The sequence below is a fragment of the Aquarana catesbeiana genome, linkage group LG01 (genome assembly GCF_042186555.1).
Source record: "Aquarana catesbeiana isolate 2022-GZ linkage group LG01, ASM4218655v1, whole genome shotgun sequence".
Lineage (NCBI taxonomy): Eukaryota > Metazoa > Chordata > Amphibia > Anura > Ranidae > Aquarana > Aquarana catesbeiana.
The window spans coordinates 175,795,496-175,939,674 of record NC_133324.1 but is presented as its reverse complement, the minus strand read 5'-3'; the positions used below and the strand labels follow the sequence as shown (position 1 = coordinate 175,939,674).

Genomic DNA, 144,179 nt, shown 5'->3' with positions numbered 1-144,179 from the left:
GGGTGGAGTGGATCTTCGAGAGGGATGACCCGACCGAAAGAAGGGGGACTTGCTCAAGAACGGAGCCTAATGCACTAGGGAACAAAAGTCTAAAAGTTCCGCTTTGTGCGCTGAAGCTGGGTAGGAGATACCCCTGCGCTGTAGTTCAGCCATCAATCTGGGGATGGTTCAGAACCTCAGGGAGGGCGTGCTGACATGTTCGGAACCCCTAGCCAGAGAAGGAGGGATGGATGCAAAATCCTCAATGTCTGCCGCCTGAGACATGACCTACTAGACTGAAAAAAACTTGTATTGAGCACATCATAAACTCACGAAAACAATATACCCCCCTATTTTTTTTGTGATCATATGGTGAAAGTGAGTTCGCCAATTGAAATTTGTGTAGAAGATGGACTGAAAACATGTCAGCTAGTGAAATGGAAAGAACATAAGTCATCCGAGGTGTAGCATGCAAATTAAAAATGTACACTATCAGAGTAGTGAAATGTCGAACGTGTGACGTATGTGAAACAGATGAGGGGACTTACCACCGCACAAGTCAATAAAAACGATCATCTCAACCCGTTGATACCCATAAACGTGAGAGGTAGACGTAAAGGTGTAACGCTGTGAACAAGTAAAAGTTAAACCTACCCATGTACGTGATGAAACAAGAAATGGTGAACAAAATCATACCTACCTGTAACCAAACTGAAAACGAGGAAAAGTATGAACCCTCTGGGTCCTGAAAGTCACGCAGAAACGAGAACTATGGAAATCAAAAACACAAGCAAACAAGAGGCTACCACCTGGTCAATGTTAGAGTATCCTGGCGAGTACCAGGACCTGCCCGTAGAAACTAAAAACCCCCTCCTGATTTATTGTAATTAAATACCATAGATACCTGAAAACGTGTCAGATAAGATTTAAGAGTAGCGAAAATAGAAACAAATGACGTGTGTGTATGATCATCTCAATCCGTTAAACCCATAAACGTAACAGGTAACATTGTGGCGGTGTAATGCCGTAATCCCTGATGAGTGAAATCTTACCTACCCATGTTTATGATAAAAATGAAAGTTAGGTGAACAATAATATACCTACCTGTAACTGAGGAAAAAGTATGAATCCCCTGGGTCCTGAAGGTCATGCAGAAATGAGAACTATAGAAAATAAAACACAAGCAAACAAGAGGCTACCACCAGGGCAAAGTAAATATATCCTGCCGAATACCAGAACCTGGTATGGAAAATAAGTGTGGCACTAAAAAGATGTACGTTGTTGGGCAAAGCCGGACAGAATAGTATCTGAAAGGTAATATGCACAACAAAATGTATTAATGAGAGTAGATTGTGTAGGAACTGTTAGTTGACACTAGCAGAAAAAATTAAGTATCTAAACCAAAAGGTATATAAGTGGATCATATAGGTGGATCGTGAATATATCAACTATTAAGTGACCCCTAAAAGTACAAAAGCAACACAACACTGTATGTGAATATATAAAGAGAAAAAAAAAAAAAAAAAACTGCCAGTCCTAACTCTAGGGAAAAGCAGTTCTATACATGTGAACCTGAATGATATCAGGATTTAGGAACGTCACAATATTAAATAGACGTAAGTGAAAGTGTCCATGTGGTATGGAATAAACTAAAAAATAGTGACAAAAAAAATGTATAACATATGAACTGCCAGTGAGACTAAAAGTCCATCCAAAACTCATACATATGAATAATATCTCAAAGTCCACATGAGGCAATTTAGAACAATCAGCGGCCGTTGGGATGAGTAAGGGAAAACCAGAGAACCCCAGATTGACATCCACAAGATACGATAACAAACATCTGTATGCAGGGGATAGGTGTAAATACCCTTACCGGAAATGGTGGACTCCCAGCCAATGACTTGGGAGTCAAACTAGCTTGTAATGGAGCAAGGGGAGTAGCTCCTGGTTCCCCACGGCTGGAGATGATAGAGGAATGGCGACACTCACCGACTCTACCCCTCAATCTCACTGACCAGTGGCATCAGAAATGTCAGTGGCGGTTACTCGTTGTAGATCCAACTTCATAGGCGGGATGTTGTTCCTCAAAAATAAAGGGAAAGAAACAAGGGCTTCCCCATAGTGTAAATCAGCTTGGGACTAGCTTTATTGATACAGAATGATAAAAAACAATCCAATTCTTCAAAAAGGAATAAAAAGTAAATATAGCGCTAAAGTAAATGGTGGCAAGACAGGCAAAACAAACCCAATAGTTGATATATTCACGATCCACCTATATGATCCACTTATATACCTTTTGGTTTAGATACTTAATTTTTTCTGCTAGTGTCAACTAACAGTTCCTACACAATCTACTCTCATTAATACATTTTGTTGTGCATATTACCTTTCAGATACTATTCTGTCCGGCTTTGCCCAACAACGTACATCTTTTTAGCGCCACACTTATTTTCCATACCTTTTTGCAATTTGTCTGATTGTGGTGTTGGCTGCTTTGCATTCTGGTTGGGGCATTATTTTTTCAATATTTTTGAATACCAGAACCTGCCCGAAGTCACTAAAACCCCCTTCTTGGCTATATATTTTAATATTTTTTTTTGGAATCATCGTAACACACCTGCCAGCCCACAGTTATAGTACTGATAAACAAACTGTGTATGATGGTGGAAAAAAGTAGGAGACCGCTGGTTGCCTCAATGTACACCCATACCATATCTTCTACCCAGGATCCATGCGACTTGAGCCAGTTTATCTGTCCTATCATGTACCATGAGTATGAAATGTATATCACAGTATATCAGAAAAGCATGATAGCTTAAGCTAATTTAGAACAATGCACGGCTGCCTGCAACACAAGGGAAGTGCACATGCAAACACCAGTCAGCAGCTGCACCAACGAGCCTCATGCAATCTACTACTGGCTGGAAAAGACAACCCCTCCTGTTTATCTACTTGCCGACCAGCCACCGCAGTTGTACTGTGGCAGGTTGGCACGGCTGCGCGAATCGCCATCATTGTACATCAGCTCTTTAAATCGATACGGCAGGCGCACCCACGCGCCCACAGCATGTCCCCGGAGCCAGCCACCTGCTATAAGCCAAACACTCAGTCCCTTGCTTGTGATAGAAAGTGATACATGTGTTGTTTCTGATCAAGCTCCCTGTCTGTCTGCCCTGCTAGTTTGGTTTTCCCTGTGACTTTGGATCAGATATTGGACTATTCCCTGAACTCAGCATGCCTTTTACCTGGACTGTCATAGAACTACGCTATCTGTCGGCTAACTGCAAGTATCTGTTTGCTATGCTCAGTTCTCATGTGCGCTGGTGTGGTGGCCAGGCACTATAGCATTGTGTATAAGTCCCAGGGGCAACCAAGTACTGGTAGGCCTGCTTGCCTTAAGTGAAAGGAGGCTGCTATAGGTGAAGCACACAGTAGCCAGCTATAGTGTCTGACCACCTGCGCTGGGGTAGACATGACAGACGCTGATCACTGAATGTGTTTGAAGAACAGTCAGGTTGATTTCCTGAAATCTGGTGCAGCTGTGCATGGTAGCCAATCAGCTTCTAACTTCAGCTTGTTAAATTAAGCTTTGATAAAAAAAAAAAAAAAACTGGAAGCTGATTGGTTTCTATGCAGAGCTGCGCCAGATTTTGCACTCTCCAGTTTTAGTACATCAACCCCAGTGTGTTGGAGTTTTGTTGCACTGGATTTTTTTGTTTGGAACACACAAGTTTCTTGGTGGATTGCAAAAGGCACTTTACAAAGGAGTGATTGCTTTTTCTTGATAAAGACTTTATATATGTATTTCTTCTACATCATCTTGGGTATCATAGATTACTAATAAAGGACAATTACTGCAGAGAATATGTGGGAGCACTGAGGCACTTTATGTGGATAAGATGTTAATTTAATTGTGAAGGGGATATATTTAATTTATTATAAGCACATTAAGCCAAAACGTTATTTATGATAGTACATAGAATTCAAATTATATTTTGATAGTAGTAAAAAGAGCATTGTGCTTTTGTACTTTTAGTAGTTGCCTGTTGTCAGATCTTATCTTTTGTATAGCAGCTGGGGTATGATTAACATATACACAAGTGCAGGAATATATAAAATATTCCAACCATTTAATGGCTTGACAGTTCAATTGAGAGCACAAGCAACTTGTGACAGAATCGTTGGTGGTTTTTGTTTCCATTTTAGGTCCATTAAAATATTTATTCAGTTATTATTCATTTTGATTCCAATTTTAATACTACATTTTGAATGCATTTATCTTGTACAGTGTGATCTGTGTGGGAAACCATCATGCAATAACCAGCTGCAGCCAACAGATGGCAAAGAGGCTTCATTTGCTTAGTGATTGTTCACCCAGGTTGTGTGCAGATGCCATTCTGCAAACATTGTTGCAATGATTTCCGTGTAACAATAGTTAATTAATAGGCCACTAACCTTTGACAAATACACATCTAAAATATTTAGCAGGCCTGATAGTAAAAAAACAGCATGCTGACTTAAGGCAGTTTAATTCTAATTGTCTTTTAATGCTTTATTGTGTTAAAACTGTGCATTTTATTCTCAATTCTAAATAAAGTATGTGTGCTTTGGTCCAAGAAGTTGTATCTTTAGGATGTTGTAGCAGTAAAACTCCTTACAAATGCAAATAACTGTGATAAGTTCAATTAGTGAATTATGTAAGCAGTAATAAAAGCTGGCGTGCCAAATATATAAATATATAATCATGTTCCAAGTTTTATTCACTTCCATAGAAACTTGGTTGTAATAGCTCATGAACCATGCTAATTCTTCTGAAGCTATTGTGTTTTGCAGTACAAACATGTTGTTGGGCTTCAGGCTGTAATGCATTAAGCTGAATAACTCAATAGCATCTAAAGCATAATTAGTGCTGCCTCGACATTCACTAATTAATTTGGCTGCCAAATGAAGTTGGCACATACACTGGCTGCTAATGCAAGGGCTGATATGGTGAATAGATGTAGACGTAAAGACTTGTTTACCTTGTCCATTAGCAGTACTATTGTGCATGTAATCAGAATAAAATGCCTACCTGACAACCTTTGAAAACCCATCTTTACAAAAAAAAAAAAAGCAACAAAAAAACATTTAGCGTGCCTAGCACAGTTTGCTACTAAGAATTTAAAGTGGTAGTAAAGCCCGCTTGTCATTTTTACCTACAGGTATGCCTATAATAAGGCTTACCTGTAGGTAAAACAATACCTCCTAAACGTGTACCGTTTAGGAGATATTCACCCTGGATGCAGCCAGTTATGTCACCGAAGCATGTGCTTTGAAGGTCCGACATACCTTACCGGAACTTTGTGCCGGAACTGAGTTACGTCATGGCAACTCCGGTCAATCACAAAACCGGAGCATGCGAACACCGAAAGAAGGACTAGGGGAAGATGCCAACCCTCTTAGCGATGACAGTATAGTGCTGGAGGGCTTTGTTGCAAGGTATTTCATAATGTGCTAGTATGCGATGCATACTAACACGTTATGCCATGGCCTTGCAGGTGTGTTTTTTTTATGGTTTACAACCACTTTAAAGCTAAACTCCACTGCAAGTAAAAATCCACCCTAGCAGTGGGGCTGTCCCTGCATAGCAAGGGTTAAGTGGTCGCTTATACCTACGGGGTTGGGAAAAACAGTTTTACTTACCGGATCAACCACTTTTCTGCACCACTAGACCAGTCCCTGTTACCTGTTTTGCCCCATGCAGTCAGATGCCCCTCACATCAGCAAGACCAATGCAGGGCTCATGCACAGGATGTCAGGATACTGAGCAACAGTCCACGGTGCAGAAAACTGTTTTTCTTGTCCCCAAGACCTAAATGAGCACTTTACCCTTGCAAAACAAGGGCAGCTCCACTGCAAGTGAGGAGTTTTCTTTCTCCTGGAGTTAAACTTTAACCGCTTGCCGCCCGCCAGCTGTCATCCGACAGCCAGGCGGCGCGGCTCTCCTTCTGGGAGGGTGTCACATGATGCCCTCGCCTTCTCGGCTCACCAGGGGGCGCGCGCGCCCGCCATGTCACTGGGGACTCGATGCGCGTGCCCGGCGGCCGCGATGTCCGGCGGGCACCTGCAATTGCCCGGTAACACAGCAGGACCGTGGATCTGTGAGTCTAAACTCACAGATCCACGGTCCTGTCAGAGGAGAGGAGACTGATGGTGTGTTCCCAGTACAGAGGAACACCGATCGGTCTCCTCCCCTTGTGAATCCCCTCCCCCTACAGTTAGAATCACTCTCTAGGAACCTAATTAACCCCTCGATCACCCCTTAGTGTTAACCCCATCCCTGCCAGTCACATTTATACAGTAATCAATGCATTTTTATAGCACGGATCACTGTATAAATGTGAATGGTCCCAAAAATGTGTCAAAAGTGTCCAATATGTCCACCGCAATATCGCAGTCACAATAAAAATCGCAGATCACCGCCATTACTAGTGAAAAAAAAATAATAATAAAAATGCTATAAATCTATCCTCTATTTTCTAGACGCTATAACTTTTGCACAAACCAATCAATATACGCTTATTGCGATTTTTTTTAACCAAAAATATGTAGAAGAATACATATCGGCCTGAACCGAGGTAAAAATTTAAAAAAAAAAAAAAAATAGATATTTATTATAGCAAAAAGTAAAAAATATTGCGTTTTTTTCAAACTTGTCACTCTTCTTTTGTTTATAGCACAAAAAATAAAAACCACAGCGGTGATCAAATACCACTAAAAGAAAGGTCAATTTGTGGGGAAAAAATGATAACAATTTCACCTGGGTACAGTGTTGCATGACCGCGCAATTGTCATTCAAAGTGTGACAGCGCTGGAAGCTGAAAAATGGCTTGGGCAAGAAGGGGATGAAAATGCACTGTATTGAGATGGTTAAAATGGTTTTTTTTTGTTTTTTTTGCTTTTTGGTATATCGAAAGGTAATACATTAAAGATTTAACATGAACAGTATATTTTCCAACTAGATTTTCTCTTATTATTATTATATATTATTTGGGCAATATCATTATAGCAGATAAAAGGGAAAGTTAGTGTTAGGCCCCTTCCAAACGGTCAGGTCTGCCTGTCAGTTTTTTAGGTGGACCTGATCGGATGGTTCATGTATTCCTATGGACCAGCAGGTATGAATGGACTTTTATCAGTTTACACCCACCTACATCCAATCCAATCCTGTCCGCTAAGAGAAAACAATAGGGGATCCATTTCCCCCTATGTAGGCGGGTCAGAGGACAGTCTGGTGTAAACGGACATGGTGGTTTGTTTGTATGCGCATCTGATTTTAACTTCATGTAAGTGTAAATGCTTTAAAATAATAACATTTTACTTATTACACTATGGAGAGGTGAATCTCTGTTCTTTCTGCATGATTGCCCATATGTGGAGTTGTGGTTGGTCTATTCAGCTGGTGACCTCTTGGAGATATATGATCGCTGGGAACCTAGAGTGACGGCTTTGGATTGTTCCAATATGCCTTACATGACTTCTCTTGAGAAAGGAGGCCATAAAGTTTTGGTGAGCGGTTACCTTTATAACAGTTTGAGTGACGGTGGCTGCAGGAGACACCATTTGTGGTGTTGAACTTAAGTTAAAGAAGCACCATTTCACAGACACCCTAATTATCTGGACTTTATGATGTTTACAACGTTCATTTTCATTTAAAGTGGATGTAAACCCTCACATATACCCAGTGAAGTGAACAGCCTCAGATGATAAACAGGGATGAAACAAATCTCCCTACATAAGTTTTACATGTATATCTGCTGTCTTCAGCTTTATACAGTATATTCTTTAGAAAGTTCAGATCATGTTAGGAGATTTTCTCTTCCTGGTTAGCACTGCAGTGAAGTCTGGGCATATAGCCAAGACAGCTTATTGGAGGAAAGGCACACACCCCCTCTCCTCATAGGTAGAGACTTTCAGAACTGTTTGTTGAATCGTTCAGCTCAGTGCTAATCTATTCATGGCAGCCTCCCCAACACAAAACTCAGGCTGCTTTTTTTCATATGTGTCAGAGAACTTGTCAGGAGTTATCAGGCTGATAACAGAGGAACGGGGCAGGAGACAGCTATGGGACATACTGCTTTGAAGAGAGATAAGAAAACAATGCAGATACTGTGTATGTGCCCAGCTCAAGTTTCATCAATCGGGTTTACTTCCACTTTAATTTATTTATAATGCTATAATTCAATTTATTTTTTGTTTTTTTCTTAGTTACAGCTCAACACTATTTTTATGCAAGTGTAGCCGGTCTGTTTACATCTGACCACCCACGGCTGTGTCCATGTCCGTTTTGCATAAACAGAGCATACACAGACCTGTCATCAGCCCCGCTCTGCTCAGTAAAGGATCAGTGGACAGATCCCCTGCTAAGCAAAGTGGATTTCACCCCATGTGAAAGGGGCCTATTTCATGTGTTTCTAGGCACAGAGAAGCATCAGGTAAGGGTCTGTAACAGTGGTGGCTGGTGCTCAAAATTTTTTGGGGGCGTAAACAAGTTCTGAAAAAAACCCCCATCAATCGCAGCCACTGTGCCCATCAAACGCAGCCACTGTGCCCATCAAACGCAGCCACTGTGCCCATCAATTGCCGCCACTGTGCCCATCAAACACAGCCACTGTGCCCATCAAACGCATCCACTGTGCACATCAAACGCAGCCACTGTGCTATATCAAATGCTCTCAATGTGCCATCAAATGCTGCCACTGTGCCATCAAATACAGCTACTGTGCCCATCTTATGCAGCCACTGTGCTCATCTTATGCAGCCACTGTTCCCATCAAATGCAGCCTCACTGTGCCCCATCAAATGCAGCCTCACTGTCCCATCAAATGCAGCCGCACTGTGTCCCATCAAATGCAGCCTCACTGTCCCATCAAATGCAGCCTCACTGTCCCATCAAATGCAGCCTCACTGTCCCATCAAATGCAGCCTGTGTCTCATCAAATGCAGCTTGTGTCCCATCAAATGCAGCCTGTGTCCCATCAAATGCAGCCTGTCTCCCATCAAATGCAGCCTGTGTCGCATCAAATGCAGCCTCACTGTCCCATTAAATGCAGCCTCACTGTCCCATCAAATGCAGCCTGTGTCTCATCAAATGCAGCTTGTGTCCCATCAAATGCAGCCTGTGTCCCATCAAATGCGGCCTGTGTCCCATCAAATGCAGCCTGTGTCCCATCAAATGCAGCTTGTGTCCCATCAAATGCAGTCTGTGTCCCATCAAATGCAGCTTGTGTCCTATCAAATGCAGGCTGTGTCCAATCAAATGCAGCCTCACTGTCCCATCAAATGTAGCCTGTGTCCAATCAAATGCAGCCTGTGCCCCATCAAATGCAGCCTGTGTCCCATCAAATGCAGCCTGTTTCCCATCAAAAGCAGCCTGTGTCCCATCAAATGCAGCCTGTTTCCCATCAAATGCAGTTTGTGTCCCATCAAATGCAGCCTGTGTCCCATCAAACCCCCCTCCCCCTTCTCTGCAGGAGGTCCGGACCAGTGTGTCTCCTTTAGTGGGCACTGGCAGCGGCGATGGAGGAGTCTGCTCCTCATACTTCCAGTTTTCTCTCTCGGGCGCAATGGGAGAGAGAAAACTGGAAGTGACATCTAACTCGGACGTCAATCAAACCACCCGGCCATAGCAATAGATACTTCGGGCGCCGGGCGTAAGCTACTCGGCGATACGGAATGCGAAACAAGGCGGGACAAAAGTCTGCAAATGAAGTGCCGCGTCTGCAATCTAGTGATTGCATAGACGCAGCTCTTCCCATAGTGCACCATTTGTCCAAACACAGTGCACTTATAGACCTTTTTTTTTTTTTTTTTTAAAAAGGGCCATTTTTTTAAAAAAACTGTTATTTACTTATTTATTTAATTTTTTTTGTGACTGCCTGGAGGGGGGGGGGGGGGCGGCGCCTGTGCCCCCCCCCCCCTATGGACGGGCCGCCACTGGTCTGTAATAAAGTTGCTATAAAAAATAAACCAAAAATTGAGTTTTGATTTAAATCTCATGTGATTGGAATACAGTTGTGAGCAAACTGAGCAAGTTTAGGGTGCATTTGGAGAGGACTACGTTTGTTCATGGAATGATCTTGGGAATGCTGGAAAGTAATTTTCTATGTAGAGCAACAACTTAAATGTTAAATTAACTTTATACCACGTGTATCTACAGATTGGTCAAAATGTAGTATATTAATATTAATTACTTTATATTACTATATAAAGTAATATATTAATTTCCACTGAATCTAAAGTACAACTAAAAGCAAAACTTATTTTTTCATTTTGGGTATGGACTAGAACCTCTGTCAGTTTTTATTGCTGTCTCTGCCCCCTTCTCTATTTGTCCTATTTGTCCTATTTACTATTATCTGGGAAAGTGAAAGTAAAAGAAAAACACAAATTTTAGATTGTCCCCACATAATGGATGGGAAATCTTCCAATGTGGATACTAGTTCTGGTGATCTGGGAGCCTCAAGGAATTCCTTTAATTTGCAGGGATTTCCTCTCACTTCCTGTTTTGGGTACGGGACAGAAAGTGTAGGCAAATCTACTTAATGGGACACAGATGAAAAAAAAATGACAGGGGTTATGACCCGCCCTTACTCTATCCAAAATGAAGAAAAAAGGTTTGCCTATAGTTCTACATTAAACTTTTTCTAGCCTATTCCCATCTATCTGAATGAGTTTTTAAACTTACTTTGTGAAGAATCCCCACACATTTACATTATTGAATTCCCTGACCCATATTCACTGTGCCTTGTGAGTAGGCACTGCTGTGTCACACATTCCACAGAGCCTGCCTTCTGAACTGCAGAGGTGCTGAGAGGAAGAGTTACATGAGGTGGAGTCAGTACTGGAATTACCATGGGATATGTAGTCCTTAGAAAATTAAAGTAAATCAAAGAATGAGAAGAGAAGAAACCACAAATCATCCAGGGAATACAAGACATTGTGGAAATAGATGGCCAGCTATCATACCATGAAAGGAGATTTTTCAAGTAAGCTTATATTGAATCGTCATTTGGTCCCTAGGAGTAAGCAGGTCAAACAGTGTTGTTTTTTGGCTCCTTGGAAATGTTCTCATCCTATCTACTTACAATTTCTAAGGACTCACCACCATCATGCATAAAGGGCAGTAAGAGATCCACATAGTATAAAACCACTTTATTAAAATACTGTAGTTAAAGGCTAACTCCACTTTTGCGGGGAAAAAAAATAATAATATAGCGTATACAATTGCGACACAAGTCAAATTGTAATTGAATTTTATGAAAACCAGCCTTCCTTTACAATCTGCAGCCACTGTAATTTTCTGTAAAATGCAAGGCAATATGGCAGCCTGGAGGCATTCTGTCCACGGATAGTGTACAAGACGCTTCACAGATATGTAATTTCCTGCTTGTGTGATTGGCTCACTGATTTTCCCAGAAGTCTACAATAAGATACAAATCAGATTTTGAATTTTTGAGGAGATACCCTCAAGGGGAAATCATGTCTAAAGGAATACAGACCCTGCACTTTCCTCATTAGAACCCTGCAAGTGCAGCAGCTGATTGATAAATATACAACCAGTCCCATACGGATTCACTCAACACATACAAACAGACACTTATTCAGAATAACAAAAGGTAGGAATCTGAAACAAAGTCTGTTAAAATCCCTGCATTGAAAATAGATCATCTAAAGGGGAATGTTTTTTTTTTTCTCACCAAAAGTGGAGTTGGGCTTTGTTGTGCCTTTTGCACTTTTCTAAGTAAAGTTTTGGATATCTTGTTCCCGCCTGGTCTGAAGATATTGAAGGGGGTGTAATACAAGTAACCGGCACCATCCCATGGTTTGGGTCACTCAGGTACTTGGGGTATAAAGACATCAGTATGACAGTAATACAGTGTGAAGAAACAAATGGTTACCTAGGGTAACAGAAGTCTAACAAGTAGCCTGTTGGTAGCGTGTACCTGCTGCAGGTGGAATGGCCTCTAGCAGCGAGGGTGATGTTGTCAGCACTCCTTAGGCCAGCGATATGTCTACCAGAGCAATGGGAGCGGATTTGCACTGCAGAGGTTCCCATCCTGTATAGAAGTGCAAGAGTTAAGTTAGGTGCACGTTTGGAGCGCGTGCAGGGTGCATGATGGGGAAGCTCAGAATGTCCCTCCTAAATGCAAATTACGGCATTCTGCATATATCACACATGGAGGTGTGGAATGCTACTTAAACCCAGATTAAACAGCTAAATGAGAGCCAGCTAACAATTATTTATAACTACCTGTGCACGTCATTGCTTCCACCTGTAGCCTGTACATATACACATTGGGGGTTATTTACAAAAGGCAAATCCACTTTGCACTACAAGTGCACTTAGAAGTGCAGTCACTGTAAATCTGAGGGGGACATGCAAGGAAAATAAATAACAGCATTTTAGCTTGCACATGATTGGATGATAAAATCAGCAGAGCTTCCCCTCATTTCAGATCTACCCCTCAGATTTACAGTGACTGCACCTCCAAGTGCACTTGTAGTGCAAAGTGGATTTGCCTTTTGTAAATAACCCCCAATGCAACCTTTCCTAAAAGTGCTACTACATGTTGGAAAGGGTTTTTTTTCTTTGTATATATGTAATCTGGTTAAATTTAACACTGAACTGAAAACAAACACCTTAAACCCATGCAAGTATTCATTAAAATTTAGAAAATATGGCTACACTTATTAGTACTGGAATTGGTCTTAAAATCAGCCTTCTGTGATCTACACAACAGGACTCACACTGAATAAAGGGAAGGGCGGCCTTTTGAGCACATAGGATATTTCTACCAGTGTCCCATCTTCAACACGCTTACAGAATAAACAGTTCTAGGTGGCCTGGCAACTAAATGTAATTGTTTAAAGCAGAAGAGGTTTCACTGTCAGGCCTTGCACTGCATATTTAAACTGATGGCTTAACTCATTTTACAAATTTTTGCTTTTTTATTTTTCCTTTGTTAAAGCTCTCTAAATGCTAGTTAAAGCCTCTGTCACAAAATAAAATGGTTAGCTTACAGTCCTGTTTACACCTGCTTTTGCTTTGCTTCGGCTTCGCTTCAAAAATTATACCCCATGTAGCTTTAGTGGTGCTTCAAAGTGTCTTCAAAGCCTCCAAAGAAGTCTATGGCAAAGCTCACTTGAAGCCCCACTGAAACCCCATCAAAGCTCCACCAAAGATACACATGGTTACCTAGGGTAACAGAAGTCTAATAAGTAGCCTGTTGGTAGTGTGTACCTGCTGCAGGTCGAATGGCCTCTAGCAGTGGGGGTGATGTTGCCAGCACTCCTTAGGCCAGTGGTCTGTCTACCAGACCAATGGGAGTGGACTTGCACTGCAGAGGTTCCCATCCTGTACAGAAGTTCAGGAGGTAAATGAAGTGCACGTGTGGAGCACGTGCAGGGTGCATGATGGGGACCACTCCGCTACTGAGGAATGGTGGTGGAATACGTTGGACATGTGGACAAAGCTCAGCATGTCGCTCCTAAATGCAAATTATGGAGAAGGTGTACATGATTACGGGGACCCAAAAGTTAACTGGAGAACAGTTATGGTGTAAGTGTGCATGGTGCACACTCATCTCTAACAGCAGAGGCCTGCCTTAAGGTCGAGTGTTCCCACACAGCAGCCTCTGCCTTGACCCAGGGCACTGATGAAAATGGCACAAAAGTACAGGTACCCCATGTGTATTAAAGTGATCCTGTTACAGGTGCCTAGCATAGCCCAGAAGTACCCACATTGGGGTAGGCCTCTCATATGACCCTTGCTTGGCACCCAACCAGGAGGAAAGCATAGAGAAAATGATAATCACCATGTCACCGTGACCTGCCCACAAGTCCAGTACTAAAGTTTTCACCTCCAGGTATAGACATTATTGGGAATGGGGTTCTGTGACAGTTTTGAAATGTATTAGGAAGCAGGCCCCACTGTTATAAATGGGGACTTTAAGTGTTGTGCTGTGTTTCTCAGATAAATGAATTATCAAAAGTTACTTAAAGGAAATCTAAGAAGGAAAAAGGAAAAAGTCCCCCGTATGGGTTTTTTTAGCAACAAAGGGGTGGAAAAAATACTACATATGATTGAAGATTAATTGGATTTTGAATGACATGATATTAAAAAATGATGATAAAATATGGACTGTGGTACAGGAGATATAAAAGCAATGATACAGGAAAGAACACAATTTACATGATTAACAAGCGCTAAAAAAAGTTGATGATGTTACGCGAATCCTGGCGCGTTTCGACCCCGCCGGGTCATCATCAGAGGATTAATAAGCTGTAGAAATATTTATACATATATTGAAATTCATGGACATAACCACAAGATGAAATGCTATATATTGAACACTTTGTATATATAGTTACCGATCACACTGTATTGTGCGATATCTCCTGAAACAGAGGTCCTCTAATCTCCCCCCTCCACTCGATCCCACTGGAAGTCTCCGGTCAGCCGGAACACCAGCGATGCGAGCCCACCAATTCATGCATGGCTTACGAGGAGTCACAATGTAGGATAATACCAAATGCCTGGGAGGGGGCGCGGAGGCGGAGACAAGGCACCTGAGGTCAAGGCATCAAATGGTAATGCTATAAATGCATTGTATTTAATGCAAGTAAAGGTATTACATAATTTCAGTACCGACGTATTGGGAGTAATAAGTGGGCAGCTAAATCCTATATGGTGTATGTTGTTTACAGTTAGAAAATAATTTTAATTATTAGTTTTTTGATCCCGTTTTTTCTTGTATCCACACATCACACAAACTTCACTTTCTCTTTCTCACTACCACCACAATCACTCTCTCCAACAATTTTATTTTATTTTTTTATTTTTTTTCCCCTTCCTTTCCCTCCCCTTCTTTCCCCCACCTACTTCCCTTCCCCTTCTCTACCCTCTTCTTTCTCTCCCTCTCCATCCCGCACACGTCATGACCCACCTTATTTTCCCTTCCCCCCATTAACCCTTTTTTTTTCCCCTAATTCATCACACCTGTGATCCTTTATCAACCAACATTTTTTAATTCGTTAAAACACAGCATTACCTTCAGATTCCCTAATTTAGTTAATTTTTACATTTACATATACTGTTATTGTAGTTACATTAATTCACTCATTGATTACTATAACACCTATACGCTGCCGGCTGTAACCAATATAATATAATATACAAATATAAAATTAAAATTATTTTCTAACTTTAAACAACATACACCATATAGGATTTAGCTGCCCACTTATTACTCCCAATACGTACGTCGGTATTGAAATTATGTAATACCTTTACTTGCGTTAATACAATGCATTTATAGCATTACCATTTGATGCCTTGACCGCAGGTGCCTTGTCTCCGCCTCCGCTCCCCTTCCAGGCATTTGGGATTATCCTACATTGTGACTCCTCGTAAGCCACGCATGAATTGGTGGGCTCGCATCGCTGGTGTTACGGCTGACCGGAGACTTCCAGTGGGATCGAGTGGAGGGGGGAGATTAGAGGACCTCTGTTTCAGGAGATATCGCACAATACAGTGTGATCGGTAACTATATATACAAAGTGTTCAATATATAGCATTTCATCTTGTGGTTATGTCCATGAATTTCCATATATGTATAAATATTTCTACAGCTTATTAATCCTCTGATGATGACCTGGCGGGGTCGAAACGCATCAGCATTCGCTCAACATCATCAACTTTTTTTAGCGCTTGTTAATCATGTAAATTTTGTTCTTACCTGTATCATTGCTTTTATATCTCCTGTACCACAGTCCATATTTTATCATCATTTTTTAATATCATGTCATTCAAAATCCAATTAATCTTCAATCATATGCAGTATTTTTTCCACCCCTTTGCTGCTAAAAAACCCCATACGGGGGACTTTTCCCTTCTTATACTTATCGGGGTGCGCAGCATTCTCTTGTCTCTTGTAGTGTCTCCACTCCTTTTTATAACTTAAAGGAAATCTAAAGCCAAAACTTTTTTGTAGTTTTGGATAGAGTATGAAAGTGTTAAAACCCCTAACAGGGATTATTACTGTCTGTGTTCCCAATGCTGAAATACACCTTCATTTTTTGCTATAGTGGTCACTGATACCAAGACAGAATGAAATAGAAAATCCAAAACTTGTAGCTGTCCCTTAAATGGTAATGAAGGAGAAATTTTCCAGTGGGCAAACCTGCTCTGGATATAACTGTCTTAAGGGTGATATTGTGTCTCAGAGACATGAAATAAAGGGAAATCTCTCCAAAGGAACCCAGGGAGCTAAAAAAAATCTGATGATTCTAATCCTTCTCTACTCCAGCCAAAACAACTAAAAGATAGATAAAACTTTATTTCTGTTTCAATATTTTTTATTGGAAACTTCTATTAAAATAGCACAGACCATAACAGCCACAACAGCATTGGTCTAAACAGGTGATAGTCCTCAATGCAGGCAGAGCGTGCTACTGACAAAGACATAAGAACAACAATAATGATAAGATAAACCTTATTTCATGTGGATGTAGCATCCCTGTGTTCTAAAAATCCAAGTCAGAAGACCCAGCTCATTCACACATGAGGCAATGGGGTTAATTTACTAAGGCTGGCTATAGATGAGTTCCTGATGAACTGTCCGAATTTTGATCCATATCCCTGTTCATCAGAAGTCGATCATTAGATCAATTTCTGTCAAATAAATATTGCTAAACAGTGCAATTTAGTGGTGCACAAGGAACAGTAATTCACACAATTAAAACTTGTACAACTTTAGTTCACATTTCAAAGAAACACACACTAAAACATACCACAATTGGAGGGATGAGTGCATTCTATCCACAGGGCCCAGGTTTTTAGGAATTTCTTATGTGTATCTAAGAGAATTCTAGTAGGCTTTTCGTTGATGAAGAAAGAATATATGGTGATGGGATTCTGCAAAGGAAACAAACTGTTGTTTCCAAACGTTTGCAATAGTCTGTTTTGTAGCCAGTTTGAATTGGGATCTTGTGAGACCTGGGGTTTTCAGATTTAATAGGACATGCCAAGGGTCCCTAGGCTGTCCTTATCTTTCTAATATGTTATAATGTATCACTGTACACAGGAGAATTAGAATATATATATAAAGTAAAAATCAATGCATTAAAATCTACTGTCCAAAAAGATGCATATTATGGGACAAAGTACCAAAGTGAAAAGTTATTTTTACAAAACCAACACATTTGTGAAATAAGAGAAAAAAAAGATTCTTGGCCTATAAATGGGGAAAAAATCTGCTGTCTGCTAATAGTTATAGTAAATTCACTTGCTAGCAAGCTAACATTTAGCAACTCTTAACTGTGAAGTGTTTTTATACAAAGCAGTCCTGTTTCATCTCCTGTATATTTCCAGATCTGACAGTAGCAGGAATGAGTAGGTCCTTCTTAGGTAAGAGACCTTTTAATCCTCTTTATGTGGATGCAGACTTCACGTGAGAGATGTATCAATTTACAAGAGCAGCCTCATTTTAACTGTCAGCTTCTTACGTTGCAATCCTTCTTTAAAAAGGCTAGGATGACCTTTGTTCCCTGTGAGAGATGTCTCCAAGCTTTCTTTGTACATATGTATCCACGGGGACTATTAACACGTGTATTCTGAGAGTGGTCATTGGTTGTGTCCAAATCTACAGTCATAGAATATGTTGCTTCTCAGTGGAACCACTGCTGCAGTCTTTCAGATCCTAATGCTGAGATGTACTTCCATGTCCATTATTCCTGACAGTAGTGGATATGTATCCTGTTAATCAGGACTAGAAGTGAGGAGGCACCCAAGTAAAAAATAAAATACATTAGCTTGCAGAACTGGTCAAAATAATATTCAATGTAGCACCCTCTACCAATGGGTAGGTGCTAGCATCGAATTTTTGCTAGGGAAACTGTCAGCACAGGTAAATTTAGGCAGGCCTATGCTTTAAGCTAGGCCTGTCTGTTTTGATCTGGGGGCAGGGAGAGGTTAGAGTAGCAGTGGGTGTGACCACCTGTGCTCTATTTCTGGGGGCACCTCCCCTGCTTCCAGGGAGAATGTTCTGGAAGAGGGGCAGGGCCTAGAACTGGAGTGGCAAGCAGATCATGTGGGAACCCTGACCAATCCCCAACTGGTATTGGCAGGGGGCGGGCCTCCTATATAAGCTGAGGTAACATGCCATGGGGAGTGGTTGTCGGGGGGGCAACAATCGCAGGAGGAGACCCGGGAGAGCTGTGAAGGGGACCTTTACACGGTCATTGGTGAAATCTGCATCTTTACACGGTCATTGATGTGGAATTCCTGGAGCAGAGGGGCAGGAGAAGCTGTCGAAACGTACGGTCCAGTTAAGTTCTTCATCATGGACTCGGGGCAGAGAAAGGTCGGTGAGTGTACCACAGTGGAGGGCTGGATGTGTAAACATGCCAGGAAATCTGTGAGGGAACGTCACTTTTACACAGTCATTAGTGAAGTCCTCATCATTACACAGTCATTGATGAGGAGTCCTGGATCAGAGGAGAGACTGTGGGGAATGGTGTCAAATCGATGTGGCCCAAGGGTACAGGATTTGCATGCTGGGCTGGCTGGGAACAGTAGTCCACCGTCCAACACATGCTTTTAAACTACTATGCCTCCAGGAAGAGGTACTGCAGGCCTCTGGCCTAGTAGCAGTGAGCAACGAGCAACCAGCATTAGAAACTATTCAGAGTGGGATCTTTTGCACATAGAGGAAGATATGACAGGAAATAAATGTGCTTCAGTATAAGTTTTGTGCAAGAGGAGAGGATTTCTGGAAACTTCACCCTTACACGGTCATGGGTGTAGTCCTTATCTTTACACGGTAACTAATGAGGAATTTCTGGGAGCAATAGTCTGCAGGAGTTACGCAGAGGAGGAGCAATAGTCTGCATGGTGATACAGGGAAGAGACTGTAGCTGTTATACATGCACATCATTTCTTCAGGCTCAAACTAAGTTCTGATCTATAAATATGATGGCAAAGTATATGATCTATGGGCATCCCATATACCCCTTTCCCCAACCAAGTTATACCCCCAATAAACAAAAACAAAACAAAGCAAATGACTGTTCATTGTCTCTGAGGTGATATATGAAGGTCTGGCAGCAGGGTGATTTGGTGGATGTTTGCTACTAGTGGCAACTACACCGCTACATTTGGAGGTCCCACCAAGATCTGCCTTTACAGTTAACCTGCTGGCTGTCGCCCCTAGCAACCGCTAAAAGCCAAGGGGGACTTTGCCTGTTTTGCCAAGTTTGGGGGTATGATGAGGAAAGGACTATATTTGCTTTCAAAATTGACTTTTGCCACGTCGTTGCCCATAGCAACCAATTCCCAAACTTGTCACCAAGTGTTATTGTCCATAGCAACCGTCCAAGATCAGCGCTGCCATCACGCCCCTGCACTCAGTTGTCTCAATGGACACTCACCACCGCGATAAGCCCTGCAACCACGGTGAGTGATCGCGCTCCAGATTACAAATATGTCGCAGACATTGCACACTGTATTGCAGAAGAAAAAGAAATTTTGACTTTATTAATCCTGCTTAACACAGTAAAAGGAGTTGTGAATGTCTGCTGTTGCCCCTAGTAATGGTATGCAACGAGGCGGTGTCTATGACGGGATGCTTCACAGTCAGTCCCACACAGTAGGATGTTACAGGAGAGACTTTACTATGTTAATAGTGATCACTTTATGGTCTGCCTGCCTTCAGTTTCCAGCTTCTGTGACGCAGTTTTAAAACTTCAGTCTGGACAGTGTCTGCAATTCTATAGCACCTGCCACCAGGTGTCACTACAGCGCACACTGCTTGAAGCCTGCTTACAGTTCCTCGCACGCTGAACCAACGAGCGTGTGGGCCGAGATACGCCCCAGCGGGGGACAGTTAGAGAGATCAGCATGCCATGCACAATACGAGGCAGATGAACATGGCAGAGGGTAGTCGGATGATACCCGCTGTGCAGCGGTCACCTGAAATGCAGGACCGGGACATATCGGAAGAAAAGACTGCTGCAGAGACCCGTGGCCTGGCCAGGGGCCCAGAGATTGCAGCCTCTGCAATCTCTGGGCCCCTCTGCGTGCAGCCTCTGGTTGATCTCCCTGAAGCGTCGGCTCCAAGTCAGACCCTTGCTGTGCCCATCCAGAGGGAGCCCATGCTGCAGGAGGGAGAAGCTTCAGGTGAGCTGGATGAGGTGAGCGAGGCCCGGGTCATAGACTGGGGTTTGCCCAGAGTGCTGGAGAGGTTCGGATCAGTGGAAAAGCTGGTCTTCCCCAGAGGAGGGCTCCAGTGAGGAGGAGTGGAAAACCGGAGATTCCCCATCTGTAGATACCCCATCCAACACAATGGAGGGACCACAGTCCCCAGAATGGACCCCAGTACAAGCCAGCAGACTTTTCATCAATCAGCCATCCACTTCCCAGACCAGGGCACCCACATACAGGCAGTGGGTCATCAAGGTCCCAGATGCCTGTGTCCTGCCTGGAAAAGGAAAATCTAGGGAGTTATCCCGACTTTCTCGTTTCCAGCTGGAAGTACAGAGGAGTGTTGCCTTGGAGTGGGGCTTAGATTACCTTTATGTCCCAGCCCAAACCATGGACGTCATTGAAGGCTCACGGGGACAGTGGGAGGATGACCTAGTTTGGGACTATTGTTGGAGGAGAAGGGGATAGCCGGAGGAGGTTGCCGGATCCACGTTTTTATATGAAGGGAGGACTGCTGTGCTGTGCAGCCCATATTAAAGCAGCCACAGGGACTGCAAGGACAGGGCAGGGCCTGTGTGGTTTTTCTCCACTGACACTTGAAATTCCTTGCAGGGACAGCCTTTGCCTGCCACCCAGGGTGCCTGACATATGAAGGTCTGGCAGCGGGGTGATTTGGTGGATGTTTGTTACTAATGGCAACTACACCACTACATTTATATAGCCTCTGATAGAAAAAAACAATGCTGAATCAGTTGCTTAAAACAAAAACAAGAACTATAGCACAGATACGTGTTACTCAAATAATAGCTTGATTTTTTTAAATACTTTTTTGAGAGCAGAAGTGCCTATTATACTGTATAACACCAGCATTGTAATAGCAACACAAACAATAGTTTTTTTTTTTAACAATCCAATGTAAGCTTACATAAAAATTCCCCTTTCATGTTGTGAGTGCTGCCTGTCTGCTGACATCTTTTTCCACAATTTCCTGGATTCCCTGCATGCTTTGCAGCTTCTCCTCTAGTGTTTACTTTTGATTTCTAATGACTACATATCCCATGGTACCTTACTGCCTGCAAGCAGTGATTCCTCTCCAGACTCCGCCTACTAAAACTCCTTCTCTCAGCACCTCTGTAGTTCAGAAGGCAGGCACTGGGAAATTTGTGACACAGCAGTGCATACACGCAGGGCATAGTGAATACGTGTCACAGAATTCAAGTAAGTAAATGTGTGGGGAAGCTTATAAAGTGCATTTACAAGCTTCAAGATTGTTCAGATTAATAGGAGAAGGTTAAATATAATTGAGTTATGGTAAAAAAAAAAAATAATAATAATAATAATTGAAATACAAGGTGGTATAGCTGCATAGGGGAGTAAAAAATATCACACCACAAATTATCTCTTTATATTACTGAGGTCATATTGCAGTGAACAAAGTTAATAATAGTTCCATGTTCCAAAAATATACAGTATATTTACACCCTTAAATGCACCAAATCCATTACACCTGTGGAATCACGCATTATCTATATACAGTATCTCACAAAAGTGAGTACATCCCTCATATTTTTGTAAATATTTTATTATATCTTTTCCAAGTGACAACAAAGAAGAAATGACACATTTCTACAATGTAAAGTAGTGAGTGTACAGCTTGTATAACAGTGTAAATGTGTTGTCCCCTCAAAATAACTCAACAGACAACTATTAATGTCTAAACTACTGGCCAAATTGGGCCCAATTAGCCATTTTCCCTCCCTGGTGTCATGTGACTCGTTAGTGTTACAAGGTCTCAGGTGTGAATGGGGAGCAGGTGTGTTAAACTTGGTGTTATCACTCTCACTCTCTCATACTGGTCACTGGAAGTTCAACATGGCACCTCTTGGCAAAGATTTCTCTGAGGATCTGAAAAAAAGAATTGTTGCTCTACATAAAGATGGCCTAGGCTATAAAAAGATTGCCAAGACCCTGAAACTGAGCTTCAGCATGGTGGCCAAGACCATACAATGGTTTAACAGGACAGGTTCCACTCAGAACAGGCCCCGCCATGGTCTACCAAAAAAGTTGAGTGCATGTGCTCAGTGTCATATTCAGAGGTTGTCTTTGGGAAATAGACGTATGAGTGCTGCCAGCATTGCTGCAGAGGTTGAAGGGGTGATCAGCCTGCTCAGACCATACGCAGCACACTGCATCAAATTGGTCTGCATGGCTGTCTTCCCAGAAGGGAAGATAATGCACAAGAAAGCCCGCAAACAGTTTGCTGAAGACAAGCAAACTAAGGACAGGGATTACTGGATCCTTGTCCTGTGGTCTGATGAGACCAAGATAAATGTATTTGGTTCAGATGGTGTCAAGCGAGTGTGGCAGCAACCAGGTGAGGAGTACAAAGACAAGTGTGTCTTGCCTACAGTCAAGCATGGTGGTGGGAGTGTCATGGTCTGGGGCTGCATGAGTGCTGCCAGCACTGGGGTGCTACAGTTCATTGAGGGAACATGAATGCCAACATGTACTGTGACATACTGAAGCAGAGCATGATCCCCTCCCTTCAGAGACTGGGCCACAGGGAAGTATTCCAAAATGATATGACCCCAAACACACCTCCAAGATGACCACTGCCTTGCTAAAGAAGCTGTGAGTAAAGGTGATGGACTGGCTAAACATGTCTCCAGACCTAAACCCTATTGAGCATCTGTGGGGTATCCTCAAACGGAAGGTGGAGGAGCACAGAGGTCTCTAACATCCACCAGCTCCTTGATGTCGTCATGGAGGAGTGGAAGAGGACTCCAGTGGCAACCTGTGAAGCTCTGGTGAACTCAATGCCCAAGAGGGTTAAGGCAGTGCTGGAAAAAAATGGTGGCCACACAAAATATTGACACTATGGGCCTAATTTGGACATTTTCACTTAGGGGTGTACTCACTTTTGTTGCCAGCGGTTTAGACATTAATGGCTGTGTGTTGAGGTAATTTAAGGGGACAGCAAATTTACACTGTTATACAAGCTGTACACTCACTACTCTTTGCATCGTAGCAAAGTTTAATTTCTTCAGTGTTGTCACATGAAAAGATATAATAAAATATTTACAAAAATGTGAGGGGCGTACTCCCTTTTGTGAGATACTGTATGTACCACACGATCATGGCCAGAACTCAACATAAATGGAAAAAACAATGTGAAGCAAGTCTGTATATTATATCACAATATCACTCTGTTTGTAAGGAACCCCACACAATGGATGCAGAAGTTGGAAGCCATCAACACGCTATGCTATCCCACAATGCTGGCTGGAAAAGGAAATATAAATCCTGAGTCTGCCCAACCCTGGTCATCATAGGTACCTATATTTTTGCAAACATGTCATAATTGTGACCTGTTTTCCACAAACTATTCGTTTTTGCAAACTGTAGTTTTTGAGGAAAACCATAATGTCTCTTCTGTGTTTCTAGAAGTTACATTTTAGTGAGAACATGGATGTTTTAATATGTTAATACAAAATGAGTGTCAGAATTAAATTATGAATAGAAAAAATATGACCAAATTGTGGATGTGAAAAAGTAGGACCACACAGATTACAATCAATTTTGAGGATGTAGGAGTGTCTGCCCATTATCTCTTTAGATAGGAAGTAATGTGTTTGTACAAACAGTATTATTATTATTATTATTATACAGGATCTATATAGCGCCAACAGTTTACGCAGCGCTTTACAATATAAAAGGGAGACAATACAGTTATAATACAATAAAATACAAGAGGATTAAGAGGGCCCTGCTCAGAAGAGCTTACAATCTAATAGTATTATGTCATTATTGGCACTGTGTTGTGTGTATGAACTCGAGAAAAAAAAATAAAAGAGAATCCTATCCAAGACATCAATATGCATGTTCCAGAATTTTTTCTTGCTTCTTGTTAATTGTAAAATCCCGATCCTCATTCTTTAAACAAATGGTCCATGAGATATCTAGTATTGATGCTCAAACAAGTATGTGGTAAGTTTACAAATCCCACTGAAAAGACACTGCAACATCTAAAAAAATGACCTATGAATCAGACATTTCTGGGTTAAATTCAATAGAAGCAAAAAAAATAGTGTTCAACAAGAGAATGAAAGCCTCCATTACATGGTATCTGAGCTTCAAAATCACAGGACCAAACAGGGAAGGTGAATATATTTGGGGTCATAAACAGCAATAAAAACTTGGCAGAAGTTCTACTCCTTTCCGTTCTCTATCCAATTCTATAAAAAGGAAAGTTTAACAACATTTTGCAGTGGGTTTAGTGGTGTGGTGGGAGCTAAATAGGGGAGCACATTCCACTCTGGATGTTGCCATGGGGTAGATGTAACTTCTTGCCTTTGCATCACCTCCATTGGCCGCTGGTAAACACTGTGAAATCACTTTTAATTTGGTACTCCAAAAGTTAAAACATTTTCTGTATTTGACCTTTCCTACAGTGTTACGATGTGCTCTGGCTGTGAATGGGATTTGGAATCTCTTATGTATTAGCAGACTCCATACAACCATTAGTGATTGAGGTATCCTATCCCATAATAACTAGAAATAGAAATATTCACCCATTAGCCCCAGTAGAATGGCAATGATTATTTTGTCATACTTAACCCTTTTCTCCTAATAGTGAGTATTTGTCTGCGTTCCTCCTACTTAGTATCCATATTATAAGCAAATCGTGTGCTCCTCTTAGAGGCCGAATTAACAGCATGAATATACCTTTATAAATGAATGCCTTGTTAATTGGGGGTAAGCATATTTAACTATGCCTTGTAAATTTTTGAGTCTGGCTATAAAACACATTATAACATACATACATACAGTACCTCTAGATCTTTCTTCTTGACTGGGCTTAGTCACTGTGTTTTGTTCCCTGCAATTTTTATAACCTCTTCAATCTCCCCTGAGATATACTTACTACCATGGTACCATACATATGTGAATGACCATATATGTGTAAATGATAATGCATTGATGTATTCTATGTTATATTGGTTTACAAATCTGACAGAGTGTATATGTTTTTTAGTGGATAGTAAAGGGCAGAACTATGGGAATATACAATATATGTCTATGGTACTATTATAGTATGTAATATTATTACATTCCCTGGGGATAACTTATTAATTTCATTTTGGATGCAATTGAAAAACATATTTTTTTAAGCTATTGGACATGTATGTTTTACTATATGTAATCCACATATCCGAAACTCCAATGATACATAGTTTGGTGTTCTAATTTAGAAAGTTTGGGATGTGGTGTCATGAGTCACCCTTTAGGGAAAAGCTACTAAATTTTTTTCTTTTACTTAGGAAAAACCACAAGTCCCTTTAAATGTTGTTTCCAGAAACACAGGGGTGACTTTAGGTTTGCTCTTGAGATTTACCATATGCAAAAACCTACAAACCGGTAGCAGTTCAATTTGTACAAGCTCAACATCAAGCTCACGAGCTTAGAGGTATGATGATTGACCGGTTCATGCGCTCTAGCAATTGATGTTACAGAAATCAGTTATTTTTGGAGAGAGAGTCATGTGGGATTTTCAACTTGCAGACAGTGGCCCTGAGAGATTTAAACACCATGGTGTCTTATCTTCCTTCCTTATCTGAGCACTAATGCTAATTCTGATTGCCATATGTTTTTGCTTTTTTCCATCAGGTTTCCTCCCTTTGTTGTTATAATTTGTTTAACCTGTTGCTGACTGCATAACACAAATTTGCAGCGGCAAGAGAGCTGGGCTTTAATAGCAGGCAGTGTGATGGCATAGGAGGCAGCATTAAATAGTTATTGTTTTATTTCCTCTTTTTTTGATCACCAAAATCACCATGTAATGTATATGTTTTAGAATGTTTGTTTTTGCATAACTTTATTATGGAGTGCGTTTTATGTGTGTTTATAATAATTTGTTCACCCTGTGGTTCATGATTCTATACATCTGAAGTCTGTCTACCTGTGATTCTTTCTTTTGCTTTTCTCCCCCATATAACCTGTTTGAAAATAAATAGGCGCCCATGACAATCAGGGTCAGGCAAACTAAGGCGTTATGAATCAGGGTCGGGTAAACAGTTAATAATTTTTATACAATATATATATTTTTTTGTTATTTAAAAGTTGGAATGTATCCACGGTTTACTGTTCCAAAACTGTGGTACCATTGGCACGGAGATGTGCCAATGTTACAAGGGGAATGTAAACAGGGGTTAGCACCCCTTTAGTGAGGTCCCTTAGACCTTGGATGGGTTCAATAGGTGGAGCTGTCCAGCCCTATGTATTCTAGAGCAGGAAGCACCTAAGGCAGAGGGTGATGGGAATGGGCTACCCCTAGTATACTGATATGTAAGCCTATAGCCCAAGGAAATGAACCCCTTGGGGTAGGTCCATAATAATCTCATCTGGAGAATTAATCTATGAGGAGAACCTTCAGTGAGGATATTGGAAGAGTTGGGTGGCTATCCTAAGTTTGTGTTAGACATGCACTGTGCAGAATATGTATGTCAGGTCTGGAGGAGTGGAGATGAAGGTCATGATGTAACGTAAACACATAAACGGCTGAACTTGTGGACATTCCTTCCTGGAGGTGGGCCTCAGGCCAAGAGAATGTGAGCAACTACGATAGCAACATTTCTCCCTTTTACGGGTGTGTATATAAACCCTATCTCATAGGGTATACACCTGCATATCTCATATATTTATATATTTATTTATTTATAAATAATGTTGTAAGACGGGCACCCCTCACTGTATTGTAATAATGGTATGGTACAGAATGGATTGGATTTCAGACAGTTTTCATTGATGTTTGTAACCCATTAGGGAAATTCAGTCTCTAATTGTCGTCATCACCATTGTCACTAGAAATACAAATAAGGGTACATCCAAAAAATGTAGGTGCGAACAGAAATTGAGGAAACTTTTTCCAGGTGGGATGCTTATTCCTGTCTAAGAACTAAATAAGGGAATTCCCTCAAAGATATCCACAGGATTGAAAGTGAAGCAACATTTCCATAAAGAGACACAGATGGCAAGTATCTATTTTATTCTATATAAAATGAAAACAAAACATTTTGGCTTTAGATGAGCAATGTGGTCCTTTATGCATTGCACAGCCAGTGCAACTTCTTATGTATTACAGAAAACCTGAAAATATATACTGATCTGAGACAAAACATAGAATGTCTATCTTAATGAGCAATAAATATATATATATATATATATATATATATATATTGTGATTATAATCATTATTATCTTTTTTTTTATAACATTAATACAGCATACAAAATAGTTACAATATTGCGACCAGTGCTTCTGCTATCATGTGTTTATCCAGGTACACTAATGCCCTGTACAAACGATCGGAAATTGATCGGACATTCCAACAACAAAATCCATGGATTTTTTCCGACGGATGTTGGCTCAAACTTGTTTTGCATACACGCGGTCGCACAAAGTTGTCGGAATTTCCGATCGCCAAGAACGCGGTCACATACACCACGTACTACGAGACTATAAAAGGGCAGTTCAGAACCAAGCGCGGCACCCTTTGGGCTCCTTTTGCTAATCTTGTGTTAGTAAAAGTTTGGTGAGAGACGATTCGCGCTTTTTCGGACTCATGGTTTTCAGATCGTTTTCTGCTGTTCAGTTTGTGTTTGTGGGTTTGTATCTGGTCTTCAGTGCGTGCAGTGAGTTCATATTTGATTATTCATTGTATTCTTGTCCGCTCGTTGCTGTTTTTCAGGTCTCTCTTCACAGGCCTTGCTGTTCTTCAGTGCGTTCTGTTACTTCGTTCTGAGCAGCCGACCGTTTTCTAGCCATGTTGCGTATACGTACTCCTCGTAGTGTTCGTGCTGTGCGGGGGCTTGGTGTTGGGGTCCTTACCTTGACACAAGTCCAGTCCATGAACAGGGTGGGGAGGAGTTCATAGACCAAGAATTGTTTGCTCCAGCGTGACCAGTTCTGTCATATGCCTTTGCTCCGTGAGATCCATGAAAATAATCCTGACGATTTCAGGAACTTTCTCCGGATGACAGACCCTGTATTTCACCGTTTGTTGGCTTTGCTGACCCCCTATATCAGCAGGCAGGATACCTGCATGAGGCAAGCCATCACTCCGGAGCAGAGGCTAGTCAACACCCTGCGGTACTTGGCAACAGGGAGAAGTCTTCAGGACTTGAATTTCTCGACAGGCATCTCCCCCCAGGCTCTGGGGATCATTATCCCAGAGACCTGTTCTGCCATCATTCAGGTCCTGCAGAAGGACTATATTAAGGTAAGATTTTTATCCTTTAACATGACATTTTATTGTATAGAATGTTTGTTAATATATTGTATTTCTTTCCTCATTCCCTAATTACCATGATTGTAATATGCTGTGAATGTCCCCTTTGTCCTCATGCATGCTGGAATTTTAGGTATTTTATTTTTGTCCTTCATACATATTTGCCTTCACTTACCTCCCCAGCATGCTCTCCTGGCCCTATATCCACCTCGTCCCTGTCCAGTGGGCTGCCAATAGTGTAAAGTAAGGAGGGGCTGGCCAAAGTAATACACATTATTTAGGCATTCATCTCTCAATGAAGTGGAGAGGGTTATCTGTCCAAAACATATCTCCCCCCATAAAATTTTACAAATGGCCCATGAGGGGGGGGGGGGAATCTGATAGGTGGACCTTATACCTTGGTCTTTAAATACGCCCAAAAAATAAATGTTATACTGATGTTGGCCAAGAATGTTTGTGTCTAATCTGCTTTCCATGTTTATGTGAAAAATGATTAATTTCTTTTTCTTGTTTGACTCCACAGTTTCCTTCCACGCCACAGGAATGGCAGACTGTGGCCTCCCACTTTGCCCAGCAGTGGGACTTTCCTAACTGCGGAGGGGCAATTGATAGGAAACACATCCACATCATCCCACCACCCAACTCGGGGTCATACTATTACAACTACAAGGGGTTCAATAGTATTGTGATGCTGGCAGTGGTGTCGGCTACTTATGAGTTCCTGTATGTGGACGTGGGGAAGAATGGCCGGATGTCAGATGGTGGAGTCATCGCCCAGACGGAGTTCTACAGGCGTCTCCAGAATGGTAGTTTGGACTTGATACCTCCAGAAGACAATGTAGAAGGTCTCCCATTCGTCTTCGTTCCGGATGAAGCATTTGCGCTGGGGGACCATCTTATGCGGCCATTCCCTATGAGGACCTTCACCCCGGACCAGAGGGTTTTTAATTACCTAGTGGTGGAGAACTCGTTTGGAATCATGGCCAGCCGGTTCCGCCTATTTCTTACACCCATACACATGGCAGAGTATAAACTGAATCATATCATCCTGGCGTGCTGTGTTCTCCACAACTTTTTAAGGTGAAATTCTGCCAACTATGCTGCTTCAGTTGGGCCTGAGGCTGGAATTCAACTAAATGAACCAACCCTGAGGGCGCTTGAGGCTGGCCGTCCTGGCTTGCCCCCCCTGAGTGCCCGCGAGGTCCGTCTTAGATACCTTGATTACTTTGCGGGTAGGGGGGCCATCAATATGCCAGACAATGTCTGATACATTTTTAAAATAAAAAAATCATTTTAACTACTAAAATCTTTGGTGACATTTACTGCTTGTGTTTCTTTTAGCTGACCCTGACAGAAATGTGGGGAGTCCTGAAAATGTCGTGATTGTGTAACATTAGAAAGCACTGTTGGGTGTTATTTACTAAAGGAAAATACACTTTGCACTACAAGTGCACTTGAACCTGCACTGAAACTGCACTTGTAGTGCTAAGTGGATTTGCCCTTAGGAAATAACCCCCATTGTCACTGAAAACAACAATTTTACCACTACAAAATTTTAGGAGCATTGAAACAATAATCCACACATTCTTGAGTATCAATCTTTTTAATACCAGCACAACCACATGTGCATTTATAAAAAGTTTTTAAAACAAACCAACATGTTTGTTGTATAACAATCTTTTGGGTCACATTAATAAAAGTAGAAATGTCCATTTAAGGTAAAACAGGTGTGTTTCAAACAAACAAGAAATACACAAATCTGGAACGTACAAAGTTCAACTTTTGTAGAAATTGAAGGCAATATCAGACATGAGTATTTATAAACTATGTTTGATATTGCGTTCAGATGGGGTGAAGTCACCCCTGGAAAAACCAAATTTTGAAGATGCACACAAATTGCCGAATGTCAACATGTGCTAGCTGCCATCACGGGGGATCAAGGGACGTGTTTTGGGGGTGCAACCCCTTCCTCTCAGCTACTTTATTATTGAGGAAGGGGTTGCACCCCCAAAATGCCTACACTGATCTCCCGTGATGGCAGATAGCACATGTTGACACACTGTGTGCATCTTCAAAATTTGGCTTTTCTATAAAATGGCAAAAAATATTAAAAATTCTTCCATTACAAATACCACAAAAAAGTCATGGATTTGGAGGTGTTTTAAACTCTCCCTAAAACATCAATGATGTTCTTCATTTTGTTTTTAACATCATTGATGTTTTTCTGGATGTTTTCCAAGTCCCTATTACACCCCATGATCTCCCCGATCAGGATCTGTGCACTTTCACTGGTGAAATGACCTGGATCCACAACATCACGATCACCTAAAAATATAGAAACAAAAACATACCATGTATTATAAATCTGCTGGCATCCATCTCTTACCTGAGCCTGTGGTCGCAGACACTCACCTGTTGTGGTGACAATTTCCACCACGTCTCCCTCCTCCTCCTCCTGTTGACTTTGGGGGATTTCACCTTCTTCCAGAGGTGGGGGGTCTGTTGTCTCCTCTGATGAGGGGTGTCCTCCGAGTCTTTTCTCCCCTATGTTAAAAAAATAGGTATACTTAGCACACAGATATTTGATGGCAGAAATAGGAATATGAAACATTGCTTGGAAGTGGGGTACAATTGTCTATTTTGGCCGAGTTACAAGATGAAGAAATATTTTTTGACTTTGTCAAGCTTGAATACTTACCTGTTTTGTACAAGCTTCACAGATGAAGACACCCCCATAGTATACACTGGAGCACCTGTGTGGGCCCCCTAATAAAAAGGGTGTTCTGGTGTCCCACACTAGTGCTCCAACGTCCAGATGTGTAAACAGCTGCTGAGTGTCCTCTCCTTACACAGAATCTAGTTTGCATTACATTCTACAGTAGTTACAAACCCATCTAGACTCCCAAATTATTTTAAGAGAAGTAGGCTAGCAAAAATGTATTCAAATGCATATGGCCAAAACAATGGTGTTTTCTATGCCGAACGAACAATGTTTCATACGAACGAACAATGTGCCCATGAACATGAAAGTTGCCATTTTAAACTGTACAACAGTAAAGAAAAACACATGGAGCAGCACGAACGTAATCAGAATAAAGAATAGGAACACAGCACAACTACTTACTTTTTTGCAGCACTCTCCTGATCCTTCTGTACTGCTCGTGCTCCCTTAATTTGAGGTCCGACCACCGCTTCTTCAGTTGATCCTTGGATCGTCGTACCCCAAAATTCTTCTGCAGACTTTTGACCACTTTTGCCATGATCTTGGCCTTTCGGACATTGGGGTTGGGGTAAGGTCCATACTTCCCGTCATAGTCGGCCCTCTTCATTATGTCGACCATCTCCAACATCTCCCCAAAGGACATATTTGAGGCCTTAAATCGTCTCTTCCGGGATCGGGACGTTTCAGGCTCCAGCTTTCCTCCTCCTCCTCCACGTTGCGGTAATTGGCACGCACCTGTTGTGTCTCCGCCATGTGCTCTTCCCCCACTGCGCCGAACGAGAAGGGGCAAGGAATGGACTAGAAAGAACGTCAGGGACGGGCGGAGTTTCGCGCATGCGCAGTGTATATAAAGCGTCACACACGTGCGTAGTACGTACGATCTGTGAGTGGAGGAAGGAGTATCGGAGGCGCTGATCGTGATAACGAAGGTAAGATCTAAACTTGGACAAGCCGGTGGTCCCCATGGCAACCATCCCCTATTTAAAAGCCAAAATTGGTGGCCTGAGGAGCACTTATCTTAGGGAGCGCAGGCTGTGGTACTATGAGAGACTGCGATTTCTGTCAGACCAGACTGGAGTCAGGAAATCCCTCTCCACTCTTCCTTCCACTCTTCCTTCCACACTATCTTCCACCCCAGCTGAGGCTTCTGATGTCCAACCTGGGACTTCCAGCCAGGAAGAAGTGGAGGAGCCCAGATGGAGTCAGGTATAGCATTGTTCTAGCATTGCATTGTTCTACAGATTTCTGGTCAACAAATAAATGATGTTCACTAGATGTTATTATTGATCACTAATTGCTGATTTAATAAAGTGTTTTACATATCAATAGACAGTAGTGGGCACAAAAAATTGGGAAAATAATGAAAAATGCTGGGCTCAGAATGATAGTCTGTTATATTTGTTAACATTCAATTTGCAACAATCATGAGGTGAAAATTGTGTGTGATTGATGAAGAAAAAACTAAAACGATGTCCCTTTTTCATACACAGGAAGACCTCAGCCAGGACGAGGCTCTGGAATGTGGCACACAGGAGGAGGCTGTGGAATGTGGCAGCCAGGAGGAGGCGGGGGTTAGTGGCAGCCAGGAGGAGGTGGGGCTAAGTGGCAGCCAGGAGAAGGCCGGGCCCACTAGGAGCCTGACAGAATTGCAGGTTCCTCCCCACCGTCTTCCAAACAAAAGACCCAGGGAGGGGAGTAATGTGCAGGATTCAGCACTCAGGCTGATACAGGAGGCTTCTGCGTCCCTCAGAGCCACCCCCACTCCTGAAGAGGCCTTTGCCTGCATGGCTGCCACCAAACTGCATGAAGGAGGGCCAATGCCTCATGTGTGAGGACCTTCTTTACAAAACACTAACTAAGGGGGTGAGGGGCGCAATCACACACAAAACCCACCTGTGTGAGTTGGACCATTCTCCTCCTCCTCCTGCCACAACTCCACCACCAGAGCCACAGTGTGGAAGGAAGTGTGGAAGGAAGACCAGAGAGTGATGACCTGGGTTCAGTCTGGTCTGACAAAAGATGCAGGCTCTTGTATGACCACAGCCTGGGGACATACATGTCATCTGCTGCTGTTCATGATCTCTTGGACTTCTGGACCAGACTGCACTCCCTTAGATAAGGACTCCTCAGGCCACCAATTTTGCAGGAAAATAATTGATGTGTGCCCTGGGGGCCAAAGGCTTCAACAATTTCTGCTGTTTCTCCAGCGTTGCCTCCCTCTTTGTTTCAATTATACTCGCCTATGTGTGTTATCCTTCAAAAAGGACAGTTTGTTTGTGAGGAGGCAGGTACATTTAAAAAATACAATGTGAAATTAACAAGAGACACCAACACCAAGCAACCCCTTTGAGATTAAATAATACAAGATAATAATGGTGTTGTGGTAACTTGACACACAAAACACAGCCAAAACTATTCTAGAGTAAAATAAAAAAAATACAATAATAAAAACACGATCAGGCTTGAAAAAAATACAAACCCCCAAAAAAAATATATATATATCTTTTTTGTCAGATGTGACAAATCAAAATATATTGATGAAATCACGATAAATAAGAAAGAAGTTTGTGAGAAGTCTGTGTGAATATGAGCAGAAAAACAACTTCATTTTTCTAGCATTATAAAGAAGAAGAGAGTGCGCTGTATTAAACAATTTTAAACATTTCAGCCTGACGAAAGTGCTATATCCATTGCGAACGCTAATTTTACCAGACCGAGCTGTTCCGTTTAGGAATTTCTTCTGAGCATGCGTGGCACTTTGTGCGTCGGAATTGTCCACACACAGTCGGAATTGACGCAATCAGATTTTGTTGTCGGAAAATTTTATAGCCTGCTCTCAAACTTTGTGTGTCGGAAAATCCGATGAAAAAAGTCAGATGAAGCCCACACACGGTTGGAATTTCCGACAACAAGCTCCGATCACACATTTTCTGTCGGAAAATCCGACCGTATGTACAGGGCATAAGGAAGCCTGATATCACTAGGCTGATTAAAGAAAGGAGACCATCTTTGTTCTACCTCGGATTAAAGGTGGTAATCAGATTCTGAGCTTAGGCGACAGGAATAGATCTGCATAGAAGCAATACGAAGCTGGACATTGGACATGTACTGGGTTTCTCTTTTGTCTTTTAGCAGTTTTATCTGAAATTTCTTAAGGGAATAACTAATCATCTAGGTGAGTTTGTATACCTATATAATTGTAATTATTGGGTATTATTAGTGTTATTAATTCATATTACCTATGCCGAGTCTTGTGGATAGTTGTACATTGTTTTTCATCAACATAGTTCACATTGTTCAAATTGTTTATTTTTTAATTCATTATTTCATGTAGTCAGTTTAGCTAATGACTTAACAACTGTAGAGAGGTCCAAATTTTTTTTCACTTTTATCTCAAGATTACAATCTAGTACTGTTATATATAACATATTTTGTTCATGTGTGTCAAAATCAAATCAGCTGAATTATCAAGATAACTATCTATACTTTGTCAAAGCAGGACAATATGTGACTATTGCTCTTAAATTATGCAGATGGGTGGTAACAGCATATTAACCAGGTTGGGTCAGATCAGACTGCTTTGGCATATGTAACCTTGTACATTTTAGGCTGGTTCTTTTTAAAAATTCTGAACTTTATGAGCAAAGGTAATTTAAGGTACAATCCCATCCTCTGTAATTTGTACATCTTGTGATTAATAGGTTCTCCTTATATTCCTTAAGTTTTTCCTTCTATTTTGTCCTTGTTTTTTATCCCAAGAGAATTACTGTATATTTTTATAAAGTCTACATTTTCATTTGCATTCTGTAATTGTAATTTAACAAGTTCCTAAAGGTGTTACCCTAAAATATTTTAACCACTTCAGCCCCTGGAAGGTTTCACCCCTTCATGACCAGGCCATTTTTTGCCATATAGCACTGCGTTGCTTTAAATGACAATTGTGCGGTCGTGCGACGCTGTACCCAAACAAAATTTATATTCTTTTTTCCCACAAATACTGCTTTCTTTTGGTGGTATTTAATCACCTTTGCAGTTTTTTTTGCACTATGAACATAAAAAGACTGACAATTTTGAAAAAACAAAATAGTTTTTTACTTTCTGTTATAAAACATATCCAATAAAAAACAATTAAAAAATCTAATTTCTTCATTAATTTAGGCCAATATGTATTCTGCTACATTTTTTTGATTAAAAAAATCCCAATAAGCGTATATTGATTGGTTTGCGCAAACGTTATCGTGTCTACAAACTATGGGATAATTTTATGGCATTTTTATTTTTATTTTTACTAGTAATGGCAGCAATTTTTAGCAGACTGCGACATTGCAGCACACAAATCAGACATTAAGTGACACAATTGGACACTTAGTGGGGACCAGTGACACTAGCATATATACGCATTATATTACCAAAAGTATTGTGATGTCTGCCTTTACACACACATGACCTTTAATGACATCCCAGTCTTAGTCCGAAGTATTTAATATTGAGTTGGCCCAACCAACAGCTTAAACTCTTCTGGGAAGGCTCTCCACAAGGTTTAGGAGTGTGTCTATGGGAATGTTTGACTATTCTTCCAGAAATGCATTTGTAAGGTCAGACACTGATGTGGACGAAAAGGCCTGGCTCACAGTGTCCGCTCTAATTCATCCCAAAGGTGTTCTATCGGGTTGAGGTCAGGACTCTGTGCAGGTCAGTCAAGTTCCTCCATCCCAAAACTCGCTCATCCATGTCTATATGGACCTTGCTTTTGCACTGGTCCAATTCATTTGGTGGAGGGGGTATTATGGCGTGGGGTTGTTTTTCAGGGATTGGGCTTGGCCCCTTAGTTCCAGTGAAGGGAATTCTTAAGGCGTCAGCATACCAAGACATTTTAGACAATTTCATGGTCCCTACTTTGTGGGAACTATTTGAGGATGGCCCCTTCTTGTTCCAACATGACTGCACATCAGTGCACAAACAAGGTCCATAAAGACATGGATGAGCGTGTTTGGGGTAGAGAAACATGACTGGCCTGCACAGAGTCCTGACCTCAACCCAATAGAACACCTTGGGATGAATTAGGGCGGAGACTGTGAGTCAGGCCTTCTCATCCACATCAGTGCCTTATGTCTCCTACCACACTCAGCTCGGCATTCTAGCAGTAGCGGTGTCCCAGAGTGGCATGCTGACGTCAATAATGGACATCGTGTGGCCCCACACTGGTGTGGCTGAAACAATGAATTGATTATTTGACAATGAATCGATTATGAAAATAGTTGTCAACTATTTTCATAATCGATTAATCGGCCAGCCGATTAGTTGGCCTGCATACAGACTGCATTATTTGTTTACATATCAGGAAATACAGTGCAGCACACATACATTTCAGTACACCCTCCATACATGTCAGTAAGTGCCTGAGAACATGTGAATGTGTGAGAAGCAATGCCTCATGGAACATGTAGTCCTGGGCAGGAAGTGAGTGGGTCTAAAGGCATAAGTTTTTTTACCTTGCTATAGGGGCATTCTATACTATAATTTGTAGCTTGCTATTGGGGCACTCTGAAGGCAGGAGGAGCCAGAAGCATCGGTGGGGGACCCCAGAAGAGAAGAATCAGAGCTGCTCTGTGCAAAACCATTTCACAGAGCAGGTAAGTATAACATGTTTGTTTTAAAAAGACTGGAGGTAATAGAAGGCATTACAATTACACTTAAAGTAAACTTTTATATGGAGGCAAACCACATTATGTGGGAGCAGGGCACATTACATGAGGGCAGGGCACATTACGTGGGAGCAGGTCACATTACGTGGGAGCAGGGCACATTTCAAGGAGGCAGGGCATATTACATGAGGGCAGGGCACATTAAGTGGGAGCAGGGCACATTTCAAGGAGGCAGGGCATATCACATGAGGGCAGGGCACATTACGTGGGAGCAGGGCACATTACATGCGCCCCAGTGTGAAAGGGGTCTAAATAAAAAATGTGATCTCTGAGTCAACCTCCAATAGTATATACAATATATCTCTTCTGTCTGTTATTCTCAGAGTGGATTAGAGATTTTGCTCCCTAATCATATAGTTGGTTATTTACTTTAATATTATTTATTTATTTTATTTTACCACTGCATATAGATTTAAAAAAAAAAATAGTTTTTTTTTTTAAACTTTACATATTAAATTATACACCACACTTTTTTAAGGTTATTATCAGATTAAATCGATTAATCGAAACAATAATGAAAATAATCGTTAGTTGCAGCCCTACACCCTGCCGTGTTTCATCGTCCTGACATCATCTGAGGGTGTCCACCCTCAGATGATGTCAGGATGACGAAACGCATCAGGTGGCACCACACGAAATTATTTTAAACTGGATTACGCTATGGAGTTCTTTCTTTTGTTTTGGAGTGAGCTCATTAGCGTGTGATCCACCCTCCCGGCTGTAACAGGATCTGGGAAGAAAACCCTCCAGAGAGAGTGTTCAAGGAAAGTTCTGGTGTTTATGCTTTTTATCCAGTTATTTCTGGTAAGAGTCTGATTCAAAGGGGGACCTGCTTATCCCCCATTTTTCCACGTGTGGAGGTGTTGGTGACTGCTTTTCATCTCAGTGTGGGAATCAAGCACCATTTGGACTTTTTCTATACATATATTGTGGAGCTGATTTAGCATACGTTTGCAGCTCATCTTTGACATTTTATATGTATGTATTGTATGACAGCACACTTAGCACACAGCACACTTAGATTAATTGGACTGTGTTGCACTATTGTATGATAGCACACCTGAAATAATCGGACTGTGTTTTGCTATTTTGAATTATGAATTTTATTGAATTTTATTTTGAATTTTGAATTTTTTCACATATCCCACAAGCGTGTGATTTTGTAGGAAGGGGCAAGGGGCTCGATTGTTTGTTTGTTTGTTCTACGATGTACATGTACAATTTTTGTATATCTACAAGCACTTGTACATGCGCATTTGTATATCAAATATTTATCAAATATTCCAGTGATTTGTCTTTGCTTTCTATATATATTACATAACTTAATAAATAAATATATATATATATATATATATATATATATATATATATATATAGAGTTAATTTATTAAAGGTAAATATACTCACTGCAAGGAAAATTGCATTTAGACAGGGAAGAGCTTAGTAAATATGATGAAGCTCTGCTGACTTCCATCATTTAATCATGTGCAAGCAAAATGCTGCTTTTTTTTTTTTTTTTTTCCTTGCACATTATTCTTTGCCAAATTAAATGTCACCAAATTCCCTTGAATAGTGCATATATCCTTGTAATTGAACAGCCTATATGTCTTTAGTAAATCAACCCCATTGTGTTTATTACATCTGCTGCCTCTCATGAAAGAGAAATATGAAGTGGTGGGAAGTGGGCAATGAGCACAACGTTACGTTATGATTTCAATTATAATTAGATATGCAGTATATTGAACCTTGCTTTTCAACCCATTTGAACATAAATAAAGAAATATGGAAAGGCATGGTTTCTCTCAAGAGGACAGGCAAACAAAAAAATGGGAAAACAGAATGCACTTCCTTTATTATCATGGCATAATTATTTTGTTTTGTAAAATGTTGAGATCTGTGAGTATACAGACAACTGTAAGTGGAGGGGGGAAGAGTGCACTGAAGATGAAAATTTAGAAATTTTGAACTCCGGCCTGTATACATTAGACCATTTGAGACCATAGAATGTTCAGAAATTCCATTTTTCTCTCCTTTGTAGTTTCTTCCCTTCTTTTTCTTTTCTTACATGTTATTCTAAAGCCATTATTTGTGATGCAGGTGGAAGTTTTCACAAAGACGGGATGAGTCGAAAAAGAAGGAAAAACAAGAACAGAAAAGGTTCAGACAGTGATGACTGTAAGTAACAGCAATATGCATAATTACATTGAAGTATGTGCTGTAGTGTATATCCTGGTAGAATAAAAGAATATCAAATTCCAAAACTAAGTTATTCCTTTGTAATTACAAATCCCTACTCTACATTTATAGCAATAGTGTACTCAAGCGCTAATATGATATATTATCGATTACTGTAAAATATCCATAATGAATAAAATAAAAAAGAATCATAAACAATACCATAGGAAATAACTAAATATTCAAGCCGCACCTATGTGCAAGTGTTCTGATACCACTCAAATGAATAAATATAAACAATGAAATAAGTGCGCTAAAATTAACTTCCTAATGTGAAAATATAAATTAATGATGTGTTAAGGCAGATAACAGGACCATAGCATCTCAACCTTAAACAATAAAATATTCTCCTAGAATGTAGGGCATAAATAGTCCTAAATGGGTGTATAAACCAAACCAAAAAAAATCCTAACAAAGCATAGAAAAACTACAGCGGTTCCAGGGTGCCTACTTCACTCAATGGGCAGTTGTCTTCACCCTAAGTTTCTCCACTGCACTGCTGTTTGGCCAGACTTTTTGTTATGAAATCCTCCAGTGGTAAATTTCGTTCATGCAACCAAAAGAAAAAACATCATTGCGCAATGAACCACAACATTGTATCCATCTCCTTACTGCATATAAGCGGATGCACTCACTATGAGATACAAAGTATCAGCGCATAAGGCAGTCATAAGGCATTCAGACTTGATAAAGTCACATGAAATGTGACGCAATGCGTCGGGAGGAGCCAGTGGCGTCATCCGATGTGCCTGTTTGGTACACGGTGTACGGTGTGAGGAGAGAGATCGCGGTGAGCGACTGACTGACTTTTTTTGATTTTTTTTGGACTTGGTTTATACACCCATTTAGGACTATTTATGCCCTACATTCTAGGAGAATATTTTATTGTTTAAGGTTGAGATGCTATGGTCCTGTTATCTGCACATTATTAATTTATATTTTCACATTAGGAAGTTAATTTTAGCGCACTTATTTCATTGCTTATTGCTTATTATTGCTTACTTATTACTCTACATTTGCTTTTTCTGATATAACACCTGTTTTATTGACGAGTGTAAAGTCTGAGTAACAAACCAGGTGCCAGTGCTGCCGCTCGTCTGGAGGGACTCATCCAGCACACAAGCAAAGAGGAGCCATATTTAACCCTATTGGAGTGAAACGCATTAGAGGGGTTTGGCCATAAGCCGGGACTGTCATCTAGCCAGCCAGGTGCAATAAATCACAAATTGAGTGACATAATCAGCGTACAGCCCTTCTATGTTTGTTTTCAAACCAGGTAAAATGAAAAAATTAACAGCGCTATGAAAAAAATGTTTTGTGTGACGTTCCCCAAATATCTGTAAAATACATGCTTCAATAATATCATAGTGCTGTTATTTTTTTCACTTAAATTGGTTACACTAGGTGGCAGTGTATACACATACTTAGTTGGAGCAGCTGTGATACACACGTTTGCAATATATATAGATAGATAGATAGATAGATAGATAGATAGATAGATAGATAGATAGATAGATAGATAGATAGATAGATAGATAGATAGATACGGTATGTCACTTTTTACCCATTCTCCTTGTCTTTCTGGGTATCTGTCTGTCTATAGTAGCAGTAAGAACATGTACCTCTTTACTGATGCAATACACACACATGCAAGAAGATTTGGAAATCTTAATTGCATTATGATTGCATTTTATAAATATATTTAATGTTACTTACTATTGTAGTACATAGACACATGTGAATAGATATTAGCCTAATCTGTGTTTTCTCAATAAATAAGGTCTTATTTAACTTTGCTTCATAGATGAACAGTTTTCATTTGTTTGCCATTGCCAAAGAAAATCATCTGATCAGAAAACAGATATGGTTCCTAAAGATGGCAAAATGGACCAATTAAATGATTATTCATTTTCATCTACCTCACCTAATAAAACACATCCACAGATCTACGAAGGGAACAATCGGGATGTTCAGCACAACTCGGAATATTCTAAAACAGCATCAAGTCCTTTAGAAAAACCTTTAGATAAATCAGAGAACTTTGTTAAAGTGATATTGGAAGATAGCTCTATGGTGTTACAAAGTGAGAGAAATGAATTCCACTGTGATCCTGAGGAGCAAGCAGACACCGAAGGTGGAGAATTTACAGCACAAGTGACTTCAAATGGTGTTCACTTGAATGTGGAAATAAACAAAATACTAGCGCCAAATAGCAGGACTCATGTGGTTATAACCAATGGAAAATGTCTTAAGAAAAGCCGAAGTTATCACGATAGGCAACACCAACAGAGCCAACACCATGCTGATCACATATGGGATTTTGTATCTGATTATGAAAAAGATGCCAATATTTCATCACCGACAGAACAGACATGTGATAATCCTTTAATAAAATTAGAAATAATTGGGGAAGGTATTGAAGTCAGCTATAAAGCTGTCCGCCAGAGTCTAATGGTTCGCATAGAATCTGATAAAGTAAAAAAGAAAACAGAAGATGTATTTGGAAGTGGCTTTACCCAAACCACAGATTACAGGTCAACCATAGGATCATGTAGTTCATACCCTGTTTCAGATTTTAGTGTCAATGAAAGGAAAGGATTTTGCACAAACTATAGATGCCCTGAATGGTGTGGTCATGTTCCACCTCCTGCAGAGTTTGCTGATGAAGAGGAAGTATTCCCAAATACGAATGTAGAAGATGAGGCCTTACTTCTCAAAGATTTCGTAAAAGGACCATATTCTCCAGTATCATCATCTTGTTCTGAGTTGGAAACTGAGCCAAGGCAGTTAAAAGGCAAGGTTTGTGGAGGAGAAAGTATAGCTAAGCCAGGTGAAAATCACCCTTTGCAATACTTGGGGAACTGGAAGAAATACTCTAAGGAACCAGTTAGGCCAAATAAAACTAATTTCAGTCACGTTCCATTTGTCTCCAACAAAGAGCTAAAGTTGAATCCATCCAACTGCTGCCAGTGGAGAATGAGCAATTCTCATCTCAAAACCAAAGTAATGAGACGGAGAACACTTCCAGAAATGTACTATGATCCATTTGTAAATTTCAGTCGCCTAAGATACCCTTTTTATGACACAGAAAAACATTCAGCTTTGAGAATGCCACAATCAGTAGAGCATGAAAATCTACAACATATTAGTAAAGAAGAGCTTGTGCAGTCTGCAATGCCTTTACCATTTAAAGACTGTGTCAATGGTCATGAAGATCAGATCCCCTTTGAAAATAAGACCATCTCCTATGTTGTGCAAGGAGATGTTAACAGTAGCCAAACAGATATTCCAGATAAAACTGAGAACTCAGATAGATGTTCCTTGTATTCTTTTCAGCATGTAGAAGTTGACAACAAACAGCTGGATGAGGAAGACCTAGAGGATCTAATAAAAAATGCTGATGAACACATAGAGCTTACTGAGAGTGGATTTGATGAAGACATGTTAGATAGTGACAATCTTATGGAGGTTCATGACCTGTCTGATTTACAAACAAAAAATGTTTTAATTCAAGTTACTCCGCCATCCCGAAGTACTTCAAGGGACTACATTCTAGGGAAAAACAGTAGTAGTATACCTGCTGAATGTCTTCCCCTGTCAGATCAACAAGTAAAAAAAATAAACCAGAGTCCAGGTGCGGAAAATACAACCAAAAAGAGAAGAGGATCTGTTATAACAGTTGTGACTGGAGACTTAGACCAAAGGGTGCTAATTCAAGGTGACAATGATGCAACAACCTCTAGGCTTCAAAAAGAACCTCTAAAAGACTTTAAGTACTCCATGGTTCATAGGGACTCAATACTGACACCTGTATCAGATGTTGAAGAACCAGATGGAGAAAATAAAATTCATAGTTCCTTTGAGGACCAGACACCATTGACATGTAAGGATATTTCTTCAGAGACTTCTGAGACATTTGAAGCTTTCTTATTGATGGAAAACCAAAGCAATGTAATAGAGGATACATGTATAAAGGAAATTGATGGGAACCTGTGTCCTGATCCTGAGGAAAGCAACAACACATCGCCAAGATACAGTTCTGACAGTGCTATACCAGGGACTTCATTTGAGTCAATAACATGTCACATTCCTTGCTTGCCAAAATCAGATTCTGAAGACAATAATGCCAAAACTGAAGAAAAAGCTGATGAATCTTTAGAAAAAACAGAAATGTCTACTCCGAAAATGATCAAAAGAGGTAATTTTCATAGGCATTGTCTTTCATTACTTTTGTAACCAACAAAAAATTGATTATCTAGAGATGTCCATTGACATGAGAGGACTGTTGGCTAGTTGTACCAATTATAATGGCAAAAGGAGGATAAATGGTATGTATAGGGGAAATCTGTTATGGCCGCAGCACATCCTGGTCACCCAATGTTAGGAAAGGAGCTAAAATAGATTTTCTCATTGGAGCATTACTGTTTACTTGAGCTAAGACTAGTGGCAGGAGTGTCTTGTCAATATATAAATCTAACCAGATTAGCATTGGTGCAGTCGTTACCACCCTCTACAGTTTTAGTGGTCAAATAGCCCCCAAGTGAAAATGCCACACACAAAATGTAGCATCAGTTCCCTTTTTCCTGCAGAAAATCAAACACAAGAAACAAACTCATGTCGGGACTACATACTACCAAACAACCAAAGTTAAAGGTGGATGAGCTATTATGGAAGCGGCATCTGAGTCTCTGAGTATCTGAGAAACTGTTCTCTGAGGCACAAGGGCACTGTAGCTAGAAGACACACCAGCTACTAATAGGCTTACAGTTGAACAGATCTGTCATAGGTCTTAATATAAAGGTCTGCTTTGCTTTAGTGCATTAGGTTGCCTGTTAATGACACAGCGTTATTGCACATATGATAACATACGGTATGGAATAGTAACCATTACAGTACCACAAACCTGCTTCCTGCATATACATTGCATATACACTGTGCTAGCCCCCAAGCCTTTCTTTCGTTTTCAAGGCCAATGTTTGCTCAGGGCCCATACACACCTTTGTGGTGTGGTCTATTGCAGTGAAGTACGTATTGCTACGACATTCATTTTAAATGTCACTCCAATGCCCTGAGGCAACGTAGCTGCTAGGGATGAGCCCCCGGTTCGGTTTGAGGCAGAACATGACAAAAGCAGGCAAAAAATTTGTGCGAACACCATTAAAGTCTATGGGACTTGAACGTGAAAAATCTAAAGTGCTAATTTTAAAGGCTAATATGCAAGTTATTGTCATAAAAAGTGTTTGGGGACCCGGGTCCTGCCCCAGGGGACATGTATCAATGCAAAAAAAAGTTTTAAAAACTGCAGTTTTTTTTCGGGAGCAGTGATTTTAATAATGCTTAACGTGAAACAATAAAAGTGAAATATTCCTTTAAATATCGTCCCTGGGGGTGACTATAGTATGCCTGTAAAGTGGTGCATTTTTCCCGTGTTTAGAACAGTCACTGCACAAAATGACATTTCTAAAGGAATTAAAGTCATTTAAAACTGCTGGCTGTAATGTAATGTTTCCCCCCCCCCCCCCAGCCCATTACCAGGCCCTTTGGGTCTGGTATGGATATTAAGGGGAACCCCGCACCCAAAAAATAAAAAATAAAAGGCGTGGGGCCCCCAAGCCCTATATACTCTGAACAGCAGCAGTATACAGGCAGTCCCCCCCGCATGTTACAAACAAGATAGGGACTGTAGGTTTGTTCTTAAGTTGAATCTGTTTGTAATTTGGAACAGGTACATTTTGTAAGTGTAACTCCAGCAAAAAAATCTATTTTTAAGCTTTTTGGTTAATATAGGGAAGGGTTATCATCACCCCTGTAACATTTTTTTTGCTGTCTGTTCAGAAGATTTCACCTCACTTTCTGTCCCAATGACAATTGGATTTAGAAAATTTGGGGTTATTAGGGAAACAAGGATTGGTGATAAAGCATCAGTGGAGACACCTTTTTCCCATAACTCTTACAGGAGAGAATTTCCCTTCCTAGGGGTAGATTTCCTCTCACTTCCTGTAGTCTCCCTCCGTTTCTAAGTAGGAGTCATTTGTAAGTCGGATGTTTGAAAATAGGGGACCGCCTGTATATACTATACAGCCTGCCCTATACACTCTGCGGAAAATTGGGCCTTAGGTGTTGGTGGTACCAGAACACTGTAAGCCCTCACAGTTACTCTTGGTGGGTACTGGAACAGGCCCTGCTGTGAAATATTATATCAAGCATTGTAATTATGCCACCCTGTTAAACAGGGGCATAAAAACTGGGCCTTAGACGGTGGTGGTGGCACAACACTGTAAAGCCTCACAGATACTTTTGTTGAGCGCAGGAACAGGCCCTGCTGTGAAATATTAGATCAAAAATTGTAATTACGCAGCCCTGTTAAACAGGGGAATAAAAATTGGGCCTTAGGCAGTGGTGGTGGTGGCACAATACTGTAAAGCCTCACAGATACTTTTGTTAAGTGCAGGAACAGGCCCTGCTGTGAAATATTAGATCAAAAATTGTAATTACACATCCCTGTTAAACAGGGGCATAAAAATTGGGCCTTAGGCGGTGTTGGTGGTGGTGGTGGCACAACAATGTAAAGCCTCAAGGATACTTTTGTTGAGCGCAGGAACAGGCCCTACTGTGAGATATTGGAGCAAAAATTGTAATAACGCGCCCCTGTTAAACAGGTGCATAAAAAATTGGGCCTTAGGCGGTGGTGGTGGTGGTACATCACTGTAAAGCCTCATATATACTTTTGTTGAGCGCAGCAACAGGCCCCGCTGTGAAATATTAGATCAAAAATTGTAATTACACTCCCCTGTTACAGAGGGGCAGAAAAATTGGGCCTTAGGCAGTGGTGGTGGTGCCCTGAACCGAAAATTTTCCTAGAAGCTATCATCATGAAGATTGAGGAGGAATAGGATAGTCACTCAGCATAATAAGATTAATAAGATGCAGTCTTCAAGGGATCCCACATCCATAGAAAAATCAATCGGTTACATCAGCATCAGGTGCTTGGTAGCTGGTGATCCAAGACTGATTAATTTTTATGAATGTGAGCCAATCAACAGAGTTTGTGGACAGGCACACTCTGTGATTGGTTACAAAGCCTCCAGCAGCACTGAATGTGCGTTCAGAAAGAACGCTGGATGCAGGACAGGCCAGTAGCTCAATTGCATATTGAGCAAGCTCTGGCCAGTGGTCCATCCTCAAGACCCAGTAACCCAGTGGATGTTCTGGTGGAAAGGTCTCCAAGTCTGATCTTGCCCCTAGATATTCCTGCACCATATAATTCAGACACTGGTGATGGTTGCTGGAACCGATCAGACCTGGGCGCTGAGGACTGAAGAATAGTCTGAAGGCATCGGTCAGCCGGCCACCTTCTCCACTGCTCTTTCTGTGACTGAACGAAGCCTCAGCAACACGTTGTCCAGCACCAGGAAATTGTAACCTCCCAGGCTCTGGAAACGCATTACACAAAGCTTTCTGCAAGGCCTCGCAAAGATGTTTCATCCTCTGCTCCCTCTGCGAAAGGCTGGATAAGTTCTGCAACCTTACCCTTGTAACGTGGATCAAGAAGGGTTGCCAGCCAGTAATGATCCCTCTCCTTGATACCACAAATCCTAGGGTCCTTTTGCAGGCTTTGCAGGATCAGGGAGGCCATACAGCATAAGTCTGCAGAGGCATTCCATCCTGAGTCCTCTGGGTCACTAAGGATAACCTGATCCTCAACCACCTCCTCCCAGCCACGTACAACTCCATGGGTTTCTGGGGACTACAAACGATCCCTTGAAGACTGCTGCTGATGCTGAGTGTTATCCTCCACCTCCATGCTGACACAATCCTCCTCCTCTTCTTCTTCCTGTGTGATCAGCGAGCCTGCAGGAATACTAGTATCTGGATAAAGGGGGCCTTGAGAGGTAAGGAAGTCCTCCTCTTCCTCCCGCTGTTCTGCCTCAAGTGCCCTGTCCATTATTCTGCGAAGTGTGTGCTCCAACAGAAAGACAAGAGGGACAGTATCACTGATGCATGCACTGTCACTGCTCACCATCCTCATGGCCTCCTCAAATGGTGATAGGACAGTGCATGCATCCTTGATTAGTAGCCACTGGCGTGGCGAAAAAAAGCCATGCTCCCCGACCCTGTCCTGGTGCCATACTCACACAGGTACTCATTGCTGGCCCTCTGCTGCATGTGCAGCTGCTGCAGCATTGCCAACGTTGAGTTCCACCTGGTGGGCATGTCACAAATGAGGTGGTTCTTGGGCAGGTTGCATTCTCTTTAAATGTCAACCACCTCCGAGCCTGCCCCTGCAGAGCTGACAGAATCTCTGCCCCAGTGTGGCTCCTGTCCCCTAAGCAGACCAACTCAAGTAGCACATGGCATCTTTTTGCCTGAGTACTTGTGTAACCCCTTGAATGCCTACGGAGCACTGCTGGTTCAGAGGAGAAATTTGCAGAGGAAGAGGCCATAGAGGAAGAAGAAGAGGAGGGGGTGGAGGAGAGAGCTGTGGCAGAATCACCACTAGCATTTTGGAGGCATGATGGCGGAACAAGCTCCAACAACACTGAACCCTGTCCTGCATCCTCCCCAGCTGCCAGCAGAGTTATCCAGTGTGCCGTGAAAGAAAGGTAATGTCCCTGTCCATGCCTGCTGGACCATAAGTCAGCAGTAATATGCACCTTACTGCTGACCGCCCTGTCCAACGAGGCCAAGACATTGCCTTCCACATGCTGGTAGAGAGCCGGAATGGCCTTCCGTGAAAAGAAATGGCGTTTGGGAACCTGCCACTGAGGTACCACACATTCCACAAATTCACGAAAGGGGGCAGAGTCTACCAGCTGAAAAGGCAGCAGTTGCAGTGCTAGCAATTTGGCCAAGCTCGCATTCAGACGCCGAGCATGTGGATGTCTGGGACCAAATTTCTTTTGACGGTTTAGCAACTGGGGTAGGGAAATTTGCCTGCTAAAATCCGATGTTGGTGTACTGCTAGCAGATTGGCCACAAGTACTTGGGACACCTATTTCTATACCTTCCATCCACTCAGTGCAGGTTTCTGAAAGGACTGGATGTATAGTGGGGTTGGAGATCCCAGCTGATGAGGAGCAAGGAGAGGTCCACCTTGTTCTTTGATGTGGGTCTTTTAAGTCCTGTTGTCAACGGACTGCATGGGAGGTCGTCATATGTCTGGTCAAGCATGTGGTGCCGAAATGGCTGCTGTTTTGGCCACGCTTTATATGCTTCAGACATATGTTGCAAACAGCAACGGTGCACACATATCAAAAAAGGCCCACATCAAAGAACTTTTCAAAATATGTGGGGAGTCAGCAGCACCCTGCACCTGCTTAGCTCTGCGGTGTGATGCAATAGGGTGGCTGCCCTTAAGCTGCCCCCTGGAGGGCATCCTGCCTCATTGGAGTTGTGCCTCCTCCTCTCTTCTATCAGGCACCCAAGTAGAGTCAGTGACCTCATCATCCCCTCCCTCCTCATCACTGGAGGAAACTTGGCAGTATGCTGCAGCTGGGGGAACATGACTGCCAGTTTCTTGACCTTTTTGGGCACCCCCTCTCTCTAGGCTCACATTACTCCCTTCCTCAACCTGGGTACCTTCATCGGAGCCTTCAGATCACTGTGCATCCTCCTGCAGCATGTACCTGACACTGTGGTCTAATAGTTCGGGGGACTCCTCCGTGCATGATGGTGGGGCTAGGGAAGGAGTGACTGTTGACATGGAGCCGATGGAATAGGCCGCTTTGGCAGCTGCATTGGCAGGAAAACTACTCTGATCCTGGGTGACAGAGGATGAGGAGGATCAGGAGGGCTTTGTTATCCATTCCACCAACACTTCTGCATGTTGTGGCTCAATAACACGGCCAGCTGCAGAAAAAAAGGACAAGCGTGCCCCACGGCCACATGCTGGGGATGCACCGTGTCCATGACTAGCACTGTCGACTGTAGACACAAAGCCTGCTTGCCCTCTTTTAGTGGCCTGTGAGTGTCTGCCTCTCCTTGGTGACCTTCCGGACATTCTGTAAATTTTGTTTAGCAAAACCACACTACACTGTATTGTGTACTGTGTACACCACCAAAAAAGTAGTAGCAAGTGCACTAGGGGTGCACAGTACTTTGTACACCAACAGAAGTGTAATAACAACTATGGGTGCACTGTATGTATTGTGTACTGTGTACACCATTGGAAAAGTAGTACACTATGGGTGCACGGTACTGTGTACACCAACAGAAGTGTAATAACAACTATGGGTGTACTGTATGTATTGTGTACTGTGTACACCAACAGAAAAGTAGTAGAAACTGCTCTAGGGGTGCACATTACTGTGTACACCAACAGAAGTGTAATAACAACTATGGGTGCACTGTATGTATTGTGTACACCACCAGGAAAGTAGTAGCAACTGCACTAGGGGTGCACGGTACTGTGTACACCAACAGAAGTTTAATAACAACTATGGGTGCACTGTATGTATTGTGTACTGTGTACACCACCAGAAAAGTAGTACACTACGGGAGCACGGTACTGTGCACACCAACAAAAGTGTAATAACAATTATGGGTGTACTGTATGTATTGTGTACTGTGTACACCACCAGAAAAGTAGTAGCAACTGCACTAGGGGAGCACAGGACTGTGTACACCAACAGAAGTGTAATAACAAATATGGGTGTACTGTATTGTGTACACTACCAGAAAAGTAGTAGCAACTGCACTAGGGGTGCAGGGTACAGTGTACACTAACAGAAGTGTAATAACAACTATGGGTGTACTGTATTGTGTACACCACCAGAAAAGCAGTAGCAACTGCACTAAGGGTGCACAGTACTGTGTACACCAACAGAAGTGTAATAACAACTATGCGTGTATTGTATTGTGTACACCACCAGAAAAGTAGTAGCAACTGCACTAGGGGTGCACAGCACCGTGTACACCAACAGAAGTTTAATAACAACTATGGGTGTACTATATGTATTGTGTACTCTGTACACCACCAAAAAAGTAGTAAAACTGCACTAGGGGTGCACGTTACTGTGTACTCCAACAGCAGTGTAATAACAACTATGGGTGCACTGTATGTATTGTGTACACCACCAGGAAAGTAGTAGCAACTGCACTAGGGGTGCACGGTACTGTGTACACCAACAGAAGTTTAATAACAACTATGGGTTCACTGTATGTATGGTGTACTGTGTACACCACCAAAAAGTAAAACACTACAGGTGCATGGTACTGTGTACACCAACAGAAGTGTAATAACAACTATGGGTATATTGTATTGTGTACACCACCAGAAAAGTAGTAGCAACTGCACTAGGGGTGCACGGTACAGTGCACGCTAACAGAAATGCAATCACAACTTTGGGTGTACTGTATTGTGTACACCACCAGAAAAGCAGTAACAACTGAACTAAGGGTGCACGGTACTGTGTACACCAACAGAAGTGTAATAACAACCATGGGTGTATTGTATTGTGTACACCACCAGAAAAGTAGTAGCAACTGCACTAGGGGTACACGGTACTGTGTACACCAACAGAAGTTTAATAACAACTATGGGTGCACTGTATGTATTGTGTACTGTGTACACCACCAGAAAAGTAGTACACTACGGGTGCACGGTACTGTGTACACCAACAGAAGTGTAATAACAACTATGGGTGTACTGTATTTATTGTGTACTGTGTACACCACCATAAATGTAGTAGCAACTGCACTAGGGGTGCACAGTACTGTGTACACCAACAGAAGTATAATAACAAATATGGGTGCACTGTATGTATTGTGTACTGTGTACACCACCAGAAAAGTAGTAGCAACTGCACTAGGGGTGCACGGTACTGTGTACCATGCACCAACAGAAGTGTAATAACAACTATGGGTGTATTATATTGTGTACACCACCAGAAAAGTAGTAGCAACTGCACTAGGGGTGCATGGTACTGTGTACACCAATAGAAGTGTAATAACAATTATGGGTGTACTGTATTGTGTACACCACCAGAAAAGTAATAGCAACTGCACTATGGGTGCACGGTACTGTGTACACCAACAGAAGTGTAACAATAAATATGGGTGTACTGTGTACACCACCAGAAAAGTAGTAGCAACTGCACTATGGGTGCACAGTACTGTGTACTGTGTACACCGCCTGAAGTATATTAGAAAAAGTACACCAGGAACGGCCTGCAGTCATATATATCTAAACTGGATACAGTGGATATTTTTATATATATATATATATATATATATATATATATATATATATATATATATATATATATATATATATACGAGATTGTCTGTATATACATATATTAAATACACTGCAGCTAACTGAATAACCTGCCTGCCAGAAGTATATTAGAAAAAGTACACCAGGAACGGCTTGCAGTCAGATATAGCTAAACTGTATGCAGTGGATATATATATATATATATATATATATATATATATATATATATATATATATATATATATATATATAAATATATATATATGACTGTCTGTATATATATGTTAAATACACTGCAGCTAACTGAATAACCTGCCTGCCTGCTCAATCTAAATGACACTCTCTCTCCGTCCATGCCAACAACACACTACACGGGGCCGACGTGCAGGCAGCCTTATATAGTGTGGGGCGTCGACTTAGACCCCTGAGCCATGATTGGCAAAAGGCACCCTGCGCGCACTGGGCGCTGAGGGCGCTGAGATTGTCCAAAGCATGCAGGTCATGGTGCATGCTTTGGCCAATCATCATACAGCAATGCACTGCGCTCCCGCAGTGCATTATGGGCCGTTACACGCAGCTCGAATTTGGCGCGAACAGCCCATAATGTTCGGTTATCGACGAATGGGCGAACAGCCAATGTTCGAGTCGAACTCATGTTCGACCCGAACAAAAAACTCATCCCTAGTAGCTGCCCTAATACAATTCACATTATGTGTGAAAAAAAAACAACACACTCCAAAGGTGTACAAGGTCTAGACCTTCTTCCCAACTACATAAATATACACTGTACAAAAGTGTATTGATCATTTACAGAATGATTATTTCATTCTCATGTTTATGGACATCAGTTCAGAATAACCTTGAATAAGAATTGCTTTCACACTGTTGCATAAGCACTATTAAAACCACAAAAAAAGTGGCATTCGTGGAGTGCAATAGTCTCTGCTTAGCCATTTATAGAATCACTCTTGACACTTAGAATGGGATAAAAATGTAGCGTTTTTCTGAATAAAAACACTCTCCCTGTGATATTTCCTATCTGACATCGACCTTACACTCCACTTCTTTCTGATTGCTTATTAGATATATAAGCTGCATAGAAAAGGTGTATTATTATGTACTGTTTATTATATCACATATAGAGATTTCAAATTTCCAGAAATGTGGAAGCCATGAGAAAAAAACATGTTCCCCCTGTTTTTTTCCAGAAAAAATAAATTTTTTGGAAAAAAAAAAAGGAAATACAGCGTGGAGTAGTTTTACAAATTGAAAGTCATTTTGTTACACTGGGAATGTTAAATGCAGTGAAATAAAAGCGCAGCTTATTCAGTAAATAAACTAAACTTGCTTTTTAAAATTGCATTTTATATTATGAATGGAATAACAAGGACTGTGTATGTTAAGAACATTTCAGCTATACAGCACATGAGACCAGATAACCACCTCCACTTTCCCTCAAAATGATGTAAAAGCTTCCTGCCAATATGCATTTTTAGTTAAAACCAAAGGGTCCAAAAGTTACGTCCACCCACACTATAGGTCCCACCATTTTGCCAGGAACAAATCAATGGGTAAATAAAAACACTGAAGTAAAGTGATAAAGCCGCCACTTGAATAGCAAATTATCATAAATCTACCATATAAACAAATATAGTGATATAGTAAGTAGTGGCGCTGTGTGTTAACAAAAAATACACAAAAAATGTATATAAGTAAATGAACACTAAACCATAAATGACAAATCACCCGGAGACAAGTGATAATCTGTGAAATATGAATAACAATAAACAAAGTCCACAGATTGAATCAGTCCTTCAAATATGATATTTGGACATCAATAAGGGTTCACAGAGGATAATAAGCAGGTTTAAATTAAGTTCATCCACCACACCGCCTGCAATTAGTGACTCCGCTCCCCTCTAGGTGTTCACTCACCAGATGAACTTGCCTTGCTCTTATGCTCGGCAAATAAGCATCAACCCACACAGGGTTAACAAATCCATCAATCTCCAATCCATAATGTTGATCCCATGGAAACTCCACATATAAAAAATAAAGTACTCCAATAGTGCAGTAACGTTTGATCAAAATTTATTAAGGTTAAAAAACTTAAAATATTGCAATCAAATTAAGTCAGATAAATTACGCATGTAATGAATCCACTGCAGCAGTATAAGACCGGCATATCATGGTCACAGCGGACCCAACGTGTGTATAGCGGTATCTCACCCACACAGACATCGTCACAGTCGGAGAATCACTTCCGGTATTGCATCTGATGTTACTCCTGGTTGCCATACAGCCTAGTCCCGACGTATTTTGTCATCACAACTTCCTCCTGGGATCCCCTATACACACAATGGGTCCCCTGTGACCATGATATGCCGATCTCATGCTGCTGCAGTGGATTCATTACATGTGTAATTTATCTGATTTAATTTAAGTCTTGAAGTTTTTAACTTTAATACATTTTGATCAAATAATACTGCACTATTGGAGCACTTTATTTTTTATATGTGGCACTTCCATGGGATCAACATTATGGATTGGAGATCGATTAATTTTTTAACCCTGTGTGGGTTGATGCTTATTTGCCGAGCATGAGAGTGCAAGGCAACTTCATCTGGTGAGTAGACACCTAGAGGGGAGCAGAGTCACCAATTGCACACGGTGTGGTGGATGAACTTAATTTAAACCTGCCTATTATCCTCTGTGAACCCTTATTGATGTCCAAATATCATATTTGAAGGACTGATTCAATCTGTGGACTTATTTATTGGTTATCCTATTTCACTGATTATCACTTGTCACTGGGTGATTTGTCATTTATGGTTTAGTGTTCATTTACTTATATACATTTTTTGTGTTTTTTTGTTAACACACAGTGCCACTATGTACTATATCACTATATTAGTAGATACTGTAGATTTTTGCATTTTTAGTTGTTGACAATGCTGGTTCAGAAGCATATATTGCTCTTGCAAGTGTTTCATCAATTTTCAGGTGTCAATTTATCTATAAATAAAGGGATTGTGTATTTTTGGGAGGCAGTGGTTTATCACACTTCCTTACTTGGAAATGCTGCTGGTGAAGAAACACTAAGTGATGATCCAGAAGCAGCAGAAAGAGTGTTTCTGGAATGAGAACTCTGGATCATTTAATTCCATAAAGTATTTTTTATGTCTTCAGGGCACCTCTGGCATGCATGGATGTGTTTTGTCATCCTTGTAGCATTTGGAAAAGAAAATTGCAGCTTTGCTCTCAGTAGATATTTCTCTGTGGAAATGTTTCCAAATTCTAGATGTTGGTCTCACCATTTTACTCAGAGGAGGAAAAGAAAAAACTATTTACTAAGCAGACTATAGGTAAAAATGATGCTGTGATGGTGGAGAATCATTTAAAGGTTTAAAAAGATTAACTAATTTGTCAGACAAATTTACTGTCTTACCTGTCAATTAAAGCCTGAGAGGTCAGAAACTATCTACTGTATCCCAACAATCACCCAACTGTAAGAGGTACAAGATGGAGCCCACAAGCAAACGAAACTGGAGCCTTTCCCCTGCAGTCCCCCCTAGTGGCAGAAATACATATTTCTCCTGTTTGAGAACTGCATTGAAAAGTGAAGTGTTTCTTGAATTGTACTCCAGGATTTGCTTGTCTTCAGCTGAGAGAACTTGCAAGTTTGAATACCGTGTCATAGATATATTATTTATCATTGTAAAATAACATATTCCACACTTCTTTTTTAAAAAAAAATCCAGAAAAAAAAAACAAAAAAATGGCTTTAAAAAAATGAATTAAAAAAAAACATTTTTTTCCCCAATTTTTCCATTTTTTTTTCCCCCAATTTTTAAATTTTAAATAGGCTTTCCCATCTTTAATCACATATCATTTTCACATGTATAACATGATATGAAAATACATCACGCATCAAACATAGGCCATATGGAGGACTGGGCTAAGAAACGTTTATTCAAGCTTGATATAATTCACAACTTTATCTTGTCTATCTATCTTCAGAACAGATAAAACTGTTTACCAAAAAGTTATAGCCTTAATATAGCAGAATATTCAGACATCCACTTTTCCTTTAAGACTCAGCTTAGTCTGATATTACTAGACGTTACCAGGCTAAGATGTAATTAACCTACTTTGAGTTATTTCTCAGATATGTACTTCACATTTAAACTATTTCACTCTGCATGTGAGAAGCAAGAGGAAGTGAGAAATCAAGTTAATAGTATTTTGTTTTTTTCTATTTAGATTCAAAATCAGACACGTTCAGCAAACACCTGAAGCTACCGAAGGATTCAGTGCTAAAAGAATGCTGTGAAAGTCTTCAAGAAGAAGCTTCAGACCGCTGGGCTAAGAAAAGGAAGCAGTTTAAAGAGACCAAGAACTACAATTCAGCTGGAGGCAGCTCAATAACCAGCAACATCACTGAGGAGTCTGGTTAGTCAACATTTAATATATACAGTATCTCATAAAAGTGAGTACACCCCTCACATTTTTGTAAATATTTTATTATATCTTTTAATGTGAAAACACTGAAGAAATGACACTTTGCCACAATGTAAAGTTGTATGTACAGCTTGTATAACAGTGTAAATTTTCTGTCCCCTCAAAATAACTCAACACACAGCCATTAATGTCTAAACTGCTGGCAACAAAAGTGAGTACACCCCTAAGTAAAAATGTCCAAATTGGGCCCAAAGTGTCAATATTTTGCGTGGCCACCATTATTTTTCAGCACTGCCTTAACACTCTTGGGCATGGAGTTCACCAGAGCTTCACAGGTTGCCACTGGAGTCCTCTGTCACTCCTCCATGACAACATCATGGAGCTGGTGGATGTTAGAGACCTTTGCGCTCTACCACCTTCCGTTTGAGGATGCCCCACAGATGCTCAATAGGGTTTAGATCTGGAGACATGCTTGGCCAGTCTATCATCTTTACCCTCAACTCCTTTAGCTAGGCAGTGGTTGTCTTGGAGGTGTGTTTGGGGTCGTTAGCATGTTGCAATACTGCCCTGCGGCCCAGTCTCCGAAAGGAGGGGATCATGCTCTGCTTCAGTATGTCACAGTACATGTTGGCATTCATGGCTACCACAATGAACTGTAGCTCCCCAGCGCCGGAAGCACTCATGCAGCCCCAGACCATGACACTCCCACCACCATGCTTGACTGTAGGCAAGACACGCTTGTCTTTGTACTCCTCACCTGGTTGCCGCCACACAAGCTTGATACCATCTGAACCAAATAAGTTTATCTTGGTCTCATCAGACCACAGGACATGGTTCCAGTAATCCATGTCCTTAGACTGCTTGTCTTCAGAAAACTGTTTGCGGGCTTTTTTGTGCATCATCTTTAGAAGAGGCGTATGGTCTGAGCACTGGCAGGCTGACCCCCTACCTCTTCAACCCCATGCAGAAATCTTGACAGCACTCATACGTCTATTTCCCAAAGACAACCTCTGGATATGACGTTGAGCAAGTGCACTCAACTTTTTTGGTCGACCATGGTGAGGCCTGTTCTGAGTGGAACCTGTCCTGTTTAACTGCTGTATGGTCTTGGCCACTGTGCTGCAGCTCAGTTTCAGGGTCTTGGCAATTTTATTATAGATTAGGCCATTTTTATGTAGAGCAACAATTCTTTTTTTCATATCCTCAGGGAGTTCTTTGCCATGAGGTGCCATGTTGAACTTGCAGTGACCAGTATGACATAGTGAGAGCGATAACACCAAATTTAACAAACCTGCTCCCCATTCACACCTGAGACCTTGTAACACTAATGAGTCACATGACACTGGGGAGGGAAAATGGGTAATTGGGCCCAATTTTACTTAAGGGTGTACTCACTTTTGTTGCCAGCGGTTTAGACATTAATGGCTGTATGTTGAGTTATTTTGAGGGGACAGCAAATTTACACTGTTATACAAGCTGTGCACTACTTTACATTGTAGCAAAGTGTCATTTCTTCAGTGTGGTCACATGAAAAGATATAATAAAATATTTACAAAAATGTGAGGGGTGTACTCACTATTGTGAGATACTGTAGCTTCAGAGTGCCATAAAGTGCACGTGTTAACTAGTAGGAAATACAAAAAAAGCAACATGATACTATTCTACAACCTAACTCTAGAGCTTCCCCAGTAATATGCATATGTGAAGGGGATTCAAATAATAAAAGGATGATGTAATTAGCATGGAAAGCAAGGCTTAGCACCCAACTTCCAACATACTCAACTAGACTGCCCTGTTGCACCAATGCTAATGTGTGGTGTTTTGCACATTAATGTACATTTCTTTAAAAAAGAACTTCACTCCTGCGATGTTCTGGTTCCTCTGCTTCTCTTCCACGCTGCCATCTTCAAATGTCCTGCGCATACGCAGATATGCTGCAGGTCCCAAAGACCTGGCAGAGACTTGCAGCACAAGCATGTAGGAATCCTGGGTGCTGGTTTCTGCTTTATGGCACTTTGTAGATATCTGTGCTATGCTTGTGCATGTGCAGAACCCTGTGACACGTTCATATTCATTCTATAAATTTCTGCCAGTTGCCTGGCAGGGAGCAGGGTCATGTCTACACATGTGCGGAATGGTAAGGCAGGCATGTGCCCAATTAGCCCATCACTAAAACCATCTTTTGGGTTGTGTGACATGGATATACCAGGAGGGAGCGGAGGGGTCCCTACGTCATTCTCACCTAGGCGAGAAAGCAGGAAGTGCTGGGCTGCAGCACAAAAAAAGATAAAAGCCCTTTCAAATGAAGGGGAAACAAGAGCACAAAAAAAAGTTATTTTAATAGGTGAAGGTCTGCTTTAAGGCAATCCAATTATTTTGAATAGGCTGCCAACTCATTTCAATGCATATTTTAACAAATTGCACAATTTTTTACAGCTCAGGACACCGCAACACTCTGATTGTTTACATCCTTGTGTTAAACTTATTTGTGTGTCACTATGTTTTGCAGTAATGCATATTTTAATGTGCATTACCTCAACACAATAGTCTAAGGCTAGGTTTCCACTAGTGCGTCCACAAAGTCGCGCGATTTTGCCGCGATTTTTTACCGCGATTTTACCGCGACTTTTTACCGCGATTTGAAGCAATGCCTGTATCTATAGACCTCAAGTCGCATCAAAGTGGGACCAAAGTAGTGCAGGGACTACTTTGAAGTCGCTGCGACTTGAAGTCGCACAGATATGAACGGTACTCATTGGAAATCATGGGAAACAATTTGTCATGCGACTTTTCAGTCCCAAGTCGCATGAAAAGTCGCACTAGTGGAAACAGAGCCTAATGGACCCTTAGGCTATGTTTCCACTATTGCATCCCCAAAGTCGCGCGATTTTGCCGCGATTTTTTACCGCGATTTTACCACGACTTTTTACCGCGATTTGAAGCAATGCCTGTATCTATGGACCTCAAGTCGCATCAAAGTGGGACCAAAGTAGTGCAGGGACTACTTTGAAGTCGCTGCGACTTGAAGTCGCATAGATATGAACGGTACTCATTGGAAATCATGGGATACAATTTGTCATGCGACTTTTCAGTCCCAAGTCGCATGAAAAGTCGCACTAGTGGAAACAGAGCCTAATGGACCCTTAGGCTATGTTTCCACTATTGCATCCCCAAAGTCGCGCGATTTTGCCGCGATTTTTTACCGCGATTTTACCGCGACTTTTTACCGCGATTTGAAGCAATGCCTGTATCTATGGACCTCAAGTCGCATCAAAGTGGGACCAAAGTAGTGCAGGGACTACTTTGAAGTCGCTGCGACTTGAAGTCGCATAGATATGAACGGTACTCATTGGAAATCATGGGATACAATTTGTCATGCGACTTTTCAGTCCCAAGTCGCATGAAAAGTCGCACTAGTGGAAACAGAGCCTTAATAATTTAAAAAGAACTCTAAGCAACAACTAAATACACAGTTGAAGTACATACATTTGCTCTTTACAGTCTTGTGATTAGGACTCCAATTAAAAAAGCATCTAAGAGGTGCTGGGACTTTGACGTAAGATCATACAAGGTAATGAGAAGACAAAAACATTTGCAGAGCCCATTGGCCCAGGTTTGGCTGCTCACAATAGACAAGGCTAAACTCAAGTGGGTACCCAGTAGGTTACCAGAAAAAAACACGGACCAATGAATGGAGCGCCAGACCAAATGATAAAACGACTTATATAGGCATGGGGCAGGGTCACCGGGTGATGTAATCCGGTGACCCCGCCCCTTATGACGTCACAGCCTGGAGCATGATGGGTCCATGACGTCACAAGGGGGTGTGGTCTCCAGATGAGGTAATGGGATTGCCACGCCCCATCGTTATTTAAGAAATGCAGGACATCGGCGCCGACAGATCAGCAGGACACAGCATCGGAGGAGGGTCATCGGCGGAAGCAGCGGCAGAGGAAGAAGAACACTGGACAAAGAAGAGCGGAAGAAGCAGGGGGAGAAGGAGAAGACCGGAGGATGAAGATGCGGGAGAAGATGGAGGAAGACCGGAGGAAGAAGCGGAGAAGAAGAAGAAGATTTTTAATAAAAGACTTGTCAAAAACTGTCTACTGTATTTTTTAACACTACACTACTTTTTTTCCAGGTGAATGGGTAGGTCCATACTCATTCACATAGGGGGGCCGGGATCTGGGGGCCCTCTTGTTAAAGGGGGCTTCCAGATTCCGATAAGCCCCCCGCCCGCAAACCCCGACAACCACTGAGCAAGGGTTGTCGGCAAGAGGCCCTTGTCCCCATCAACATGGGGGCAAGGTGCTTTGGGGTGGGGGGGTGCAGAGCCCCCCCGCCCCAAAGCACCCATCCCCCCATGTTGAGGGCATGCGGCCTTGTAGGGTTCAGGAGGGGGGAGGCCGCTCGCTCATCCCCTCCATTTCCTGACCTGCCGGGCTGCATGCTTGGATAAGGGTCTGGTATGGATTTTAGGGGGACCTCCACGCCATTTTTTTTACATTTTGGCATGGGGGTCCCCTCCAAATCCATACTAGACCCAAGGGCCTGGTATGGACCTGGGGGGGACCCCACGCTGCTTTTTTCACTATTTTTTTTTTTTAGCTGGCATTTTTTTTTTTTTTACATTGAGCGGGAAGCCAACTGACAGTTGATGATACATCAGTTGTTAAGAATGCGAACGCAAAATGAAAATCGCGGTAAAAACGCAGTACTTGCATTTTGGATGCGGGTCCATTGAATTCTATCACAAGCAAAACTTTATTTTACGGGAAAAAGAGAACCCAACCCTTTCCAAAAACACAGAGGCACAAAAATGCATCGATTTAAACATGTTCCATAGGAACCCATGTTAAAAAATTTCCCTGCATTTCTGCAAAATGCATCAAAAAACGCATAAGTATGAATCGAGCCTTAGTGCTAGTTTACACCAGATATAGTTCCGTGCGCTTTTTTTCTGCACTAAAAATGTATCCTGTACAGCCTGATTCCCTACTGCGCATGCATGAGTCGCGCTGAGTGTCCTGACTGGTCCCTGCTGTCTTCTGGGACCTGTGTGTCTCCCAGAAGACAGCGGGGGGGACGGAGGAGGGGCCAGAGGCCAGAAGTGGAAGCAAATACCTGTATTCTGGTGCAGAAACTGACCGGAAACTGATTGGAACTGACTGCATTGGTGTGAACTAAAGCCATTGAAATACATAGTGTGAACTGACCCTTAAGCTTTTTCCTATACTTGACTGACAGCATTGTGGAATGCAAAAGAGTCTTATATATAGGCCTTCTGCCAGTCTCCCAAAGTGTTTCTATGCAGATGATTATTACTGACTGGTACCAGGTCAGAGTCAGGTCCTTATACTAGACTATACATGCATTGCATTCCATTCTTTTCTTTTGTAAATTAATACATCATTGCATTACATCTTTATATCTACCCAGAGTCCAGGTTTAACAAAAGCCACCTTTGCATCAAATTATTATCTTCAAAAACAGCAGGTGCATATACTCTAAAAGAAACTACTCCACTGAGACCTTGCTATTATAACGTAGAAAAAAACGTTTCATTATGTAAAAAGCAGCTAAATAACGTGATGTGATGATAGTGTCACTTAAATTTTTACACTGTTTTAAGAACTTATTTAATTTGATACAATGCTATCATTGTACACATGCATTGTCTGTTTGTTTGCTTTTAATAGTTTTTTCCTCAGTCCATAGTTAGGAGATGCCCTATATAGTTAGTCCCACCCTGCTTCTTCATGCTTGAAGCAGAGTTCCGCCGGAAAAAGAAAATTAAAAGTCAGCAGCTTCAAATACTAATACTAAAATTATTATTATTATTATTATACAGGATTTATATAGCGTCGACAGTTTACGCAGCGCTTTACAACATTAGGGCACACAATACAAGTACAATACAATTCAACACAGGAGGAATCAGAGGGCCCTGCTCGTTAGAGCTTACAATCTAGGAGAGAGGGCCAAGTTATACAAAAGGGTAATAACTGTGGGGGATGAGCTAATGGAGAAAATAGTGCAGTTGTTAAATGGAGGCAGAATAGGCTTCTCTGAAGAGGAAAGTTTTCAGGGATCACCTAAAGGTGGATAAATTTGGAGACAGTCTGACAGATTGGGGTAGCGAATTCCAGAGGATAGGCGAGGCTCGGGAGAAGTCCTGGAGGCGGATATGGGAGGAGGTGATGAAGGAGCTAGACAGCAGAAGGTCTTGGGAAGAACAGAGGTGGCGATTAGGTTGGTATTTTGAGATTAGGCTAGTGATGTAGCTGGGGGCAGAGTTGTGGATGGCTTTGTAACTTATTGTTAGTATTTTGAATTTAATTCGTTGGGTGAGTGGTAGCCAGTGGAGGGATTGGCAGAGAGGGGTAGCAGACACTGAGCGGTTTGTAAGGTGGATGAGTCTGGCAGCAGCATTCATGATGGACTGAAGGGGGGATAGTCTATTAAAAGGTAAGCCTATGAGGAGGGAGTTGCAGTAGTCGAGGCGAGAGATAACCAGGGAGTGAATCAGGAGCTTTGTGGTTTCATTGGTTAGAGAGGGACGTAGTTTAGAGATGTTGCGGAGGTTGAGGCGGCAAGCTTTGGAAAGTGGATGTGGGGCCGAAAGGAGAGTTCAGAATCCAGGATAACACCTAGCACCCTGACATGTGGGGACGGGTGGATGGTTTTGCCATTGCTCTTGACAGAGAAGTCAGGGGAAGAGGCACGTGGGGGAGAAAATATTATAAGCTCGGTTTTGGACAAGTTGAGTTTGAGGAAGTGATGTGACATCCATACAGATATGTCGGTTAGTAAGTTAGTGATGTGTGAGGAGACTGATGGAGTGAGTTGAGGGGTGGAGAGATAGGTTTGTGTGTCGTCAGCATAGAAATGATATTGAAAGCCATGAGAGGCTATCAGCTGACCCAGGGATGAGGTGTAGATTGAAAATAAAAGAGGTCCAAGAACAGAACCTTGGGGGACCCCGACAGAGAAGGGAAGAGGAGTGGAGGAAGTAGAATTGTAAGTGACATTGAATGTGCGTTGGGATAGGTAGGATGAGAGCCACTGAAGAGCACAGTCACGGAGACCGAGGGAGTAGAGTTTTTTGAGGAGGAGGGGGTGGTCAGCCGTGTCAAAGGCAGCTGAAAGATGCAGAAGTAGGAGTACAGAATAGTGTCCGTTGGTTTTTGCAGTTAGTAGGTCATTTGTGAGTTTTAACCACTTACCGACCGGCTCCTGTACATATACGTCGGCACTTTGAAGATGGATATCTCGGTAACGGCAGCAGCTGCTGCCCCAACCGAGGTATCCATCTTTACAGGAGCCGGTTCTTTGTACGATAATGGTGGTCTCTGTGGCGCGTTTGCCGCGAGATCACCATTATCGGCGGCAGGAGAGGTGCCACCCCCCCTCTCGCCGCTTACCGGAGCCATTGGTAGCGGCGGAGGCGATCGGGACCTTTCTGTGCCTGGGTATGGAGACGAGTGAGGCTAAGATGGCCGCCACCCATCTCCATACCATTGGACGGCTGAAGCGACGTCATTACATCAGCTCCGCCCACTTTTCTTAAAGGCATATTTTTTTTAATGTCATTTTTTCAAACAACTTTTTTTTTTTTTTTTTTTTGCATTTTAGTCCAAATATGAGATCTGAGGACTTTTTGACCCCAGATCTCATATTTAAGAGGACCTGTCATGCTTTTTTCTATTACAAGGGATGTTTACATTCCTTGTAATAGGAATAAAAGTGACACCATTTTTTTTTTAAAACAGTGTAAAAATAAATAAAATATTGTAAAATAAATAATAATTAAAAATTTTTTTAAACCCCCCCCCGTCCTGACCAGCTCCCGCGCAGAAGCGAACGCATACGCGAGTAGCGCCCGCATATGAAAGCGGTGGTCAAACCACACATGTGAGGTATTGCCGCGACCGGTAGAGCGAGAGCAATAATTCTAGCTCTAGACCTCTTCTGTAGCGCAAAACATGCAACCTGTAGAATTTTTTAAACATCGCCTATGGAGATTTTTAGGGGTAAAAGTTTGACGCCATTCCACGAGCGGGCGCAATTTTGAAGCGTGACATGTTGGGTATGAATTTACTTGGTGTAACATTATATTTCACAATATAAAAAAAAAATTGGGCTAACTTTACTGTTTATTTTTTTATTCAAAAAAGTGAATTTTTTCCAAAAAAAGTGCGCTTATAAGACCGCTGCGCAAATACGGTACAAAAAAAAAGTATTTCAATGTCCGCCATTTTATTCTCTAGGGTGTTAGAAAAAAAAGAATATATAATGTTTGGGGGTTCTAAGTAATTTTCTAGCAAAAAAACCTGTTTGTAAACACCTAAAATCCAAAACGAGGCTAGTCCTTAAGTGGTTAAAAGAGCAGTTTCTGTGGAGTGTTGAGGGCGAAATCCAGATTGAAGGGGATCAAGAAGGTTGTTCTTAATGAGGTGGTCACTCAGTTGGTTGTAAACCAAGCGCTCAAGTAGTTTAGAGGAAAAGGGGAGCAAGGAGATAGGGCGTAGGTTGTTAAGATTGGTAGGGTCCAAGGACAGCTTTTTAAGTATGGGGGTGACCAGTGCATGTTTTAGAGCAGTGGGGAAGATGCCAGAGGTGAGGGAGAGATTGAAGATGTGGGTTAGAGAGTGTAGGATGGGGTCAGAGGGTGACCGTAGCATTTGAGAGGGAATAGGGTCCAGGGGACAGGTGGTTAGGTGGGCGATAGAAAGGAGTTTAGCAACTTCGTCTGTAGTAGCAGATTTGAATAGGGGGAGTGTCAGTTGTATCTGTTGACATGGGGTCTTAGCTAGGGGAGATACCTGTAGAGTGGAGATTTCATCACGGATAAAATAAGGACACTTACCTGTCCTGGGCACCCACGATGTCCTTGCCCGAAGCTGACCCATCCTTCGGCTCCTGGGTTGAGGTGCCAGCATCTTTAGTAAGGGAATCAGGAAGTGAAGCCTTGTGGCTTCACAGCCTGATTCCCTACTGCGCATGCGTGAGTCGCGCTGAGTGTCCTGACTGGTCCCTGCTGTCTTCTGGGACCTGTGTGTCTCCCAGAAGACAGCGGGGGGGACGGAGGAGGGGCCAGAGGCCGGAAGTGGAAGCAAATACCTGTATTAGACAGGTATCTGCTCCCCCCTGAAATGTGCCAAATGTAACACCGGAGGGGGGGAGGAACAGGATAAGCGTAAGTTTCATTTTTTGGTGGAACTCCGCTTTAAGGCTCGGTTCACACCTATGCAATTTGCTTTTGATCCGTATCCATTTATGCAGTGCTTTTTGGTGTGTGTTTTGCATTTCTGCACATGCAATTTTACAGCGATTTTGCTGCGATTTCTGTTTTGCATTTTTTTATGCTTTTATTTTGGCCTATTTGTTGTTGGGCAAATTAAAATACGCAAATTGTGGCAAAATTGCAACAAAAACGCACTGCATGCTTTTCGGCAACTTCTACATTGAAGTCTATTGAACCAAAAAAGCAAAAAAAAAAAAACGTTTGCTTTGATCTGATGTTCATCTGTCATGATCTGGACAAGTTTAGATTAAAGCTTTGTACAATCTGTAAGATGTTATTTGGATTGAGTCACTGTCTGCCAAGCTACTGAGACCATAGTTTAGACTATCTAACCACAAATGGATCAGTTATAGAAATCACACTTTGAATGCTTTGATTGCCGAAGCAAAACAGTCAAAAAACAAGTGAGACAGAAAGCAGTCTTTGCTCAACAAGCAGACACTAAGCTAAGTAACTTGTACCTTTCTCAGAGACTTCCACTTAAATCTTTCATTATCAGCACAATGCGACAGAAAAAACATTACATTTTCTGTGGACGCTGAAACACAACAAGAGACAGAACTCTTTGCAGATCAGAAAGTAAGCAGACAAGGTAAATTCTTGGTGAAATCAACTTGCAAGGTTCAACAGAATTATGAAACTGATATAGAAGAACTGCTGGGTAATGTCAATCAGTTATGGTCTAAAACTGTTGATTGCATATTATGCCTTTCTCAGCCTTCGTATGAGGTAATGCAACTAGAAGGCGCTCTCAAACAATGCATTGCTACCTATGAGAGTGGTAAAAGACTGTGCCTTAATTATACTAACCTCTTAAAGCGGTACAACACTGAAGAATTAACAACACAGGAAGAATTAAAGGGATTTGATTAACTTAATATAGAGAGGGAGACAGTTTAGTGCTTCAAACAAAGGCAGAAGTGAGAATCGCACAACTTCATCAATCTAAATCTCATCTCTCTACATCTACAAGACACTCCTCAAGACCCGTTAAGTCTCTACAAACAAGATCTTCCACTCTCAGCCAACAACTTATTAATGCCCATGCAACACTGAAGCTTCTAAAATTCTGGCAGTCTTTGCCCAAAAGAAAGCACAGATGGAAACACAGGTGGAAACACAGGTGAAAGCAAAAGCTTGAAATTAGCGATGGACGCTTTGGAGAAACAATGTGAGAATACCACAGTCATGGCAAGATTAAAGGTTTTAGAGCAAGCTGCTAGCGAAAGTAAAGAACATAACAGCAGCAGGCACTGAGTTTCATTGTATGCATCATATTCCTTACACTGTCTCAAAACTTCTGCTCCAAACTCCCAGCTCTAGCAGCTGAATCCCTCAACCAAAGTGAGTACACTGCACCTACCATATCTCAAGACAATCTGCCTTCTCATTCCCCAGCACACCAGGCTTTCTCACCTCAGTAAACTGTGAACGCTGCTATGCATATAAAGGACAATACACCTTAACATAGGGCTAGTCAATTTCCTTCTACCAAGTATACTGTCCCACAGCTGCAACTCAACATAAATGCAGCCCCAAACTTGCGAAGAACCTCCACTATGCTTCACTGATGCCTGCAGGCACTCAAGTATTGTACTGCTCTCCAGCCCTTCAGCAAACAAACTGCTCCTGTTACTGCCAAGTATTTCAAATTTTGACTCTTCAGTCCAGAGAGCCTGCTGCCATTTTTCTGCACACCAGTTCCTATGTTTTCATGCATAGTTCAGTCACTTAGCCCTGTTTCTACATCAGAGGTATGGCTTTTTGGCTGCAATTCTTCCATTAAGACCACTTCTGGCCAGGCTTCTCCAGACAGTAGATGGGTGTACCTGGATCCCGCTGGCTTCCACCAGTTCTGTGCTGATGGAACTGCTGGACATCTTCCGATGTCAAAGGGAAATAAGAATGATGTGTCTTTCATCTGCTGCAATAAGTTTCCTTGGCCGACCACTGCATTTACAGTCCTCAACAACTTCTTTGTGCTTCTTAAAAAGAGCTAGAACAGCATATCTTGAAACCCCAGTCTGATTTGAAATATTTGCCTGGGGGAGATCTTGCTGATGCAGTATAACTTGTGTCTTGTTGCTGTGCTCACTCTTGCCGTGGTGTATGACCTGTGACATGAAATTGCCTTCCACAAGATCACCTTAGTAGCAGAGTTTGGCTGTTCCTCACCCAGTTTTAAGCCTCCTACACGGCTGTTTCTGTTTCAGTTAATGACTGTGTTTCAACCTACATATGAAATTGATAATCATTAGCATTTGCTTGATATAAGTGGTTAATCATACACCTTACTATAATCCTACAAAATTTCTGACTTTGTGAAAGTGTACAAAGTGTACACATGTAAGAATTGATGCTGGTTTGAAGCCAAAGGGAAGTCACACCAAATATTAATTTGATTCAGATTTCTCTTCTTATAAAAATATAAAATAAATGTAAATATATTTTTAGTGAGCACATAATCTCTGTTCTCAGCTAAGCTTAGTTAAGTGGGGGTGGAGAAACAGCCAAACACTGGTCTTCCCAGCGAATGACTGTGCAGGGGGCATGTCAGCACATGTCTTGGTCATTGAAAGACAGGCAGGCTGTGCTCCCAGCACAGCTAGAATACAGACCATGTTAGAATAGAGGTGCTTCCATGCCTAGCGTGGTCAGTTTGAAATAGGAAAGCAGGGGGACTGCCAGGAACACCAGGTATTTCAAACAAAGGAAGAAATACAACGATAATAGGATACTTTTTAACACAAGTACATGGTACAACAGACACATATCAGGAATATGAAATATGGGTTATCTAAAGGCAAATGTTTTTTTCATTTTAGATGGGGGGGGGGGGGGGGGGGGCTATAACCCCATCAGGTTTTTTTGCCGTCTTGCCATATATGGGGAAATTTTTCTCTTTACTTCCTGTCCCATAGCCAAAACAAGAAGTGAGAGGAAATCCCTCCAAAGTGAGGGAATCCTGGGGTGGCACCAGGGTCATCAGAACTAGTGCCCCCATTGAAGGATTTCCCCTCTATTACTGTTTTGATGTCAACCCAAAATTTAGGATTTTCCTATACGACCACTTTAGATGAAAACAGTAAATAGGAGAAATAGAGAGGCTGAATCTCCCTAACAGGGGTGCAGACAGCTGAAAAAAATGACAGGTTTTCTAATCCCTCTATCCAAAACAAAAAAAACCTTTTTCCTTCAGTTACATTTGAAGGCATAGGAAACAGACAGGCAGAAAAATAACAAAACTTTTACATTTACAAAGCACTATAAAAAAAAAAAAACGTTTCATACTTGCACATAATTTAAAATAAATTAAGGTTTATTGATTTATTTTTTATATAAATCAACATGTAATAAAACTGCTTAGTATAGCACCCACAATTTACCTTTTTACTATATCCAAAACAACCTTGCTTCAGGGTGAATGTAAGATATTACAATCAAACCACCTGCTGTTAAATTATTAGGATAGTTAATAATGGCGTCTACATTCTGAAGCCTGATTGGTCTGTCCCCCCACTAATTGGCTGCTTCAGATGGCTTTGAACAGTGTCAAGGTTACTGGTGGCAACACGGGTAGTAGCTCATTAGGTACTTAGGGAAAAGTATTCCAATTTGCTGTCACTTTACCTTCTATTTATGTACAAATGTGACACTTATTATTTCAATAACTGTTACTTGCCTAGATTTTTTAACTTCATATTTTATATCATATCTACTGTATATTATAACCATATTACTGACATACACACATAATATTTACCTACAGATTTGATTCAGATACAACGTGTACAATTTTATATCTTGTACTCAAGTGTACTCTGAGAGCATAGTCTGAGCTAAGCCTCCCCCACGACATTTGCGTAACAGTCACAAAAGATGGGTCAGTGTGCACAATTCTTTCTCCACAAATACAGTACAGATATATGTTTTTTTTATATATTATTCTAATTTACTCTTCCGGTTATTTGCCCTTGGATAACGTGTGTTTGTGTTTGGGTGTTAAAGCAGACATAAACCCCAAAAAAGTGAGACTTAATAAAGTCAGTCAGACAAGACAAAATTTTCCTAAGCACAGGCCATGTGGTCTGCCAATAAACTTGTGGGCACTTCAAAATTCTATCATTGCAATAGAATGGTAGCCATTCTAGGATACTTGAATCATTTTATGTATTTATTTATTTTTATTTTATTGTTTGCCTACAACTGTCTGAAAAATAAAGTTATCTTTTTCACGCTTAACAACTACCAAATAGCTTTTTGAACACAATTGTCCCCCTTTTAGTATACTCAACAAATTATCAATCTATGATCAAGAATTCTAAAATAATTATTCAAGTTAGTAATTAGGTTTTAAAAAGTCAGAGGGAGAAACACACACATTTCTTTTTCAATGAACTCATAGAGACCCATACAATTCCAGATGGATAGATGTATTGGAAAGCTCAGAATGATGTGAAAACAAACAGTAATAGAGGCACCCCGTATCAAATGTTTATTTGTAAAATAAAGATATTTTATCATAAAAAAAAATGATCTGGTGCAGCCATATCAAACAAGCTTGTTATATGTATTTGTGGAAGTCCATCCTAACTAATAGTGTGTGGCAGAAGGGACCAAAGTCTCAAACAGAGGGTGGTGGCTAAAACAATGACGATACAGGATCCATTTAAAATAATTTGGAGGTAGTTTGAAGGGCCACCAGCTACAGGAGATGGAAGCCAGCATGAATGTTTGAGAATGTTTTGCTATATTCTCAAAAAAATGTTTACAGCTATTATGGCATTATCATAGCAGTTATGCAAACACCTAGAGTATATGCTATTAGGACAATGCTATATGTATATTTGTTGACCAGTACAAAATATGTACTGCATTTCCAAACATAAGACGAGTTTTCAGTTCTATTTTTGCTTCTCATGTGCACAGTGATAATGCTTTCTAATCTTCCAATAACGTGACATTAGTTGTTTAATCCTACTATGTAGATGTGAACATCCACACATCCTTGGCTTGAGTATGCAACTGAAGCTTAAATCAAACTACGTCAAACAGGCACGTGTCAGTAAAATATACCTAATCAAGTAGGAAAATTTAATTTAAGCATCCAAATTTAAGATTGTTCTTACAGGTCCAGCTTAGAATGATTTAGATTGAGCTTCTACTGCCAAGATGACTTCAAATCTGCTTTAAAGTAAACCTCTCACTAAACTGGGCAGAAAGACTAATGCCCTGTACACACGATCGGACATTGATCGGACATTCCGACAACAAAATCCATCAGATTTTTTCCGACAGATGTTGGCTCAAACTTGTCTTGCATACACACGGTCGCACAAAGTTGTCGGAAAATCCGATCGTTCTGAACGCGGTGATGTAAAACACGTACGTCGGGACTATAAACGGGGCAGTAGCCAATAGCTTTCATCTCTTAATTTATTCTGAGCATGCGTCATTTGTCGGATTTGTGTACACACGATCGGAATTTAAATGATCGGATTTTGTTGTCAGAAAATTTTCTATCCTGCTCTCAAACTTTGTGTGTCGTAAATTCCGAAGGAAAAAGTCCGATGGAGCCCACACACGATCGGAATTTCCGACAACACAATCTGATCGCACTTTTTCCATCGGAAAATCCGACTATGTGTACAGGGCATTAGAAAATAATTAAAGCAAAAGTAAACTTATTGGTGGGGATGAGCTTTTGCCATAACCTGCAAGTACTCACAACATATGCACACGTGTGCAGGAGTTCCATGTCTCTTTTACTGAAAAAATCTAAAGAGTTTTTAGATCTGATTCCGCTAAACATAATCAGATGTTGCTTCAGGGAAAACTCAAAGGCAAATCTCAACCTTTCCTCTAAAACCTGATGTCTCGTACCTGATTGTGGAGTCCGAGGTGATGAGTGTGGCCTCTTGTGCAATTCCTGTTCAAGCACCCCTGGTAGTGGAGACAGGGATTGCTAGGGCAGTGGAAGGGTGCAGGTGCCAGGAAGTTGAAGTAGTGAACTGAAGTTTGGATACACAGGAGTCCTTCCAGTGGTAGTATGGAGTCAGGTCACAAGCTATGTTAAGCAGCAGGCAGGCAAACAGATGCAGGGTCAGGATCAAGTACAAGGTCAGAAATAGGCAGGAGTCAGTAACGTGCTGCCAGCGAGGTACCAAGTCCGGAGATGGCGTCAGAGATCCAAACCGAGGTTGGTAACACAAGCGAGCAGCAGACATAACAGGCAGGGGTGATCCACGAGAGATGTCAGGTGTAACCGGGTCAGGAACAAGGTAAGCAGACTTTCAAGAACCAGGAATGCATGAACCAGAGCTGAAGACTATCCCGCATTGAGGCCAGTCAGGCTCTATTTTTAAATAGGCCGCCAGGCGTCAATGCTCATGTGTGTGCACATTCTTGTCCTAAGATAAGATTTTCACTTAAAGCAAACCCTGATTGTAGACATTTATATAGTTACATAGTTACATAGTAGGTGAGGTTGAAAAAAGACACAAGTCCATCAAGTCCAACCTATGTGTTTGATTTATATGTCGGTATTACCTTGTATATCCCTGTACGTTGTGGTCGTTCTGGTGCTTATCCAATAGTTTTTTGAAACTATCAATGCTCCTCGCTGAAACCACCGCCTGTGGAAGGGAATTCCACATCCTTGCTGCTTTTACAGTAAAGAACCCTCTAGGCAGTTTAAGGTTAAATCTCTTTTCTTCTAATTTTAATGAGTAGCCACGTGTCTTATTAAACTCCCTTCCGCGGAAAAGTTTTATCCCTATTGTGGGGTCACCAGTATGGTATTTGGAAATTGAAATCATATCCCCTCTCAAGCTTCTCTTCTCCAGAGAGAATAATTTTATGTACTCAGTTTGAATTGGCTAGTGTTTTCACAAGTATGTTTAAATTTACACTGTCACATATTAAAAAAAGGCTCAACCATGCCTCTAAAAATAATAAAAAATAAAACCAGAATCTCACCACCTGCACAGATGTTGCTGTGAAATGGGCCTCTTCCTTGTACTTGGAAGCCAGCACTTCTGGGAATCTCAATTTACTGGGTTCCACATAGAACTTACTGGTTCTTTTTGCTAACCTCTATGCCACTGCAGGAGACAGTAGTGAGGTGGAGGTCGTATAGAGAAAGAGGTTGCATTAAATTGCTTAAATCAACATTATTATCACAATTTTTGCAGATGAGAGGGGCATAAGTATCTGCAGTATCCAACATACTTCAGAGTGTGTCAGTTGTTTGGTCACCCGATGTATGCTGTTCCACCTGTTGGCCACTATGGGGTTGATTCACTAAAGACAAATAGACTGTTCACTTTGCAATGATAGTTGCACTTTAGCACTTTAATAGCAAGGAACATACAGTAATCTTTGTGTCTATTTATTCTTTTAAATAGGTTTTTATTAAGGCACTGCTCAACAACATATTGGGTACAGAATGCTTGCAAACAGTATACTTTAACAGCAATTTTTAAATAATACAGTTTAAGATGAAAATCAAAGACCAGAGAAATATCATTACATCAACAAATGATATTACAATAAGCTTAATGTATGATCTAAATACCCTTAATAATTGCCCTAAACCCCATGTAAAATGTACCTATATTTCAAATTTGAATGTGTTCCCGGGGGGGGGGGGGAGTGACTGATGAGTAGAAAGGATAGAAGAAGGGAAGGTGTTTTGAACAAATGGGGGGGGGGGGGGGGGACTTGGGAAAGGGGTTGGGGAAGCTGACCTATCCCCTTGTATCATGTCCTGCTTAACTGCATCTATTATAGAGAAAATATGGTTGTAACATAGCAGAATAAATCAAGTCTACATCAACAGTTGAGTCCAGGGCCTAGAAAGATGATCTGGAGGGAAGGAAAACAAGGTCTCTGATTTGGGAGGATTTCGTAAAGACGCTCCAAGTGATCACATGTTGTAGAATTTATCTAGGTTGGCGCTGCTAATGGCTAAAAGACGTTCCATGTGCTGCCGGTCTGCCAATGAGGGCATCAGTGTAGATTTTCACTGCCTTGGTATAGCCTGACTGTTTCTTTTTTTTATGTAATCTTTATTTTATTTTATATTTTATAAAGAACATGCAAACAGATAGTATACAATTGGTCTTTCCACATAGCAGTGCGAACTTTACATTGTAGACCTAGAAGTTTAGACAAGAAAATATAAACAGAGGGGCAAGGGAAGGGAGGGAAGAGGGATGAGGGATTAGGTTATCTCTACACCATTCCAAACCATTAAAAGAGTCATAATGAGATATAAAGGGTGTCCCGCCCCCGCGGCCTCAGCCCGGACCTATCTTTTCCCAGCCCCCCATCTATGTACTGGGGGGCACTACTCAGCTTTGGGGCCACCAGAGACCCGTTGGGTGAGTCCCTCAGGAGGGGGGCTAAAAGCCTCCAACTGACCTCCAACAAGAGGGAAGCACCCCCCGGGCCTCCTACAAGGCCAATTCGGCTGCTAATTTCACTAGGGTGCCAAGGCCGCCAGGCGAAACCCCTATCCAATACATCCAGATGGGTAGCGACACGGTAATAACTAAAGAGAAAAACATAAGAACATGCCTTTAACCACTAGCAGTGCATAGTGCTTCAGTTTAACCTTCAACTGTAGACCTTATAAACCACGTAAAGGAAAAGGAAGAGTATAAATCATTGCACTACCAGTAGGGCAGTGAGACATAGAAGTCAGGTACGCACATCACCGTTCACAGGCCTCCTTAGCTTCAGGGAAGGCTCTGCTAGCTCCAGCAGCGCGACATCCAGGCTAGATGACACAGGGTTAGCGTCAGTGGTATACTTCCGCCACTGGGCCCAAACACCATTGAAACGCTCACTCCTATCTTTGCACCTCGCCACCCACTCCTCCGCCTCTCTGATATCGCCCACCTTCTGTAGCCATTCTGTTAAAGTAGGGATCTGCGGACGTTTCCAATAGAGAGGTATAAGCCGTTTAGCGGCATTTAGTAAATGAGGAAGGGCGCTTTTTTTGTAATGGCTCAAAGGAAGGGCAGGGAGATGCAAGAGGAAGTGCGTAGGGGAGAACGGGATCTCGATCTGCAAGGCATTTTTACTATAAGTATGTATTTCCATCCAAAAAGGCTTGATTGCTGGGCATTCCCATCAAATATGAAGGAGGGTGCCTTTCTGACCGCAGCCCCGCCAGCAACGGTCCGAAACTGAGGGGTAAATACGTGATATGACAGCTGGTACGCGATACCAGCGAGTCAGAAGCTTGTAGTTCGTTTCTTGCGTTCTAGACTTTATGGAGCTGGAGTGTGCTAGTTTGTACATGTGCAAACATTGTTCCGGTGTGAACTCTACCCCTAGGTCCCGTTCCCATTCCCGTATAAAAGCCGGCTTGCTGACGGTGGACACTGATCCCAGAAGCCTATATATCTCAGAAATCAGATGGGGAGTGGGCTCTTCCTCTATGAACAGTCTTTCTAGTGTGGTAATAGTGTCCAGCCCCCTCACCAAGGCCCCCTTTGTCGCAATGAAATGTTGAAGTTGCTGGTGCCTCCACCAATCCATGGGGAATCTGCCATGATTATTCCGTAAATCGTCTAGGGGTATCAACTTGCCCTTATCCATCAATTTGCTGCAACTATATTTGTCGTCGTTAACCCAAGTACCAGAGAAAGTCCTCTGCTCCCCAGGAGGGAACCACCTGAATCCCCCCAGCGGTGCCAGTGGGGAGCCCAGGGGCACCAGAGCATACATAGCATTTGTGCGGTCCCAGACCCGTAGGGTGTGAGTGGTTAACGGGGAAGACGTCTGTGAGAGTCCCCTGTACTCGCGGGATAACCAGGGGGCGTATGACAAGTCGCGGCCGGCTAAGCTCTTCTCTAAGGAGAATGCTGCATTTTATGCATGGATCAACTGGGGAAAAAACAAACTACTTATGCTGTTTTTATCTTCAGTAAAAAAGTCTTGATAAGGTTTCAAAATCATGTTCAAATAAAAAGCTTAATTGTTCTCATGCAATTTTCAGGCACATAAGCCAAAAAACACGCAAGCGCTATATATATATGTATATATATATATATATATATATATATATATATATATATATATATATATATATATAGCCCTCCCTTTGCAGCTATGACAGCTTCAACTCTTCTGGGAAGGCTGTCCACAAGGTTTAGCAGTGTGCCTATGGGAATGTTTGACCATTTTTCCAGAAGCGCATTTGTGCCGTCGGGCATTGATGTAGATGAGAAGGCCTGGCTTGCAGTCTCTGCTATAATTCATCCCAAAGGTGTTCTATTGGGTTGAGGTCAGGACTCTGTGCAGGCCAGTTTTGAACCCCCATGGTGGCGCCAGTTGAGGATGTGTTGGATCGCAATGGCTCTGTAATATCACCGTATATCTGGGAGGCCCAAGCCTCCCATCTCTTTGGGTCTCTGCAATAGGGACACAGCCAGTCTTGGTTTTTTACCATGCCAAATGAAGTTAATCATTAGGCTTTGAAGCTGTGTGAAAAAGCTCCTGGGGAGGGGGATGGGCAACATCTGCAAGTAAAAGAGCACTCTAGGGAGGATGTTCATCTTAAGTATGCTAAGTTTACCTAGCCATGTGAAGGTCTTGGCCCAGTTTTGTAAGTCTCTACGCACCATGCTCAAAAGGGTAGGGAAATTAGCAGAGTATATAGTATCAAACTGGTTTGTAAGTTGGATACCCAGATACTTAATAGAGGTTTTAGCCCAGCTAAATGGGAAAGCTTGCTGTAAGTCGGTGGCCATCTTTGCGGGAATGGTGATGGGCAGAATTACGTATTTCGAGAAGTTTATCTTAAAATTTGATACGTGTCTGAAAATTTTGAGTTCCCTCATAAGGTTTGGCAGCGACACCAAAGGCTGGATCAAATGATAGAGCACTTCGTCAGCATAGGCCGACAGTTTGTGTTCCGTAGACCCCACCATCACCCCTCTAATATCAGCGTTCTCCCATATCGTTCTAAGCAGGGGCTCCATAGCTAGAGGGAACAAAAGGGGGAGAGGGGGCACCCCTGTCTCGTGCCATTCCGTATGGGGAACCCCAAGGACAAGTGGCCATTTACCTTGACCTTCGCACTGGGGGTCGTGTAAAGTGCCTTGATCCATTGGAGCATATGAGGGTCCAGTCCCAAAGCCTCCAAGACCGCCTTAAGGTATGACCAATCTATTCTGTCAAAAGCCTTTTCGGCATCCGTGGACAGAATGAGATAGGGGGTGGAATCCCTGTGGGAACGGGCCCACTGTATAAGCTGCATGGCCCGGATGGAATTATCCCTAGCTTCTCTACCCGAAATGAATCCCGTTTGATCGGGGTGAACAAAGGAGGGTATGACATGTTTAAGCCGATTTGCCATAATCTTAGCAAAGATTTTTATATCGACATTAAGTAGCGATATTGGTCTATAGCTTTGTGGGAGAGTGGGATCTTTGCCTTCCTTAGGAAGTACAGTGATGTGGGCCAGTAATGCCTCAGGGGGAATCTGGTGGTTTGTGGCTAAAGAGTTAAAATACCTGCACATATGGTTTTGTAGCAGGGGGAGAAATTTTACATAATACGCTTTGGAATATCCATCCGGGCCAGGGCTCTTCCCGTTAGGTAAGGCCTTCACTGTCGCGGGGATCTCCTGAGGGGAGACGGGGGAGTCAAGGTCTAGCTGCTGCTCAGGTGTCAGAGAGGGGAGTCCGGCCGAGGCGAGGTAGCCGCCAATGGCTTTCAGTTTAGCCGTCCGCCCGGTTTGGGAGATATCTTTATCTAAGTGATATAAGTCTGCATAGTAATCTCTGAAGATGGAAGCAATCCCAGAGGAGTGTAAATTTGCCGTACCATCGGGGGATCGAAGCGCGTGTACATGAGCTGTCAGTCGTCACTTCCGGAGCGCTCTAGCTAGCATTCTGCCACACTTATTTCCCTGTTCGGATTATTTATGTGATAGGTAGCATAGTTGTCTACACGCACGATGATCCAGGAGGCGTGAGAACAGCTCCCTCAACTCGGTCAACCGTTCGCGGGCCTTAGCATCTCCCTGACGTTTGTGTCTAAGTTCTTCCTCTTGTAAGGCTGTCAGTACCCTCTTGAAGTCTATTTGTCTCTCTCTTTTGAGTTTAGAACCCAGGGAGATCAGTTCTCCCCTGAGTACCGCCTTATGACTTTCCCACACAACTCCGTCCGCCATATCCTCAGACACATTTTCTGCAAAATAGTGCATGATGGTTTCAGAGACCTTAGCCACTACAGAGGCATCGTCCAGGAGGTTCTCATTGAATCTCCAAGACCAAGCCCTCGGCAATCCATCTGGAACCTTCAGCACAGCCCACACCGGGGCATGATCTGATATAGTGATATTCCCTATTTCAGCTGACTGCAGTAGCTCAAGGGTATCAAGATCCACACACAAGAGATCAATGCGAGTATAGACATCATGTACCCCCAAGTAGTAGCTGTAGTCCCTAGTAGTCCTATCCAACGCATGAAGAGGTCTCCATGTGCCTATAAGGAAGTTATTCTGCAGTGACTTGCGAAAATGCTTGAGGAAGGCTTGGGAGTGAGTGGGGCGGCCACGGGACGTGTCTATTAGCAGGTCGGGGCTCACGTTAAAATCCCCTCCAAGAATTAAGTGGCCCTCCCTAAATTCGTTGAGCTTGTCTAGCACAGAGTCTATGAAGGGGAGTTGTTGAGCATTGGGTGCGTAGAGAGTCGCAAATGTGAATTTTGTGTTTGCCAAGACCCCCTTCATGAAGACGTATCTGCCCTGTGGGTCAACCTGACTCTCCGAAAGTTGGAATGGGCATGATTTATGAAATGCAATGGCGGTACCACGCGATTTGCCCACTGGGGAGTTGCTAAAGAACCATTGGGTGTAGAGGTGCATGGGTATCTTGGGGAGGGATTGTTGTCTGAAGTGGGTCTCCTGCAGGAAAACCACCTGAGCCCCCAGACGCTTTAACTCTAGCCAGAGCCTGTTGCGCTTGTGTGGAGCGCAGAGCCCCCTGACATTATAAGACAGTACCTTTAGTGACGGCGTACCTGAATTTGAAGATAACTGATTGGTCTCACCCCCCCTAGGTCCTCTGCGCATGGTTCAGTTGATCAAGAGGCAACCTGAAGGTCAAAGCAATAAATGTTAGCTCTCAAGAGCAATATAAGGCACAGTAGTGATATAAAAGGGAAAAATGTGGGAGGGAAGAGGGGGGGTTAGGGTAGGGTAGGGAGGGAGGGGGGAGGGGAGGGGGATTTAGAAAAGGATAGGAGGGAGGGTAGGGAGGAAAAAGGAGGGAAGGAGGGAAAGAAAAGGGAATAAAACAACAGCACCACAGGGGCTGGACCGTGTCTAACAGGCCCGGTGTATTGCACCGTGGTGAACTACAGAGCTCACCCGGGAGGGGGGTATCAACCCGAAAACCGCCCGGGTGAAAACTCGGAGTCCCTCTAGGGACTATCTCCTAGTAAGGTGAGGCCTAAGTGGGGTACGTGGGCAACCACCAAGGGGACGAGTAGCCCATTGCCCTGTCCAGTCCATTACAACATGTAAACAGGGTGAAAAATTGATGTGCAAAAAAGAAAAACAACAACAAAAAGAAAAAAGAGTACATGGAACTCGAACTCCCAAAAAGTGCAAAAACAAGGCAACCAAGCAGAGGGCTGAGTAACAGACCCCCCAGTCCATCACGGTGCATAATGTATAGCTCAAAGTTGGGTAGTAGTGCAAAGGACCCAAGGCTCAGTGTCCTGCAGGAGGAGGTGTAGTGTTAAAGCAGTGCGTCCATTGGGCCCAGTGTCCCGGACGAAATACCGATGATGAAGAGGGGGTGCTCCGTGGTCTCATCCAGAAATTAGAAAAAGGTTGGCAGTAGCGTGTTCAGTCGCTGGTTGCGGAGGTGCCTGGACGCGGGCCATCTATCTGCCTGTTGCGACCATGGGAACACCTGCTTCCAGCCGCCTGGATCCATGGCTGAGGTAGCTGGGGGATCGGGATGTCCGGTGCGGTACGCCAATCCGGGAAATCCACAGGGTTAAGCTCCAAGGTGTGTAAGAAGTGGGGGAGGTCATCTTTCGTGCGCAATATAGCCCAACGGCCATTTTTTGACGCCTGGAGGCTGAATGGGAAGCCCCAGCGGTATGTGAGGCCTGCCGCTTGGATTTCTGCCAGGAGTGGGCGTAGGGCCCATCGCTGCATTAGGGTGTGCCTGGAGAGGTCATGATAGAAGGACAGCTGAGCTCCATCAAAGTCAAAGACTGGTCTGTTGCGCATCTTTTGCATTATGCAATCCTTTAGTGTAAATTTATGCAGCTTGCAAATCACATCTCTGGGGTTGTCGGGGACTTCTGATGGGGGCCTGAGTGCCCTGTGAGCTCTGTTTATCTCAATCGGCACCGACGGAGGCAGACTCAGGATTTCACGGAAGACTCCCTGCAAAGTAGGAACAATATCTTTAGGCGCAGTGGCTTCTGGAAGGCCTCGTATGCGAATATTCGCTCGTATGCTGTGGTTCTCCATATCATCTAATTGGCACAGGAGGGCCTCAATTTGGTGACTATGGGTTACGGTCTGTTCTCTGAGCTGGGAGATGGCGGGTATAGTATCATCGAATTTCTGCTCCAAAGTCTCTACCCTGTGACCCAGCTCAGTGGTGTCTGCTTGCAATTGTTCAATATTATGCTTGAAGGCCCTTTCAATCCTGCTAGTAAAACGCTCCAGGTCCTCTTTAGTGGGGAGAGACCATAGGTGCTGTCTGATATCCCTGTCCTCTGTCAGATCTGCCAAATCTGTACCCCTATCTTGTGGTGATGTGGAGCGGGGGGATGCAGGGGGTATGGAGTCGCTTACTGGGAGAAGAGATAGGAGTGCTGGATGTGCAGGCTGAATCTCCTGTTGCTGCAGCGTGGCCGTTCGTTCTGGCGCCATCTTGGATTTTCCCCTCTGCTGATGAGGGGTATCTGAAAGGTAAGAATCTAACGATCCCTGGCCGTGAGAGTGGGCTTTTTTCGGCTGAGATGAAGCCCGCCACCGCTGTGACATGCCCTGGGTGGAAATCGGGGGGTAATCACCCCTGTAGCTGCTGTTATAGCTGCGGACTGGACGGAGCTCGGGCTCAGCACTTCCTCACTCCTCCATAGTCAGGCCACGCCCCCAGCCTGACTGTTTCTGTTTTTTTTATTAATATAATGCTAACAGTAAAAGCACAGTAATCCAAAGCAAATTAATAAACTGCAAAGGAACCAAGAAAAAAAACTCAAGTAGACCAGTAACAAAATACCCATTCATTATACAGTATCTGTTCTCAGATTAATGTTACAGTGTCATAAAAAAATCAGCCCTGGAATAGCTTTGTTGAATTTTTGTCAGCTGGATCCATGTACAGAGCACAAGAGCTCTGACTCTTTGGGAAGCCTTTATTCGGCTTTAGGATAATTGCTAGTTATTCAGCAATAGCAGCAAGAATGTAGAGTGAAAATAATTTCTGCATTGTCTTAATTTGCTTTACAACATTATAGTCTTATATCACATGTGTCTTATTAAATTTAAATATTCAGCAGCTTTAGCTGAATTAATAACTTCAACAGCGTGCTAATGGTCTTACACTGTTCTGTTAGCAGGCTGGGGACAGGGAGGTGACACTGCTATGTTCTTTATAGCTCCACTCTGGGCAGTTAAAAAACACATTCCCCCATAATCAACCCCTTTCCAGCTAATCACAATTTTTAGTTTAAAAAAAAAAAGCAAAAAATGTAAGCTATGGTCACAGGATAGACTGGGTGTGATTCTTCCTTCTTTTGATCTGCAGTATGGGAGGGTCATTCTTGCAGAGCCCATATAGCTTCCTGATGACCTGGACACTGTCCATTGGCTGGTGAAATTGTCCACCCCAGGGGCTCCCATTGTGTTCTGTAGTACTAAATGAGCAGTGTTGTTACAGCCCAAGTGTGTGGCAACAAGACCAGTCATGAGCAGCGAAGGAGCAGTCAACAAACATCAGTCTCCACCACTGGAAGAGGTTCTGTGGAGGATCATATGGTAGTGGATGCACGTGAATAGTTTTGGGGTTTAAAAGCATTTCTTTTTTAACAAATACAGATTAGCTAGGCAGGGAGAAATGTTTCTTTTTGCCAGGAAATGGGCTTTCAGGCTCCATGCATTTTTCATAAGCTCAAAAAAAGCTAGAAAAAAACGTTGTATGAAAAATGCTGATAAAAGCATTTCTGTGCCAGCTTCTAATAGCATTTTAATTGCTTTTAGAAGCATTTAGAAGCTTTTGAGAGCATTTAGGAGCAGTAGCATTTTATTAGCGTTTTTGCAGTTAGGAGCATGAAGAAAAAAAAAAAAAGGAAACAGTTTTAGTAGCATTTAGTAGCAGTTAAGAGCATTTAGGCTCCATGCACACTAGCACTTTTTTAAGCTCCTAGAAGCTAAATTGTGTTATCTTATGTGTCCATGTGCGCTACTTTAGGCTATTAGCATTTTTTGAGCTTCAGCTTCTAGGAGCAGAAAAAAAAAAATTTTTGTAGTTTTTTTCTGCTGGAAAAACGATCTGAAAAAGTCTACAAAAGATATTTTTTTTTCTTCTCCTAAAGGCTGAAGCTCAAAAAATTCTAATAGCCTAAAGTAGTTTGCATGGACACATAGGATAACATTATTTAGCTTTTAGGAGCAAAAATGCTAATAACAGCTTCTAGGAGCTTAAAAAAATGCTAGTGTGCAAGGAGCTAATATAATAACATGTATTTCAACTGAGCAATATTCAGCTTTAAAATGATCACTAACTGCTCAGTCACATTTTCAGACGTACATGTCAGAGAGCACTAAGTGATGCTGTTCAGACCCCTACTTCTGATATACATGTACATGATACATGCTACTGTAATAACTAAACTAGGCTTTTCCTTTCCAGATTTTATGTTAACTCCACTGCTTGGATTTGGCTAAGAACCACAGCTTTCATCCAATTTAATTTTACCACACATTGGTTACATATAAATAGCAGACCTACTTCTATTTTTCTGTAACTAATTGCTGAAAATTACTGCTTTGCATGCATAGATGTGACACTTATTATAACGAATGTCTTGGCTGTTTCACACATCTTTGCAGCTTATGTAACCATCTGTTTATAAGCATTGTTGTTAACTAGATTTTGATATAGCTGATTTATGTGCTCTGTTAAACAATTTTTTTGTATATATATATATATATATATATATATATATATATATATATATATATATATATTGCTGCTTTACTGTCTCTTTTACAGCTAACTGTTGGGTATTCACCCCATCCCAATTTTGTGCATGCATGCAAAAGTCCAAACATTTTGTCTGCACTTGATTGAACTGTCATAAGATCTCTGCACCTTCCAGATACACCTTGGTTCTTTCAATACCCCCTCTCCTGAGGGTTTACTTTAAGAATGTAAAATATGCACAAAGACATTGTTATTAATGTGATAAGCACTGTCATTGCCATAGCAGCTGGTAAAATTGTAATCATTAATATCCACCTCTGTTATTTACGCATATTGAAATGCCTGCTGCTCTGTCAACATATTTTCCAGGAAACTCAGAAGAAACACGTTCAGTAGATCTAGCATCACGAACTGACAGCAAGGACAAAGGATTATATACAGAAAGCTTTCATTCAGCATCATGGATATTTAGAGGCGATGACTGCAGTCCAGATAATAGCCCAAGATGTCTCAGCAAAAGGACACGATCTGTAGCAAGTAAGTGGGTTAACATGACCATTCTTTCTGATACTCTCAGTGAGTCAGACCCACCCAATAAGTAATGTGTCCACTACAGTGTACATAACATAATCTCAACACTAATTCCAACTAACTTGGATGCTGATAGATGCAGTGTTAAAAGTAACTAACTGCTCTTCTGTTACTAATGGTCTTTCTCTGACAAGTCTTAAATTCCATGATTGAAGATTACTACCCTGTGCTTGCTGATTTACTGGATGAACTTCCAATCTGTTATGCTTATGCTGGCCCTTTGCCGTTTTCAACCATTTTCAACAAGCTTTCACTTTCAAAAATGAATTGATAGATCAAGGGAACCCATCACAACTAGAGCACCATTTTAAATCTTCATGTCCTCCCATTAAGGTTTACATTTCCTCTCATCTAAAGTTTATGTCATGACAAAACTTTTTTCTTTAGCTTTGGATATAGTAGGGAAAGGTTACAACCTTTATCAGTTTTTTTTTTTTTTGCGTTCTCTGTCCTGCTGGGTTAATTTGCTTTCACTTTCTTTCTAGAATATGCAAGAAGAAATAAGAAATCTTTCCAAAATTAAACAGAATTCCCATCTTAGAGAGTTGTCACAAGAACAGGTGTCCCCCATTGGACGATTTTTACTCACCTCTTGTTTTAATGACAACTCAAACTTTTGGAGTTCCTCTCACCTTCTGTATAAGTGACAGTGAACACAAATAGAGGGGTGAATCTCCCCAACAGTCACACAGGCAGCAATAAAACCTGATAAAGGGTCTAATGTTCCCCTACTCTTTCTAACATTAAAAAAAAAAAGTTTTTGCCTTTACAAACACTTCAGTCCTTGCTTCACTGTAACTGTCTTGGGTTTTCCGGGGTTAAAAATCTTGGCTACATTAAAAAAAATGAGTAAGTAGTTGTTTTTGCATTTAGGACTTTTTTTCCAACCATTTCATCTTCTAGATTCCATTTTTTGTGTTGGTCACATAGACCAAGCAAACTCCTGTCTATCATAATTATATAAAGCCATAGCCAATATGTATACTGAAATCCAGCATTTATAACTTGCAAACTTATTGACTGTTCATGGTCAATTTGACATCTTTCAGATTATTGAGGAGGATGTCATCTTGTGTTTTTGGCTGTGACCCATGTACCAGTTCTTCTATCCCAGCTGCAACTCCTTTTGATGGTTACCGAGGGGGAAGAAGTTTCTCTCCCTCTTTCCATCTGGGTTACTGATCAGATGTTTACAAAAGAAAATTAAACCTGAACATACAACGTATCTTCACAGTCCTTGATACTGCAGGAAACCAGATACAAGTGAATACAGCCCTGGTAGCAGAATTGTATATTACTGTCATATATCTGTAATATCTATTTGGCAGTCAAAAAGACTGTTCACTTTGCAAGGTAAGCTGCACTTTGCATCAGAATTTTCCGAGAGCTTAGTGAATGAGGTGAAACTCTGCTGACTTCCAATAATGTTCAAGCAAAAATGCTGCTTTTTTTTGGGGGGGGGGGGTTTCTTGCATAAGATTGGGTCATCTTTGCAAAGTGTATTTTCACCACATTCACCAAGCTTTGGGCATAATCCAAATGCAAAGTGCAACTTCACTTGCATATTGAAATTTGGTGAATTAATTAACCCCACCGAGTAGATTAATTTTGCAGCAAACAGTCAATAATGGGCAAGACCAGGTCAGGCCACACAGTGGGAAAGGCTTAAACAAGGGTTATTAAAGGAAAAGTCCAGCCTGAGCTTTTTAGGCTGGGCTTATCCTCTGGGTCACTGGAGTGCAATCCGTTTTGCACTCCTGTGACCCGATTTCAGCAGAGAGCAGTCTGAAGTCCGCTTTCCGCTGACATCACTGCCATCAGTCGAGGCAGCACGTCATTCTGACTTCCGAAGTCTGGATCCGCCAGCTGCTTTGACTGATGGCAGTCTCAGTGTCTAGCGAGCCACTGAGATGGCCACTCCCCACCCCTTCACAGCTCATTGCTCCAATGAGCGTGAAGGATCAGAGCAGGAGAGATGCTGACTGACAGGCAGCATCTCTCTGCTCTGGGAGGAGTGAGAACCGAGCCATCAACAGTGTTCGGTGGCTCAGTTCTCAGTGCAGAGACGCCAGGGGACAGCTGAAGCATTGGTGTGATGCTGCATCCACCTACTGTAAGTATAAATATAAAATAAAAAAAAAATACTTCTCTTTTAAATAGAATCTGTAAGTGGTAAGTTCTCCCTTAAACATTGTTAGTCAGTGATGAATGCCTCCTCAAACCTTGGTGGTCAGTGGTAAATGTTCCCTTAAATGTTTGTGGTTAGCCTTTAAATGCCACCAAAACCTTGGTGGTCAGTAGTGACTGGCCGCTGTTAGTGATTGAGATTTCTCTTAAAACTTAGAGGTCGGGGGTAGCTTAGTAAAATCATTAGTTACCTTCCTGAGAGAAAAGCTGCACAGGTCTGTCACCACTGACTCCTGGTGAGGGCTGCACCAGAATTATGCAGGCACCCCCAGGGGAGTTATCACTTAACCCAATGCTGCCTGCATGACAAGGTGTTGTTAGACCCAGAGCACCAGCAGGTGACCCATGAGATGCAGCCCAGGTGCAAGGTACTAATAACACCTATGCACAGTTTCACCTCCCCCAACCTCCGATGGAATAAGGGAATTTAAAAAAATGTGTCATAAAGGTTCAAAGTCATCCTCTTCACCTGAAAAAACTGTAGCGGCAGGTTTTTTTGGTTCTAGACATCATATCCAGATGTATTGAATTAATATGGCTACTCCCCAGTCATTGATGGTGAATTTAGTGTCATGTGAAATGCAAAACTGTGCTGATCTTTCAAGATGGATAAAACAATTGCAATGTATGTGGCTAGCAGCAGACAATAGTCCTAATAGTTTAAAGAACATGCAGGCCTTGACTACTGTAGTCTCTGAGCATAACACATAATCCTGCAGCAATAAGCTACATCCCAAAGGCAGGGCCATCTTAATAGCATAATGGGCCCCTAGGCAAAGCAATGCACCGGGGCCCCTACTAACCTTCCCCAATTTACGCACCTTCTCTCAAGAATTAAAGTATAAATAGATGATAGAATTAAACATATATTTATTAGTACTTTCAATAAAATCGATTGTAGCTTCCCTGACGGTATTCCCAAGTGTGGCTCGGGGTTAAATTTCAGTCCCATTAGCAGTAACCCGAGCCAACCTCGGGATTACATTGCAGGATCCTGGTGCGGTGTTACTTACCTTGTCCCCAGGATCCTGCGATGTCCCCTGCTGTGTCTTCGGGCTCTGTTTCCTCCGAAGCCTCTCCGTGCCAGGCTCCGTTCCCTGCGAGCGTCGCGACGCACAGGGGCGGAGCCTGGCGGCAAATTCAAAAAAATGTACAAACTATAACACATACAGTACTGTAATCTTACAGATTACAGTACTGTATGAAATTATTTCACATCCCTTTTGTCCCCAGTGCTTTGGCCCATGCCCTGCATGCAGTTTTATATTATATATACTGTTCTTTTTGCCTGGAAACTTGAGATTGTCCATAGCAACCAAAATGTGTCCCTTTACGTCAAAAGTGGTTTTAGACCAGCTAGAAAACAGCGATAGTAAATTGGACATTTGGAGAATTGAGCGATAGTGAATCATGGGGAAATTTATTTTATTATTATTATATATTTTTTTTTTAATTATTTATATTTATTTATTATATTATAATTTATGTTTTTGTGTTTCAAACTTCATCATACCCAGGATATCTTGTTTGGACAGATTTAAGTGTGTTATTGTTAAGAATTACAGGCCTACAATATAAAACGCCAAATTTCCATGCAAAATAATTGTACCGCTTTCAGCACCTAAAATCCGAAATAATCATACTGCAAGGGAGGTTAAACAAGAAGAAAACATGCCATAAATCAAAGACTACAAAGGGCATAGTGCAGGTGGAAAGACAGAAAGGAACAGTACGGGGGGGTTCAGGAGCTCACAATACTGGGATAAGGAGGACACAATACAGGTTTCGGGACATGGCCATCCCAGAACAGCTTAGTAAAAAGTGTAACAGTCCTGCCAAATCCGAGACAGTTGGCAGGTATGATACAATGCAAGATTATCGTGGGGCCCCCATGCACATGGGGCCCGTGGGCAGTGCCCAGGGGTGTCCATGCATTAAGATGGCCCTGGCCAAAGGGAGGAGGGAGCAGGGAAAGCTGCACTTTTACTTTGCTATTTTCCAATATATCATACTTATTGAATAAGGCAGCAGAAATAGCAAATATGATGTTAACAACACGGTTACTAATAGCAGCCAAATCAGTAAAAAGAACATTTCTGATTGGTTATATTGTGCAAGTTAGCTTTCATAGTTGACTATAACATATAGTGTGTAACACACATATTGCTTATTGTCTTTCTGTTTGCATTACCTTATTGAATAAACCTAAATACTGTATGTTTTAATAAATTATTGTAAATCAAGCCTACTAACATTTATGATATTAACCCGAATAAGTGAAATGCTCTTAGAATTTAAATTGCCTTTCATTCTCAGATGTAGTAGCAGAGGTAATAAATTCTGAATAAACATTCCTTTTTGAACAGTTCGAGAACGTACAGTCAGAATTACAAAAGGTACGGGAGACTACCCATGGGGATTCCGGATCCAGTTTTCAAAACCAATTCTGGTTACTGAAGTCGATACAAGTAAGTGAATTATTTATGGAAAGCCTGGAACAGTGCATTGTGAGGAAACAGGCCTGTTCCTGGTGTTATGAAAAACATCTTAGCATTTAGCTGTTCTTTTACATTTTATCTAAATGTGTTTCAATCATTTTCTTCAAGAAAATAATTAAAGCTGCTGAGTCCTTTCTAAAAACTTAAAATATTTGTAATCTGAAGGGTAAGAATGTTTCATGAATTGAAAATTGCTTTCGAAGAATGATCTGCTTTTGAAAAAAATGATGACATTTTTTATTGGCTGGAAACCTTATTCAATAAATAAAAACATGCAAATATGTTTTCTGAAACCTGGAATTTTTCCAGGTTTGACAAGAGCTGCATGATTATTATAAAATCATTAGAGCAATAGCTGGACACAAATCCACATAAGCTATCCTAATGATAATCACTAAAATGTTGTAAACTTGTTATGGCATTCTATAATACTATACACAAAGGTGTAATGGAGGCTATTTTATGAGGAATGCATTTGAAAATAACAATTACATAATTCTATCACTTTTAATATTCATAAAATAAAAACAACTATGTATTTAAACATTGAAACAAGACACAAAGCCCAAAAATCAAATGACAAAGATAGACCTGTCTGTAATTTAACCACTTCCCGACCGCCTACTGCAGATGTACTGCAGCAGGTCAGCTCTTTTGCACGAAAAGACGTACCTGTACGTCATTTCGTACAATAGACACTGGGGGCGCGCGCTCTGATTGGACAGAGGGGGAGCCAATCAGCGGGTCCGGCGGACCTGATGTCCTCTGTCCACCCGCGATCATTCCCCAGAGAGGCAGAACGGTGATCTGCGCTCTGACAGGGAAAAAGATAGAGATCTTGTGCTCCTGCTAAGCAGGAACACCAATCTTTGTTTTCATCCAGTCAGACCATCCCCCACACAGTTAGCAAGCACCCCCTAGGGACACACTTAACCCTTTGATCGCCCCTGATGTTAACCCCTTTCCTGCCACTGTCATTGGTACAGTAACAGTGCATATTTTTAGCACTGATCACTGTAGTAATGTCACTGGTTCCCAAAAAAGTGTCAGTTAGGTGTCAGATTTCTCTGCAGTCCCACTAAATGTCGCAGTCCCGCTAAAAATTGCTGATCGCTGCCATTACTAGTAAAAATAAATAAATAAATAAATAAAATGCCATCAAAATATCCCATAGTCTGTAGACACGATAACTTTTGCGTAAGCCAATCAATATACGCTTATTGGGATTTTTTTTACCAAAAATATGTAGCAGAATAAATATTGGCCTAAATTGATAAAGATATTAGATTTTTTACCTTTTTGTTATTGGATATGTTTTATAGCAGAAAGTAAAAAATATTGTGTTTTTTTTTTTCAAAATTGTCGCTCTTTTTTTGTTTATAGCGCAAAAAATAAAAACTGCAGAGGTGATAAAATACCACCAAAAGAAAGCTCTATTTGTGAGGGTCGCAATTGTCAGTTAACCTTCCTGGCGGTATTCCCGAGTGTGGCTCAGGGTTAAATTTCAGTACCATTAGTAGTAACCCCGAGCCACACTTGGGATTGCATTGCAGAATCCTGGTCCAGGTTACTTACCTTGTCACCAGGATCCTGCGATTTCACACTGCTGTATCCCCCGTCGGCTCATCCTCCCGATGCTCTGTGTGCCAGGCTCTGTTCCCTGCGAGCGTCGCGACGCATGGGGGTGGAGCCCGTCGACAAATTAAAAAAATACAAAAAACCATAACACATACAGTGCACTGTAATCTTACAGATTACATTACTGTATGAAATTATTTCACCTCCCTTTTGTCCCTAATGCTTTGTCCAGTGCCCTGCCTGCAGTTTTATATTATATATACTGTTCTTTCCAAAAAGAGTCCCTTTAAGTCAAAAGCGGTTTTAGACCAGCTAGAAAACAGCAATAAGAAATTAGAACATTAGCAGAATTGAGTGATAGTGATATTTGATACAAAGTATCAAATATCTAAAAAAAAGATCTCTCAAGATATATAAAATGATCCAAAGAGAAATTTTATATATATTGGGCAGTAACTGTCAGGAACTACTTTTCAAGTTGTTTAAGCCTAAAAGTTCCTTGTTTTTTAAACTTGGAAGAAATTGAATTGGACAGCCTCAGAGCACTAATTTATGGGCATTCTAGAGGATTTTTGGAGTAATGTCTGGGGTCAAATTTAAGGTAAAAGATTCCATTAGTGAGATTGTAATTTTGTGGACCACCTCAAAACTACTTAGAAAAAAGTCATTCAGCAACTATCCACCATCATGTGGTTTTGCAATAAGCAGTGAAAAAGTTGATATCATGGCATTGTGATCTGACCATGGGATGGATGCTTTGTAGCAGGAGTCCAGCTGAGGCAAAATGTGGGTAAGGACAAAGATGTGGTCCACTCTAGATAATACTTTGGGGGGTTGTTAATAGTGAGTGTAGGCTTGTTAAATCGAGTGGAGTTCTTTCCTAGAGTCTACCAAGACATATTGTTGTAGTGTTTTTTCAATTTTGTATAGTTATGTATCTTATGCAGCCAATGTAGATGCAAAAAGTGCACAATTATTATCTGGGCACTGATTGCCTAAAAACAAAGTACATAACTTCACATGTAGTGTACAGTAAGTGCTGTGGAATATAGCTGGGGTCTGTAAACAATGTCTGGCTATAAGTAAATCAGGCAGGTATCTGCAGTGAAGGCATTTTTATCATCAGTGACTGTGATTGCACTGAAAGAGAAAGTGTAGAATACTGCCAAAGTACACTTCAGCACAAGCAGCATATTATTCTGGTTTTCTGTTTAAGAAGACACAATGGGGTTGATTTATTAAAGGCAAATAGACTGTTCACTTTGCAAGGTAAGTTGCACTGTGCAAGGGGTTAGTCCTTGGAAATTACTGAATTTGTTAAAGCTATGATAACTTCCATCATCCAATCAAGTGCAATCAAAAATTATGTTTTAATTTTATTTTTTTGCACATGATTGGATATTCTCTGCAAGGTGAAAATTCACCACATTCACTAGGTTCAGGGGAAAACTCTCTTGCAGAGTGCAATTTCCCTTGCAACTTGAACAACCTATTTAACAGTCCCATACCGTGAAATGTAATTACAACTCAATCAATGTGCTGCGCTTCTAAACCAACCCTAAGTCCTGGTTCATACCAGTGCGCTGTGAGATATCGCATATAATTTGCACCGTGCTGCAGTGCAAATCACATGCGATGTCTGTGTGATACAATTTCAGCCATACAGATAGTATGGCTTAATTTGCATCGCATTCGGACCAAACTTGCACAGGACCCTTTTTTGGTCCGCACCAGAATCAGATCGCATGGGTGTTCTCACCCATGCATTCCGATTCATGTCAGAACTGACAGTTCTCACTGCAATATGCAAACCGATTTGGGGGTGTCATTAACTTTCTATTGACACTCTAAGCAGTTCACAAGCTTACTAAGCGAGTCAGGTGCGATGCGGGAACCCGCAGTGGATTTGCAGGGTTCACGTGTCGCACTAGTGTGAACCAAGCCTGAAACCTCCTTCTAAGCAGATACAATTTTTTTAATATATTTTTATTTTTTTGTTTTGTTATTTGCGCACACAGATTAATTACATAAGCACTTGATGTTATATGTGCATTATAGAGTGATACATAGTATCTGTTTAGAAGGAGGTTTAAGGCTGGTTAGAAGTGCAACACATTGATTGAATTGTGATCAACCTATTTGCCTTTAGTAAATCAACCCCAATGATTTGCACATAAACATATTTCACAGGCTACACTTATGGAAACACATTTGTTTATTTCAAAATCAAAGTAACTATTCCTTTAGAAATTTAGTTTTTGTAATTCCTAGGAATATTTTAGTGAGAAAATATGCAATTCTCATTGATCAGACATTATGTATGTGTTATGTTCACAGATGGAGCAGCTGAAGAAGCAGGACTTCAGGTGGGCGACATAGTAATGGCTGTTAATGGAACTGATGTCACCAGTATTCCTCATTCAGAAGCTGCATGCCTAGCAAGACAAGGTTAGAACTCATCTTAACATAATGAGCTACACTGTGCATAGTACCTATATACTACATATACTGTGTGTCTAAATAAATCTAGTTGGCACATCACAATTCATTAGTTTTGCATAGCTGTTACAGTTATTTTAGGTAGCTGTGTAATAAATAAAGTTCTTAGATATGAACTACAATGTGACATGATTTTAAGATATCTTAATTCTTAATCTTAATCTTAATAAGATATCTTATTTTTGTATTATTCCATGTACGGACTAATGGTCAAACAGTGTACTAATGGGAAATTTCAGGTTGTTTTATTTTCAAATTTGTACTGCAGAATTGAAAATAGCTTTCTTTTTGTTACATTATTGTATACATAAGCCCCTGTGTCACTTTTTACTGTTCAGTGTTTCATTAATTATTTCTTACTCCTACATTTGTTATTTTTATTTTCTTACAAAAATAAGTCTGTGGGTTTTTTTTTTTAAACTGTATCGTGGGATGGAGTTTAACAGGTTGTTTTTTTTTAATACTAGAGACAAATTGACTTTTCAAACACCCATTTAAGAGCTGGGGATTTTTTTTTTTTTTTTTTTTTTTTACAAAATAGCAAACTAACCTGCACATAATTAAAATTTGTATAGTGAACAGAGGCATCCTTGGTTTACCTTCACCACGCATGACATGTTAGTAGATCACTCCCAATGATTATCCATTCTAAATAGGCCAATGGAGGATAGAAAGGCAAAGTATCCCGAATCTTCCGGTAGGGGAGATATGGGCATGCAGGGGATTTTTAGCGTGCCTAACGATGTACTCCACAAAAAAGGTGATATACATAAAAACAGCAATATTTATTAGACACAATTAAAGTCTAAGAGTACAGTCTAAAATCATGTGATACATGCTGTAAGATTTGTCATACAAACAACAGAGCAGTAGCGATGCTGGGATTGACGTGTTTCGCCCAGATAAGGTCTTCTTCAGAATCCACTTCATGTTCACAACGTAATTTGGGTTAAATTTAAGGTTTTGACTACCATCTATATTCCTTTGGTACTCTGATATATTGGGTCAAAACTTTGCTATCTTCTCTTGTACGGAGAACCAATACCATTCTTGATAGCACCATGTTGGTATTGTACTGTTAAACAGTCTTTTTATCAGCTTTTGCTGCACTCGCTGTTCTGGGTCCATATGTTGTGAACACGAAGTGGATCCTGATGAAGCCCTTATCTTGGTGAAACACATACATTGATCTCCAGCATCATTACTGCTCTGTTGTTTGTATGACAAATCTGGCATGTATCAGATTATTCTAGACTGTACTCTTAGATTTTAAATTTGCCTTTTTTTGTGGAGTACATTGTTAGGCATGCTAAAAATCCCCAATGACCCCCCCCCCCCCCCCCCAGGAGATTCGGGGATACTCTGTCTTTCTATTTATTGACTTTTTAGGGATTATGCCTCTCTTTCTCTTTTTTTTTGTACAAGCTCCCCCACCCTATACTCCAGTTCCAGTGAAGGATAGTCCCTCAACTGAACATCAATTTGACCACTCCTGACATTCCTGAACACCCGTTTTTGGAAGTAGAAATTCTTGAAAAGTGGAAAAATACTGCGCAAATATCAATATATAGTGACAGCTGCTACATAAATTGTGACCAAAATTTTGAACCAAAAACTATAAAGAATGTAGCGCTAACATGATGTATGCTCTGTGTAAAGTGCAAAAAAAAAAAAAAGAGAAAAACAAATGTGGGGAATAAACCCAATAAGGGACAATCAGTCCCAAAGTGCAAAGTCCAAAATGAGTGCATAAATAAACAAAGTCCAAAGGGAAGCCGTGGTAATGAAGAGTCAATCTTCTATTGTGTAAACGACCTTATGCGAATTCAACAATGGTGAATCCAAGGAATGGAAATAATAAGGTACTCTTACCGAATAAGGTGGACCTAGATGCCAGCGACACTAGGTCAGTAAGACTTGGATAATCGAATCAGTGGCTCCCTCAGAAGAAAATGGAAGTCAGGGTCTCCACAGATGTCATCAAACAGCCTCATGAAGCTCTGCAGGACTGGAGGTAAAGCGTATCCAGGAAGCACACCACAGCAACTCTCTCCAAAGTAAGTATGTATAAAAGAAGAGAGGGGGGGCTCCAATGGTGCAGGTCAATAATATAGGTTTATTAAACCAATAATGTGGGGAGCAAGTAGCATAACCTGATGCGTTGCGTCCAATAAGGACATCAACAGGGGCATATGCCTGCAACCAGAGATTTTACACAGAAGCTGGCCCAAATAACATAACTAATGTCTAACATCAACATCTAGACATTATTGTTTATGAAACTCTTTAAGGATGTGAAGATTTCACAATTGTGTACATGATCTGCCCATTTATGGCTAGCCATAGCCATGTTATGGCCAAACTGCTGCTGAGGTTGCTTTTCATGATTTACTTTTGTAGGCTGAAAACTAAACATCATCTGAATATACTTAAGTAGACCCTGTCACCAGGCCATTCATTTCAGCAAAAATCTTCCCATAACATTATATGTGTATTCAGTGTATCTTATGAATGCTTTTTAATTGGAATAGCCTTTGTGTAGACAGCCAAAAGCCCTTTGGCTGCCACGTTTGATGATATGGCGGCAATCCCACCCTGGCTGTTACATATAAATTATGTAGGCAGGTGTGGGGAGGGTTGAAGATGCTGGGTCAGCACAGACATCAGTTGGACACTCCTAGGAGAGGAAGGAGCTATTTCATGCAAGGAGAGAGGGGCTGTGCCAGGGAAATGACTTTGTTGGAGTAGTCAAATTCTCTAGCAAAAAAAATCAAAGAAACATGGCAAGTAAATAAAAAACTATTTATGGAAATAGACAGGCAATTGAGCATTTAAAATACTTGCTTTTTCTGTGCTTTTACCTGCAATTTCCTAAATTGGCAAGAGGTTTTTTTTAAGCAGTACATTTCTTAACTTGTTTCTCTGGACATACGATATACTGTATGTTACGGTCATTTTCACATTATCCTGGAAAATACTTATTGTTACTGTGGGTTAAAATTGTGCTCTATTAAAACCAAATTAAATGTTTATGATTGTGACCCACCCACATGTAGTATCAGTGAGGGCTTTACCCTACTACTAGCCACCTGGTATTGCCAAATGCAGAAGTTACAGTCTTAGGTCTCATCTGCAGTGCCATCGTCGATTCTTATATGTGGCATACCATGATGGGTTATCCATCCAGTATTATTTACAAAAAAATGCTGGTGGGCAATCCATACTTTTGCTACATAGAAGAATTAGAAGTTAGCCTTTGAAAGTTTTAAAGTTACTGACACATGCCCATATTTTTCATCTACAGCACAGGCGTTATCAGATGAAGTATTTAGGTTAGCAATGTCATTAATACATTCATTTTTTTCATCAGACAAAAGCTGCAGCTACAGAACTGTGCTGGCTGTGCTTACAAAAAGAGTTTCCCCCCTGTATGGTCCAAAAATAGGAAACATACATCAATTCTTTACTTTCGACATTAATCATGGTAAGACCTGAGAGTTCCTTGGTTTGTATTCTCACAATCCAAACTCCTCTCCTCCAAGTGTCAGCTTGTCAAAGCTACCTAGAGTACATCCTATATTCCTCTGATCTGATCTAGCTTAGTGTATAAATACCAAACATGGCATCCCACAAATGTATGCAGTAGATATTTAGTAGAGTTGCATACAGCAAAAATACATTGATGTATTTTTGCCTAAGTAGCAGGGGCTGCTGTGCTCAATGTTGGATGTTAAATTACAGAAAATAAGATCTATTTAACTTAATAGGTTAATTAATGAATGCAGGGTGAAAATAAATTCCCAATGATTAATTTATTTTATGATATATTTGTGGTTCAACTGTGGCAGTTTTTACAGACTTTGAGTTTAAAAAGTATATCAGTTTTTAAAGTGACATTGGATGATAAGCACATTTATTGCTTGAATGTAATCATTGCAAATAGGCAACACATACATATAAGGAGTGTGCCATTGTGTATAACGGAAATAGCCAAACAGCTGTGTTAAACAATACCCTGCTCTTCTTATGTCATGTAAACAAGCTGGAAAACGATATGTCACGTTGGAGCATAATAACATGTTTAGAAGTTTTACTGCATTTAGCACTGCATGCCCTTGAGAGCAAAAATCTAGTTTTTATATTTATACTATATAAGTCCCAAACCACCCAAAACCGATCTGTCAGTTTTGAGCAATGCTAAAGAACCAAAATAGTTGCGCTAATTGTCAGAAAAATATGATAATTTAAGTAACTAAATAGTGATAGCTGCACTCACTATATATCCACACACATATAGTAGCAAATATAAATAAAAATGTGTCCCGCTATCAAGAAAAAGTGCATAAATAATTTTAAAAAATGCCAATTAACCAAATACAGTGCTTAAACAAGTATGTTTAAAATAGACATGTGCAAATAAATTAATTAATTCATAAACACCCAAGGAAAGTTCCTTATAGAGAGAAAAATGCACAGTGCAAACAATCCATCAATAAATGCTCAGTGTGAATAGTCCATCAATAAATGCATTTGTTGCCAAAATCCAGTTAACCAGTTTAAATATACACCACTCCACAAACAAGTGTGCACCCCACTCACAAGCCTACTTGTTTACTTGTTTAAGCACTGTATTTGTTATGTCATCTGATTGGTTGGCACTTTTTAAATTATTGATGCACTAGCACTTTATCTTGATAGCGCAACAAATTTTTATTTATATTAATTTTGAGCAATGGCATGGACAAACTAGCTTCTGCTTCAGCTGTGAGAAATATTTTCAATGCTTTATTTCCTGTCTCTGCCCCCCACAATCATGACCATTGCAATTATGTCATGCTATCTCTTTTGGAATTCTCCTTTAACAGCACAGGGAATCTATTTTAGAGGGTTAAGTATGACACAATGGGGGTTATTTACGAAAGGCAAATCCACTTTGCACTACAAGTGCACTGCAAGTGCATTTGAAAGTGCAGTCGCTGTAAATCTGAGGGGTAGAACTGAAATAAGGGGAAGCTCTGCTGATTTTATCATCCAATCATGTGCAAGCTAAAATGCTGTTTTTTATTTTCCTTGCATGTCCCCCTCAGATTTACAGCGACTGCACTTCCAAGTGCACTTGCAGTGCACTTGTAGTGCAAAGTGGATTTGCCTTTAGTAAATAACCCCCAATCTTTGGCTTTGTAATGGCTGCACTAGGAGTATTATCCAAGAACTTAGATGGAGATAATGGGCTGTAAAATCCTTGACAGTTAAAGGAAACTGTCAGGTGTTTTATGCCACAATCTGAAATATAGTTGCTTGAACTAGACATGCAGCAGCACCCATTGGCCAGTAACATTTGGAGTAATCTCCTCTCATAACAATGCTGATCATCAGTTAACTAAGAATACTGCTTACTGATTACAACCATAAGGTCAGTGATGTCAGTGGGTGATCTGTAGTGAAACAGAAAATGCTAAATTATCCTTATTTAAAGTGATTGTAAACCCTCACATATACCCAGTGACATGACTAGCCTTAGGTGATATACAGAGATTAAACAAAGCCTCCTACCTAAGTTGTACCTGTTTATCTGCAGCCCTATCTCCTCTACAGCCTCCTAACGCACACATTCTAAACAGCATTTCTAAGTTTCAGAAGGCAGGGGGGGGGGGTATCTGATGTCACACACTGCACAGCATACAGCATGGGGCTAAGTGTAATTTGAGACCCGAGTGGAGGGAAAGGGAACACCATCCTCTGCACATGTCTCATAGGAAACCATGAACAGCTATGGCTGTCAGTCATCTGCTGTGTGCTGGAGGGGAGCAGGGCCATCTCCCAGGATTGTCTGGTGTCGGCACATACTGTCAGAAGTGACTCATGATGATAGAAGTAGAATGACAAAACAGACAAAAATCACAGTAGGTTTACAACAGCTTTAAGTAACTATAATCAGACAGGTTATGTTGAAGTGGATTTAAAAGTAACCAATAAGTGGAGGGCTTTTTGTTAATTTAATTTTCCGGTAATACTTTCTCACAGGCTGCAAGTCCTACCCCACATGGCTTCCATATAATCAACTGATGATGGCAAATAAGCCTGAGACAGCTGTATGCTGTTTGGAAGAAATTACTTTATAAGCTGTATCTGTGTTGTAACCAGTGTTGCTGGGTGCATGGTTGGCCCAAGGTCATAATATAATGATTTGCATTGCTCCTTTCACTGTCAATAATGAATAAACCCTTATATTTTGGGGTTTGTGATGGAAGTGGGACATGCAAATATCTTTTATTAAAAAAAAAAAAAAAAATCTACAGTGTTTTGATTTAGGTTATGCAATTTTAAATATAATTGTGCATCCTATTAATCTGCTATTGGCCTTGAAGATGCAAAAAATTAATAACACAATCAATGTGAACAAGTCATGTTCAATGTGCAATATACATACCAGTCAGACTTCAGTTTACTAGTTAACTAGAAATACTATTTGTGATTGGGTTACTGCAAACTGCTAATCATCATTGGTTTTTGCACCACACAAAGAAGTTGCTGTTTTACATTCAATATGAGATTACCTATTCATTATTCACACTTGGAGGAGGGGAATTTTGAGAGAATAATGGGATATCTAAAAATATTGTTTTGAAGGAGGAGAGTACCAGTGCTAGGTACTGTGCTGGATTTGCTGACAAAAAAAGAGAGAGAACCTGGAGCGAGATGGTGTTGTAAGACTTGTCACGTGGTTTCAATACTGATTTATATCTTTGGGTTTCTCTTTTCCTTTTCTAAGAGAATGGCACCTAACTCTTCCATAAAGCAGTGCCCCAGAGCTCTTATGGCATATATAAAAATATTCTCCTCCCTAATTTGAAAGACTACACAGATCACTGCTACACTGGTCCCAAAAAATGAGACCTCAAGAATAATTTTCCTTTAGTAGTAGAACACCACTACTAAGGACACTTTTTTCTCTTAAGAAAGAACAGCCTAGCCCAGCCCCAAATCAGCCCAGCTCGAAGTTCTCGTCCTGCTCCAGGAACACAGCACTCTATACTGTATGTAGCTGAGGCTACATACAGTTTATACAGCACAAACAGCCAGTGCAACTATTGGTGAAGTAAATAGTTCGTTTGGACCTGCTTGGTCCAAAGTAAAATTTAAAAAACAAGGAGATCAGCTCTAAACATGTGACAGAGATGCTGCGATGTCTTTAAATACTGATATTTCCTTGTGTCACTCTAAAATGAATTTGTAGAGGTCTGTACCCAGTCCTGCCATATTGGTGAGACAGTATTGATAGTATGGCCAAATAATACTTTATCCATGTGATGCAACACTTCTGACACATCTGTTTGGGTAAAAGGATGCCAAAAATATATTTTTAATTTGATTTTTGTTGGTTTTTGTTATTTTTCTCTGTAAATCTGAGATTTCACACTTCTTCCAAATATATAATAATTATGCCTGTAATTACTGCACTTGTTAAGCAAGTTTTCAGTCAGTTTTTTAAATTAGGTTTTTTCATTTACATATCTACCATGGAGGAAATTATAGCCTAATAATTGTTTTTGTTAAAGTGGAACCAAACTTCAATATACTGACTGTAACGACCCCCCGAGTATGAAAGGGGTTAAAGTCGTTTAAGACATTCCATTCCCAAACACAAAGGCAGCTACCGAACACTCCGATTAGCCAAACAAGAAACCCATATGAATAATTCTCCCCCAAGTAGGAGACGAGGCTCTGTCTTGAGGTTCAAACAGGACTGAATCTTTATTAGAACCAAAATTACAAGTCTTTATATACAGTTAAAGAGGAGGTCCCCCCTCCTGCTCATATTACTCTAACAATACACCTGTGACCAGAAACAGAATTAACATGAACTAATTAACTAATCCTTTAGACAACCTAGGTGACTCAGAGACATGACCTTTAGGGCAGACTTCATGTCTCCTAGCTCACCGACTATACAATACACATTATCATACGGCTCAATACAATTGTAGGGTTAATTAGCACACTGGATGAAAAGACTCTTTAGAAGCTGTGACAAGTCATACTAGACTAATTTATTAATTATACTAATTGTACTAATTATAGCAGACAGAGACAGGTGGCTGGAATTGACATCAGCATCTCCTCACAGTATGTGTCCCAACAGTATGAATCAGTCACTATTTGTAATATGGCACATACTGGGTCCCCAGAGTCTGTGTCTCTTGGGGGAATATGGACCTGAATCTAAAGTAACACCACCTCAAGGGTCCCCAGGCATACAGCTCACAAAGAGCACTGTTCCCCCAAATGTCAGGGCCCATAATCGGTAGGCAAGAGGCTAGCATTCAGTGCCCTCCAAAAGCCTCTGTCCCAGCTAGGTCTGTCACACTGACCTTCCTTCTAGTGATGTGACATCCATGAACTGTCCATTTCTGCTAAGCTTGGCATCTTTGGTCATCTTGTTTGGCCCACTTGGATGACATAACTCTCACGCAGGTGCACGGGAGTTCATTCATCCCAGCACCAAGGCATGCGAAAGTCAGTGACCATTCTATGGAAGTTTGTAAACAGGCAGGTAAGAAGCCTCTTTAGCTTTGATGGCAGAAGAGACATGGGATTTTTGTTCTGCAATAAAAAGCCAATAAAAAGCCTTCCTGCAAAAAATTTTTTAGATAAAGTCCCACTTTATGATTCCTTTCCGGAAATATAAACCTGCCTATCCTCAATTTTCAACTCACAGCTCCGTTTTCTGTGTTTGAGACATGAAAAGCTACTCAACTAGATATTTTTATTGACATTAGATACATAAGAATTCAGGTACTAAGAAAATACCCAAACCTTCAGAAATATTAAATATTTTATAGCCCTAATGTGCAAAACAATTTCCACCACTTCTATGGTACTGGGCTGGCATATTGTATGCAGTGCAGGTCAATACCGGGACCAACCTACATACTCTATGTGCATGACAGCTTGCTTTTCTACATAAGGTAAATAAGAACCATCCTGCAACATGCTAACATGTATCAGAACAGCCAGCATTAGGATGTGCTCTTGAAAATGTTGTTTGTCAATGTGCTTGGGTGACTGTGTTTGAAACTACAACTGCCAAGTTCTTCACCCTTTCACTTTATTCGAATCTTTCAATGAAAAAATATATTTAAACATTTTATTAAAACTACGTTTTAGAAAAGCTTTAAAATTTTACAGGTATGAAAAAAAAAAGATTTTGATAAATCTTTAGTAAACAGAAAAATAAAATAAAATTTTACTGCTCATTTAAAATTTGAGTTCAGCTGCCATCAACACACAATATGCTCTAAATTCTACTATTATAAAGGTGTAGTAACATGTAATGAAGAGATCATTATAGTTCCGAACAGGAAAAAAACTGATGTAAAGCATTTTAACTAAATATACTTCAGGTCCAGATGTATTGACTCTGGTTGTTGGATCAGACATCAGCCGCTTCCCCAATACCCCACGGCCGACGTGTCGTGGCTATCTTCATAAGCGTACACATTCAGGATTACTAAAAGGATGGAGGAAAAGATGGTTTGTCCTCAAACATGATGGAACTCTTCACTACTACAAGCATAAAAAGGTAAATTAGCAAATGTGTAAATTCATATTTTTGATGTTACAGCTGTAATGTGTATTAAAGCTTTTATTGCAGTAGCATTTGTAATTAAATTATAATGAAATCAAAGCTACACCCAACATTAAAATCCCAGTGTGGGTGTGTTAAAATAATAAACACATTTCAATCTTTTAATTTGAGCAATAAGTCCAATAAGTTTGTTCTATAACTTTATTATGATTATAGTAGGTTGACCCTGGTGGCCCTTTGTCGAACTCTTGCAGATCAGAAAGACAAGCTTTATTTTGCAACATACCAGTTTTGCATCCCCTTACAAGGCTATGGGAATGCAAAACTTGCTTGAAGCAGGTCAGAAAGGGGTCAGCCAAAGGTAAAATGCAACTGTTAATGAATTTAGAATAATCTCAGATGTGTCTATAAATGCTGTCAAACTAAAGTCTTTGCCACAAGCCCAAAGCTTGTTAGAACAGGATATTATTATGTTACAGTGTGCTGCTCGGTGCTGTATATGATGATCCAGCTGTGATCCTCAAAGTTTCTGTGGTGGAATGATGGCACCTCTACCTCTTAGCATAAGCCTTCAGACCAACATCCAACTTGTACAATCCCCATTTTAAAGCTTCAATTTTGCTTAATAACATTGCATTTAAAGTCATCACAAATATATCTTTTTTTGGGGAGAAAAGTATTTTCATTACTTTTTTCTAGCTAAATCCCTTTTTTTTTTCTTTTTTTTTTTTTTTTTTTTAGAGAGGTTAATGAACTTTTTGAAATAAATAAATCCAAACCATATGCTGTGTTGCCTAAAACAGTATTTTTATCTTATTCTTTTTCTCCATCATCCCGCTGCTCTCCCTCTCTCCCTCTCCCCTTCCCTCACTCCCTGTCACTTCCTTGTGTATTAGCTGATTAAAAAACAGCCTCGTGCCTCCCCTCCTGCCACTATTTCCTGCGGCAGTAAAGTTAGTGATCCCAGTTCTTGCCAGCCCCTCTGTAATAATAAGATATAGTACACAGTGTGTGTGTTTTTTTTTAATTTGGTAGCTAAATACCTTTTGTCACATCGCTGATGTGCGGTCACATGACCGCCCGGATGATGTCAGAGAGGGATCTCAGCCCCACCCACTGTAGTCCTTAGATCGGGAAGGAGACCAGCAGGCAGTCACGTGACTACACATTGGCGATGTGAAAAAGGGTATTTAGCTTCCAAATTTTCAAAAAACACACACACTGTGAAGTATATATTATTATTACAGAGGGGCTGGCAGGAATTGGGATCACTGGCTTTGCAAGCACTTTAATGTTCTTTAACAAAGGAACATACATTCCACATTATTAATTATGTTACCAAAATTAGTATGTGCTGTAAATTGCCTACAGCATTTCTCCTGTTTCCTCTTGCTGAAGGCTGCCATTTTGTTGAAGCCCAGAGCAGTCACATCTGTACTGAACACTCTCCCCCTCTCCTTAGTCTCAAACACTATATGTCACTTTCTGTAATTAACATGTGTGTATGTCCAGCTTTGAGTGTATGTCTTGGCTCAGCAAAACAGAAAGGCTGACAGAAGTATTACAGTGCTAAAGTTCATAGCACTACTGCTGCTGAGGGAGAAAGGAGAGAATGTCAGGAAGATAAAATATGACACTATCCTTGTAAGTTTAACTCTTTTGTGTCTCCCTGGCAGCAGAGTTTGTCCTGTCACCTTTCCTGCTTGTCTTTCCTTTCTCCCTAATCTTTCCTTCCTCAGCACAGTCTGTGTCATTCCTGTTACTTGCTCCCCAAAAAAAGTTTTCCTCTGAGGAAGTGGGTTTGTCCCCCGAAACGAGTCAGCTAGTAACATCATCCATTTGGACCTATGGGGTTCAAGGGCTGGCTTCTGGTTTCTGTATTTTATGATAAGCTATCACTCTTATTGGGTTTGTGAGTACACTTTGTATCTCTTACCCTTTAATAAAGTGTTGCAGGTAATGCACTAGGCATTTGCCCCCTTTTGTTTTTTACTGTTTGCACAAGTTGTTACAAGTTTCCCTGATCTTAAGAGGGCTGCAACACCAAAATCATCCAGTCCTGGCTGCACAGTGGTCATTATATTTCAAAATACTGTGTCTGGCTTCTTTGGGAGTTCCTAGTGCTATGGTGTCAAGTTTGTTTCTTTTCCAAGTCAAGTTTTACATAGCTATACCTGCAAAAGGGGTCAGCATGAAGTGATCTATTAGGATTTAATTTTCTGGCTAATGTTCCACTTTAAGTAAAATGGATGCATTTGGAAATGTTTTTTTATTTCTTCATACCAGCAGTTAGAGAGGGGGGTTGCTAATATCCTGCAGTTGGGCTATAAAAGTTTATAAAAGTGTGCCACTTGTATGTGTACCACAAGATAATGGGGTTGATTTACTAAAACTGGACAGTACAAATCTGGTGCAGCTCTGCATAGAAACCAATTAGCTTCCTTTTTTTTGTTCTCAAAGCTTGATTGAACAAGATGAAGTTAGAAGCTGACTGGCTACCATGCACAGCTTCACCAGATTTTGCACTCTCCAGTTTCAGTAAATCAACCCCAATGTATTATTACTAGCAAATCAGATTTGACTTTAAGGCAGTGAGAATATTTTAGAGATATCTGACTGGTTGTTCTCTGCAACTACTAATTATAAATGAATAATGGGAAATCCTTTCTGATACTGATTTGTCCAACACCCACTATTCTCTCCACTAGGAATGTATTAAATTTGCTGGTGTATTTAGTCACCCAAGGGCTTCCTGTTTGGAGAGGGAATTAATTAATTGGAGTAGTTAAGTGGTTCTTTAAACCACTTTTTCAGCTCACAGATAAAATTTAGTTCACCGGTGGGGCACATTACTGTTTTGTAGCCATATTCACAGTAAGTTCTGACTTGAGTGTTCTTATCTTTGGGATATGTGATGAAATAAGACACTTGAATACCTTCTATTCTAAGAAGGCTTTACTGTGTTACTGTCATGCTTACCCCTAACACAGATGGTCAAACACTATAGCTAGCATCTGTGTTCTTCACCTATAGCAGCCCTCTTTCCCATAAGGCAAGCAGGCCTACTGGTACTTGCTTTGCCCCCAGGACTTATAGACAATGCTATAGTGCCTGGCCACCACACCAGGGCAGGTGCGAACTGAGCAAAACAAACAAGTTCTTGCGGTTGCCAGACAGGCAGAGTGGTTCAATGACAGTCCAGGTTCAAGGCAAGCAAGGTTCAGAATTGTCAGGGTCAATCCATAGTCAAAAGGCAGGCAGAGTTCAGAGAGTAGTCCAATATCCGATCTGAGGTCATCATCAAGGGAATCCAAACAGCAGAGCAGGACAGACAAACAGGCAGCTTGAGCACATATAACCAGCGCTATCCCAAGTATGAGACTGCAGGCTTGGCTGGCTTAAATCAGGTTTGGACTCCACCCAGAGACTGGCCACATCAATCACCTCGCAGGTGGACTGACAGACAGGGATGCATCATAGCTAGAACCAAAAAAACAGGATGCTGGAATGAGACCAGCAGCGGTGAAAGAACAGGAGACAGTTACACAATGATTCCGTTGGAGGGCTTTTTAATTCCTTTGGCCCTTTCTCATAATAACATGTATGGTTATACTGTCTCCTTGGGTGCCAAGCCTTACTCACAATTGTTTTCTGTGTGTCCTTGCTGTGATAGGCATTTTATAATGCAGTAAAACTCTTGTCACCTCATTATCTGTGAATTCACCCTGAAACAGCTGTATGCAAGGTTGAATACATGGCTCTATGATATTAGGCTATATTTGCACTTTACACCAGTGGTTCTGAATGTGCATTTGGCTGATGGGGCGTAAAGTAATGATTTGCATGGCTCTGCCTGCTGTCCCCAATGAAAAATAATGGGATATGTGATGGAAAGACATGAATTAGTTCTGTTATAAGGTTTTACTGTGCTAGGTACTGATTACATTGGAGGGCTTTTTGATTCTGTTAGCCCCTTCTCACCATAACTTGTTTGATTACTCTGTTGCATCTTTATTAGAAACACAAATATTCATTAAATTGTCACTAGGCTCAATTCACAAAACTAAAACAACAGAATAATAATTCACTCTCATATCTCTAGTACAGCTCTGAGGTCCTGTATATATACATTCAATGCTAGAGGTGCCTGTGTTCCCCCAAATTCCCACGGAAAAAAAAACTGCCTCTCTCCCTCTGGCCACAGGTGTCTGAAATCTCCAGGTTATGTCACTTCCCCACACTGTCTGCATACAAAAATATAAAAGCCTCACGCTGCAGATCCCTTGTATACAAGGAACTCTGTCCTTTCTCTGATGCTGCTCCACAAAGTTTTTTTCTGTAGTTGCCCTTTAACACATACAAGCATTCATTGAGGTGCTTGTTTGGCTTTGGTCTGGGCCAAGTAAAAAGGGACATGGGTTCTGCCATCTGTCTACATTTGACACTCCTTTTTACCTGCATTGCACCCCTAAATGTGCAGCAGCACTTAGTTACTTTATTTTCTGCTCTATTTGCCACTTGAAGCTTGAAGGATTAAAGTGTTTCTAAACCCACAACAGCAAAATCAGTCTATATATGCAGTAAAGCATGCTTGTTATACTCACTGTGGAACTTAAGGGGTTAATCCTCCGCATTGTGTAAAAGGCTGTTTGATTCTGTGTTCTCTGATCCTCCCCTCCTTCCACTGTCCCCTGATAATTTCTGATAACACAGAGTCTATGGAGTCAGGCTGCACATGCTCAGTTTGGTGTGTATTGCTAGAGAGGTTTTTTTTTTCTTTAGAGAATGCATGTGATTAGCACAGGGCCAATCAGCACTGTCCAGACAGAGGGTCAGGGGTCTTGCAGTCTCATAGCACAGTCATAAAACTCCTCCTACAAGCTTTAACCAGTGCTTGGCTGGACACTGACAGAAGTCACAAGACTGCTGATGAGAAAAGGTATTTAGCAGTTTATATTTACTAAAATAATTGTATTCCCATGTTCTGTGTACTGTGGGAGACCAGATTTAGTGAATGCAGGGTCCTGGGTTTAGTAACACTTTAACCACTTTCCACCCAGCCTATAGCAAAGTGACGGCCAGGTGGTGGTTCAGTTATCCTGACTGGGCGTCATATGACATCCAGCAGGATAACAGCTGCCGCGCGCCTGTGGGGGCACGCATCGCGACGATCGGTGGTGCGGTGTGTCAGACTGACACACTGCTACAATGATCTCGGTAAAGAGGCTCCGACGGAGGCTCTTTGCCACGTGATCAGCTGTGTCCAGTCACGGCTGATCACGATGTAAACCGGAAGAGCCATTGTATGGCTTTTCCTCACTCGCATCTGATGGACGCGAGTAAAGAGCCAATCGGCGGCTCTCCTGACAGGGGGGGTCTGCGCTGATTGTTTATTAGTGCAGCCCCCCCGCGGATGCCTACACTAGACCACCAGGGAAGCCACCAGGACCACCAGGGAAGCCCCCAGCATGTGGATGGCCAGGTATATACCCCATGCCAATCAGTGCCCACAAATGGGTACGGACTGGCAACATTATGGATCAGTACAGACAAGTGATGCCCAGCAATGCCACCCATCAGTGTCATCAGTGCCACCTATCAGTGTCCATCAGTGCCACCTCTCAGTGTCCATCCATGCCCATCAGTGCCCACCTATAACTGACCATTAGTGCCCATCTGTGCCACCTATCAGTGCCACCCATAAGTACCCATCAGTGCCACCTATGAGTTCCCATCATTGCCGCCTATGAGTGCCCATCAGTGCCGCCTTTGAGTGCCCATCAGTGCCGCATACCAGTGCCACCTATCAGCAGGGGCGTTGCTAGGTCTACAAAAGATCTGGGGCTAGAGCCCATAGCAACGTAGTAAAGAAAGTCATATGCTTGGGTGGGCATACACATGTATATAATATACGTGTGTGTGTATATATTCCCAGAGAGGCCCCCTTACATTAGGATCCCCAGAGAGCCTCCCCCTTGCATCAGGGTTCCCAGAGAGCCTCCCCCTTAAATCAGGTTTCCCAGAGAGCCTCCCCCTTAAATCAGGGTCCCCAGAGAGCCTCCTACCTGCATCAGGGTCCCCAGAGAGCCGCCCACTTACATCAGGGTCCCCAGAGAGCCTCCCCCTGGGGACCCCTGCAGAGACTCGGGGCTATGGGCCAGAGATTCGGGGCTATAGCCCCAAAAGCCACCCCCTAGCGTCCCACTGCCTATCAGTGCCCATCAGTGCCACCTATCAGTGCCCATCATCAGTGCCCATCGGTGCCACCTCATCAGTGTTCATCAGTGCCACCTTATCAGTGCCCATAAGTGCAGCCATATCAGTGCCCATCATTGAAGAAGAAAACTTACTTATTTACAAAAAATTTTAACAGTAACAAAGAAAAACTTTTTTTTTTTCTAAATTTTCGGTCTTTTTCTATTTGTTGCGCAAAAAATAAAAATCGCAGAGGTGATTAAATACCACCAAAAGAAAGCTCTATTTGTGGGAACAAAATGATAAAAAAATTGTTTGGGTACAATGTTGCATGACCGCGCAATTGTCATTCAAATTGCGACAGCGCTGAAAGCTGAAAATTGGCTTGGGCAGGAAGGTGTATAAGTGCCTGGTATTGAGGTGGTTAAGGAACATAGGTATAACCTGCATCAGTGGCCAGCTTTAAAGTGAACCTGTTATAGGCAAAGCACGGGTTCAATTAAATGTCAACATTTAAAACAGCTGGATGCACAAAGCACTAATCGTTTTTTTTTTTACTTTCTGTTGTAAAATGTATATCTAGTCCTGCTCTTGTTTCCAAGTTCCGGGGCATAAGCCTTAGCATTTTATGTAAACAGCTTAGTGAAGCAATAGGCTTATATTTAAACCGCTGGTTGTGTACAAGCCACATGCCTGTGTTATCAAGCAACAGCCATTATTGAAACAAGTCATTATCTTTAGCAGGACGGCTACAGCAGCACGTGCTCAAATTAAATACTCCTTGTTTCAAAACAAAACAATTTCTTCGGGAAGTGATCTTTAGTAATCTAGAACAATGTATAAATGCAAACTTGTAGTAAAGCTGCATTATAGTAAGACTTTAAAGGGATAGTAAAGCTAGTGAACAGAGGATTTGCTGATGACATTCACAAATATGCATTTGTTTTGTCCCTTCTAATTGTCTGTTATTTAGAGGTTAAAGTTAAATACAAATATAATGGGTTTGCAAATATCCATATTCAGTGATGCCCAAAGTTCTAGAGACAAGATATTTAGCCTACCTAAAGGGTTACACCTTTTAAAAAGGAGATAGCGTGTTTTCATTTCATTTCAATTCAATTAATTTGATTCAAATTTGAATTCATTTTGCAGTTACCTTGATTCAAGCTTCACACTTTTGCATGCTTTCTTTTCTATACTTTTGTTTTGTATTAAATAATAGAGATTAGTGAGTGTTTGTATAGGCAAAAAGGTTTTTTTTTTGTTTTGTTTTTTTTGTTTTTAAATGAATAAAGTAGAAGACGGGTCATTCAGTTTAGTGTTGCTGTGGAGATTTCTTTCTGTTGGACAGTTGCCACTGGAACAGGTGCCCCATCAGAAGATTTCACTTCCCTCCTGTTCTAGAGACAATTAAAAAATTTGTATTGCCCCTCATTTGCTGTCCTGCTGGCTATGGTCACCATGGCAAGTGAAAAGGTTGGACAAGGGGACATAAAATTTAGTTGCCCTAAAATTAATAAAAAACATATTGAGTATAGTACACTTTAACTACTGTCTACTGTACAATGTCTGATTTCAGCCAACTTAAAGACTTGGATTGTGAGAAAAAAAAGCCGTAAATTACAGACATTGTGCAACACTGCCAAACAAGAAGCTAAACCTGAGTAAGCAATAAGGAAGCTTGGCTATACAGCATTTATATATAGTAATAAAAAAAATATGAATAGACTGAATAATTCCTTTAAGCAAGACCAACTTTTCCATGAGGTAACTGGATAAATGAAATGCACACAGGAGTATAAATATGAGGAAACAGAGCAAGTGAAACCAAAAAACAGTATATGCAGGTTCCATAAATAAACATTCATTTTAAAATATCAGAAAACATACAAAAACCTGTGAATATACAAAAGAGAAGAAACAGTGGGGTAAATAAGCTCTAAGTTAGCTTGAATTAAAATGTCAGTAACACACTGAGGTAGGGTTATGGCTTTTTTACTCATTTGCATCAGTACAATGCTACTATTGTTCATGCAAAGTTTGTGATAACCTCCTTTTATAAAGGGGGTCAGAATCCTCTGCAAGCACAAAAACAACATGCCTAGGTCACCAGTGCTAGACAGGAAGAAGCCCTGGCAAATAAAACTCTTCAGGTTGCATTTGTGTATATGAAGAGCTGTTACAAAGTCCAACAAAGCAGTTGCTTGTAGCGCTTACGCCAGAGGGAGCCGCTGTTCTCTACAAGCAGCACTGCGATACACCGGGGCTGAAGGGGGAATATTTGTTGCAAATATACACAGTACCCCAACAGCATAAAACATTAGAAACAGCAGTACTGCACAACAAATATGTAAAACAATGGTAAACAAACTATGCAGTTGGCAACAAACAAGTGGAACCCCTAAACCCTATACTAGGGGTTGGTACTACAATAATAGTCTGGCAATCTATATTAAATGCCTTTCCCCACTGGCCAGCATGTTGGGGCCCAAATATGATGTTGAAGAACTCAGGATTACATTCCTCCAAACACTGGTAAAAGCAACACTGTTACACTTTATCAGGGTGTAGTGGAATTGTTCAGTGACCTCTCCTGTGACTCATTAGCAGCACAACTGTAGCACATCTACTGCATGGAGAGAGGAACAGTGGACCTTTAGCAAGGAGAAGGTTAGCATTACCTCAGGGTGGATCCATGGTCCACCCTGAGTAGAGAGCTTTACATGACAAGGAAGGGCGCAAGCCACTTTAGGATTTTTTATTGCTATGGCTCACAAGGGGAGAGAGGGTTAGGGTTAAGTGCAACCAGGCTTACAGACTCCATTATTTCAAGACAGGGCCAGGATTCTACAAGAGCCAACACTCCATCGCCCTCTAGCAGACATCCATCGGGCTCTCTTGTACCAATACGTACCCTCCTCGGCCATGCAGGGCTGCTCAGTTAAACCTGTGTTGGGCCCATAGGGTTTCAGGCCTACACAGCACAAACTCTGAACATGTCCTCCCCAGGCTGAGGCCTGGGGGAAAAAGAGATCACCAAGCCACTCCCTGAGCTTTTATAACCTCCCCCAGCATGCACCACTGTAGAAAGTCTAGTAATGGGAGCCAGAAGGGACATAAAGTCTCAATAGCAAAAGACTTGCTAAGCCCCATAACTATAGCCCTAGGCATAAGGGACACCTAGTGGCGGCAGTAGGATGCTCCAGTAACTATGAAATATAGGGCATAAAGCAAATGAGCAGCTAGCAATTGTCCTAGGTTAGTTACCCTACCCAGGAAAAATACATTTAAACACTAACTAATATACAGTGTGGTTACACATCAAAATCTATATCCGCAGCTGCAATCTCCCTGACAATGAGACAGTGGGCTCAGTCAGTGTCAGCAGTGTTCTCTGGTACCAGGGAATGTCTGCTGCTACACCTCTCTGACCTACATAGGGTCGTAAGCAGCCTGCGAGCGACCAGATAGACAGTTTGCCTCTCAGAATGTCTCCCTTACATCTCACTGAGCCCAGGAACACGTCTTTCCTTTTATCTTCCCACAGATCTCCAGTGAAGGAAAATGTATTTCCTCCACCTAGTCCACATAGTAGGCTTATTCTGTATGGAACTACCTGTCCCACAATTCTGAGTTCCTCCCAACATTCACAGAAGTTCAAGTAGTCCCCATTCTCTTTGTCTTTGCGGTGGGTGGGCTTAAACATGCTACACAAAGCTCTGTAATAACAGTCTCATCTTCACAGCTTTGCCTGTCCCTCTTTCAACTCAGGCAGGAACGGCAGCAAAGACAGCCAGGTTCATGCACTTGGTCCTCTTATGTCAGCGCTGCAGACTGGGGCTACATGTGTTTTTTAAAGCACCACTCAACTGCCATATACTGTGCAGTTTTGGGCCTCGCTGTAAAAAGAGTTCAGATTGTGTTGATTGTATTCATACTGTGTTCAGGCAGCCCAACATATCTTGCTCAACATACTCTCAGATCCAGACACTACGGGGCTTTGGATAATGCTGGAGCTTCAAGGTTAAGTTAAGGTACCAATAGATTTTTGGCTAGATGAGGCAATAATCCTGTATCTAGCTGGCAAAACATGACAGCCCTTATGAATATTCCCAGTGAAAACAGCAACTGGGCACATTAGAAAACGTTTCCTTATGGTCTATCTATCATAAACGAAATGCTGGTGTCACCTGCACATAGAAAGAAAGCAGTTTAGATTAGAATGCATTGTTTTCATACAAGCTTCACATTTATCTGGGTTCTCTTTGCAGGATGAAGGAAAGTGTCGGCCACTTGAGGTGACAAAACTGGAAGGCTCTGAAATTGGTGTGGATACTACACTGGGCAAACCATTTGTATTTAGATGTGTACCACAGTCTGGAAACCGCATATTCTATTTCTGTGCAACATCTAACCAAGAGATGAAAAGGTAACGTGTTGCCTTGGTGAGCAGCAGTGATGAAAGTCAAGTAACAATGCCTGAGTTCCAATTTGTTCACTGAATATTCACATTTTGACAAATTGTTACATTCTATGCTATGCAACATGACTTAAACACTAATTGCGGTTTTAAAAAAACCATAATCCAGCCCCCGTTCTGCAGTTTCCTCACATACAAGCAGACCACAGATCCAGGCTAATCCATCTTAGTTCTGCATGGTTTGTCCAAGGCCAGAATAGTGTTTATATCCTAAAGATGAAGTGGGGTGGATTTTATAATGTTCTATTTCTACATTTTAATACTAAACATCACAACAGATGATATACTTAAAATTACTAAATTAAATTTAAATTAGAAAAAAATATTATTAATCTAAAATGTATGTTTGCATGTGTATACTCATCTATTGGTTTAAAAACTACTTAGGGCCTATTCACAGCACAATGCAGTGCAATGAATTATATATGTTTTTGTGATTTCATGCATGCACTTGGCAGCCCATACAACATAAAATGTCTGCGACACTCCTCAGTGCATGAAAAAATGGGTGCAGTTTGCATTTTATCACAGTGTAATGCACACGACACTGGGGGGGTCACTAAGATTGGAGCATGCAAAATCTCTGCATAGAAACCAATCTTCAGGTTTTATTGTCAAAGCTCGATTGAACAAGCTGAAGTTAGAAGCTGATTGGCTATCATGCACATCTGCACCACATGCTGAGTGCTCCAGTTTTAGTAAATCTCCCCCTGTGTGATGTGCTGTGCTGCAGTGTCTTGCAGCACACATGAATTTTGGAATTGCATTGGAGTGCCATTCACAATAATTGGCACTGCAGTGCACCAATGTATGTGACATCAGCTTGGTGTGAACAGGCCCTCAGCGTTCCTACAATATCAATAACCTTGCTGCTCCAGTACATCAACGAATGACTGAGATAAATATGTATACGTACATACTGTATATATAAAATGTATATTTATATGATTCTGTGCAGCCCTTCTGTCTTTATAATTATGTATAATACTTTTAATCACAGGACATAATTATTACACAAAATGAAAGGTGCCCACCATTAAAAATGGTCATACATTATTTAAAAACTAAATTTTGGTAAGAGATATGTGCATTTTTTTTCTGAAATCAAGTTTTGCTGCACTCATTAAGTGTTCCCGCTATTTATCCTGTGTTTTAGGTGGCTGGAGGCAATGGATAAAGCCATTCATCCTCTAAATCAGGTAATTGGTTTGTAGTATATTTAAATAGTTTTTAATTGATTTAATTTATTTACAGGGTTGTTACTGAGCAGAGTCTTATAACAACACATTGTTTAATAACCACTTGTGTCATGTGAGCATTTGTTAATTTTGGCAGCATTTGAGTCTTGCATATTGGAGGGTATTGCCAAAGAGTGGTGCAGGCATAAAGCCTACACTGCTTTTCTAAACTGAGAAACTGAGCAGATTCTGCTTCTAATTAAAAGAGGGTGCAAGCCCCTTTGTTAATTAACAGTGGTCTGCTCTGTTCTATGTTTTGTGTCTGTACATAACACAACTTAGAGAGCAAGAAAGCTGGAGCTGCTTGCTGCGGCTCCCTCTGCCTATCTCTAGCAGTAGATATTTATTAAAGTGCTACTGCTGCTCCAACAGCTCTGCCGGAGCCTCCATACTGACAGGAACTGCCATGATCTCACTATACTCCCGACGTAAACACAATGCAGAAGTATTGTGTTTACATTCTCTTCTACAGCCGGCTGCTATGGAGAGATCTGTAGAAGTATTGGAAGCTCGTGAGCTGATGAGTTCCATTTTTCCAAGTTCCATTTTTAATAGCACCCAGGACTCAAGAGGTTAAAGAGAAAGTGTAGTGTGAAGATTATACCAGTTTTTATTGCAGCGTTTATTTATTTCCCCATTAGACCAGCTATAGCTCAAAAATGTTTTTTTCGGTTTGGGCAAAGTGGTGAAAAAATGTGTAGTATTTTTTTTTATGCTGTAATGCTATCATACAGTAAGTTAGCAACTGGGTGCAAGGTTTCTACATTAGTTTAAAGTGGTTGTAAACTTCAGAGATTATATGAACACAGCATATCCTACTATAGTGTGTACTTGTCTAAATTAAGAGCACTAAGGGGGTTATTTACGAAAGGCAAATCCACTTTCCACTACAAGTGCACTGCAAGTGCATTTGGAAGTGCATTCACTGTAAATCCGAGGGGGACTTGCAAGGAGGATAAAAAACAGCATTTTAGCTTGCACATGATTGGATGATAAAATCAGCAGAGCTTCCCCTCATTTCAGATCTACCCCTCAGATTTACAGCGACTGCACTTCCAAGTGCACTCGCAGTGCACTTGTAGTGCAAAGTGGATTTGCCTTTCGTAAATAACCCCTAAGTGTCATTTCTGTCTGCTGCTTCTTTCCTCTGCTATCTGCATGAGTTACTTCTGACACGTTTTCCTGACACCAAGAGAAAAGGGTGACAGGGGAGGGATATTCAGCCGATTGACAGCCACAGCTCTTTTCCTGTGTGCTGTTTAAAGAGGTATATGTCCCTTCCTGCCCATCAGCTCTCAGCTCTCCTCACTGAGCTCTGCAATGGGTAATTTAAGTGCTCCGCTATATTTTTTTTCTTACATCTTAGACAAGCTTTATAAATTCTGCACTTTGAATGGCTGTAGAAGAGAATTCTACAGATAAACAGGTACAACTTATGTAGGAGGATTTGTTTCATCACTGTGTATTACCTGAAGTTAGTCACTTCATATGTAAGGGTTTGCAACCACTAAGTTACAGGGATAGTGAGGATATGTACATTTAACTAAAAGTTATGTGCCCTTTAATTACAATATAAATGTGCAGTTTGTATCAAATAATTCAAATTCACAACACTTTTTTTCAATATAGAACCATATGTGGGTGGATGTGACCATGCACAATATCAGTCTTCCTCCATTAGCAATCAAGAACCCAGAGTGTTTGGGTCTCCTTCACCAACTGGACAGAAACAAGGATGTCTGGGTCCAGCACTACTGCATATTAAAAGATGGCTGCTTGTACTTCTATGCAAGTATTCGTTCAAACAGTGCTCTTGGTGAGTTTTAAATTAGTGATTAAATATTTAGGAAGAAAAAATTCTTGTTATTCTTGGGTTCTGGATGTTTGAACCAATTTAGCAGACCATAAAAAGCTAAAGTACACCTATTCTAACAGATATGTGGTAGCAGCAATGGCTCACCTTTCTCCATAAAGGCTAGTTGCTTCTCTGTGCCTGATTTCAACATTTTTGAGTCACAAACCTAAAAGAAGCATACAGAAGGTCAGAGGAAGCTGGGAATTGCTTATTCCTATACTTGCTTTAGGTCTTGTTTGAGACTGTCCTTAAAAGTGGTTCACCAAAACTTGGTGGAAAGTTTTTGAATGTTCTGTGGAAGTTTGGGTTGAAGCAGTCAGGCTGATTTGAAAAAAGGAGTTGAGAATCTCCACACAATAAATTAGTTTACGTTAGGATGATGATTGGATTTGAAGTAAATACTCAAACCATTTATTGTGTCAAGATTAGGGATGAGCTTCGTGTTCGAGTCGAACCCATGTTCGACTCGAACATCGGCTGTTCGATCGTTTGCCGAATTGCGAACGTTATGGGCCGTTCGCGCTAAATTCGTGTGGCGCGTCACGGCCCATAATTCACTGCGGCATCGCAGTGCATTGCTGGCTGATGATTGGCCAAGCATGCACTATGACCCGCATGCTTGGCCAATCACAGCGCCGTCAGTAGAGAGAGCTGTAATTGGCCAAAGCCAGGGTGGCTTTGGCCAATTATGGCTCAGGGGATTTAGTACACACCCCACACTATATAAGGCCGCCTGCACGGCGGCCCTGTGTAGTGTGTGTTCCGGTGTGCTGAGAGATAGAGAGAGAGAGAGACAGTGTCATTTGATTTGAGTTAGATAGATTAGGCAGAACAGTTAGCTGCACTTACAGTGTATTGTGTATATATATATGCATCCCAGGTGTTGCATATATATATATATACACTGTATTCAGTTTAGCTAGATCCGTTCCTGTTATCTTCTATCTAGACTATTTACATTTAATGCAGTGCGTCCTGCTCACAGTGTTCAGCTAGATCCGTTCCTGCTATTTACATTTAGTGCAGTGCGTCCTGCTCACAGTGTTCAGCTAGATCCGTTCCTGTTATCTTCTAGACTATTTACATTTAGTGCAGTGCGTCCTGCTCACAGTGTTCAGCTAGATCCGTTCCTGCAATTTACATTTAGTGCAGTGCGTCCTGCTCACAGTGTTCAGCTAGATCCGTTCCTGCTATTTACATTTAGTGCAGTGCGTCCTGCTCACAGTGTTCAGCTAGATCCGTTCCTGCTATTTACATTTAGTGCAGTGCGTCCTGCTCACAGTGTTCAGCTAGATCCGTTCCTGCTATTTACATTTAGTGCAGTGCGTCCTGCTCACAGTGTTCAGCTAGATCCGTTCCTGCTATTTACATTTAGTGCAGTGCGTCCTGCTCACAGTGTTCAGCTAGATCCGTTCCTGCTATTTACATTTAGTGCAGTGCGTCCTGCTCACAGTGTTCAGCTAGAGCCGTTCCTGCTATTTACATTTAGTGCAGTGCGTCCTGCTCACAGTGTTCAGCTAGATCCGTTCCTGTTATCTTCTAGACTATTTACATTTAGTGCAGTGCGTCCTGCTCACAGTGTTCAGCTAGATCCGTTCCTGCTATTTACATTTAGTGCAGTGCGTCCTGCTCACAGTGTTCAGCTAGATCCGTTCCTGTTATCTTCTAGACTATTTACATTTAGTGCAGTGCGTCCTGCTCACAGTGTTCAGCTAGATCCGTTCCTGTTATCTTCTAGACTATTTACATTTAGTGCAGTGCGTCCTGCTCACAGTGTTCAGCTAGATCCGTTCCTGCAATTTACATTTAGTGCAGTGCGTCCTGCTCACAGTGTTCAGCTAGATCCGTTCCTGCTATTTACATTTAGTGCAGTGCGTCCTGCTCACAGTGTTCAGCTAGATCCGTTCCTGCTATTTACATTTAGTGCAGTGCGTCCTGCTCACAGTGTTCAGCTAGATCCGTTCCTGTTATCTTCTAGACTATTTACATTTAGTGCAGTGCGTCCTGCTCACAGTGTTCAGCTAGATCCGTTCCTGTTATCTTCTAGACTATTTACATTTAGTGCAGTGCGTCCTGCTCACAGTGTTCAGCTAGATCCGTTCCTGTTATCTTCTAGACTATTTACATTTAGTGCAGTGCGTCCTGCTCACAGCGTTCAGCTAGATCCGTTCCTGTTAAATTCCTACTGACAGGCAGGCTTGTCTGGTTACAGTATATAAAGCTACCTGAAGAAAATTACAGGTGTTCTATTTGATCCTATTAGTACCACAGTCAGGCAGCTAGACTATTTACATTTAGTACAGTGCGTCCTGCTCACAGTGTTCAGCTAGATCCGTTCCTGTTATCTTCCTACTGACAGGCAGGCTTGTCTGGTTACAGTATATAAAGCTACCTGAAGAAAATTACAGGTGTTCTATTTGATCCTATTAGTACCACGGTCAGGCAGCTAGACTATTTACATTTAGTACAGTGCGTCCTGCTCACAGTGTACAGCTAGATCCGTTCCTGTTATCTTCTAGACTATTTACATTTAGTGCAGTGCGTCCTGCTCACAGTGTACAGCTAGATCCGTTCCTGTTATCTTCCTACTGACAGGCAGGCTTGTCTGGTTACAGTATATAAAGCTACCTGAAGAAAATTACAGGTGTTCTATTTGATCCTATTAGTACCACGGTCAGGCAGCTAGACTATTTACATTTAGTACAGTGCGTCCTGCTCACAGTGTTCAGCTAGATCCGTTCCTATTATCTTCCTACTGACAGGCAGGCTTGTCTGGTTACAGTATATAAAGCTACTTGAAAAAAATTACAGGTGTTCTATCCCAGCTTAGTGCAGCTACAGGCCATTAGTATGTCTGGAAGGCCAAGAAGGAGAGGCAGACAGTCACAAGCCAATAAGAGAGGGCAAGCAGGCTCTGTGTCTAGTGCTGGTCGTGGAGACGGTGCATCCTCATCAGCACGTGGCCATGGGACACGCTTGGCCTTTTTTTCGGCAGCTGGCCGTGTTGAGCCGCAACATGCGGAAGACTTGGTCGAGTGGATGACCAAGCCGTCCTCATCCTCCTTATCCTCTCTCACCCATGCCCAGGGTGCTTTGTCTGGCAAAGCAGCGGCCTCTTCCCTCAGCTCAATGTCATCAGTGACTCCTTCCCTAGCTCCACCATGTCCTCATGAGGATTCCCTCGAACTGTTTGACCACAGTGTTGGGTACATGCTCCAGGAGGATGCCCAGCGTTTGGAAGGCTCTGATGACGATACTGAGCTCGATGAAGGCAGTAACATGAGCACGGACAGAGGGGGTGCCCAAGAAGGACAGCAATCTGGCAGTCATGCTCCCCCTGCTGCAGCATACTGCCAGGTTTGCTCCAGTGATGAGGAGGGAGGGGATGATGAGGTCACTGACTCAACGTGGGTGCCTGATAGGAGAGAGGAGGAGGAGGAGGAGGAGGAGGAGGCGGCGGCACATCACCAACGAGGCAGGATGCCCTCCAGGGGCCAGCCTAAGGGCAGCACATTGACTGCATCACACCCCAAAGCTCCACATGTGCAGGGCGCTGCAGTCTCTGCACGTTATTCAAAAAGTTCTTTGGTGTGGGCCTTTTTTGAGACGAGTGCATCAGATCGCACCGCTGCTATTTGCAACATATGTCTCAAGCGTATCTCGCGTGGCCAAAACATCTCCCGCTTGGGTACCACATGCTTGACCAGACATATGTTGACCTGCCATGCAGTTCGTTGGCAAGCGTATCTAAAAGACCCACACCAAAGAACAAAGAGGATCTCTCCTTGCTCCTCATCAGCTGAGATTTCCAACCCCACTAGACCTTCAGTCCTCTCTGAGACCTGCAGTGAGAGGAATGAAGGTGTAGAATTAGGTGTGTCACAGCCAAGTACTTGTGGGCAATCTGCTTTTGGTACACCGACGTCAGATTGTACCAGGCAAATTTCCCTGCCCCAGCTGCTGCACCGCCGAAAGAAGTTTGCTCCCAGCCATCCACATGCCCAGCGGTTGAATGCTAGCTTGGCAAAATTGCTAGCACTTCAACTGCTGCCTTTTCAGTTGGTAGACTCTGCCCCCTTCCGTGAGTTTGTGGAATGTGCGGTTCCTCAGTGGCAGGTACCCAAACGCCACTTTTTCTCACGGAAGGCGATTCCGGCTCTCTACCGGCATGTGGAAGGCAATGTCCATGCCTCGCTGGACAGGGCGGTCAGCGGTAAGGTGCATATTACAGCTGACTCATGGTCCAGCAGGCATGGACAGGGACGTTACCTAAGTTTCACGGCGCATTGGGTGACTCTGCTGGCAGCTGGGAAGGATGCAGGACAAGGTGCAGTAGTGTTGGAGGTTGTTCCGCCACCACGCCTCCAAAATGCTGATTGTGACACACCTCTCTCCTCCACCCCCTCCTCTTCTTCTTCCTCCATGGCCTCTTCCTCGGAACCAGCGGTGCTCCGTAGGCGTTCAAGGGGCTACGCAAGTACGCAGGCCAAAAGATGCCATGCGGTGCTTGAGCTGGTGTGCTTGGGGGACAGGAGCCACACTGGGGCAGAGGTTCTGTCAGCTCTGCAGGGGCAGGTTCAGAGGTGGTTGACGCCACGCCAACTTAAGGCAGGAATGGTGGTTTGCGACAATGGCACCAACCTCCTCTCTGCCCTCCGACAGGGACAAATGACCCATGTGCCCTGTTTGGCTCACGTCCTTAACTTGGTGGTGCAGCGGTTCTTGGGCAGGTACCCGGGCTTACAGGATGTCCTGAGGCAGGCCAGGAAAGTTTGTGTGCATTTCCGCCGGTCATATAATGCCAGTGCTCGGCTGACGGACCTCCAAAAGGAGTTTAACCTGCCCAAGAACCGCCTAATCTGTGACATGCCCACCAGGTGGAACTCAACGTTGGCCATGCTGCAGCGGCTGCACACGCAGCAGAGGGCCATCAATGAGTACCTGTGCGACTATGGCACCAGGACAGGGTCAGGGGAGCTTGGTTTTTTTTCCCCACGCCAGTGGGCCATGATCAGGGATGCATGCACTGTCCTGTCACCATTCGAGGAGGCCACGAGGATGGTGAGCAGTGACAGTGCATGCATCAGTGACACTGTCCCCCTTGTCCACCTGTTGGAGCACACGCTGCGTGGAATAATGGACAGGGCACTTGAGGCAGAACAGAGGCAGGAAGAGGAGGACTTCCTTAGCTCTCAAGGCCCCCTTTATCCAGACAGTGTTCCTGCGTGCCCGCCGATCACACAGGAAGAGGACGAGGAGGAAGAGGAGGAGGAGGAAGATTGTGTCAGTATGGAGGTGGAGCCTGGCACTCAGCATCAGCAGCAGTCTTTAAGGGATCAGTCCCAAGAAACACATGGACTTGTACGTGGCTGGGAGGAGGTGGCTGCGGACCATGTCGTTCTTAGTGACCCAGAGGACTCCGGACCGAATGCCTCAGCAAACCTACGCTGCATGGCCTCCCTGATCCTGCAAAGCCTGCGTAAGGATCCTCGTATTCGTGGTATCAAGGAGAAGGACCAATACTGGCTGGCAACCCTCCTTGATCCACGTTACAAGGGTAAGGTTGCGGACCTTATCTTGCCATCGCAGAGGGAGCAGAGGATGAAACATCTTAGGGAGGCCTTGCAGAAAGGTCTGTGCAACGCGTTCCCAGAGACTGGGAGGTTACAAACTCCTGTTTCTGGACAACGTGTTGCTGAGGCTTCGGTCAGTCAAAGAAGGAGCGGTGGAGAAGGTGGCCGTCTGACCGATGCGTTCAGACAATTTTTTGGTCCGCAGCCCCAAGGTATGATCGGTTCCAGCAACCATCGCCAGCGTCTGTTTTACATGGTGCAGGAATACCTAGGGGCAAGATCAGACTTGGACACCTTTCCCACCGAAAATCCTCTGGGTTACTGGGTCTTGAGGATGGATCACTGGCCAGAGCTTGCACAGTATGCAATTGAGCTACTGGCCTGTCCTGCATCCAGCGTTCTTTCGGAACGCACATTCAGTGCTGCTGGAGGCGTGGTAACCGATCACAGGGTGCGTCTGTCCACCGACTCGGTCGATCGGCTGACCTTCATAAAAATGAATGAGTCTTGGATCACCACCAGCTACCAAGCACCTGATGCTGATGTAACCGAATAATTTTTTTTGAAATCTCAGATCCCTTCAAAGACTGCCTATGCTGATGCTGAGTGACTATCCCTGAGTAATTATCCTCTTCCTCCTCAATCATCACGCTGATAGCTTGTAAGAACATTTTTGGTTCTGGGCGCCACCACCAGTGCCTAAGGCACAATTTTTCAGCCCCTGTTTAACAGGGGCGTGTAATTACAATTTTTGATGTAATACTTTGCAGCAGGGCTCGTTCCTGCATTCCAACTAGAGTGTCTGTGAGGGGTTGCAGTGTTGTGGCACCAGCACCAGTGCCTAGGGCCCAATTTTTCTGCCCCTGTCTAACAGGGGCGTGTAATTACAATTTTTGATGCAATACTTTGCAGCAGGGCTCGTTCCTGCGTTCCAACTAGAGTGTCTGTGAGGGGTTGCAGTGTTGTGGCACCAGCACCAGTGCCTAAGGCCCAATTTTTCTGCCCCTGTCTAACAGGGGCGTGTAATTACAATTTTTGATGCAATACTTTGCAGCAGGGCTCGTTCCTGCGTTCCAACTAGAGTGTCTGTGAGGGGTTGCAGTGTTGTGGCACCAGCACCAGTGCCTAAGGCCCAATTTTTCTGCCCCTGTCTAACAGGGGCGTGTAATTACAATTTTTGATGCAATACTTTGCAGCAGGGCTCGTTCCTGCGTTCCAACTAGAGTGTCTGTGAGGGGTTGCAGTGTTGTGGCACCAGCACCAGTGCCTAAGGCCCAATTTTTTTGCCCCTGTCTAACAGGGGCGTGTAATTACAATTTTTGAAGCAATAATTTGCAGCAGGGCTCGTTCCTGCGTTCCAACTAGAGTGTCTGTGAGGGGTTGCAGTGTTGTGGCACCAGCACCAGTGCCTAAGGCCTAATTTTTCAGCTCCTGTTCAACAGGGGCATGTAATTACAATTCTTGATCTAATATTTCACAGCAGGGCCCTGTGAGGGCTTACAGTGTTGTGGCCACAGCAACACCTAAGGCCCAAATTTCTGCTGAGTATATAGGGCAGGACCCTACTTTCAAACATCTAACTTACAAACGACTCCTACTTGCAAACGGAAGGAGACAACAGGAAGTGAGATGAAATCTACCCCTAGGAAGGGAAATTCTCTCCTGTAAGAGTTAATATGGGAAAACAATTTCTCCTTTCCACTGATGCTTTCCAATCCTTGTTCCACAAAAAAACCCAAATTTTCAAAAAACATTTTTCATTGGGACAAAAAAGTGAGGTGAAATCTTCTGAAGAGGAGGAAAGACAGCAAAACAAATGTCACAGGGGTGATAACCCTTCCCTATGTTTTCCAAAAAGCTTAGAAAAGATTTTTTGGCTGGAGCTAAACACGTTAAAAATGTTCAAAATTACAAACAGATTCTACTTAACAACAAACCTACAGTCCCTGTCTTGTTTGCACCGCCTGTATACTGCTGTTCAGAGTATATAGGGCCTGGTGGCCCCACACCTTTCCTTATTTTAATTTGGGTGCGGGGTTCCCCTTAATATCCATACAAGACCCAAAGGGCCTGGTAATGGACTGGGGGGTACCCATGCCGTTTGTCTCACTGATTTTCATCCATATTGCCATGACCCGACATGACATTAAACCCGAAAGCAGTTTTAAATGAGATTTTTTCCTTTAAAAATGACATTTGGTGCAGGGACTGTTCTAAACATGGGAAACACGCGTCACTTTACAGGCATACTATAGACACCCCCCAGGTACGATATTTAAAGGAATATTTCACTTTTTTTTTTTTTAGTTTAAGCATCATTAAAATCACTGCTCCCGAAAAAACGGCCGTTTTTAAAAGTTTTTTTTGCATTGATACATGTCCCCTGGGGTAGGACCCGGGTCCCCAAACCCTTTTTAGGACAATACCATGCAAATTAGCCTTTAAAATGAGCACTTTTGATTTCGAACGTTCGAGTCCCATAGACGTCAATGGGGTTCTAACGTTCGTGCGAACTTTCGGTCCGTTCGCGGGTTCTGGTGCGAACCGAACCGGGGGGTGTTCGGCTCATCCCTAGTCAAGATACTCAACTTTAGTAAATCACCCTTAATGCCTTATGACTGTGTTTCAAGGCAATCCTAATCTGCACAAAGCCAGATGTTACCCTCAAGTTTTGACCCATCTGAACTAGTGTTAGACTATAACACTGTAGGAGCAGCATGACATTTTCTGTCTGTTATTTATCTAAATTAATGAACTTTTTTGCTAATTTCAGGTGGCATCTACCTACAAGGATACACTGTTTATGAACAGACACACAACTCAAGACATTGCATAATTGAGCTCAGACCCCCATCTGAAGAATTTAAAACTTTCTACCTGAGTGCAGGAAGTGCATCTGAGAACAAGCGGTATGGATTGTTTCTGTTATGTGTAGAGTTGAGCAGATTTTATACACAAACAATGTTGTCAGAACAACTGTATCAGTTTTATGGAAAAAACACTAGAAGTTGGGTTAAACACTGCCAATGCACTGGGGGTCTGCATCTGAGGCCTATGTGTAGCAGTTTTTTCTTAGCTCCCTAAACATGGGCATTCTGGTAGTCTGTTTTTGACAAACCAAAAAATGGACTGCAAAGTATCACTGTAAGGGGCCAGATTTAAGCAGGCATTCGTCTGCCTATATTTGCCCACATATGGGTCCATTTCATGAGAAAACTCAATAAGTTTGTGTCCAAGTCTTCTTTTACTGACCTGACCGCATGTGGGCAGATATAGGTGGACACATTTTTTTACCTTTTTTTTTATTACATCAAGCTACCCATAGAAAATGCAAGATAAAGGAAAAACTGGAACACTCATGCATGTCACAAATGTGATATTCATTTTAGTTCTGATACAACACAGCAGGGTATCAATCGGGGATCCCCTGCTGAGACAGAACAGAGGTCACCCATGTGAAATGGAAAACATTGCCAGATTTTTTTTACTAAAACATACAACTAATCTTTAAATAGCACGGCTGTTGCACTTTTGTATTGACATATATTATTTCAACAGATGGATTACAGCTCTGAAGACATCAATTAACAAATGGTTACCCCTTCATCAAGCTATCCAGGATTTTATGAGCAGGCCTCTAGAGGAGACCAGGATGTGATCAATCTAAGCTGCTATATATGGTAACAGATTCATAGAAATTTCAGCAACTCTAAAGCATCATCACAGAACAACATCCTGAATGTGAATTTTTTCGGTACCAACAACCTTGCATCATTAAAGCTCGGAAGGGATATACATAGTTGAGTCAACGGCAGTCATCACACTGGTATGACAATGTGAATCCACAAGTGGAACCAGAGGAATTCAGGACTGGAGGAGGAATTCTCCTATGCATCATAGACTAAAGTTTGTATATGTCTCAAAGCATCTTTGCAAAGTGACCTTTAGTCCAAATAAAACATAGGAATTTTCATGTTTTAGTAAATTGCATACACTAAGTCACAGAGATTTTTATTTATTTATATTCAAAAGAGAATTTTAAGTTAAAAAAGACATCTAGTTATTAGCATATTGCATATAACATACCAAATGTATCTTATTTTTGGGACTGAGAAAGCTGCTATTTTATATCTTACTTGATGGTTTAGCCCAGACGCCCAAGATTGTTTGTTGCCAATACATGCCTTGCTTTTTGAGAATTGCGACTTAGTGGGAACCATGCTTTGTGTCTGCCCCTCTACCACTCACACAGTGGCTGCATACTATTGTTTGTATTTCTCTGCATATGTAAAGGACTGGAGTTTCTGCAATATTACATTGTGGCTATGTAATATGGCAAGTCTGTATGCAAATTGTGGTTAGCAAAATTCTTTTTGAAAGGAAATTCTGAAACCTGCACACAAAAATACCACTAATAAATATATATCATGTTTGTTTGGTGTAAAATACTTAATGGGTTGATACAGGCACAGGTTTCTTTCCTTATTTTTGTTTTTCTCTGGTAATCTGACTGTACAATTCCAGTGCAATTTCCCCTAAATGTATTAGCAACTCTAGTGTGAGCATCATTTATATCCAATTAGGCGTGACTTGCACTACAGTTTTTGGTAAATCAAAACAAGATTGTATAATCAGATGGTAACATGTTGCCAACTTTATTTCTACAAAACGCAACACATGTAGGAGGATTGCGCCTAAGTGCCTGCTCACAAGTCCTTCGAGCTCCCCCCTCTTCCTTCTGTAAAATAATAGCAGCTGTAAGACCTTGATTACCTTGGGTGCATCAATGCATACCCCGTGCAAGTGCGTGTTTACCCACACAGGGTACATGCAACCCCATCCAGGCATTCCCATTGATGTCTATTGGTTCTCCTAGTTTGACATTCATGCATGTATGGGTACACATCAATGAGCAAACACACTGTCTGCGTTCAGGGCCATGCACTGCACCCGCAAAAAATGTCAAACTGGGAGCAGCTATTGCATCCGTGCAGCCAATGCATCCCATTAGACATCAAAGAACTGCCTGCATGGGGATGTAGCACCTGTGCTTCCCCATGCAGGTAAACATGGCCTCGCACAGGGTATGTATTGAAACACCCCGCGTGAATGGGGCCTAAGAAGTGGCTGTCAAAATATTGTACAGTTACATATGTAGACCCCTTTTGGGGGGGTATAAGAAATGGCACTCCCCAAAAAGGATATTATGTTAAATCTGTAGTTAAATAAGGGAACCAGAACCTTCTCTAAGTGAAAGCGTGGGGATTAATAATAAAGCTGGCAATGCCTCCATCCAGGACAAGGCCCCTGTGAACAGGGGGGATTTCCTTCTTGGAAAATTAACCAATCACAGTAATTGGAAGCAGAGCAACTACTGCAACCAGCATATAACATAAACCATAAGTATATAGATGCATATCACTGTAGAAATAATACAAACTTTAATACAAACTTTCTAAAAGAAAAGATTCATAACAGTACATACATTCAATGTACAAATAGATATTATCAGAAAAGGGCTTAATAGGAAGCCTGGTGGAATTGTGCACATATACCCAGGTATATATAGTTATTTATATAGATACCTCCAGATGAATGTTGTAGTAAAGTCCCATTGCAGGGTCCCCTGAGGATGATGCAGCATCTGTCTTTGTGCTGGAGGCCTGAAAACAAAATCTGTGGTGATGAGGAGCCCCCCCCCAGGTTTTGCCCAACCAGTGTGAAATGCATTCCTAGTAATCTGCCACTCTGCATGTAAGATAGTAATAGGACAGAGATACTCTGTCATGAGGATTCAGCAATACACTGAAAAAGCTATGGGCAGCTGTAATTAAACTATTAGAAAATAGAAATACTTGTATAATTGTCTCTTCTGATCTGGTATTCATAGAATGGACATGACATGTGGCTGAGACCTTCTCTCTCTCCACTTTCTCCTTCCAGGATCTTTTCCCAACACTTCCCAGTCAGGAAGTGACATACATAATTTTACACTGCAATGTGATACTAGCAGCTGACAGTAGAAGACTGCAGATCCCTAAAAATAGAAAGCCCCTGGGCATTGCCAGCACCCTTTGAAGGAAGAAGCGTGGGTATTTTTTGGGAAAATCTCTGGCACAATTCTGATAGCATTCACACTTTATACATGAAGCTTGTTGTGTGCATTAACTCATATTATCATGCATGTTAATGTGTTTTAATGTCAGCACGCATACACGGCCAAAAAAAAACACACCTACCCCTTAGCACACCAAAAGGTAGCCAATTAAGCATGCATGTTGCCCTGTGGTGCACTAAAAAAAAGGCAGATATGCTTTTTGGTCTAAGGATGCATGTTGAGGGCCTAAATAAGTGGGCATTTTTAATTTATAGAGAAAAAGAAAATATACCACTGCACTGAAATTTATAAAATAAATAAGGCAATCAGTAGGTAACATTCCACAATTCATCCAAATGTAAAAGAAAACAGGAGGGGACACACTTGGTCATGCAGCTCCTGGAAAATCCAGCACTGTGAAGAAGCAGGGGGCAAACCTTGTGTTTTAAAATATGATTTAGTAGTAGAAAGGCTTAATTATTAGACTGTGAAGGTTACTTACAGTGCATAGGTCTATCACACAGCTGGGTCACTGACCATGGTTTGTTGGACTTAACGTTGCTGCTGGACTCCCTAATTGCCCGTGATGTGCTGCTGAATGGTTACTTTCCTGTAACTATTTTTAAGCATTTCTACTATTAAAGCAGAACTAAACTCACCTTTTCAGAAAATAGCCTATGCAGTCAATCAGCTTCAATTGATGTGCAGCTTACTACATTTTTCATTCATTTTATTATCGTACCTGTAGGCCATTTGGCCCCCTGGGCTCCCAGTTAGCAATCCCCACATCTTGCCTTTTTGCTAGGATGTGAAATCTGTTGGACACTCACTCCCAGCATGGAGTAAATAAAAATGGTTTTGAATCCCAACAACAAGACATAATGTAGGCAGGGCCGCTGAAAAGGCAGTACAACTGGTCCTGTTGTACTGGGCCCAGGCCTCGTCAGCTAAACAGAGGGGCCCGGGGCAGCTTTCTGCCTAAATAAAAAAAATGACTTTGCTAGATCCCACCCCTGCTCCTAATTTCTTACCAGGGCTTAAATTACATTTCCCTAGACCCCATCATGTCAACAGAGGGGCCCAGGAGGTGGGAGCAAAGGAAGAACTTTTTTTTTTCATGTTTGGGGCATAGGTGGATAAAGGCAGTGCCACTGTCCCACTGCATCTTGGGGGGTGGTGTAGGCGGGGTTGGGGGGGGGGCTCAGTCAGGAAGACCATACTGGCCCCATGAATTCTAACAGCAGCCTTGGTCATGTAGGGAATGCTAACTGGGTTTTTTTGGCCAGGTTAATGAAGAGTCCCAAATGGCCTACAGATATGACAATAAAATTAACAAACATTTTACAAAGTTGCACTGTTTTTTTAATAGTGATGCCCTTTGACTGCATAGGCTATTTTGTGGAAAAAGTGAACGTAGCCTTTAAGAGTATCTAAACCCAAAAACAAAAATGTAATATACTGCAACTTTCCAGTTCTTAGATAAGGTGGCTGTATTAGTTTTCCTTTTGTCCTTTTTTACTGGTAATCCAGCCAGCAACATGATTCTTGAATTAGGGTGTCTACACTCACTCCACCACTATAGCTATGGAGGTGCAATGTAGCCACCCTTAGACAGCTGCATTGCCAATATGTGGAAAGGGTAGTTTTAGATAGACCAGAAGATTTAGATTGGCTACATAAGTCGCTACAAAATTGAAGCCAAACTCCAGCTAACACATTTTAAGCAGTTACAGAAATGTTTTTTCCTTTTGGAATAAAGGATTTAACTAAACGAATAAAAGCTGATCATTATAAGCACCGCTGTCAGTGTTAAAGCAGAACTAAACCCATTGATTAACTGTTTCTCAAAACAGTTACATTAAAGGCATGCCTTGATTGATAACTGTTATGCCCCGTACACACGGTCGGAAATGTGTGATAGGACCTTGTTGTCGGAAATTCCGACCGTGTGTGGGCTCCATCACACATTTTCCATCAGAATTTCCGACACACAAAGTTTGGTGTGTACACAAATCCGACGGACAAAGTGCCACGCATGCTCAGAATAAATTAAGAGATGAAAGCTATTGGCTACTGCCCCGTTTATAGTCCCGACGTACGTGTTTTACGTCACCGCGTTCAGAACGATCGGATTTTCCGACAACTTTGTGTGACCGTGTGTATGCAAGACAAGTTTGAGCCAACATCTGTCGGAAAAAAATCCATGGATTTTGTTGTCGGAATGTCCGATCAATGTCCGACCGTGTGTACAGGGCATAACAGTTATCCATGTACTTATATTAGTTCCCAACCAAACCGTCAAGCCATAAAATGACTGGAGTCATAGCTGATCACATGTGCAGCATCATGTCAACTGCAGGTCCAGCAGAGGCCAATATGGCAGTTTCCTTTGCTGTAAATAATGGGATGGTTTGTCTCAACCCTTTAACTGACACTTTGCTGGACAGCTTAATCTGTTAAAGGAAGTTAAAAAAAAAAAAAACAGGCTTACTGGTGGATCACTATGTATAAATCAAGACAAAAAAGGCTAAAAAACGAATGCAGCCACCACATCTAAGAATTTGTAAACTGTTATAAATTACATTTATGGTTTTGGGTTTAGATACAATTTAAGGCATGCCTCTGGGCATAATTGTCAAGATTGCCAGCGTGCTTATGTCAGCTCTCCATTGATCTTTCAAGTCTTCAGATGGCTGATCACAGGAAGGATTAGTTCCACATCTTTTAACGTACAAGATATGCTCCCTTGCTTGCTTTCTGTTATCAATAAAAAAAGAAACCCCTTTGTCCTCCCTTGTGACATCTGAAATTTCTGAGTCTGCTGCTGGTTGCCACCATCTTGGATGTGTTACAATAGGACCCCCAGCAGACTCAAAGCTCTCACTCAAGTGATGCTGTATAGTATTTCCCTTCACTCCTTCCCCACCAGCTACATTAAGGGTTATGTAGGGATGGGAGCAGTGGAGACGTTAAGCCAGCACAGATAATGATTAGACACTCCTAGAATAAGAGAGAGCTATGATTACCAAGGAGGAAGAATCCTGTGCTAGGGAACTGACTAATCAATTTTGCATCCAAGGCTCAATGCAATGAATTAAAGTGAATTATAAAATGGAAAAGAAAAACACTGCAGGTAAGCATTTAAAATACTTATGTTTTGTGTGCCTTTACCTGCAATTTTCTAAGTTGGTAACAGTCACTTTAACCCTTTCGCTATCAGGCCTTGTGCTTCATTTTTACCCTCAGGTGGCCAGACCATTTTTGCAATTTTTCCTTTGCTCTTTTATTTTTCACTCATAGCTTTCACAGTTTGAAAAAGACCAAACAAACCATATATTTTCCGAAAGCACATGACAAGTAGAATAAAAAGAAGGTGCTACTGATTTCCAAGGTCCCACGATATTTGTGCAAACGTTTATCAAATCAATATTTTTACTAAAAATCGACTAAAATCATGATTAGCAGATAAATACACAACAAATTTTACAAAATTCCTACTAAATATAAAAGCTTAACCTGTATTGAGTTAATAAATAACAAATATTTAAAATTTTTACATTGTGCCTTTTTGCAAAATGGTGAAAATCGAACGCAAAAATGTAAATATCCAAATTTCTCTAAAAATCTGAGGGTTTTCATTTTTCCCCTACAGCTTTAAGAAGTTGTGAAAGACCCCCAAAACCATATATTTTCTAAAACCATAGGACCTCTAGAATAAAATGAATGTGCAACAGATTTTTAGACCCTGCGGTATTTGCGAAAATGTTTATCAAACCATATATTCGCAAAAAATACACTAAAACCATTATTAGCAGATAAAAACACAGCTAATTTTACAAAATTCCTGCTAAATCCCTACTAAATATAAAAGCTTAACCTGTATGGAGTTAATAAATAACAAAAAAATTTAATTTTTACATCTTGCCTTTTTGCAAAATGGTGAAAATCAACCCAAAAATGTACCCAAAAATTTCTCAAAAAAATCTGGAGGTTTTCATTTTTCACTTACAGCTTTCAGGATTTGTAAAAGACCCCCCAAACCATACATTTTCTGAAAGCACATTATTTTTAAGGCAGCGCAATATTTGCGCAAATGTTTATCAAATCAATATTTTCACTAAGAATACACTAAAATCATTAATAGTTCACATAAACACAAAATTCCTGCTAAATTGCTACTAAAGCATCGTTCACATATGGCATACTAAAGTGTACGCCCATGGAGGGCCATGTTTACCTGCCCAGGGATGCACAGGTGTTCCATGCATCCCTGTACAGGCAGTCCAATTTATGTCAATTGGGATGCAATGGCTGCACAGGCATAGCTGCTGTTCCCAATCTGACATCCTTGTGGGTACATGACCCAGAACGCAGACAGTGTGAGCTCAGGGACATGCATGCGGACCTACATAGATGTAAAATTGGGAGCAATGGCTCTGTTCATGCAGGTGCTACATCCCAAATGACATCAATGGGATGGTCTGCACAGAGATGCACGGAACACCTGTGCGTCCCCGTAAAGGTACGCTGTGTATGCTCTGTGTGAACAAGGCCTTAGGCCCCTTTCGCACAAGCACACCGATCGGGTCTGCATGTCTGTTTTTCAGGCGGGACCAATCGGACCACCCATTGCTCTCTAAGCAGAGGCTGACGTAAATGGACATGTGTCCGTTTACACCCGCCTGCATCTGATCCAGTCCGCTAAAAGCAGACGGATGTGGATTTCATTCCCCATCCATCTGGCAGATCGGATCGGATGGTATCGGATGGAAATGAACGAGCGGTCCGTTTCCATTCGACCGCCCCATAGAGAACAACGGCTGTGTCCATGTCTGCTCTACATCAGCAGAGTGGGCAAGGACCTGTCATCCGCCTGCTCAGCAGGGATCAGCAGACAGATCCCCCGCTGAGCAGGTGGATCTGCTTGACAGAGTCCGCTCCATGTGAAAGGGGTCTTACCAGGAGCGGCTGGTCCAATAGCATTTGTATTATTTTTTTCTCAAACCGCATGAATAGAGCCCGAGGCTCTAATTGGTTTGAAAAAGGTTGAGCTCAGGGCACAGAGCATTGCACCCCGAACCCACCCACTTGTGACAGTAGCGGATAGGACGGATCAGGTTGGCCCGGAGGAGAAGCTGAGGAAGCCGTGGAGGGGTGGGGGGGGCACTGTCACGTGGGGGGGGTGAGTGCAGGCAGACCTGGGGAGTCTTACTATGTTTGTGGGTTTTTTTTCACTTTTTTACAGTTTTTTTTTTTGTTTTATTTTTTTTTTGGGGGAGTCTTTGGTGAGATATCAGAGGTCTAAACGGACCCCCATATCTCTTTTTCTGAAACAGAGAAAGGGACTGAAGATAGTCCCTTTCTCTGTAGTACTTTACATGAATAGATGGAATCTGTATAGAGATTACATTCAATTATGAAATGACAGTCTGATACACTGTAACACTCGCGGTTACAATGATCAGCTGTCAGTAGATATAGCAGCAATCGCTGCCTATATACATTGTACAGGGGGGGTTAGTATACACATGTATACCAAGCCCCCCCAAGCCACAACTTCAACCCCCCCCCCCCCACAGCACTCTCCAAGCTGACAGATCACGGAGATCAGTGCAGGGAGAAGCTATAGGCGGCGGGAGGGAAGGAGAGATGCCACTCGGAGCAGCCATGAATCAGGGGTGCGGGGGCAGTATGGGGGGTGATCAGAGGAATTGGGGGGACACAACTGGAACACCCCAAGCCCCATGCAGCACCTGAAGCCAGCGGGAGCAGCAGAGGAGGGATGCTGGCTAATGAAGGTGGCTGCGGGGAGCGAGTTTTCTGGGGGGGGTCGGATTGGGTGGAGGGGGGTTAATCAGTGCTTGGGGGAAGTAGGGGGGTGAAGAGGATAAGAGAGGAGAGTGGGGGGGTAGTTTTAAGGGAAAGTTAGCGGCAGGAGGTGGAGAGGCAGGGGACAGGGAGGCGGCGGCATGGGTGGGGGGGGTGGTCACATTAGGGGTTAATAATTCTGATAAGCGGGTTGTAATCCACTGACCAGAGTTATAGAATTGTTCAGCAGAGTCTGCTAAACAATTTTGATATAAGCTTATGGTCATTGAAGTGACCATAGGCTTATAGGAGAGGGAGATATGAGGTCCGTATGGCGTACAGACTTGGCCACCTGCAGGCACTTTACGGCGTACGGACCTGGCAGTGAAAGGGTTAAGGCCCTTTTCACACATATGGACCGTTCGTCCGTTTTTCATCCATCCGTTGAGGGATGAAAAACGGACATCAATGCATGTCTATGTAAAAACCAATGACAGGGGATTATCATCTATTTTCATCTGTTTTCATCCGCTTCCGTCAACATCCTTTTTTTGAATGGATGAAAGCCCAATTTTTCATCCGTCAAAAAAACAAATCAGACGAAAAATGGATGTAAACTGACAAATGGTCAGTTTTTCATACGTTTTTGCATTGGTTGTTAGGGGCAACCAGTCACTGTGGGGGGGGGGGGGGTGGCGGACAAAGGCAGGTGACCCCGCCCCTTTGTTTAATTTATTGGCGGGACCGAATGACAGCTCCTTCCCGATGCTATGAAGTATAGAAGAAAAAGAGACAATTAAGCTGACAACAACAGTCAGCGTCCGTAAGTGAGGGAGCCTGTCTATACAGACTGCCCCCTCACTATATGACTATATGTACATCTCTTCTCCTCTCCTGTCCTGTCTTTCTCTGCCACAAACCCCCTATGTGATAGCAATAAAATAGTAAAAAAAAACACATGGAAGAAAACTGATAAAAACTGATGTCATTTGATCAGTTTTTTTCTTTGAAAAAACATGACTGAACTGATGAAACAACAGAAGGCATGTGTGAAAGGGGCCTAACACACATGTGAAGACAGGCACACAAGACACAGATACTCCTAGTAACATAACAAATAGTACTGCAAAGTTTTTTGTGCATAAAACTTTTACTCTACCGTACCTCCCACAGATATCCTGTTTCACTTACAGCAAAAGTTGGCACCTCTTAATCAGAAGCTTTAAGGGGTGATACAACCCATTAATGTCTATATGTTGCTGAAACATCAGTACTGGGTGGACTGACTTCTTCACCATTTCAAAAAATTGAGTTTGCTAGGGAGGAATGCAGAATTATCTTTCTATAGGTGGAAGAGCCCAGAAAACTGTGATACATATAAGGATGGTCAGCTAAATGCCTTCCCGACAACTGTTCTCTTTTTACGATTCCTGCGGATACCAAATTAAAATCCTTCGAGGGGAAGTAAGATTCCGATGGCAGTAACATTGAGTGGCCCTTCAATGGTAAGCCTTTTGAAAAAATAGTTGACACAGTGAGAGGTCCACACCACAGATGTGTAGCACCCTGGTAGTAGGCTGATTGATAGGGGATTCACAGTTTTTTCCCTAACTCTGGATGCACCTCTCTCTTCTGTCACTAGGTGGCATTGTTGCCTGTGGCATTAGAATGACTAGGGTATAATTAATTCAGACTAGGAGTGGATGGGTTGTCTCAGCCAATTGGCAGGGGTTTCTTTAGTCCCTTGGCCTGCTGGGAGAACCTATTTATTCAGGAGGAGTCAGGTGATCGCTGTTCTGTGCCACTGGGACAGCTGTCTGGGTGGACCTATGTCATAAGGCTCTGGTTTGCTAGGCCAGAAGCCTGAGGCCTATCCCGGGAGCACCTGGTTGCTATGCTGTCTGAGGCTTATACAGGTTTGAAAGAAGCAGTGCGGCTTTGGGGCTTTCGGCTGGAAAGAGGTTGCAGAGGTTCCCCCGGACAGACGGGGGAACCGCATCCTTGCCAGCAGTGAGGGAGAAGCAGTTTCCACATGGGATGACCACTCCAGTTACCAGAGGCAAGTGAGGATCAAGGTCAGAGATAAAGGAGACACAGTCATCATTAAGGGACAACCACTCCGATTATCAAAGACCAGTTATGGAAGTCTGAATAAGTACCAGAGCAGTCTTATTCACTAGCCGGGAATGGTCAACAAGTGGGAAAGCTTCAGCAGAGTGCCAAGGCAGGAACCAAGCGGGTTAGCAGGGGTGATGCTTGAGGAGAATACAGCAGCCTAGCTGTGGAAGAGCTCAGGGGATCCAATGACTACTGGGATCTTGAAGTCTAGTGAGAGACCGGGAGCTCAGTGAGTGAAGAACTACAGTAAGATACTGTGAGATGTGAGAAAAGATCTATAACGGGTTACTGTGTATGGATCTCTATTGACTTTTCAACGTTCAGCTGCCATAGGAGACAGCAGTTCTACCAATACAGTTGCTGCATCCAGCTTAAAAGTCCTCTACCTGTATAGCTGTCTGCCTACTTTTGTTTCGGAGTCTGACAATTGCTATTGCATCTGCCTAAGGGTGTCCTGGCCCTAAACCCTCTCTCCCTCAGTTCTTGTTAAGAGACAATAAATCTCTTTTGTTTGCAACCAAAAAGTGACTGGCGCCCATGTTTTCAAATTGCATTACACCCACCATGCTTAGTAACCCATACTGTGAAGAAGGATGTCAGCTCTCCCTAACTCTGGAGGTCACCATTAGGCCTTTGGAGGTCGGGGATGCTGCTACGTAAAAGACCAGGCTTTGGCCTCATGCACACTGGTTTCTTGTAAACGCTATTTATCCTGACAAGAGAAAAACAGCGTTATAAACTTACTTAAGCTGCATTTTTTCAATCCAGTTTAGGCGAGTTTATCAGAGTTTAGCAGTGTTTTGAGTTTGGGTGTTTATTTCATTGGCCAGAATTAAAATGCATTCTGGCAATTGAAATAAATAAACAATAAAGTGCTAAATGCGCCTTAGCGTTTAGGCGCCTTTTAACAGCATTTACATGCGTTTAACAGTGTTCAGCATTTTTGTGGTCAAAAATTTCCTCTCCAGAACGTGATTTCAGGGCATTCAGAAGACATCATCTAAACTCCCTTGCTACTAAACTGCTAAAAACGTCCATGTCTGTATGCACACATAGGGGTTGATTTACTAAAGGCAAATAGACTGCACTGAGTTGCACTCAGCAAGGGCAGTTGCTCCAGAGCTTAGTAAATTAGGTAAAGCTTCGCTTTGCAAAGAACACCCAATCACATCCATTTTTGCTTGCACATGGTTGGATGATGGAAGTCAGCAGGGCTTACCCTCATTTACTAAACTCTGGAGCAACTGCTCTTGCAGAGTGCATTTGCACTTTGCAAAGTGCACAGTCTATTTACATTTAATCATGCCCAAAGGGTAACATCAGAGGAGTTCAAGGGCAGAGAAAAAACACCTAAACTCACAAAAGCAGTGAGTTTATCAGCAGCAGTGTGCATACCTTCCAACATTTTGAGATGGAAATGAGGGGCACCTACTAGCTAACCTATGTAGGCACAGGACATGCCCCCTGCCACACCCCCTTAAAGGAGAATTAACCCCCAAAAAAGGTTAATTAAATCCACAAAGGCTTTTTTTACCACTACTATTCCTTTATATTGGCTTTTAAAATTTACAAATGCAGTAATTTAGAATTTGGATGAAAGGTTTAACATTGCAAAACCCTTTTTGAAAGATAAAAAGTGCATTTCATGTACAACTATATGGATCAGACCAAAATGAGGGACAAATGAGGGGGAAAGAGGGACAGAGGGACATTGCTCCAAATCAGGGACAGTCCCTCAAAATCAGGAACAGTTGGGAGCTATGCAAAGGCAGTGTGCATGAGGCCTTATAGCAAAATAATCAAATAAGCGTTACAGGAAAGTCCACTGCTGAGAACTGTAACATTTTTATATAACAATACTGTAGTATACTATTTACTGCCTTAAAAAATAACTGAGATATAACAGCATAATAATTTTATTAGCTCAGTTGTAAACTGAGATTTCTCCAAACGCCAGTCATTAGGCAGAAAGATTGTACTGATGCTGAGATTCACAGCAAGTTCTCCTATGGCTGTATTTGCATCTTTCACCGCCCTCTCCTCTATGATATCCCAAAAGGGAAATGACTCTTCTTCCCATTAAAGGAGAATGACCTTCCTATCAGAGGGGGGTTTTGTATAAGCACCGCTGTGCTGGTTGGCAGGTGATTTGAGGTCTAAAGACCCTTATTTTTCCCTGGCTAGGCTGTCTGACTTGAGGGGCCTCATATACAGAGGATGGCTGGGAAAAACCGGCAGCAGCAAGCTGGGTAGCGATGTGATGTAGTACTGTAAATACAGTAAGGTCTTCACTACAAGTATACCTTTTCCTGTGCTATGGAAGAAAGTCAGGATCTCTTCATACCTGCACAGCATACTGTCAAATCCCAACCAAGCTCCCTGGCATGTTTTTGTTCTTTTCATATGCCTGTGCTAATTTTAATTAGAGGCTAACTCCCACTTTCTGGCCATACTTCATGTTACACCCATATGTAGAATGTAGCGTAAAACATGGTCATCATGTACAGCCCCTCACTTCCAGAACCCAGAGGTTTTTCTCTCCATTATCTCCTGTCAAATTCAAGTTCGGTGGGGACTGTATGTGGCTTCGCCCACACATCTGCATCATTCATTCACAGAGCCGCAACAGAGGGACTAGTAGTTCTTAGTAGAGTCCATTAATACTTCCTCCAGCTCCATTGATGAAGGTTCTTACCTCAGACCCGAGCTGAAAGAATATTCTGAATAGGCCAGAGCACTGTATCCGTGAACTACTGATCAACGTTGCAATGCTTTGCAGACTCAAATGCTTTTCGCATATTGGTGCATTTATTTATTTTTTTTTTTTTTGCAATAGCTGGAATTCTCCATTAATTTACATTTTAAATATTTTTTACTTTCACAAGAAACATGCTGATAGGAGGAGAGAGAGCAGAAGTAAACTATTGCAGCTCCCTCATTGTTCATTGTGACCTAGCTTTATTGTTCAAAGTACCGTATTTATCGGCGTATAACACGCACTTTTTTCCCCTTAAAATCAGGGGAAAATCGCGGGTGTGTGTTATACGCCGATCCCCTGCGATCCTGAGCTTCAAAATCGCCGACCGCGATTTGAAAATGGCGCCGCTGGCGCCGAAATACACAGAGCCGGTCCTCGGTTCTTCTCGGCCACTTTCGGCTTCACTCAAGCGCTGCCCGAACCTAGCCGAGTGTACTCGGCTAGGTTCGGATAGCTCCACTCACAGTCACGCCCATCCCGGGCAGGACTATGAGTGGAGCCGAAAGGGAACGAGAGCCGCCGAGAAGAGCCGAGGACCAGCTCTGTGTATTTCGGCGCCGGCGGCGCCATTTTCAAATCGCGGTCGACGATTTTGAAGCTCAGGATCGCAGAGGATCACAGGATCGCAGGGGAGCGGCGCCATTTTCAAACTGCGAGCTGCAAGGCTGCACTGGGGCAAGGCTGCACTGGGATAAGGCTGCAATGGACACTGGGGAAGGCTGCACTGACAAGGCTGCACTGACATGGCTGCACTGGGGCAAGGCTGCACTGAGAAGGCTGCAATGATGGGCATTTGAATGTAAGTTTTTTTCCCTTAAACTTCCCTCCTAAAAGTTTTTTTTCCTTAAAATTCCCTCCTAAACTTGGGGTGCGTGTTATACGCCGATAAATACGGTATATGTGCATCCTTATCTTGTGAACAACCCATTCCGTTTAAAATAGAAAAAAAAGGCAAAACATTTGTGTATATGTATATAAAAAGCATTATAAATATATTTTTATTTCTTTTTTTATAAGTGATCACATGATCTCTGCTCTCAGCTGCATAAGGGGTTTAAAGAGGTGAGGGGGGTAGCACACAGGTCTTCCCAATGAATGGCTGTGCAGGGGGCATCACAAGTCTTGGCAATTGGAGGACAGGCAGGCTGTTCTCCCAGCACAGCCACAAAACTGACCATGTAAGGATGTATGTGCTCTCATTCCTAGCATGGTCAGTTTGAAATAAGAAAGCAGGGGGACTGGCAGGGTTACGAGGTATATCACATAAAAGAAGCAAGATAAAAAGAATAGGATACTTTTCAACATAAGTACATGCCACAATAGGCACAGAATATGAAATGATCAGGTAACATATTCTTTAACTGCAGCAGAAAATCACCAGTTGTGTGCTATGTTGCAGGGATAAGTAAATCTTAGTGCCAGGTGGAAAGAATCACAACTCAATTGGCAGGTAAAACAGCTCCTATATGCATTTAATTGTGTATTTAACTTTTTGCCTAGAGCTCAGAATTAGCATGCCGTTAGTGGAAATATGCTTCCTGTTCTTCCATTCTGGTGCTCAATCTTTGCATAAATGAGTAATCCCTCATCACAAGTGTCCTCACTCAGACCTAGAATGCACCACATATAGCACATTATGATAGACTTACCTTTGAAATTAAGCCCTCCAGTGCTGCACTGTCACTGCTGCCGGTGCTTCCATCTTCGTTTGGTCTTCCTTCTGGTATCATGTTCTCCAGACGCTTGAATGGCTGGGCGGCTACATTATATCGCTCTCTATAGCACTCTCTACATCCATAGAAAACTCAGTATAAAATTTGTGCTACATTGTTGAGCAGCCAGTGTTAAGCCACCTTCAATCCACTAGACCAGGGGTAGGCAACCCCTGGCACACAAACCTCTTTTGCCGGCACTCCCTCCTCATCAGCAGAGCAGTGCAGGGAAGTGTCAGTGAGACACTAATGCATTCCAATTTCATAATTCCCCACGCTGCACCTGCACTGAGGGGGCGGCACTGTGCCCCCACACAAATGATGGGAAACATTGTTTGGTTCTCTAACTTTGCTGTAGCTGTGATCGTCAGCTTTTGTGATGGGGAAGAGATTGGGTGCAGTTCTGCTAGGGGGGCGGTCCCTGTTTCCAGGAGGAGGAGGGCTATAATTGGCCACTGCTAAAGCCACACAGTCCTGCTAGCCCCATCCACCATCTGGAGGAAGATGACTCGCTTGGTTGCCACTACCAATCTCAGAAAGAAGGAATTTCACTGTGATTGAGAAAACCACAATAAGCAGCGATCCCCAACCGTTCTGGCACCGGAGATCGGCTGCGTAGAAGAAAATTATGCAAGGCCCGGGGGGGAATTTTTTTTTTCGCAGGCAATTTGTTGGGGCAATGGCTGGTGTTAGTGCTTCCATTATCACAGCACCAAGGTTGATATGGTGTCAGTATGATTGAAGCGCATTATTTCTATTATTACATTGTAATATACAATTAAATAGTTCAACTCACCATAATGCAGAATCAGAGGGAGCCCTGAGCGTGTCACTTGCCACGTCGCTTGCCAACAACACAGCTTGTCACTTACCACGTTGCTTGCCAGCAGACAGAGCTTGTCACTTGCCACGTCACCTGCCACTGGACGCAGCTTGTCACTTGCCACATCACCTGTCACTGGATGCAGCCTGTCACTTGTGTGGTCACCTGCTTTCAGATGCAGCTTGTCACTTGTCACAGCACCTGCCTTCAGATGCAGCTTGTCACTTGCCACGTCACCTGATACTAGACGCAGCTTGTCACTTGCCACATCACCTGTCACTGGACGCAGCTTGTCACTTGCCACATCACCTGTCACTGGATGCAGCCTGTCACTTGTGTGGTCACCTGCTTTCAGATGCAGCTTGTCACTTGTCACAGCACCTGCCTTCAGATGCAGCTTGTCACTTGCCACGTCACCTGATACTAGACGCAGCTTGTCACTTGCCACATCACCTGTCACTGGACGCAGCTTGTCACTTGCCACATCACCTGTCACTGGATGCAGCCTGTCACTTGTGTGGTCACCTGCTTTCAGATGCAGCTTGTCACTTGTCACAGCACCTGCCTTCAGATGCAGCTTGTCACTTGCCACGTCACCTGATACTAGACGCAGCTTGTCACTTGCCACATCACCTGTCACTGGACGCAGCTTGTCACTTGTGTGGTCACCTGCTTTCAGATGCAGCTTGTCACTTGTCACAGCACTGCCTTCAGATGCAGCTTGTCACTTGTCACGTCGCCTGCCACCAGATGCAGCTTGTCACTTGTCATGCCACCTGCCACCAGATGCAGCGTGTCACTTGTTATGTCGCCTGCCACCAGATGCAGATTGTCACTTGTTATGTCGCCTGCCACCAGATGCAGATTGTCACTTGTTATGTCGCCTGCCACCAGATGCAGATTGTCACTTGTTATGTCGCCTGCCACCAGATTCAGATTGTCACTTGCCACATCGCCTGCCACCAGATGCAGATTGTCACTTGTTATGTCGCCTGCCACCAGATGCAGATTGTCACTTGTTATGTCGCCTGCCACCAGATTCAGATTGTCACTTGCCACATCGCCTGCCACCAGATGCAGATTGTCACTTGCCATGTCGCCTGCCCCCAGATGCATATTGTCACTTGCCACGTTGCCTGCCACCAGATGCAGCATGTTACTTGCCAGTTGCCTGCCACCAGATGCAGATTGTCACCTGCCACATTGCCTGCCACCAGATGCGGATTGTCACTATCCTGCCACCAGCTGAAGCTTCCCACTGTTGCCTGCCACCAAAAAATACCAAATGCAGCTTGTCACTTTTTACTGGTCATTTTGTAAAGGCAATTTGATGGCAGGCAATAGTGACAGCAGATCTGGCAATCTCTCCCCAGCTTTTCAGCACATGGCTCCCAGAGTCAGGGCGGGCAGTAATCTCTCTGCTGTCCATGGCTACACAGTGAGGGCGGAACTGTGGTGATGCAGGACAGGCGGTAAGAAATGATGTCATCCCTCTGCTCATTCACCCGCCCGCCGGTTTGCTCGCTATCCGCCGTGCTCGCGGCCCGGCTGCAGAGAGGCCATGGCCTGGTGGTTGGGGACCCCCGCTTTAAAATATATGCTAAGGCAAAACTTCTTTTTATCTTTGGATAGAGTTTTCAGGGTTTAGATTCTCTGTCATGTTTTATTGTCATCTGAGTATTAGTTTGGGAGTTTTACCCTCTCTATTTGTCCAGGTGACCATTGTCACCAAAATAGAAAGTAAGGGGAAATGTAAATTTTTTTTTTAGAGTTGTCAGCAGAGAAAAACCTGAGGTTAAATCATCTCAATAGAACAAAAGTTACTGCCTAAGGCTCGATTCACATCTATGCATGTTGCTTTTGAGCGTTTTTGGAGGTTTTTTTTTCATGCTTGCCACGTTTTTGAGCAGCGGTTTTGCCGCAATTTTGCCGCGATTTTGCCGCGATTTGCGTTTTGCGTTTTTTTTTGTTTTTTTTGTTTTTTTTTTTTACAGTTTTTTTTACAGTCTTAAAAAAAATTAAAAAAAAAAAAAATTAGAAAAAAAAAAACAAAAAAAAAAAACGGCAAAAACGCATCAAAAACGCACCAAAAACGCATAAAAAACGCTGCAAAAACGGTGCACTTGCGTTTTTGATGCTTGTCCATTGAAATCCATTACATGCAAAACGCTGCTTTTTGCATGAAAAAAAGTCCCCGACCCTTTCTAAAAATGCAGAGAAACAAAAAAGCATTGATGTCAACATGTTCCATAGGAACCCATGTTAAAAAATTCCCGTGCATTTCTGCAAAATGCAAAATGCATCAAAAAACGCGCTAGTGTGAATGGAGCCTAAGACAGAAAATACTCACATATTGGGGAGATTTCCTTTCATTGTTTTGTTGCATTAATAGGACAGGACGTAAAGGGAAATCTCCTCGTTAGGAAGGAGACAATAAAATAACTCAATAGGGGATTAAAGCCTTCCCTGGTCTAAAAGACAACATTGTTTTACATTTTTTTTGTGGGAGAGGCTTAGATCCCCTGCCAGGTTTTGTGTTCCTAGTTGGAAGATTTTCCTTCACTTCCTATTCTGTCTGAATCCCATAAATTGAACAGGATTTGGGGGGAAATTTCCAAAATAGGAACACAAAAATGATTTAAAACTCGGCAAAACATCTAAACATCCTCTACAATAAAAATGTAATGAAATGCATTAGGATTTATGTACTGAAGAGTCACAGGGATTTCCCATTCATTACTTTGTTCTAGTTATTAATGTTTAGGGGAGTGAACATATCAAGTGATTTTTCTTACCTAAATCTTCTAGAAGGGGAAATTCTTAGAATCAGACTATAAAGAAAGGTTAAACATTTTGAGAGTTTACTTTTCTGTGTTTAAACCACCTTAAAGCTCCTCCCTCCTTTTAGATGATATATGAATTTTGGGAGATTATAGATAACAAATTAAGCCTGTATGGACTTTACACCCTCTTTTGCATCTAACCTAGCATCTGCTTGTGTTACTTCCTTTTTGAGATTGTGATTTGGTACTTAGTTGGTAGGCTGAGTAAAAACACAGGTCCTCCCAGGTCAACACGTGTGTGCTGCTATGAATTCCCATATCCCTACTTTGGGTTTGCTGAGAAACACATCTAATATATATATTTTTTTTTCAGTTCATCTACACTCCACTGATACCACAAACTGTTCCACATCTTTAGCGCTCCAACAGTAAAGAACCCCTTACACAGTTAAGGTTGAATTGTTTCACGTCCAGCTTCATTGTGTGGTCACATGTCTTGTTCAGAGACTCTGGGTGCTACAGTCACCATTGAAAGATTTGTATATTGCGATGACATCCCCTCTTAAGCGTCAGCTCTCCAAAGACAATATGTTTAATATTTGTAATTGTTCCTCATAACTGAGGTCATTCAGCCACCTTATTTTTTTTACCCTTATGTGGACTTTTTCCAGTTCAAGAACATCCTTCCTGAGTCTTGGTCACCAAAACTGAACAGCATTTTATATTATATATTTTTTTTTTTTTTTACCTCTGATTTTTGGCGGTTGATTTGTAATAGCTTTGCTTTTGGATTGCCATTGTCGTAATTAACCACTTTCCTACTGGGCACTTTCACCCCTTCCTGCCCAGAGCAATTTTCAGCTTTCAGCACTCTCACACTTTGAATGACAATTGCACGGTCATGCAGCACTGTACCCATATACAATTGTTAGCATTTTTTTGACACAAATAGAGCTTTCTCTTGGTGGTATTTAGTAACCACTGTTTTTGTTTTCTGTTTTTCTGCTAAACAAACGAAAAAAGAACAAAAATTTAAAAAATATATATTTTTCTTAGCTTCTGTTATAAAATTTTGCAAACAGGTTTTTCTCCTTCGCTGATGTGCACTGATAGGCTGTCCTGATGGGCACTGATAGGCTGCAATGATGAGGCAGCACTGGTGGGCATTGATGAGGAGGCACTGATGAAGCTGCACTGATATGCGGCACTGATGGGCACTAGTAGGCAGCACTGAAGGGCACTGATAGGTGGCACTGATGAGGAGGCAATGATTGGCAGCACTGGTGGGCACTGATTGGCAGCACTGATGGGCACTGATAGACATTGTTGGGGCTGCACTGCTAATCAGGACAGGTTCCCTGATTATCAGTGTAGATGTCCCTTTCACACTTGCCAGTTACTGGCAAGTGTGTTTACTTTGTGATCAGCAGTGATTGGACAC

The 144,179-nt window shown here is 42.0% G+C and overlaps 1 protein-coding gene across 2 annotated transcripts; it reads left to right on the top strand.

Moving 5' to 3' along the window:
* Positions 1–34,301: 34,301 nt before the first annotated feature.
* On the top strand, positions 34,302–125,063 carry LOC141137341 (uncharacterized). 2 transcript variants are annotated; one of them, XM_073624577.1, is made up of 14 exons: positions 34,302–34,408; positions 39,036–39,113; positions 40,978–43,371; positions 55,654–55,842; positions 82,726–82,893; positions 87,501–87,602; positions 91,548–91,658; positions 95,080–95,193; positions 101,114–101,292; positions 111,765–111,922; positions 113,130–113,172; positions 114,841–115,027; positions 123,413–123,548; positions 124,198–125,063. In XM_073624577.1, exons 2-14 carry the CDS (start codon positions 39,059–39,061, stop codon positions 124,295–124,297), a joined length of 3,936 nt encoding a protein of 1,311 aa, XP_073480678.1. In that variant the 5' UTR covers positions 34,302–34,408; positions 39,036–39,058; the 3' UTR covers positions 124,298–125,063. The 2 variants fall into 2 exon arrangements, with proteins under 2 accessions (XP_073480678.1, XP_073480679.1); XM_073624578.1 differs by lacking the exon at positions 95,080–95,193.
* The last annotated feature ends 19,116 nt before the right edge of the window (positions 125,064–144,179 follow it).

Coding starts and splice junctions, on each gene's coding strand:
- LOC141137341 (XM_073624577.1), top strand. CDS start 39,059: ATGAGTCGAAAAAGAAGGAAAAACAAGAACAGAAAAGGTTCAGACAGT. Junction 43,372..55,653: donor TCCGAAAATGATCAAAAGAG/GTAATTTTCATA, acceptor TTTTCTATTTAG/ATTCAAAATCAGACACGTTC. Junction 87,603..91,547: donor GGTTACTGAAGTCGATACAA/GTAAGTGAATTA, acceptor TTATGTTCACAG/ATGGAGCAGCTGAAGAAGCA.